This window comes from Chiloscyllium punctatum, chromosome 19 (genome assembly GCF_047496795.1).
Source record: "Chiloscyllium punctatum isolate Juve2018m chromosome 19, sChiPun1.3, whole genome shotgun sequence".
Taxonomy (NCBI): domain Eukaryota; kingdom Metazoa; phylum Chordata; class Chondrichthyes; order Orectolobiformes; family Hemiscylliidae; genus Chiloscyllium; species Chiloscyllium punctatum.
The window spans coordinates 47,024,584-47,168,762 of record NC_092757.1 but is presented as its reverse complement, the minus strand read 5'-3'; the positions used below and the strand labels follow the sequence as shown (position 1 = coordinate 47,168,762).

The 144,179-nt window shown below is 42.2% G+C and overlaps 1 protein-coding gene across 2 annotated transcripts; it reads left to right on the top strand.

The window, feature by feature from the left end:
- The first annotated feature begins 52,555 nt into the window (after positions 1-52,555).
- ube2g1a (ubiquitin-conjugating enzyme E2G 1a (UBC7 homolog, yeast)) lies at positions 52,556-124,254 on the top strand. 2 transcript variants are annotated; one of them, XR_011963283.1, is made up of 7 exons: positions 52,556-52,801; positions 97,592-97,694; positions 109,715-109,812; positions 116,529-116,707; positions 120,687-120,804; positions 121,773-121,803; positions 123,306-124,254. XR_011963283.1 is itself a non-coding variant. In XM_072589327.1 (6 exons), exons 1-5 carry the CDS (start codon positions 52,756-52,758, stop codon positions 120,771-120,773), a joined length of 513 nt encoding a protein of 170 aa, XP_072445428.1. In that variant the 5' UTR covers positions 52,558-52,755; the 3' UTR covers positions 120,774-120,804; positions 123,306-124,254. The 2 variants fall into 2 exon arrangements, 1 of the variants encoding a protein (XP_072445428.1); XM_072589327.1 differs by lacking the exon at positions 121,773-121,803 and having other exon boundaries at positions 52,558-52,801.
- The last annotated feature ends 19,925 nt before the right edge of the window (positions 124,255-144,179 follow it).

The window sequence follows — 144,179 nt, the reverse complement described above, 5'->3', positions numbered from 1 at the left end:
ATACATTTGCAGATGTAACAAAATAGGTAGGAAAGTACATTATGAAGATGGCATAACAAGGAGGCCGAACAACATACATAGGATGAATGAGTGGGCAAAACTCTGGCAGATGGAGTATAGTGTGAGAAAATGTGAAGTTATTCACTTTGGCAGGAAGAATAAAAAAATGATCACTTAAACAGTGAAGTTGGAGAACTCTGAGGTGCAGAGGGAGCTAGGTGTTTTGAGTGCGTGAGTCACAAAAATGTCAGTATGCAAGTGCAGTATGAAATCAAGAATATTACGGTTCTTTATTATGAGAGGAATTGAACACAAAAATCAGGATATTAGGCTTCAGTAGGGCATTAGTGAGACCACATCTCAAACTATGTGCAGAATGGGCCTCCTTATGTAAGGAATTATGTAAATGCATTGGAGGTGATTCAGAGGAAGTTTAGTAAACTGATACAGGGATGAACAGGTTTTCTTGTAAGGAAAGATTGGACAGGCTGGGTTTGTTTTGATAGCTTTCGTTGCACTACTCCCCACTTGGCAAGACAACGCTTAGCTTCTAAAAAAGGCGAGAGGCGCAAAGTACAAAATGTATTTTTGTGAATACTACTGAAAATGTTAAGAAGGCTGAATAGGCTGGGGCTTTTTTCCCTGGAGTGTCAGAGACTGAGGGTTGACATTTTCAAGGTTTATAAAATCCTGAGGGGGGTGAATAAGGTAAGTAGCCAAGGAAAATTTCCTCAGGACAGTGAAGTCCAAAACTATGATAAGGGGAAGATTTAAAAGGGACCTGAGGGGCAACATTTTCTCGCAGAGGGTGGCGTGTGTATGGAATGATCTGCTGGTGGAGATGGGTAAAATGACACAATTTAAAAGGTGCCTGGATGGTTATATGAATAGGAAGGGTTTAGAAAGATGTGGGCCAAATGCTGGTACATGGGTCTTGGTCAGATTGGGATATCTGGTCAGTGCAGACAAGTTGGACCAAAGGGTCTGTTTCTGTGCTGTACAACTCTGACTAGAGTTCCGAAAGTATTGAAACGTTTAAGATGCTGAGGCATCAGTATTTACTGTGGAAAAAGGTATGGAAGATATAGAATGTAGGGAAATAGATGGTGACATCTTGCAAAATGTCCAGATTACAGAGGAGGAAGTGCTGGATGTCTTGAAACACACAAAGATGGATAAATCCCAGGACCTGATCAGGTGTACCCTAGAATTCTGTGGGAAGCTGGAGAAGTGATTGCTGGGCCTCTTGCTGAGATATTTAGAACATAGAACATAGAACAATACAGCACAGAACAGGCCCTTCGGCCCACGATGTTGTGCCGAACTTCTATCCTAGATTAAGCACCCATCCATGTACCTATCCAAATGCCGCTTAAAGGTCGCCAATGAATCTGACTCTACCACTCCCACGGGCAGCGCATTCCATGCCCCCACCACTCTCTGGGTGAAGAACCCACCCCTGACATCTCCCCTATACCTTCCACCCTTCACCTTAAATTTATGTCCCCTTGTAACACTCTGTTGTACCCGGGGAAAAAGTTTCTGACTGTCTACTCTATCTATTCCTCTGATCATCTTATAAACCTCTATCAAGTCACCCCTCATCCTTCGCCGTTCCAACGAGAAAAGGCCGAGAACTCTCAACCTATCCTCGTATGACCTACTCTCCATTCCAGGCAACATCCTGGTAAATCTTCTCTGCACCCTCTCCAAAGCTTCCACATCTTTCCTAAAGTGAGGCGACCAGAACTGCACACAGTACTCCAAATGTGGCCTAACCAAAGTCCTGTACAGCTGCAACATCACCTCACGACTCTTGAATTCAATCCCTCTGCTAATGAACGATAATACTCCATAGGCCTTCTTACAAACTCTATCCACCTGAGTGGCAACCTTCAAAGATCTATGTACATAGACCCCAAGATCCCTCTGTTCCTCCACCTGACCAAGAACCCTACCATTAACCCTGTATTCCGCATTCTTATTTGTTCTTCCAAAATGGACAACTTCACACTTGGCAGGGTTGAACTCCATCTGCCACTCCTCAGCCCAGCTCTGCATCATATCTAAGTCCCTCTGCAGCTGACAACAGCCCTCCTCACTGTCCACAACTCCACCTATCTTTGTATCATCTGCAAATTTACTGACCCACCCTTCGACTCCCTCATCTAAGTCATTAATAAAAATTACAAACAGCAGAGGGCCCAGAACTGATCCCTGCGGAACTCCACTTGTAACTGGACTCCATGCTGAATATTTACCATCTACCACCACTCTCTGACTTCGACCGGTTAGCCAGTTTTCTATCCAATTGGCCAAATTTCCCTCTATCCCATGCCTCCTGACTTTCCGCATAAGCCTACCATGGGGAACCTTATCAAATGCCTTACTAAAATCCATGTACACTACATCCACTGCTCTACCCTCATCCACATGCTTGGTCACCTCCTCGAAGAATTCAATAAGACTTGTAAGGCAAGTCACAGGTGAGGTGCCAGAAGACTGGAGGTTGACTAATGTGGTGCCACTGTTTAAGAAAGGTGGTAAGGACAAGCCAGGGAACTGTAGATCAGTGAGCCTGATGTCGATGGTGGGCAAGTTGTTGGAGGGAATCCTGAGGGACAGGATGTACATAGATTTGGAAAGGCAAGAACTGATTAGGGGGAAATTATGCCTCACAAACTTGATAGAGTTTTTTGAAGAAGTAACAATGAGGATTGATGAGGGCAGAGTGGTAGATGTGATCTATATGGATTTCAGTAAGGCGTTCGACAAGGTTCCCCATGGGAGACTGGTTAGCAAGGTTAGATCTCTTGGAATACAGGGAGAACTAGCCATTTGGATACAGAACTGGCTCAAAGGTAGAAGACAGAGAGTGGTGGTGGAGGATTGTTTTTCAGACTGGAGGCCTGTGACCAGTGGAGTGCCACAAGGATCGGTGCTGGGTCCACTACTTTTTGTTATTTACAGAAATGATTTGGATGCAAGCATAAGAGGTGTAGTTAGTATGTTTGCAGATGACACCAAAATTGGAGGTGTAGTGGATAGCAAAGAAGGTTACCTCAGATTACAACAGGATCTTGACCAGATGGGCCAATGGGCTGAGAAGTGGCAGATGGAGTTCAATTCAGATAAATATGAGGTGCTGCATTTTGGGAAAGCAAACCTTAGCAGGACTTATATACTTAATGGTAAGGTCCTCGAGAGTGTTGCTGAACAAAGAGACCTTGGAGTGCAGGTTCATAGTTCCTTGAAAGTGGAGTCGCAGGTAGATAGTGAATAGGCGTTTCCTTTATTGGTCAGAGTATTGAGTACAGGAGTTGGGAGGTCATGTTGCGGCTGTACAGGACATTGATCAGGCAACTTTTGGAATATTGCATGCAATTCTGGTCTCCTTCCTATCGGAAGGATGTTGTGAAACTTGAAAGGGTTCAGAAAAGATTTACAAGGATGTTGCCACAGTTGGAGGATTTGAGCTAGAGGGAGAGGCTGAACAGGTTGGGCTGTTTACCCTGGAGCATCGGAGGCTGAGGGGTGACCAAGAAGGGCCAGGTACTGGCAGGTGGGACTAGATTTGGTTGGGATATCTGGTCGGCATGGACAGGTTGGACTGAAGGGTCTGTTTCCGTGCTGTACATCTCTATGACTGTATGTTCTGGAACAGATTCACTTTGAAGGATGTTGAAAGGATGTGGGTGAGTCCAGAACTAGGGGGATCTGTTTTAAAATTATGGGTTGCCCTTTCAGGAGAGAGATAAGGGGAATTTTTTCTCTTGTGGATTTTGTGATTTTGGAACCTTCAGCCTCAGAAGGCAGTGGCTGCAAAGTCATTAAACATTCTTAAGGGGGATATGGATAGACTATTTGACTCTGATCATACTGAATGGTAGAGCATGTTTGAAGAGATGAATGGCCTACACATGCTCCTATTTTCTACATTATTAGGCAAGGGAATCAAGTAGAATTCAAAACACAAACTGGTTAGCTGTGATCTTATTGAATGACAGAGCAGGCTTGATGGGCTAATTGGCCAACTCTTGCTCCTGATTCATATTTTTGTATAAGGCTCTTTTGAACTTACCCATGATCACTCTTATCTAGAGGAAGGGCAGCCTGCATATGAGAATGCCCCCTGCAAGTTCCCCTTCAAGCCACTCACCATCGTGACTTGGAAATATATAATTTCTTTCAATACTGTTTCTGAGTCAAAATCCCTAATTGCACTGTGGATGTGTCCCTACACTAAAGACTGCAGCAGTTCAAGAAGGCAACTGACGACCACCTTCTCAAGTGCAGTAAGGAGTGAGAAATAAATGCTGACCAGGTCAGCAATGCCCACATCCCCTGAATGAAGAGAAAACATTGCCAGGATATTAACAATGAGAAACAATTGGATAAGCTGGGGTTGTTTTCCTTTGAACAGAGGAGACTGAAGGATGACTTATTGTGGTATGTAAATTAGAGGGAAATAGAGGTGTCAAATACCAGAGATCATAGATTCAAATTAATTAGTAGAAAGATTTGGTCAGGGATGAGGATACGTTTTGTTAGCCAGTGTGTGGTAAGGACCCAAAACTCACTGCCTGAAAGGATGGTAGGCAAAAAATATTGACTACCTTAAAATATAGCTGAAAATGTGTTGCTGGAAAAGCGCAGCAAGTGAGGCAGCATCCAAGGAGCAGGAGAATCAACGTTTCGGGCATAAGCCCTTCTTCAGGAATGCAAAGTCATTAAAGAAGGGCTTATGCCCAAAACGTCGATTCTCCTGTTCCTTGGATGCTGCCTGACCTGCTGCGCTTTTCCAGCAACACATTTTCAGCTCTGATCTCCAGCATCTGCAGTCCTCATTTTCTCCTACCTTAAAATATACTTGGATATCTACTTGATGAGTTGAGTATCTACTCTTCAAGTACTATGCCCTAGCGCAGAAATGTGGGATTAAATGGATCAGATCCTTCCAAACTACTCTCAATGGCTTCCAGTGTTGGAAATTTTCATGGTTTTAATAGTGTCAATCTTTAAGAATACATTACATGGGAGATCACTGGAATGGGGTACAAAAGGATATGGGAACATAGGTTTTAAAACAACTGTCCATGTAAAACATTGATAAAATGGACTTCATGGGACAAGCAGGCATTTCTGTCTAAAATTCGCATTTTTCATTCACACTGATTATCATTTTGCTGTACTTCCTGTGATATCTCTTGGAGGTTATTTGTGGCTGAATCATCAATGTCAATACCAAATTAGAATTTGGAAAGCAAGTGGTTAGCACTTCTAGATAACAGATAACTAGAAGTGAGTTTTAAAAAATAACTTGAGTCTGCAGCACCTTTCACAATCCCACAACATTTCAAAGTTCTTCACCATTTTAATGAAGCCTTTTTAACATGTTGTAATATGGAAATGCAGTAGTCAATTTATATACAGCAATCTCTCAAAAATAACAACAAGGTAATAACTAAACCTGTCTTAATGATGACTGGGGGATAACTCATGGCCAGAACACTAGGAGGGACTCCCTTGCCCTTCAAATAGTGCGGTAGGGTATTTTTATGCTTGCTTTCCAAGCACTTTCCCATTTAGATGCTTGGAATTAGCTGTGATCCCAGACTTGAGTGTACCGCCAGGGTGCAGGGAAATGCCTATGACAATGGGAGGAGAATTGTTTGGTTCCTGAATTTTTTAGGTTAGGGATACTCAAAAGAATTAAATTTGTAAATGCTGTTTTGACCCAATGCTTTTATAAAATGAGTTTCTGGCTCTTACAAACACAAGTCATCTTCACAGAATTAAGAGCCAAAACACATTTACTTCTATTTCAGAATCTGCAGCTTCAAATAATTATATATTGTATGCTGTGATCACCTTGAGGCACACTGGAATTATATGATTGATGCCTGCTTGTAGTAACACTGATTGCTAGAACACATCTTTGTTATGCCTGGCAGTAGCCACTCTACCTTATGCAGAACAAAGATGTCTTTTTCCACTTTTCAAATGGACTGGTGTTTCAGTCAAGCACTTTGCTTTTGAGTGGTGGGGTGGTACTGGACGGTAGGTTGGGGGGGTACTAGTCACACATACAGTGGATGAGGTGGTAAACAGAGGGAAGCTGAATCCAGCTGATGATGAACATTGAATCTCAGTGGGAATTGTTCAGGGTGTGTTACAATTGACTCATCCTCTTTGGGCTAGCCTGAGGGACAGCTAGAGATGCACGGTGAGAAATCGTGATGGTTTATGCACATCTTGTCAAGGCTTTTGGCACCATTAGAGCCCCAATTTGCAGTGTGGTTGCACAATCTGGGAACAGTTGGGCCAGACATCATATCATGTGTAAGCACACACTGAACGCTGAGCAGTCTGCAAGACTGACACGTTGCCATTCTGAAGCATAATACTCACACTATTACCCTGCCTTAACACTGCACAGTTAAACATGCGATCAACAGGAGGAAGGATTCGCTGACCAGCGGGCAGGGAATGGTTGGCAAGTACTCAAAGATGTTTTGCTGACCACGGGGATTTTGCATAAACCTGTTGCCAACAGTTGCACTTGTCAGCATTTCCCCTTGGAATACAGCATGACTGAAAGAAGGAATAGAGAGCATACAAAGCAGGACTTACTGCTGGAGCTGGAGTCTTCCTATGACCTCAAGAAGCAATTTTTCCGACTGCACCTCGGGGAGGGACAAAGTATGATTTCAGTGCTTGAATAAGCATGTCTTCAGAGGAATCTGCCACCCTTTGGGTTCATGTCACACTACAGGTGACCCCACTGTACTACTTACACACACACACACACACTCCTGCAGACCCTCTCTCATACACAAGTTGTCTCTCATCCGCTCACACATACACTGACACCTGCACCCTCTCACAGACTTATAGCCCTTTACATTCACTCATACACATACACACTATCACAGACACTCGTACCTCCCTGCATACACACACATAAGTTTTTGGGGTGAATTTGTACATGCAGAATTACATTTTATTTTGCTCAAAAACTGCATGAATCCATGTAAGATTCTGTAAATCCCTTTTTTAGATTAGAATCAGTCTGAACATTGGGGCACAGACAGCCTCATGCAGGGCACCTCACACCTTCAATGCATTATCTGGTCCAACATGGCACCTATTGTTAAAGTTCATTTGAGAATGTAACTTTAAGAAAGTTCTGGAATTTACATATGAAAGAACTGAAACCAACATGCCCATTCTAAAAGATGAGAGACTTAACAAACAATCCAGGTCTTTTTCAATATATAATTTCAGTTACATCACACTGTAAACTTTCGCTATAAGTTCTGTGTCCTACAATCTTATACTCCACAATCACCTGATGAAGGAACATCGCTCCGAAAGTTAGTGCTTCCAAATAAATTTGTTGGACTATAAACTGGTGTTGTGTGATTTTTAATTTTGATGATTTAGCTCCTTTCAAGTTGGTATTGAAGACGTTTGTAACATCTCACAAGTTGTTATCTGTTGCTCTATGGTTGGTAGGTTGGCACGGTGGCTCAGTGGTTAGCACCGCTGCCTCACAGCGCCAGGGACCTGGGTTCAATTGCAGCCTTGGGCGACTGTGTAGAGGTTGCACGTTCTCCCTGTATGTATGTGGGTTTCCTTAAGGTGCTCCAGTTTCCTCCCACAGTCTAGACGTGCTGGTTCAATGGGCACACCATGCTAAATTGCTCAGTAGTGCCCAGGAATGTGCAGGCTAGGTGGATTAGACATAGAAAATGTGGGGGGAGTTTGGGTCTGCGTGGGATGCTCTTCGGAAGATTGATGCCGATTCAATAGGCCAAATGGCCCTATCTGTACTGTAGGGAATTTATGAAGTCAATGACTCTCTCTCCTCAATGAGAGCTGACAATATTTCATTTTTACTCGCATCGGGGAGTGAGTATATACCTTCAATGAGATTGCAGATTTCCCTGTTCTGAAGGCTGCGACGTGTATGAGATGCTTGAGGATGTGATGGAGGCTGGTACAATTACAACATTTAAAAGGCATTTGGGTGGGTATATGAATAGGAAGTATTTAGAGGGATATGAACCATATGCTGGTAAATGGGACTAGATTATTTAGGGTAACTCATTGGCATGGACGAGTTGGATTGAAGGGCCTGTTTCCATGCCATATGACCCTGTGACTCTTAACTACACACCACCACTTTGACAAATGAATAAAATAAAAATAATGAGAAATCAGCGAGGGCTCTAACATGAGGATGACACAAAAAGTCATGGAGTGGTACAGACAAACCTTTAAATAGAGAAAGACTACAGAAAGTCACAGCACAGAAGGATTTAAGAGTCTTTGTGCATTAATCACAAAATGTTGGCGTAGAGATCCTGCAGGTACTAGAGAAGGCAAATAGAATGTTGGCTTTTGTTCAATGGGAATGGAGTACAAAAGTAGGGAGGTTTTGCTACCACTATACAAGATGCTAGTTAGACCACAGTTAAAATACTGCGAACAGTTTTAGCCCCTTTATCTAAGGAGAGAGAAATTAGTGTTGGAGGCAGACCAGCTAAAATTCATTAGTTTGATCCTTGGTATGGAGGCACTGTGTTATGAGGAAAGATTGAGTAGGTTAGGTGTGTACTCATTGAAGTATAGAAGAATGAGAGGCGACCTTATTGAAACATATAAGATTCTTAAATGACCTGACAGAGTTGGTGGTTGTTTTCCCCTTGTCGGAGTGTCCAGGACCAGAGGGCATAGTCTCAAAATAAGGAGTCGCACATTTAAAACTAAGATGAGGAATTTCTTTTCTTAGAAGATTGTGAATCGGTGGACTTCTTTATTGCAAAGGGCTACAGTGGCTAGGTCATTAAGTTCATTCAAGGATGAGAGAGATAATCAGGAAGGGAGACAATGATTATGGTTAAATGGCAGGAAAATGGAGGTCAGGGTTACCCGATCAGCCATGTTGTCATTGAATGGTAGAGTAAATCTACTGCTACACTGTCTGGTTATTGCACATGTTACGTTATTGGTCAGTCACCAAAGCAAGACAGGCTCACTGCCTTTATTCCTGATGAAGGGCTTTTGCCCGAAACGTCGATTTCAAAGCTCCTTGGATGCTGCCTGAACTGCTGTGCTCTTCCAGCACCACTAATCCAGAAAAAACCTCAAGCCAAGCAGCAAAAACCCAGTGATGGGGGAATATTTTAAAGACATGAAATTTTGGAAAAAATATTTCTCTTCATTTATATTCCATTCCTCTTGCAATAAATAACAATCTGTTTGCCTTCCTAATTACTTGTTGTACCAGCAGGTTAAATTTCTGTGTTTCATGTACCAGGACACCCAGATTCTTTTGTACCTCAGAGTTTCACAGTCTTTCTCCATTTAAATAATACAGAAAATAGGAGCACGAGTAGGCCGTTTGAACCCTTCATGCCTGCTCTTGTCATTCAGTATAATCATGGCTCATCATGCTATTCAGTACCCTGTTCACATTTTCTCCTCATATTTTTGATCCTTTTAACCCTAAACCATATCTATCCCCTTCTTGAAAACATTTAGGGTTTTGGCCTCAATCACTTTTTGTGGCAGAGAATTCCACAGTCCGACCATTCTCTGGGTGAAGAAGTATCACCGCTTTTAGTCCTAAAAAGCTTACCCCATGCCCTTCAACTGTGATCCCTCATTCTCAAATTCCTGGTCACTGGGAACATGATTTCTGCATTTATACTGTCTAGTCCTGATTTTTATATGCGTTTTTCAATGAGTTGCGCCCTCATTCGTCTCAACTCAAGTGAATATAGTCCTAATCGATCCAGTCTCTTTTTTCTTTAAGTCAGTCCTGCCCATCCTAGGCATCAGTCGGGTAAACCTTGTTTACCTCCCTCCATAGCCAGACATCTCCCCTCAGATAAGGAGACCAAAACTGCACACAATACTCCAGTGCAGTCTCTCCAAAGCCCTGTACACTTGCAGCAAGACATCCCTGCTCCTGTATTCAAATCCTCTTGCTATGAAGGCCAACACGCACTTGCCTTCTTCATTGCCTGCTGAACCTGCAATGCTTACTTTGAGCAACTGGTGTATAAGGACACCTAGGTTTCATTGCACCTCACTCTTCCCCAACCTATTACTATTCAGATAATAATCTGTCTTCCTGTTTTTGCTAACAAAGTAGATAAACTCACTTTATCTCTTTTATACTGCATCTACCATGGCTTTGTCCACTCATTCAAATTGTCCAAATCACACTGAAGCATCTCTGCATTCTCCTCACAGCTCACCCTCCCACCAAACTTTGTTTTGCAAACATGGAGATTTGTTTCCCTTGTTAAATCACGAATATATATTGTGTAGAGCTGGGGTCCATGTACTTGTTCCTTGCGATACTCTACTGGTCACTGCCTATACTCAGAAAAAGACCTGTTTATTGCTACGCTTTGTTTCCTATCTGCCAACCAGTTCTATATCCACCTCAATACATTGCCTCCAATCTCATGAGCTTTAATTTTACACGCTAATTTCTTATGTGGAAACTTGTCGAAAGTCTTCTGAAGTTCCAGATAAACCACATCCACTGGTTCTCCTTTATCAACTCTACTTGTTACATCCTTGAAAAGTTCCAATAGTTCTGTCAAGCCATGATTTCCTTTGTGTTTATCCATACTGACTTTGTCCAATCCTGTCACTGTTTTCCAAGTGCTCTGTTATTAAATCTTTTATAATGGACTCGAACATTTTTCTTACTACTGATGTTGAGCTAATGGTCCATAACTCCCTGATATCTCTCTACCTCCTTTTTTTAAGCATATGCTGCTTTTCTATTCCTCCTGCTAAGGCCGATGAGTCTGCATTTTCCCACATTATATCTGTGGTTTATGACTACATGCCAGGGATCCAGAGGGATCTGGATCCATGATGGAACTATTACCCAACAACAGTCAACTTTTCCAGAAAAGCTATGAAGAAAGTTGCTTCCACAAACAAATTGTCAATGGATGTCCAGAAGCCGGTGATCTTAGCTGACATTAAGTGCATAGCACAGGGAACAATGAAAAGAAAGTTGAAAAAAATTGGCACGACTGAACCTGTTTGTGTAACCTGGCATTATTACAGCAGACAGATGCTGTGTGAGAACGCCGTTAATTGCTTCTGTATAAAGTAACAATCCACATTTCGTGAAGTTAGGGCAATTTGATATTCTGTTGCTGTCAGATTTTAAACAGTTTTTGGAAGAGTTATACTTTCTTCTTTAACTAATGCTGGGCTGCAGTGCAAGCTGACAGAAATAAACACAAGATTTCTGTGCAGGCACTTCTCTGTATTGTAACCTTACATCGATATAGAGCAAGAACTTAAACCACAATGGCCTGTCCCTCCAGCAGTGTCAAAACGTCAGGGCTCTCCAGTGTCATTGCAATAGTTACACATGTCGCATAAAGAATGTGAGACATTTTACATTTTATTAAGCACCTTTTGCAACTTCGCAATGTTCCAAAGAACTTCACAGTCACAGTAGTACTTTTGAAATATAAGCATTGTTGTAGTGTAAGCAATGTGGTGTCCATCTTGCACACAGTAAGCACCCACAAAAAATAACATATTAGTGACCAGCTAATCTGTCTTAGTTATGGTGTTTGGGATAAATAGTGACCGGGATAGCTGAGATAATTCTGTTTTCCTTCAAGTAGTGAGGCATTGGAATGTCATCCTAACCTGAATTTATTCTTGCATCTCTATTGGGGAGCTTCAAACCCCAGGCAAATGACTCCGAGGCAAGTGAGTTATCAACTAAATCATGACTGACACCTTAAGTAGCTAGTTAGCAGGAGGACAATACAGATAATATTACCATTCAAGGGTTTGCTGCCACTGACCAGAACAAAGGATTCACACAGGGTCAAACAGAAGAGCAAAATACTTTTTAAAAGGCATGAAAATTGTATTTTTCTCCTTTATCCATACTACTACAATTAATGTACCAATGTGTACAGAGGATCTAGGGAGAAAGAACAGCTTTTTTTAAAACCTCTGGGACTGCCCACACAGCCCTGGCTAGTGCTTGTAGCAGTGTCCAGGAAATGGCGTTTTCAATTCTGGGAAATCCATGCGAGTTGACAACTCAAAGTCATTATGATGAGAGATGGGTTAATGTTGGGAAGAGTGCTGTTGGAATCTTGCCAATGCTGCACTGAATGTATTGGTGAGGAAGAAGTTTGAAAAGTGTTGGATCAGAAGCAAGTGACACCATATGACTCAAAAAAGGAGCAACCTTCTCACATGTCCTATCGGTTCAAGCACAAGTAGCTGATGTTTGATTTACTAATTAACTAATTCTAATGTCTGCCTTAAACAAAACCCTACAGTTTCCCAGCAGCTCAATTAATTTAATGAATCAGTAACTGAATTATGACGTCCCAGGCAGGTTTCAGTATGTGACATAGTCATTGACAGCTTTCTGTCTAAAATGAGATTTCCACAGTCCCTATCTGTCCATTCCACCTTAGATACAAGAGTGTTGCCAGATGTCATATTGAGGTTGTTGGTGAGTCCTCCTTTGGAATATTGTGTTCAGTTCTAGTCGCCCTGCTATAGGAAGGATATTATTAAACTGGAGAGGGTTCAGAAGAGGTTTACCAGGATGTTACCGGAAATGGACGGTTTGAGTTATATGGAGAGGCTGGATAAGCTGGGACTTTTTTTAACTGGGAGGTTGAGAGATGACCTTATAGAAGTTTAGCAAATAATGAAGGGTCTTGATAAGGTGAATGGCAGGTGTCTTTTCCCTCTGGTAGGGGATTTCAAGAGAAGGGGGCATATTTTTAAGGTGAGAACAGAAAGATTTTAAAAAGACATGAGAGGCAACTTTTTTTACACATAGTGTGTTTCTTGTGTGGAATGAGCTTTCAGAGGAAGTGGTGGATGTGGGTACAGTTGCAATGTTTCAAAGACTTTTAGGTAAGTACACAAAGAGGAAAGGTTTGGAGGGATATGGGCCAGGAGCAGACAGATGGGACTAGTTTAGTTTGGGATTATGTTCGGCACGGACTTGTTGGACGAAAGGGTCTGTTTTCATGCTGTATGACTCTATGACTGGAGAATAGCAGCTGTCATGTTGTTTTTCAAGATAAGGTGTGAGGATTAACCAGCAGTGAATTTAATCTAAGTGGTGGGAAAGCTTTGAGAGATATTACACTGTGACAAAATTGGGGGTCACTTGGACAAATATGGTCTATTGGAGGTCAGCCACCACAGATTAAGGACAAATCATTTCCACTAATACGATTGAGTTTTTGCGGAGTACAGCACTTGACATGTTGTACATGGGCTTCCAAATCAGTTTGATGCAATGTCACATAACAGGCTTCAAAATTTAAGGTTGAAGCCTTTGGAATTAAAACCAGCAGCAAAGGTGGCTGAGAGACAGGAAACAGAGAGTAGCGGTGAACAGCTGACTTTCAGACTGAAGAATGGTAAGTAGTAACATTCCCTAGGAGTCAGTGCTAGCATCACAACTGCTCATGATCTGTATTAAAGGCCTATAGTTGTGTATGCATGGCACAATCTCAAAATGTGACAGTGAGACAAAACTTGGAAGTGTTGTGAACTGTGAGGAGAATAGCAATAGACTTCAAAAGGACATAGGTAACGACAATGACTGCAGATGCTTGAAACCAGATTCTGGATTAGTGGTGCTGGAAGAGCACAGCAGTTCAGGCAGCATCCGAGGAGCAGCGAAATCGACGTTTCGGGCAAAAGCCCTTCATCAGGAATAAAGGCAGTGAGCCTGAAGCGTGGAGAGATAAGCTAGAGGAGGGTGGGGGTGGGGAGAAAGTAGCATAGAGTAAGAGCTTCAGGGCAGAGGAAATGACCTGGGAGTTGTAGTGGGATTCCTGATGAAGGGCTTTTGCCCGAAATGTCGATTTTGAAGCTATTTGGATACTGCCTGAACTGCTGTGCTCTTCCAGCACCACTAATCCAGATTCAAAAGGACATAGACAGGTTGGAGGAATGGACAGGACAGATGAAATTTAATGCAAAAGAATTTGAAAAGGCTGAATTTTGGTCAGGCAAACTGAGAGACAATATTAAAGGCACAATTCTAAAGAAAGTAAAAGAATAAAGGGATTTCAGCTGGTATTATGGCTGGGTGGTTAGTATTGTTGCTTCAGAGTGCGAGGGACCTGGCTTTGATTCCAGCCTTGAGAGACTGTGTGAAGTTTGCATATTATGCGTGAATTTTCTCCAGGTATTCTGGTGACTCCCACAGTCAATGTAGCGCAGATTAAGTGGATTGGTCATGGGAAATGCAGGATTATAGGGATTGAGTGAGGCTGTGTGGAGTATTCTTCAGAGTGTCATATGGACTTGATGGGCCAACTGGCCCGCTTCCACACTGTAGGAATTCTATGATTTTGGCGTTCATATGCATAAATCATTGAAGATGACAGAACAGGTTTAGAAAGTGATTAAGAAGGCCTACAAAATAGAGGTGACCAGAGTGCAAAAGTGAGCAAGGTATATGAATGTTTATAAATGCCAGTTTGGCCTCAAGCAGAGCATTGTGTCTAATTCTGACACCACACTTTAGGGAAAATGTGCAGAAATTGGACAGAGTGTGAAAACGATTAACAAGAATAGTTCCAGGAAAGATTGCAAGTCACAAGGGTAGATTGGAAAAGCTGGAACTGTTCTCCTTGAAGAAGAGGTTTGAGTGAGAATCATTATAGAGGTTTTCAAAATCCTCGGGGTCTGGATAGCATAAGTGGATAGTGGAGAGAAACCGTTCCCATTGGTGGAAGGATCGAGAACCAGAGGACACCCATTTAAAGTAAATGGCAAAAGACCAAAACCGATGACCATAAAAGCTTTTGTCACACTGAGTGTGGCAATGGCAGAGAGTGTGGTAGAGGCAGATTCATTGCGGCTTTCAAAGGTAATGGTTTAATTATCCAAAGGGAAAAGATTTGCAGGATTTTGGGGAAAGACAAAGGAGTGAGACTATCTGAGTTACTTTTTGCAGAGAGTGATCACTGACTCTACAGGCCTAATAGCTGCCTCCTTTGCTTTAATCATTCTATAATTCTATTCTAGAAGAAAGTGAGCAGATGCTGGAGATCAGAGTCGAGAGGGTGGTGCTGGAAAAGCACAGCAGGTCAGACAGCATCCGAGAGGCAGGAGAATCGACATTTCAAACATAATCTCTTCATTCCTGATGAAGGGCTTATGCCCGAAACGTCGATTCTCCTGTCTCTCGGATGTTGCCTGACCTGCTGTGCTTTTCCAGCACCACACTCTCGATTACAGTTCTATACTGCCACAAATACAAGTAAGTGACCTCCTGCCTCTATACTCTGCAAAAGTGTGAACATCCTGGTAGGTGGTTAGTGTGCTTCCAATGCCACCTTTCCAGGTAAACATATATATATATTGCTCCTTCCCCTCTCTTTCATAGTGCTCCCATTCTGGACAATGCCCAGTGGTAACTCAAAATGCCCTTGGATACTGATGGGGGTAAGTGGTTGCTCAGAACAAATGACACAAGATAGAAACAAATTGGAAACATAAACTAAAATTTTCAAACAACAGAAATAATCTTTAAAGCCACTAGAATGAATGTAGATGTTAGGCTTCTTTTTTTTCTCTCTTTTGCGTTTTTTTTCCCTGTCTTCACGGCGACTTCCTGAATGCCAGCCTCAGCACAGACTCAGACTCTCGGCCTCAGTGTTGAGATGGCTAGGCTTGTGCCCGGCCCAGCATGGTGGTCTCTCAGCACCTCAATATGGTGATCTCTCAGCACCTCAACGTGGTGATCTCTCAGCACCTCAATATGGTGATCTCTCAGCACCTCAACGTGGTGGTCTCTCAGCACCTCAATGTGGTGGTCTCTCAGCACCTCAATGTGGTGGTCTCTCAGCACCTCAATGTGGTGGTCTCTCAGCACCTCAACGTGGTGATCTCTCAGCACCTCAATATGGTGATCTCTCAGCACCTCAACATGGTGGTCTCTCAGCACCTCAATATGGTGATCTCTCAGCACCTCAATATGGTGATCTCTCAGCACCTCAATATGGTGATCTCTCAGCACCTCAACGTGGTGGTCTCTCAGCACCTCAACATGGTGGTCTCTCAGCACCTCAACGTGGTGATCTCTCAGCACCTCAATATGGTGATCTCTCAGCACCTCAACATGGTGGTCTCTCAGCACCTCAACGTGGTGATCTCTCAGCACCTCAACGTGGTGATCTCTCAGCACCTCAACATGGTGGTCTCTCAGCACCTCAATATGGTGATCTCTCAGCACCTCAACATGGTGGTCTCTCAGCACCTCAACGTGGTGATCTCTCAGCACCTCAACGTGGTGATCTCTCAGCACCTCAATATGGTGATCTCTCAGCACCTCAATATGGTGATCTCTCAGCACCTCAATGTGGTGGTCTCTCAGCACCTCAATGTGGTGGTCTCTCAGCACCTCAATGTGGTGGTCTCTCAGCACCTCAATGTGGTGATCTCTCAGCACCTCAATGTGGTGATCTCTCAGCACCTCAATATGGTGATCTCTCAGCACCTCAACGTGGTGATCTCTCAGCACCTCAATGTGGTGATCTCTCAGCACCTCAACATGGTGGTCTCTCAGCACCTCAATATGGTGATCTCTCAGCACCTCAATATGGTGATCTCTCAGCACCTCAATATGGTGATCTCTCAGCACCTCAACGTGGTGGTCTCTCAGCACCTCAACATGGTGGTCTCTCAGCACCTCAACGTGGTGATCTCTCAGCACCTCAATATGGTGATCTCTCAGCACCTCAACATGGTGGTCTCTCAGCACCTCAACATGGTGATCTCTCAGCACCTCAACGTGGTGATCTCTCAGCACCTCAATATGGTGATCTCTCAGCACCTCAACGTGGTGATCTCTCAGCACCTCAACGTGGTGATCTCTCAGCACCTCAATATGGTGATCTCTCAGCACCTCAACGTGGTGATCTCTCAGCACCTCAATATGGTGATCTCTCAGCACCTCAACGTGGTGATCTCTCAGCACCTCAACGTGGTGGTCTCTCAGCACCTCAACGTGGTGGTCTCTCAGCCCCTCAACGTGATGGTCTCTCAGCCCCTCAACGTGGTGGTCTCTCAGCACCTCAACGTGGTGATCTCTCAGCCCGGCATAGTAGCCTCTCAGTGGCCCGTGGTGATCTCTGGGCACAGCCTGGTGATCTCGTAGCCCATTGTGGCAGTCTCTCGGCCTGGCATAGCCTTTAGGTGATTCAAGGCTTGGCACAGACTGGAGGCAAGGTGCCGATGTGGACTGGGTTGGAAGGACTTTTATTATGAACTTTTTATTTCTCTATTTTTCCCAATGTATTCCCATTATCTGTAATTCTGGACTTCTATTTCTTTATTTTTCTGAATTTTTTTTCTCTAAGAACTTGTACTGAAGAATCTGTACCTAGGTATCTTGTATCTCCAATGTGCCATAAACAGGGACTTGTAAAGTTTTCGTTGTACTCATTTGAGTATATGTGACAATAAAGTTAATTCATCAATGTCTTTCTGTGTTCTCCACACCATCTAACAGTCTTGGCCATTTATTGTGTATTGGCAGGAAGAGAAAATAAGACTGAAATGTTGGAAAGTAGGAATATGAATTAAAGATATAATTTCATCTCATTGGCATAGAATAACCTAAAATTGGTTCGATAATTCTTGCAGCTTCTAGAAATGATAGTGGGAACTAGAAGCAAAATTGAATAGTGATCTAATTAAATGGATCTCCACATGGTGTTGTGAAACTTGAAAGGGTTCAGAAAAGATTTACAAGGATGTTGCCAGGGTTGGAGATTTGAGCTGTAGGAAGAGGCTGAACAGGTTGGAACTGTTTTCCCTGGGGCATCAGAGGCTGAGGGATGACCTTATAGAGGTTTACAAAATTATGAGGGGCATGGATAGGATAAATAGGCAAAGTCTTTACCCTGGCGTGTGGGAGTCCAGAACTAGAGAACATAGGTCTAGGGTGAGAGGGGAAAGATATAAAAGAGACCTAAGGGGCAACTTTTTCACGCAGAGGGTGGTACGTGTGTGGAATGAGCTGCCAGAGGATGTGGTGGAGGCTGGTACAATTGTAACATTTAAGAGGCATTTGGATGGGTATATGAATAGAAAGGGTTTGGAGGGATATGGGCCAGGTGCTGGCAAGTGGGACGAGATTGGGTTGGGATATCTGGTCGGCATGGACGGGTTGGACCGAAGGGTCTGTTTCCATGCTGTACATCTCTATGTCTCTATGGTCTCCCAAGCAGGGATCCTCAGGAGTCAGATGACCAAATATTCTAAAGTCAGTGGTTCAGGCTATGATGATTGCGGAGGAAACTCTGCCACTAGAAGGGTGCAAGATTAATCTGAGCAGGAAGTCTCAGATAGACTGTTGGCACTTAAAGTTGACAAGGCTCTGGGACAGGAAGAGATACATCTGAGGATATTGAGGAAGTGAGGATAGAAAGTGAGGGGGCACAGGCCACAGTCTTTCCTGGCCTTCAGGGAGGTGCCAAAAGACTGGAGAATTACAGGCTTTGTTCTCGAAAGATTGTAAGGCTGATCCAGTATTTACAGTCCATTTAGTTTAACTTCAATGGTAGAAAACTAATGGAAACAATTATTCAGGATAGAATTAATAATCTTGTGGACAAAGTTGGGCTGAGTAGGAGCAATCAGCTTGGATTTCAAAAGTGGATACTGTGTTTACTTAACATGCTGGAGGTGTTTGAAGAAGTAACAAAAAGGGCCAATGACAGTAATGCTGTTGATGTGACATACATGGATTTCTGGAAGGTCTTTGATACAATGACACACAACATAGATTAGATTAGATTACTTACAGCATTACTTACACCCTTCGGCCCAACAAGTCCACACCGCCCCGCCAAAGCACAACCCACCCATACCCCTACATCTACCCCTTACCTAACACTACGGGCAATTTAGCATGGCCAATTCACCTGACCTGCACATCTTTGTGACTGTGGGACGAAACCGGAGCACCCGGAGGAAACCCCCGCAGACACGGGGAGAATGTGCAAACTCCACACAGTCAGTCGCCTGAGGCGGGAATTGAACCCAGGTCTCTGGCACTGTGAGGCAGCAGTGCTAACCACTGTGCCACCGTGCCGCCCACATACTTGTGAGGAAAATTCAAGGTCATGGTCTAACAGGACAAAGTTAACCTTTGTCCATCCCATGCCAACACTGGCACCTCCAAATCATTACCACCATGGTATAAAAGGGACAGTAGCAATGTGGATAAAAATTGGCTGAATGATAAGAAACAGAGAGGAACAGTCAATGCATATTTTCCAAGCTGGTGGGAGGTGAGTCGTGAAGTTTCCCAGGGATCGGTATGGAACCTGTGCTTAGGATTTGGTGATAATTATGCAGTAATTCTTGACTCCTATGAACAATTAAAGAAAAACACAACCATTTCTAGGTGACCCTCACTAGCTCCAATGATCTGTGGATCACTTTGAAATACGGGATCAGGTTAAGTGGGGAGCAGTACCTTGTAAAAATGATACATATGTTTGTCATGAAGCAAATCTAATAGAATCTTGCCCCCCATCCCCCCCCCACCCCACCCACCACACTCCACATGTGTAATTGAGGAAGAAACTGGTGAAGACAATTGCAGTTCTTTTTATTGCCAATAGATGGAGTTTGAACCCTTTGAGTTTGTAACATTTCAAACAGATCCTGCTCCAACTTTTCCATTTATGAATAGAACTGCACAGCCAACAAAATTAACTTTAAAAAAAAACCTGAAAGAACTGTGGATGCTGGAAATCTGAAACAAAACAGACATTGCTGAAAAATCTAAATGACATCTGTGGAGAGAAATCAGAGTTAGCAAGTTAATGATCCCAAAATGTTAATTCTGATTTCTCCCTGAAGATGCTGCTGAACCTGTAGAGAGTTTTTCTGTTTCAGCATAGAATTTCTGTTTTAGCATAGAAATTAGCTTTTGTGTAATCCTGCATGGTCCAAGTGCGGAAATTGGGCACTACCACAGATATTGGGGCTCTGTGATGGCACAACTCAATGAGTTTTAAAATGCAGAAACCTTTGAAGAGGTCCTCCCCAAGATGGTCTCATAGTGAGGTCAGTAGAGAATGGTCCAAGTACAACCCTGATTGGTCTCGATTTCAATGGGTTTGGAAAAGGGAGAATGATCAGGGTTCCTTACTTCGTGGTAATATAACAAACCAATAAGAGAAACAAGCACACTGATCACTGTCTAATTTTAAGTGATGATGTGGAGAAGTCTATGGAGTGAATTTGCATTTGCAGAATTATATTTGCAGATACATTCTATTTTGCTCAAAAAAGCACACAATCTGCAGGCAGTCAATCCAGATAACATTTTATAAATTTCTACTTTGGAAATAGAGCCAGTCTGACTCAAGATTGGGATACAGACAGACTCTAACCTCACACCTTAAATGTATTGCCTGAGCTGAGATGTCACTTTTTTCTATAAGACCTTAAATTATCTCAAGAATGTGACTTTAAAGAAGTTCTGGGATTTACGTATTAATGAACGCATTTTAAAAGATGAAAGACTTAACAGCAATCTAGATTTGTTCAATATATCATTTCAGTTGCATGACACTGTAACCTTTTACTATAAATTCCGTGTCTTATGATCCTGTTCCACAACCACCTGATGAAGGAGCAGCGCTCTGAAAGCTAGTGCTTCCAAATAAGCCTGTTGGACTATAGCCTGGTATTGTGTGATTTTTAACTTTGAATGTTACAATAATGAATAGAGACAAAGTTATCTTGATACATGAAGTGTATGAGCTGAAAATGTGTTGCTGGAAAAGCGCAGCAGTTCAGGCAGCATCCAAGGAACAGGAGAATCGACGTTTCGGGTATAAGCCCTTTTTCAGCCCTTCTTTATGCCCGAAATGTCGATTCTCCTGCTCCTTGGATGCTGCCTGACCTGCTGCGCTTTTCCAGCAACACATTTTTCAGCTCTGATCTCCAGCATCTGCAGTCCTCACTTTCTCCACATGAAGTGTATGCCAATGTAAATGCAATGCATCATCACTTGTATGATATGCAAACTTTATTGACTATGTAACTTTATTTGTAAATGGAAAATTTGGAACATAACTTCTGATTTCTTTTTCTAGATACTGCAAACTCAAAAGGCTCTAACTCCATCCATTGGCTATGAGGGGTACTACAATTCACATTAAAATCCCCTTCTTGGAGTACAAAGTTAAAAATCACACAACTTCTTGGAGTAAACATTACAGAGATACTTCTGTTAATTCTGCTCCCTTGACCGAAGCATGCATCGAATGACAAACAAAATGTTCTTCATTCAAAGTGACACATTATTTTGCTTTGGTACATCAGTTTGCAGATCAAAAGTGGTTAGTTATCAGCAGGTCTATCAACAGATGTTGTTGAGGATTCACCTAGGATTATTGCCAACAGCCATGAAAGGCTCAAGGGATTTCTGCATGTTATAACAAGCCTGAATGCAAAGTTTGAACCTTTGTATACAAGGTTCGAGGCAATTGGGTTAACTGGGTGGAAGCTACGCAGGCAGAAGAGAATTGGAGTTAATTTAAATTGTTTACCCCCATCACTGGGGCAGGTGGGACAATGAATTAAAAACAGACTCAATGACTGGTCAAAATTTGCAATTTGGGTCATTTTAGCAGTCAGCTTCATCCAGACTCACTCAGTCAGCTGCTGCCAGGAGGCACAATTTGGTCATCAACAGCAGGCCAAGGGAAATCGCCTCGATAAACAGGGTGAACTGTGCTGAAGGATTTCAGAAGGTCAAATAACTTTTGGGTGGACATTTTCTGAAGGTTTCATTGCATGACCTCCCACGTCTAATTCTGCCAATGCCGCCACATCACTCTCTTACTGCGTTTCTAATATCTCCATCACCCGTGGACTCAACTTTTAATAATTTTTCAGGCACAGTCATCAGATTAATTTCTAACCCCTGAGAATGCTGGGACATTCCTGGAAGGTTAGCATCCTAACTTGCAGGAGGGAAAATGGGGTGGTGGGTTGGGGGGGGGGGGGGGGGTGGGGAGGAGGAGGTCAGCCTGGAATGGGGAAATTAGGTCTCTCCTGCTGTTGAGCTCAGAGAAGGGACAGGCCTACTCTGCAAAGCTTTTCTGATACCCTTTAGACTTCTTCAGCCTACCTGGTTGTCATCAGGCATCTTTGACCTGACATTAAACATGCGGTGGCTTCATTTATCTCTGAGGCTCTAGTCCAGGTCCAGAAAAAGGGCAGTCACTTGGAAAACTAAAATGCAAAGAAAAGTGGGAATGAAGGTAGGAATTTGAACTGCTTATCCCGAACAGATTGAGTTAAAATTGCCCCAAACTGTCATTGTTGGTAATCAAGTTTTTGTTATAAATTGCTCACATTCCTGACGGTGGCTCAGCGGTTAGCACTGCAACCTCATAGCGCCAGGAACCTGCGTTCGATTCCAGCCTCGGCTGATTGGCTGTGTGGAGTTTGCACATTCTCCCTGTATCTCCAGGTACTCCAGTTTTCTCCCTTAGGTGAGGTGGATTGGCTGTGATAAATTGCCCATAGTGTCCAAGGATGTATAAGATTATTAAAGGATTGGACACTCTGGAGGCAGGAAGCATGTTTCCGCTGATGGGTGAGTCCTGAACCAGAGGACACAGCTTAAAAATAAGGGGTAGGCCATTTAGGACAGAGATGAGGAGAAACTTCTTCACCCAGAGTGTGGTGGGTGTATGGAATGCTCTGCCCCAGAAGGCTGTGGAGGCCAAGTCTCTGGATACTTTCAAGAGAGAGTTGGATAGAGCTCTTAAGGATAGTGGAATCAAGGGGGTTATGGGGATAAGGCAGGAACAGGATACTGATTGAGGAATGATCATAATGAATGGCGGTGGTGGCTCGAAGGGCAGATAGGCCTACTCCTGCACCTATTGTCTATTGTCTATTGATGTGCAGGCTGGATGGATTAGCCACGGGAAATGCAGAGTTACAAGGATAGAGTGGGATGGAGTTGGTGGTGTTGGTCTGGGTGGAATGCTTTCGGAAGGTGGTGTGGACTCACTTGGCAGAAAGGCCTGCTTCCGCTTTGACAGGATTTTGTGATGAGATTTATCTCCTGGTCCCTCAATCCTATTCCCACTGAGCCACTGGGCTTTCTGGCTCTTCTTGTCCTTCCAAAATTTCCACCTCATCAATGTAAGATGCAGAGATGGTCAGTATCTGTCTGCTCCAGGGAATGCCTGTCCTTTGAAGAGCTTGACTCGTGTGTACAATATTCAAACACTTGAGCAGATGTTGTCCCACCTGTGACCATCTCCTGAGAGAAAATGAAGGAGAAAGTTGTTAGCCTCAGAAAGGTTCGAGGAGAAAGTGAGGACTGCAGATGCTGGAGATCAGAGCTGAAAAAGTGTTGCTGGAAAAGCGCAGCAGGTCAGGCAGCATCCAAGGAACAGGAGAATCGACGTTTCGGGCATAAGCCCTTCTTCAGGAATGAGGAAAGTGTGTCCAGCAGGCTAAGATAAAAGGTAGGGAGGAGCGACTTGGGGGAGGGGCGTTGGAAATGCGATAGGTGGAAGGAGGTCAAGGTGAGGGTGATAGGCCGGAGTGGGGGTGGAGAGGTCAGGAAGAAGATTTCAGGTTAGGAAGGCGGTACTGAGTTCGAGGGATTTGACTGAGACAAGGTGGGGGGAGGGGAAATGAGGAAACTGGAGAAATCTGAGTTCATCCCTTGTGATTGGAGAGTTCCTAGGCGGAAGATGAGGCGCTCTTCCTCCAACCATCGTGTTGCTATGGTCTGGCGATGGAGGAGTCCAAGGACCTGCATGTCCTTGGTGGAGTGGGAGGGGGAGTTGAAGTGTTGAGCCACGGGGTGGTTGGGTTGGTTGGTCCGGGTGTCCCCCAGTGAAAACTACCTCCCTGCTTCTATCTTATTTATTCCCTTCATCACTTTATATGTTTCTACAAGATCCCGCCCCCCAAATTCCAATGAGTACAGTCCTGCATTACACGTGATACTTAATGTGGCACCGAGTATGTGTGACACCTATCACCCATGCAGTCTGGATCCTCAAAAACACTTACATTGATGTATTGAGTGATTGGGCTGTTTCATCTCACTGACTCAGAGGGGTCCTTGGAAACTAGCCCTTTCCAAGAAAAGGTCTCATCAGGTTGAAGTCATGCTGGACGCTTCAGCCTGAAGTAAACGCCTCCTGCCATTATCCCCGTCCTCTCAACTTGTGGAAGGACAGCCAGTACAGGGTTACCCTACTGAGGCAGAGCTTAATTTCTGCTCCCACCATAGCAGATGGGGAATTGCTTCCTGAAGAAGGGCTCATGCCCGAAACGTCGATTCTCCTGCTCCTTGGATGCTGCCTGACCTGCTGCGCTTTTCCAGCAACACATTTTCAGCTCTGATCTCCAGCATCTGCAGTCCTCACTTCTCCTCAAGAAGGTGTGCCTAGCTGTAGGCAGGAAACCCAGGACACCATGAAATAAGCACTGAATCAGCTAGCTCAGTGGGCAGTTACCCAATGAAACTATGTACGAGGTATTTGTTTAAAGGCTAGGATTCATTGCAGCTGCTTGAATATCTGTGGCCGTTGCATATAAACTATAAGGCACTGTACTTTGTCCATATAAGACTTTGGCATATCCATGCTTTGAGTTGGAGTGTGTTGTCTTAGTTTTAAGCTGTACAACTGACAGGGAATACCGAGACTCTGGAGAAGGCAAACAGGAGGTTTCTGACCTCGCAGCTGATGGTTGTGTCACCAAAAGGGGACACTCGCTACAGAGAAATGAGGTAGGTAGAAGCAAGGTTATTGGTGCCTTTAGTGAGGAAGATACTAGACTCAGTCAGGGCATGCTAAATACTTTGCTAGCTGTGGTTGTTATGCCTGCTTGGCTGCATTCCAAACGTTGTTAGGGTAGTCAGGTCCAATGAAACAACTGCTCAGGGGAGCATTGACAGTTTTAGGAGGTTGTAAGAATATACTCTGCTCTAGAAGTTGTCAGCTCTTTGAAATTGATAGGCCAGGCAGACCCAAAGGACGTGATGATGAAACACTTAGCTAAACTATTGGCTTGTACTACAGCATTTAGTTTCCAGAAGTGTCAACTCTCCCTAAATGGAGATGGGTCATGGAACATTGAACTTAGTATTTGCATTGCTGGAGAAATAATGTTTGTTTACCTGCTTGACCCCAGGCCATTTCCATGGATCACAATAGACCTTGAGTGTGAAAGATAGTTTGACGCACTGACCTCTACAACATTGAATCCATGAGCCAATTCACCGACACCGTCTCATACTGCCCCCTCGACCACAACCCTCCCAGACCATCCACAACCTCATCACCTCAGAGGATCTCCCATCCACAGCCTCCAACCTCATAAACCCAGAACCCTGCACCACCCGGTTCGACCTCCCCCCCAAAATTCACAATCCCTACTGCCCTAGTCGATATATCATCTCCGCCTGCTCCTGCCCCATCGAACTTATCTCCTTGTTGTGGTTCTGTTCGCCGAGCTGGGAATTTGTGTTGCAGACGTTTCGTCCCCTGTCTAGGTGACATCCTCAGTGCTTGGGAGCCTCCTCTGAAGTGCTTCTGTGATCTTTCCTCTGACATTTGTAGTGGTTTGAATCTGCCGCTTCCGGTTGTCAGTTCCAGCTCTCCGTTGCAGTGGTCGGTATATTGGGTACAGGTCGATGTGCTTATTGATTGAATCTGTGGATGAGTGCCATGCCTCTAGGAATTCCCTGGCTGTTCTCATAGCAGAGGCTGTAATGCAAAGATTAGAACAAACAGTCTTACCACAAATTCAACTGGGTCAGATATGTGGACGACACCTTTGTAATCATTAAAAACACAGAAATAGAGAACACACACCGGATCATCAACGTCACACTCACAGGAATCTGATTCACTAGAGAGGAAGAAAAGGACAACCAACTCCCATTCCTAGATGTGATGGTACAGAGAACACCGAACAGAGAATTCACCACAAAGGTATACAGGAAAGCCACACACACAGACCAAGTCCTAAACTACGAAAGCAACCACCCCAACACACACAAACAAAGTTGCATCAAGACCCTATTCAAAAGGGCCACAACACACTGCAGTACACCAGAACTGCAAAAAGAGGAAGAGGAACACCTATACAATGTATTCGCCAAAAACGGATACCCTCGCAATTTCATCAACAGATGCCTAAGGGAAAGACAACGGAACGAGGACATGCCGCAATCCAAAGGACTAGCCACACTACCATACAACAAGAGCATTTCTGAACTGACATCCAGACTACTGCGACCACTAGGACTCATACAGCACACAAACCAAAAGCCACTCTCAGACAACAACTCACCAGAAACAAAGGACCCGATACCCAGCATGAGCAAAACCAATGTAGTGTACAAAATCCCATGCAAGGACTGCACAAAACACTACATCGGACAAACAGGAAGACAGCTAACGATCCGCATCCATGAACACCAACTAGCCACGAAACAACACCGACCAGCTATCCTTGATAACCACACACGCAGATGACAAGCAACATGAATTCGACTGGGACAACACTACTATTATAGGACAAGCCAAACAGAGAACAGCCAGGAATTCCTAGAGGCATGGCACTCATCCACAGATTCAATCAATAAGCACATCGACCTGGACCCAATATACTGACCACTGCAGCGGACAGCTGGAACTGACAACCGGAAGCGGCAGATACAAACCACTACAAATGCCGGAGGAAACATCACAGAAGCGCTTCACAGGAGGCTCCCAAGCACTGAGGATGTCACCTAGACAGGGGACGAAAAGTCCTGCAACACAAATTCCCAGCTCGACCAACAGAACCACAACAACGAGCACCCGAGCTACAAAACTTCTCACAATCTTTTGAACTTATCTCCTCATATCTCGACACCGTCCTGGTCCAGGATCTCCCACATACATTCAGGACCCCACCATGCCCTCCACCTCCTCTATGACTTTTTGTTTCCCTGGGCCCCTAATGCCTCATCTTCACCATGGACATCCAGTCCCTATACACACCATCTGCCATAGCGAAGGCCTCCAAGCTCCCCAATTTCTTCTCTCGTGCCAACCCAACCAGTACTCTTCCACCAAAACACTCATTCAATTGGCTGAACTGGTCTTCACTTTCAACAACTTCTCCTTCCAAACTTCCCACTTCCTTCAGACCAAGCCAAGGTAGTCATGCGCACCCACATGGGCCCTAGCTATGCTTGCCTCTTCATCGGGTATGTGGAACAGTCCACCTTCCATAGTCACATTGGCACTATTCTCACCTTTTCCTCCGCTACACTGATGACTGTATCGGTGCCACCTCTTGTTCCCATGACAAGGTTTGAACAGCTCATCAACTTCACCAATACCTTCTACCAGACCTTAAGTCCACCTGGACCATCTTGGACACCTCCCTCCCCTTCCTGGACCTCTCCGGTCTCTATTTCTGGGCGATCGTCTCAACACGGACATCTACTTCAAACCCACTGACTCCCACAGCTACCTGGACTACACCTCCTCCCACCCCACACCCCCTCCTGTGAAAACGTTATCCCTTAATCCAATTCCTCTGCCTCCACCATATCTGTTCCCAGGAGGAGCAATTCCATTCCAGGAACACCCCAGATAGCCTCCTATTTCAAGGACCACAATTTCCCTTCCCATGTAGTTGACGATGCTCTCCAACGCATCTCCTCCACTTACCGCACCTCCTGCCCTTGAACCCCACCCCTCCAATTGCAACAAGGTCAAAACCCCCCTGGTCCTCACCTTCCACCCCACCAATCTCCAGATCATCCTCGCCATTTCTGCCACCTACAGTCAGGCCCCACCACCAGAGATATATTTCTTCATTCCACAGAGACCATTCCCTCTCTGGCTCCCTCATTACGACCATGCCCCCCCCCCCCCCCCCCCCCCACCAACCCAACATCCACTCCCGGCACCTTCCCCTTCCACTGCACGAGGTGTAAACCTGCACTCACACCTCCCCCCTCACCTCCATCCAAGGCCCCCAAGGATTCTTCCACATCTGACAGAGATTTTCCCATCCACCACCTCTACTGTATTCAATACACCCAATGTGGTCTCCTCTACATCGGGGAGACAGGATGCCAACTCGCGGATCGTTTCCGGAACATCTCTGGGACACACACACCCAAACAACCCCACCACCCTGTGGCCGAACACTTTAACTCTCCCTCCCACTCCGCTAAGGACATGCAAGTCCTTGGGCATCCTCCACTGCCAATCCTAGCCACCCAACGCCTGGAGGAAGAACGCCCTATCTTCCGCATTGGGGAAGGCAACCACAAGGCACAAACATCAATTTCACCAGTTTCATTACCTCCCCTCCCCCCACCTCACCCCAGATACAACCCTCCAACTCAGTACTGCCCTCTTTGAACTGTCCTACCTGTCCATCTTCCTACCCACCTACCCACTCCACCCTTTACTCTGACCTATCACCATCACCCCCCACCTATCGCCTTCCCAGCCATCTTCCCCCCCCAGTCCCACTCCCCTCCTATTTACCTCTCAGCCCCCTTCTCCACAGCCCACCCTCCTGCTGTGCTTTTCCAATGCTACACTTTTTGACCTTGAGTGTAAACAGCACACAGACCTCTTTTGAAGTCGGGGTCACTATGTGGAAGATGGCAGAACATTTGAATTTCCTTTCCCATACCATTTTCATACGCAGGTGTGAGTTTTGTCACCCCATCAAAGAAATCTCTTTGCAGAGCTAATGACCCCTGGAGGAAGTTTGCAGGGAATCCGGAATATTCTAACAGGTTTAAGTGTATGGCGTTTTGACTTTCATTATTAGATGCTTTGTTGTAATGGAGATGCATCTTAAGGGCAGTGAGTGATGAGAGGGCTTTGTCCAGCAGTACATTTTGCAGAGAAAGCACCAGAGATGTGCTGAAAAACTCACCAGTTAATTTTAATTGAGATTCAAATATCCAGATACCTGTTCTACTGTATTTAAATAAACAGGCTTCTTCTACTGAAGATAAAAGAACTACAGTCTGTTCTGATGTAATGCAACAGCTCTGTTCCTGTGCGATCCTGCATTATAAGAAAATCACATACTAGCAGCACCATTTAAACCAATGGGACTGGAATCATGTTATAGCCAATACAGCTCAGGAAAGTTTGTGTTCTGCAAATAATAATCTAAACTCTTCGATCACGTTAAAGCTAATTTGTGTTGAAAAAATGCGCAATATAGCAGAACCAATGGTATAGCTAACTGCTCTCCTGTACTAGTACAGTTATAGAGTCATACAGCACAGAAACAGGCCCTTCGGTCCAACCAGTCCATGCTGAACATAATCCCAGACTGAACTGGTCCCACCTGCCTGCCCCTGGCCCATGTCACTCCAAACCTTTGCTGTTTATGTATCTATCCAAATGTCTTCTAAATTGTGTAATTGACAGATAATCTGTTTTAAAATGGAATTGTCATCATTTTTGTTTTAGTTTCAGGGATTCTGGAGCTGCAAGTTCATGTTTTGAAAGCGGTGGCTGTTATACATACTTGGCTGAGTTCCAAAGGTTGTTAGAGTAGTGAGGTCTACAGAAACAACTGCTCAGGAAAGTGACTGACCAGTTTCAGGGGTTGTAAGAATCTAGTTTGCTATTGATGTGGCTCCCTGATTCATGGTTGCTTATTTACACTTCTTAATGGCTAATTAAGTGACTAATTTTTTTTTGATGAACCGAAGTATTTTTCTTTGCAGTATGAATTACAAACTTTTGAATGGGAATTTTATTGAATTGGTACAGGTTTAAATGTTTTCACTGGCTCCCATTGCTTTACTATGGCTTCAGTGAATACTGTGCAATTGGCTATGGAGGTAAATCATAGAATCACAGAATCCTTACAGTGTGGAAGCAGGCCATTTGGCCCATCGAGTCCACACTGACCCTCCGAAGAGCATCTCATCCAGAACTACCCCCACCCCCCACATTTATCCCTGAAACCCTACATTTCCTGTGGCTAATCCACTTGCCTGCATATCACTGGACACTATGGGCAATTGAGCTATGGACAATCACCCTAATGTATGGGAGGTACTGGAGGGGAAGTGGGAATTCAAAGGCTCATGGCAAGTACAAAGAAGTATGAGGGGTGTGTATGGTGCTGAGAGTTGAGGTTTAGGAGTGAGGTTGAGAGAAGATTTACCCAGGCAAGTCTTCTAAACAGATTTTGGATTAGTGGGTGCTGGAAGTGCACAGCTGCTCGGATGCTGCCTGAACTGCTGTGCTCTTCCAGCCCCACTAATCCAGAATCTGGTTTCCAGCATCTGCAGTCATTGTTTTTACCTAAGTCTTCTAACCAGCCTGACCTCACAGCAACGTTCCTTCTACACTACACTGTGGCTCACAAACTGCTCATTGAACACAAATCTTCCTTCAAATCCGAGGCAACATCAGTCATGATTCAGGTGAGCATTTCAGAAACCACATCCCCAGAGTATCAAACCGGCTCTCGGGAATACTGGTACCCAAAGTGTTCAAATCACTCCTGGACTCTCCTCTATTAATTTCTCTAACTTCCTCCAGCTTTACTACCTACATTCCATCTGTTTTCTTTTTCTCTGGGAGTCTGCAGGTAATGGAGATGAAGTTTAAGTGCATGGCCACCTATGTCTGATCCTTTAAAGAAACCTAGTCATGAATACCCTGTGGAGGGGACCACATGACCATGAGACTTGGAGTCGTAGAGATAGACAGCATGGAAACAGACCCTTTGGTCCAACATCCTAAATAAATTTACTCCCATTTGTCAGCATGTGGCCCACATCCCTCCAAACCGATCTTATTCATATACCCATCCAGGTGCCTTTTAAATGTTGCAATTGTACCAGCCTCCACCACTTCCTCTGGCAGCCCATTCCACACACCTACCACCCTCTGCATGAAAAAAGTTGCCCCTTAAGTCCCTTTTAAATCTTTCCCGTCTCAGCTATGCCCTCTAGTCCTGGACTCCCCCACCCCAGGAAAAAAAACCTTGTCTAATTATCCTATCAATACCCATCATGAGTGTATAAACCTCGATAAGGTCACCCCTCAGCCTCTGACACTACAGAGAAAATTAGCCCCAACCTATTCAACCTCTCCCTATCTCTCAAACCTCCATACCTGGCAAAATCCTTGTAAATCTTTTCTGAACCCTTTCAAGGTTTACAAAATCTTTCCTAGAGCAGGGAGACCAGAATTGCATGCAATGTTCCAAAAGTGGCCTAACCAATGTCCTGTATAACCGTAACATGACGTCTCAACTTCTATACTCAAAACACTGACCAATAAAGGCAAGTATACCAAACACCTTCTTCACGATCTACATGTGACTACACGTTCAAGGAACTATGAACCTGCATCTCAAGGTCTCTTTGTACAACAACACTCCCTAGGACCTTACCATTAAGTGTTATCGGAAAATTGCCTACAGCCCTCTGAGTTGGTGTGTTCACCCAATTCTGGATTCCTGTGCAGGCATAGTCTCTACTCAGAAATCAATTTTAGAAAGAAATTTATATTTCAGCACCAGTTTGAGTATAAGGCTAGGGCTATTTTCCCTGGAGCGTTAAAGGCTGAGGGGTGTATTATAGAAATTTATAAAATCGTGAGAGGCATGTATCGGGTAATAGTTGAGAGTGTGTTGCTGGAAAAGCACAGCAGGTCGGCAGCATCCGAGAAGCAGGAAAATAAATGTTTCGGGCCAGAGCCCTTCATCAAGAATGAGGAATCCTCATTCCTGATGAAGGGTTCCTGCCTGAAGCGTTGATTTTCTGCTCCTCGGCCGTTGCCTGACCTGCTGTGCTTTTCCAGCAACACACTATCAACTCTGATCTCCAGCATCTGCAGACCTCACTGTCTCCAGGGATAGGGTAATAGTCAAGGTCTTTGCCCTAAGGTAGGGGGCGTCCAAATTAGGTTTAGGATGAGAGGGGAAAGATTTAAAAGGGACATAAGGGGCAGCTTTTTCATACAGAGGATGTTGCGAGTATGACATGAGCTACTAGGGGAGGTGGTGGAGACTGGTAGAATTACAGCATTTGAAAGGCACCTGAATGGGTAGATGAATAGGAAGGGTTTGGAGGGATATGGGCAAGGTGCTGGGAAATGGGACTAGATTAGGTTAGGATATCTGATTGGCATGGACGAGTTGAACTGAGGGGTCGGTTTCCACCCTGTACATCTCTATAACTCTATGACTCAGTAAAGGATATGACTGTCAATTAATAGGTCATGCTCAGCCATCAGATCAGGTCACACAGTTTGAGCTATGAGAAATCTCAGTGGTGTTTGTGACTGAACTAATATAGGACACACTAACACAAGGGGTTGGCTGGAAAGAAGTTGTTGACTGCTTTCAACATATATGAATCAAGGTTTCCTTTCAACCCTCAAATTCAGGATAAATTCAATTAAATTTTTAAACAGCATCAATGTCATTCGAAAACATCACCAAAGTAGGAAACGTGAGCGAAAGTTCAGGTCAGGAATTCTGCACTGTACCAAGCAACAATGATCAAATATATCTGGAAACATTAGCTGTGCTGAAAGGGAGTATCAATACTATCCTTTCATTCCTGTCAGTCAGAGCTGAGTGCTTCTGAACAGTGTGGAAACATTCTGAAGAAAATACTTTCCAGTCAGGGTGACCTTGAATTAGATGGAGGAACTTTTGATAGGTCAGTGTGCTCTGGCTGTTGAGCAAGAGAGGAACTACACATGCAATTCAAGACAAAGTATTAAGGAGACTGAAGCGTTGTTGAAGATGGTTACCGCAATTCATGACTGACGATGTTCTATTGGTGTAACCGCTTCAGAAGGTACTGATTCTGAAAGGATGAATTCTGAAAGTTGCTCCACCCAATCTGATGAACTCTTCAGGATTTGGGTGGGGACAGACAGAACAATTCTGAATCTCGGAGGTGAAAGATCTAACATTCAGGGCTCTATCAGAACCGTGGTAATAATGGATGGAAGATCCTGAATGTTCTGGGCTATGACAAGAAATCTGAGAGTATTGCATGTGAATCCCAGTGAGGCTTTCCAAATTTTGGGAGCAATAAGACATGTTTTCCAACAGAGATCTTGACATGGAGCCAAACTTCTCACTAGTGAGAGGCCTATTAATGAGGATTATCACTCACTTATTACTACCTAATCTCACTTCGTTAATATGCAGGCTCCCATTCTCCCACCAAGGCAGATAGAAATTACGGGACGAGAATTCTCAAAATGAATGTCTGGGCAGGTACCTGGTGACTTCAACCACACCACTTGCTCCACTTGGACACCCAACACCAACATGAGGGGAGGTGATGTCCTAGTGGTATTATCACTGGACTGTTAATCCACAGACACAGGTAATGTTCTGGCAACCTGGGTTCAAATCCCACCAAGGCCGATGGTGGAATTTGAGCTGATAAAGAATCTGGAATTAAGATTCTAATAATGACTATGAAACCATTGTTGATTGATGTAAAAACCCATCTGGCTCACAATCTGCCATCCTTACCTAGTCTGGCCTACATGTGACCCCAGACCCACAGCACACCCCAGGTAGTGGCTGCGCACTGCTCACATTCATAACCCAGGCACTTGATGATACATGCCAGCTTCTCTGCATCACCAGGGCACATCTCCACTCCGCAATTGCTGCTGCAAGGACACAAAATGTGCAAGGAAAGGTAACCAGTTCATGGATTCGACAGGGCTGCTCGCTCTCCAAATGCTCATTCACGTCGTGCCTACCGAGATTCTTGCCTTGCCTTTAGATGCTTTGGCCCCCTCAGCCTGAGCTAACAAGTGCCCAGTACCTCTGTCTACCTCTGTTTGTCTTTCAGCACAGACACAAAGGCAAGAAACTTGGCTTGGTTATCAGCCTACAAGGGGTTGGTCATTTTCTGCTATATCAGTCTCACATCTGAGGTATATCCGGTAAACACACTGCATGTGCTTCAACCAAATGGTTTACTTTAAAAACCAAAAAAGCTGTGGGTATTGGAAATCAAAAACAAAAACAGGAATTGTTGGGAATTTCTCAGCAGGTCTGGCAACACCTGTGGAGAGGAACCAGAGTTAATGTTTCAGTTCCTGTGACCCTTGTTTGGAACTGATCTGAATGTCTGACATGCTGCCAATTGTTTGGCTCTTTCTGTCCTGCTGTGGGCTGTTTCCTCCTGGAATGAAAGTAATGGAAGGGGTGGCATAGTCGACAGCGTTGGCGCAGGTGAGCAGAAAGTGGGGGGGGGGGGGGGGAATGAAGTGTGTCGAGGGAGTGATAGGCCATGCAGGAATCAGTTGGGTGAGGAAGAGCTGGACATCATGTTGAGATTGTACAGGACATTGGTGAGGCCTCTCTTTAGGAATACTGTGTCCAATTCTGAATGCGTTGATTTTGGAAGTATATTATTAAGCTGGTGAGGATTCAGAAGAGATTTACCAGGATGTTTCTAGGAATACAGGATTTGAGTTATAAGGAGAAGCTGGGTAAGCTGAGACAGTTTTCTCTGGAGCGTAGGAAGTTGAGGGGTGACCTTCTAGAGTTTTATAAAATAATGAGGGATATAGATAAGGTGAATGGTTGGTGGCTTTTCCCAAGGATGAGGAATTTTATAATAAGGGGACATATTTTTAAGGTGAAAGACGAAAGATTCAAAGTTAGTTGAGCATCGTACCTCATTCTTATGAGGGCATCCTGAGTACCTCCAGGTGCCTGTCACGTTCCTCCTCATCCAGGTCTTTTTCAATATATAATTTCAGTTATATCACACTATAAACTTTTGCCATAAATCTGTGTCTTAAAATCTTACACTCCACAACCCCCTGATGAAGGAGCAGCTAGTGCTTCCAAATAAACCTGTTGGACTATAACCTGGATTGTGTGATTTTTAACTTTGAAAGATTTAAAAGGAAAAGGGAATAATTTCTTTTACAGAGAGTGGTTCGTGGGTGGAATGAACTTCCAAAGGAACAGCTGCGATCTTTAAATGACATTTGGATAAGTACACGAATAGGAAATGTTTGGAGGGATATGGGCTAAGTGCAGGCAGGCAAATGGGATTAGTTTACGGTCAGCATGGTCTGGTTGGACCGAATGGTCTGTTTCTGTGTTGCATAGTGAGAGTGGAAAAGCACAGCAGGTCAGGCAGCATCCGAGGAGCAGGATTCCTGATGAAGGGCTTTTGCTCGAAATGTTGATTTTCCTGCTCTTCGAATGCTGCCTGACCTGCTGTGCTTTTCCAGCACCACATTCTTGACTCTAATCTCCAGCATCTGCGGGTGCTCACTTTCGCCTGAGGTAGGGAATAGCCAGCCTTGAAGGTGGTCTGTAGGACTCTGCAACTCCATAGGGCCCTTTATGCTAGATGTCAGAGACAGAGCTATTGAGAGAACTGAATCCAGGTCTGAACACTTATTTATTGGACAGCCAGACAGTTACACACTCTTTAAATCTATTCAGCGCTTAGCATATCCCAAAGGGCATTAAATCCCATGCAATACCTTTGAAGAATAGTTACTGCTTTACCACAGGGAAACACAACAGCATAAGATGCTGGATTTCTACTGTTCTTTCATCGCCAGATCTAGGTTCAAGTCTCACTCTCAGGCTTCAGTACAAAAATCAAGGCTGACGTGCCCGATCAGTAACAAGGAAACACTACACTCTCGGAAGTGCAGATCTTTGGAACAAGAGGTTAATACCCAACTATTTGCTTGGCTTGCTGTGAAATATTCCATGGCATTATTTCATAAAGAGCTGAGGAGTTATCCTTGTACCCAGTAGCATCTGCATGGGCGAGGTCCAGAGAGGACTCAATGTAAAGGGCCTTAGACAATAGACAACAGACAATAGATTCAGGAGTAGGCCATTCAGCCCTTCGAGCCTGCACCGCCATTCAATATGATCATGGCTGATCATTCCCAATCAGTATCCTGTTCCAGCCTTATCTCCATAACCCTTGACTCCACTATCTTTAAGAGCTCTATCCAATTCTTTCTTAAATGAATCCAGAGACTAGGCCTCCACTGCCCTCTGGGGCAGAGCATTCCACACAGCCACCACTCTCTGGGTGAAGTAGTTTCTCCTCATCTCTGTCCTAAATGGTCTACCCCGTATTTTTAAGTTGTGTCCTCTGGTTCGGCACTCCCCCATCAGCGGAAATATGTTTCCTCCTGCCAGAGTGTCCAATCCTTTCATAATCCTATACGTTTCAATCAGATCCCCTCTCAGTCTTCTAAACTCAAGGGTATACAAGCCCAGTCGCTTCAGTCTTTCCGTGTAAGGCAATGCTGCCATTCCAGGAATTGACTTCGTGAACCTACGCTGCACTCCCTCAATAGCCAGAATGTCTTTCCTCAAATTTGGAGACCAGAATTGTACACAGTACAAAGGCCTTGGTGTAGGTGAGATGGCACCAAAGAATGGCAACTTTCATTCCAGCGGCAGTGGTGGCACAACCAAAGGACCCGTGCCTGGCCACCACGCCAGTGGTGAAGCATTAACACGAAGGACTGTAAACTTGAACACTTTTTATTTATTTGTTTTTCTGCCTTTATATTCTATGTGTTGATTTATTTTTATGCGTTTTAAGACGGTGCCAGAGAGTGGGGACACTATATAATACTTTTCACTGTATTTTACAACAAAATACACATGACAATAAAGAAATCGAATCCAATAAATCACAGCAAAATTAAGTGGGCTAAAAGCTGGCAAATGGAGTTTGTGGGAAAGTGCAAAGTTGTTCATTTTGGAAGGGAGAACAAACTGGGAGAAGCTGCAGAAAGGTAACACACGAGAGGACATGGGAGGGGGGGGCTTGTGAACAAAACTCAAAAAGCTAGCACATGGGTGCAGCAGGTAATCAGAAAGGTTAATGGAATGTTGGCATTATTTCAAGGGGGTTGGACAGTATAAGAGTAGGGAGTTCTTAGTGTGACTGTACAAGGTGTTGGTGAGATCACTTCTGGAGGACTGTGAGCAATCCTGGACCTCTTATTTAAGGAGAAGGTTCACTAGGAATATCCCTGGTATTGGAGAGATTGTCTTAACAGCCAAAGACTAAACAGATTGGATCTCTACTCACCGGAGTTTAAATGGATGAGGTGATCTCATTGAAATAAGATTCATAAGGGGCTTGACATGTGAAATACTGAGAGAGTGTTTCTCCTCATGGGAGAGTCTAGATGGTATCAGAATAAAAAGGTGCTACTTTGAAACTGAGATGAGGAGGAATTTCTTCTCACGGAGGATTGAGTCTTTGGACCTCCTCGCCATAGACAGCTATGACCGTACGGAAGTCCATGTGACAGAGGAGCAAAATTAGGCCGTTCAGCTATTGAATGTATTCCTCCATTCGATCATGGCTGATATGTTTCTCAACCCCATTCTCCTGCCTTTTCCAGGTAACCCTTGATCCTCTTACTAATCAAGAATCTAACAATCTCAGCCTTAAATAAACATAACTCTTTGCTGCAGAAAGCTGTGGAGGCCAAGCCATTGAGTGTATTCAAGACAGAGATAGATAGGTTCTTAATTAGTAGGAGTCAAGGGTTAATGGTGGAACAGGCTTGAGAGACCAAATGGCCTACTTCTGCTCCTATTTCATATGATCTTATGGCCGTATGGTCCTGGTCAATATTTATCCCTCAATCAATATCATAGAGATAGGTTATCTGTTCCTCACCTTGGTTGCTACATTTCCTACATTATAACAATGATTATACTTTGAAAGCACTTTTTTGGCTGCAAAGTGCTTTGAAAGGTCTGGTGGTTGTCAAAAGCATAACAACAATGCATTTTTAAAGATGTGTTTCTGGGCTTTGCCAGACTCTGGTTAAAAACTGCCAAAGCCACCCCATCCCCATTCAAATTCAGGCTTACAAGCTCAGGAAATGTTGTAAACCAGCGTGTCTGTTCATTTTTAAAAGAAAAATTAGGAGAAGCTGGAGGAAAATGGCCTGAGATTCCAGTCAGGACTCAGATGCTGCACCATCGTTGATAAAGGCTGCAATTAAGGCTCAAGCAGAGTTTTCACAACTCCACTCCAATTAAAGCGGGTCTCTCACATTCCGTTTGGTGGGGTAGCAAACGGCAGCCGCGCCACCTGCTCTTCCTAAGTTCAGGGGCTGTGTCTGTGAAGAACACGCAATACCCAGGAAATTAGTCTCAGAGCTCTTTCAGAGAGCTCTCTTTCTCTCTCTGAGAGCTGGCTAGTGTTCTGCAAAAGCCTTTGAGAAGGCCCCAGGGACCCCAGAGATAGGTAACACAACCCGAAGGGTGTTGATTAGCTTGGTAATGCTGACAGATGGCCTCTCTAGCAGCTGATGATTGTAAAATAAAGGCACGGTGGCTCAGCGGTTAGCACTGCTGCTGTACGGGTTTTGATTCCAGCCTCAGGCTGGATACCCTTGCTAGGTTGACTGTGCTTGGGGAATGCCACTCAGGACATATCCTGATCAGAGGGACTCTAGGTTGGCCCACAGAAAAACCCCAAAACACAAGCCAAGCCTTAGCCAAACGGTTAAAATTTTCTTCAGGATCCACGCCAGCAAGCCATTGTAATTGCTGTTGGCATGCAGACTTGAGACTGCGAAAGAGTCCGACTAGCCCTAAATTGAGTAAGAGAACCCATGGGCCTGTATCCAGGAAAATACACCCCATGGAAAGTCCACCCACATCTGGTTGGGAACAGTGACATTGCTTAGCAACATCCAAATCAGAACCAATCAAAATAAACTTCTGGTTAAATGGTCACCCAGTTCTAATGGAGGTTGATACTGGCGCAGCCTTTTTAGTGACCACAGAACCAGTTTTTAACAATGTTCCTGCTGGACTCCAGCCCCTAGGTTTGTAAAAGACCTCGGCTAGGCTGAGAACCTGTACCGGGGGAGCTTTTATACGTTAAGGTACAACTTTGGTTCCGGTCTCTAACTGGCTCAAGGCCAAGTTAGACGGGGTGAAATTGGTTGTGAGGGATTCACCTAGACTGGCTCGACATTTTTCAGTCAGAAAACGGCTGCCTGATTGGAATCCTCATTAAATATCCCTAAGTCTAGGGATTATCAGAGGAACCAAGGCCGCCTTACATGTTGACCAGGAAGCATTTCCACAATTCTGTAAGGCTCACACTGTACCGTTTAGTACAGACAGATATCAGATGACCAAAAAGTGAAAGAATCATCAAACCAGATCAATTTGCAGAATGGGCAGCATCAGTCATACCGAAGCATGAGAGGTTGGTTTACCTTTATGGGGATTTTAAACCACTTTTTGCATTTGGATAAATATCCAATCCCTCATATAGAGGATTTATACGTAAAGCTGGTATAGTGACTGTCTTTCATGAAGCTGGACATGAGCCATGCATATTTTCAATTGCATTTAGATGAAGATTCCCAGAAGATGAAGATTCCCTACAATTAATACCCATAAGGGCTTGTATCAATGTCATTTAGGATATTGTTAGCTTGCTCAATTTTTCAGCGGATGATGAACAACATTTTGCAAGGTCTATCTCAGGTCACTATTTACCTCGATGATGTTCTAAGAACAGGAAAGACTGAGAAGCAGCGCTTACAGAACTTGGGTATAGTCCTAAGGTGTTTTTCCAAGGTGGGCGTATGCCTAAGAAGGGAAAAATGTGCCATCCAGGCACCCCCAAGTGACCTACATGGGCTAGAGTCGACAAGACTGGGTTACACCCATTAGAAGATAAAGTGAGGGCGATCAAAGGTGCCCCGGTTCCCATGTCTATCTAGGAACTTATGTCGTTCCTTGGGCTGGTAAATTATTACAGAAACTTCATACGTAGCCTAACCTCCGTCCTGGTACCTTTGCGCCAACTGCTAAAAAAGACTTAGCCTTAGAACTGATCGCATAGAAACGTTCTAGCTTTCAACAAAGTAAAGAAACAGCTATCATCGTCAAAGCTATTGATGCAGTATGATGCCACTCTGATCACCACTGAGATACTCCACAGAGGTCGGTATCCTGCCACCAGTCCTTGACTCTGATGGCTGACTCTGAAGAAGCAGTAATAAGGTCAAGGACTGTTCATGTGTAAATAAAGGGGGGCTTGGTGATGGGATAGCAATCTGTGTAGAGTTTTTGAGAAAAGATGAGGGAGTTATTATATGTCAAATTGATCTGAAAGACACTGCCTGATAAGATGATAGAAACAGATTTAACATATTTGGGCCCTTCCGAATATTTTTGTGGGAAATAAGAGACTTTAACGGTGTTTCCCTGCAAATGCACCACCTGCTGGTGACATTGAGATTGCAGGTAATGTCAACACTGGGAAGGTCTTGTGGGGCAGTGGGCAATGTCTCTGCCTCTGAGCCAGAAGCTGTGGGTTTAAGTCCCACATGACAACCAAGGAAGGTCCATTCACAGTGCAACCAAACAGTTTGATAGTCACCTTGTAAATAGCACTCATGTCCATATGTCTGGGTGTAAGAGTGGGGGAGTCTCCAGGTCAGCCAAATTGGAATGATGCCTCACAGCCTCTGCAGCCCAATCCAGGAAAAATTAACTGTAAACAGACATAGCCTTGTGCTTTGTCTGCCTTGTGTGTCACCCAGACACGGGATGAAATGAAGAATGCAACAGTGAAAAGTAATTTTTATCAAGTAAACCACCAAGCTATTGCCACTATTAAGAATTCCTGCCTCCATGGATCTTCCCATGATCCCATTACAAACAGGTGGTAAAGGAAAAGGAGCAAATCAGGACCAAAACAAAACCCCTTTGTGTCCTTCCAAATATTTTTGTATGAATTAAGAGGCTTAGAATCATAGAGTCATACAGCATGGAAACAGACTCTCCGGCCCAACTCATCCATTCCGACCAGGTTTCCAAAACTGAACTAGTCCCATTTACCTGCATTTAGCCCATTTCCCCCTAAAGTTTTCTTATTAATGCACCTGTCCAAAATGTCTTTTAAAAGTTGTTATTATACCTGCCTCCACCACCTCCTCTGGCAGTTTGTTCCATACACCACCACCCTCTGCATGAAAATGTTGCCGTTCAGGTTCCTACTATATCTTTGCCCTCTCACCTTAAATCTATGGACTCCCCTGCCCAGGGGAAAAGACCTTAGCTATTCACCCTATTGATGCCCCTCATGATTTTTATAAACCTCTATAAGGTCATCTCTCACCCTCTGACATTCCAGGTTCGTGCCATCAACAAATGTGGAAACAATAGATTTGATCCATACATTTAACTCATCGACATGGATTGAGAATAAACGGGGCCCAAGCATGAATCCTTGCTGTAACCCACTGGTTACACCCTGCCAACTGTTGAATCAACAATTTATCAGTGCATAGTTTCCTGTCTGTGCAACAATTCTCAATCCAGACCTCCAAGTCCATGTGCTCCAATTTTGCTTATTCGCCTCTTTGGTTGGAACTTGTCGAAAGGCTTCTGAAAATTAAAATAAACTATTTTCTCTTCCCAGCACTCTACTCCCCAGTCTTATCTAGCCTATTTCTCTATAAATGTACTGTTCTATGGTTAATGGAAGTGCAGCAGATCTCAGGTTCCATCCGCAAATCCACAGCAGCATGTATCCACTGATTCTAAATAATGAAGGTATAAATTTATCCCAGACAGTGTAACAGTCGTTCATTTATAGCCCGGTTTTATTTGTGAATTTTACTGTTTTATATTACTACCCAAGGTAAATGTCTATCCCACAGTGTAAAAAGCTGTGTTTTCATAAAAATGTGACTCATATAAAGAAAACAAGACACTGTAGCCTTTTAAATTTGGAAGGTATTAAAGATACATTTATAATAAAACCAGTTTCAATGACTGCATAGACAAAATGTGTGGGTGACTGAGCACATTGCACCACGACCATGCTATGTCTTAGAAAACTTCAAATCCAATTTATATCACAGACATAAACCATTTTTCTAAATGCTTGAAAGAGGCGTGGGGTGTTGACATTGCCTTCTATTCCCTTACAGCTGAGGGCACAGGCTTCACAATATCCTCAGAGGAGCAGCAGTTTTTTTTTACTGCTTATGGTTGTGTGCGTATACATCAACGTATTTATGTCTGAGTTTGTATGTACCTGAGCATGTTTCTGCATGTTCAGTGTGTATGTGCATTTGTATCATGTTTATTTGTGTGTGGGTAAATCTGTATTTGTCTGTGTGTATGCTTTCACTCCCTCTGATGCTCAGCAGTGTGTACCATCTACAAGATGCACTGAGGCTCCTTAGACAGCACCATCCAAACTCAGAACCACTCTCATCTAGAAGGACAAGGGCAGCAGATATGTGGGAACACCATCACCTTCAAGTTCCCTTCCAAGCCGCTCACCATCCTGATTCGGAAGTATTCCTTCACTGTCGCTGGGTTAACATCCTAGAATCCCCTCCGTAAAGGTCCACCTACAGCACTTTGCAGTGGCTCAAGAGGGCAATTTGCCACCACTTTCTGAAAGGGCAATTAGGAATGGTCAATAAATGTTGCTTCACCCAGTGACTCCCACTTTCTATGGAAGAATAAAACAAATTCTTATATGTGTCTGTATGTGTATTTGAATGCACAAATTTCCTGGCAAGAGAAAAGGCTAATGAGAACTTGTTTTTGAAAGCGTACACTGACTCATCAAATGTACTTCTTTTTCTGTTCGAAAGTGTGCAGTCTTGCTTTGGTGTAAAAATAGGATTCCCTATACTATCGCTCAGGTTAGGAATGTGTAATCTGATCCCCTTTGTCAAAGTCCCTACAGAACCGATGTTTCAGCTAATGAGGGAACTCATTTGTGTCGGGGGAAGGGAGTGGTGTGAGTAGGGTAAATGGAGAAGTGAGGGGGGAAGCGGATGGAGGAGAAGTGGTAGGACAAGAGATGGGAAGGATAGATGAGGAGGAATAGGAGAAGAGAGAGGTGGATGGAGGAGGATTAATATGGGAAGGGGGAGGGGAGGATGGAGAATGCCAAGGGTGTATGAAGGCTTTGGAGAGGGTGCAGAAGGCATTTGTAGGGATAATTGCAAAGCGGCATGGCTGTGGCTACCAGATAGAAAAGCTGTGTCTCTATGCTTGACAGGAGACGACCGGAATTTTGGGGCATATTTAATCATTAATATTTGTATATCGAAAGGACTGTTTATTTTGTATCAGAGCGTACAGAAAAAAAGCATGTTTCTCTTTTTTTTCTAAGTGTGATGATTCCAAGCTGACATAAGTTACCCTTTGGCATCTTGCCCAATTGTTCCTTATTCAGTGAACACTGGCAGAATTATTGATCACAGACAGAACCTTTTTCCAGAGCTTCTGAGCAAGTGAGTATGAGAAAAATGCACTGAGGGTTATCAGACTCTCTCGGTGTCAACGTCAACGGCTCCTGCCATCAACCATTAGACTATTGATGCAATTATTTTTGACCAATTGCATCTGTGATGGAACGTTTACAGTAGTGCATGCAGCAGGGTGTGAGAGATGCAACAAACATGCAGTCTGTTGGATTTGTATTCTAATGGTGTTACATGAGGGATGTCAGGCAGGACTCCACAGCCACAAAAGGATGGGAGTTATGTTATAGCTATGCAGAGCTCTGGTTAGACCCCATTTAGAGTACTGCACTCAATTAGACACGTTGTCCCTCAGGATGAAGATACTGGTGATAGAGGTATGCAGCAGAGATTTGCCTACACAATAATATAGGGGCTAAAAGAATTAAATTATGAAAATAAATTATGATAAAATTAAATTTAAAATTAAATTGTTAGAAGATTAAGGGAGGGCTTTTATGTCCCTAACACTGGGCCAGGAGGTCTGAGTTCAAGTCTCACCTACTCCAGAGGAGTGTCACGATGTCTCTGAACAGGTTGATTAGAAAATATTCAAACTTGACTATTTAGGTGGTGGTTGCAAAGGATTAGAAGAGTAAAGGGGCTTCTAATTAACTTATTTAAATGTTAAAGGAAAATCCAAAGCAGTACTACAAATGTGTAAAAATCAAGACATTGACAATTACAGATCAAAAGGATAATTTGAAAGTGGAGGCAGAACATGAGTTTTGTTTTATTCATTCATGGAAAATGGGTGTTGCTGCCTCTGTCAGCATTTATTGTGCATCTCTAGATGCCCTTGAGAAAGTGATAGGGAGCTGTCTCCTTAAACCGCTGCCATCCATTTGGTGTAGGTGCAACAACAGTGCTGTTAAGAAGGGGCTTCCAGGAGTTTGACCCAGTGACACTGAAGGAGCAGTGATATCTCTCCAAGTCAGGATGGTGAGTGGCTTGGAGTGGGACTTGCAGGTGGTGGTGTTCTCATATATCTGCTTCCCTTGTCCTTCTAGATGGAAGTGGTGGAAGGTGCTGACTAAGGATGTTTGGTGAATTTCTGCAGTTCAACTTATAGATGTACACACTTCAGCTACTGAGTGTCAGTGATGGAGGCAGTGAATGTTTGTGGATGTAGAGCAAATCAAATAGGCTGCTTTGTCCTCGGTGGTGTCAAGCTTCTTGTATTGTTGGAATGATGCCTGAAACGTCGATTCTCCTGCTCCTCGAATGCAGCCTGACAGGCTGTGCTTTTCCAGTGCCACATGTTTTGACTGTGATCTCCAGCATCTGCAGTCTTCACTTTCTCCTAGTCCCTGTACCCACTCAGGCAAGTGGGGATCTTTCTGTCACATTCCTGACTTGTGCCTTATAGATGGTGGGCAGGCTTTGGGGAGTCAGGAGGTGAGACACTTACCGCAGTATTCCTAGCCTCTGACTTGCTCTTGTAGCCACTGTATTTACATGCCAAGCCCAGGTCAGTCTCTGGTCAATGATAAATCTCCAGGGATGTTGATAATGGATAATTTAGCAGTGCTTTTGCCATTGAATGCCATGGAACAATGGTTGAATTCTATCTAGTTGAAGATTGTCATTGCATAACTCTTATGTGGTATGAATGTTGCCTGCCTAGTCAACCCAAACCTGGATATTGTCCAGATCTTGTGTGTATTTGGACATAGACTGATTCAGATGAGCTTTGAATGGTGCTGATCATTGAGCAATCATCAGCGAACATCTTCACTTCTGACCTTATGAGGGAAGATCATTGATCTTATCATGGTTGGGCTTAGGATACTACCCTGAGGAACTCCTGAATTAAACAAATTGCAGAATTGCTGAACAAATAAGAGTAGCAATTTTGTTGCCAAAGCTGTGGGGAAAGTGCAACATGCTATTTTCACCATAGGTTTCACTGAGAAGCTGAACAGTCAGAATTGAGAAATTTTGAACGCCTTGAAGATACATATAAAAGAAAGGCTTGTGTCCATAAAACACCGTCAACTAACTAGGGACCTTTTAAATTGCCAATTAAGTACTTTTAAGATGTAATCATTGATGTAATGTAGGAAACATAGCAGAATAAAACATGCACAGATAGTTCCACAAACAGCAATGACAAAAAAATCTGCTTTAGATTCATCTTGAACCTACTTTAGGTTTCAGTTCAAGAATAAATGCTGACAAGATCATGGGAAAGACTCCACAACTTCTTGCTATGCAATACCAACTTAGAAATAGGGGTGGCTCAGTGGTTTGCGCTGCTGCCTCACAGCACCAGGGACCTGAGTTTGATTCCATCCTTGGGCAAATGTCTGTGTGGAGTTTGTACGTTCTCCCCATAACTGCATGGGTTTCCTTCAGGTGCTCCAGTTCCTCCCACAGTGTAGAGATGTGGCGGTTAGGTGGATTGGCCATGCTAGTTTGCCCATAGCATTCAGGGATGTGCACATAGGTGGATTAGCTATGAGAAATGGAGGGTTGTGGGTCAGGATGGGATGCTCTTTGGAAGGGTAGTGTGCACTCGATGGGCCAAATGGCCTGCTTCCACACTGTAGGGATTCTATGATCCTACATTGTGTGCTCGAGTCCCTGAAGCGGCATTTGAGTGTGTAAGTTTCTTACTTAGAGGTGACTGTGCTGAGATAATAAGTGAGACTTCATTGAAGAGACACAGCACATAGGAAGCTAGTCTCATAGTCTCAGGACATGTTAGGGCTGATTTTGTGCTCCTGAACCACTGCATGAGTAGGCACTGGCAGAGTGATCAGCTAGTCTTGCCAAATGCTGCAAGGTCAGCTCAAAATAGAGTTTATACTTCACTTATGGTTTGAATCTTACACAGGGAGCGTGATCAAGAGAACCTCATAGAATGTCAAACGCAAATCATTAAATGGCCATTTGACCTCAAAAACTACTTCTTAAAATTAAGGGAATACAACAAATCGTCTTTTTAACAGCAATACTTTCAGTGTATTTAATATAATAATCCATTCCAAGGCAGGAGCTGTATGAAAAAAAAAGAGACACCAAGCCAGATAACCAAAAGAGATTTGAAATAAAAACAAAAAATGCTGAAGAATAAACAAGAAAATCGTGGATACTGTAGATCTGCAACACTGAGGATGCTGGAGAAACTCAGTGGGTCTGACAGCAACAACGGAGAGAGAAAAACAGAGTTCCTGTTTCATTGCAATGACTTCTTCAACACTGGAAATCTCTGACCGATAGGTCAGTTTTAAGGACTGTCCTAAAGGAGGAAAGAGTGGTGCAGAAAAATACAGCAGAGAATTCCAGAGTGACCATAAGATGATATGGTGCAGGGGCAGAAGTAGGCCATTTAGCCCATCGAGTCTATTCTGTTATTCAACCAGATCATTAATGCCCAGTCATTGTCATTCATGCTTAAAATTGAGGACGCTCAAAAGGCCTCAATTGAAAGAGCACAGAGATCGAGGAATGTTGTGCAATTGAAGATTAGAGACAGCAAGAGTCAAAGTCCAGATGAATTTAAAAACAAGGAACAGAATTTTCAAATCAAGTCTTTGACTAAGCAGGAGCTAATGTAGCTCAGTAGCTTAGGGAAAACATATGATGTGATTGGCATGAGCTCGGACACAGGATTTTTTGATTATCTCAGGTTTACAGAGAGTAGAATGAAAGAGGCAAGCCAGGTTGTGTTGGAATAGTCCAGAGGTAACAAAAGCCTGAATCCAGACAATTAAGCACAAGTGTTTGTACATATGGTGAAAAGGAGCTTGAGGGATGAATTTCATTTCAGCTGCATTGGTATAATTTGCCACCGTAAAAATACCTGGGGCCCCACCCCCTAATTCCTGTTGGACTATAACCCGATGCTGTGTGATTTTTAACTTTCTTCACCCCAGTCCAACACCACGGCTCCTCCAAATCACATTATTTTTGTTTGATTATTCAGGAGGTGACTGGCTGGGCCACTATTTATCACTCACACTTAATTGTCCAGAAAAAGCAAATAGTGAGCTACCTCCTTGAACTGCTGCAGACCATTAGGTGTAGGTAGACCCATAGTGCTGCGGGAAGTGAATTCCAGATTTTTGACCCAACAACAGTAAAAGAAAGCGATGCATTTCCAAGTCGGGATGGTGAATGGCTTGGAGATGTACATGCGGGTGGTGATTTTCCTATGTATCTACTGCCCTTGTCCTTCTACATGGTAGTGGTTATGGGTTTGGAAGGTACTAGGTGAATTTCTGTGGTGCATCTTGAAGATTGTACATACTGCTGCTACGTAGGTGGTGGGTGGAGTTGAGGATTGTGGATGTGGTGCCATCAAGCAGACTGCTTTGTCCTGAATGCTGTCATGTTTCTTGAGTGTTGTTGGAACTGCACCCATCCAGGCAAATGGGAAGTCAGAGACCCTTAGGGTGGGTATCCCCAGAAGGCACCAGAAGGTTGTGAAGGAGCACTATTCTAGCATTACACAGCTTAATTCAGTTGAAGAAAGCTGCATAAAAATGGTGCCATGGTACTAGTCTTGACAACATTACTTCAGTATATTGGAGGATGTTTCATCACAAGAACCTCTGATGAAGCCTCCAAGTCTACCCATGGGTCATCTAATACATCAACCCCCACAGCACCCCAACATTTGAAAGCCAATGGGCCCTTCATTATCAGCTTGTATGATTCATCTCCCTTGGCTTTCCTTTATCTCATCTTCAATCTCTGGATAATGAATAAATGGAAGTTCAAGAATTTCCTAATGAATTATAAACTATCTCCTAGATCTCTTGCAGCAGTGTCCACATCCTCCACCCTTCAGGAGACTCTAGTACTATCTGCAGACTTTACAATTGCAAGCATCAGCATGGCCAGCTTCCCCTGAACGGGGCTGGGACCAGTGTCCTGGCAAATGAATATTCAGGGATATTGGGGGGGGATTTGGGAAATGTAGGTTTCTAACACAAGAGGACATGGCAGCACTACAGGGCAGCTATTTAGATAACGATAGCCAGAGTTGGACTGGAAGGGACATTGTGTACAAATGTAGAAAAACAGCTGGAAGTAGGATCCAAGGGGGCAAAAATAGTAAAAAGGCAAACTTAATGGTGCTTTATTTGAAAACACATAGGACACAAAATAAATGAGTTAATGGTCTAAATAGAGTTTAATGTTTATGGTCTCATAGCCCCTTACAGAGACTTGGTTAAAAAGAGATCAAAGGTGAAATGGGAACTAAATGTTGAAGGGTATGTGACTTTTCAAAACAACAGCCAGGAAGGAAAGGATGCTGGGATAGCTTGGCATAGAATGGAATAAATATGAAAGCAGGAAATAGTTCTGGATGGGAAGATGTAGAATCCATATGGGTGGAGGAAAGAAATTAAAAAGGACTCATCGCAACCCCCTACCGTGCCATTGTAGCTATACTGTGTTTACAGAATGCTCAGGAGATGGTGAGGGCCTGTAAAAAAGGCAATATATTAATCTCCAAGTAGACTGGGAAAGTCAGATTGACAAAAGTAGTCATGAAAAGAATGCATTGAGTGTATTTGGGACCATTTTCTAGAACACGACACAGTGGGTCCAATCAGGCATCAGGCTACTTTGGATCTGGTGATGTGTAATGAGGCAGCTTTAATTCATTAAGTTCAAATAAAAGATCCCCTAGGAAACAGTGACCATGACATGGCAGAATTTAATATTCTGCTAAACTTAAATTAGAAAAATTACAAAGGAATGAAGGTAGAATTAGCTGGAGTGGACTGGGAAAGGGGTTTAGCAGCAAAGATGCTTGAGGAACAATAGCAGATGTTTAAAAAAAATTCACGGCACAGAGCAAAGATATATTGCAGTCAGAAAGAAGAATCTTAAGGGGATAAGCCAATGATGGTGAACCAGGAAAGTTGAGGATAGCATCAAACTGAGAGTAAAAACATACAATGTGGCAAAGATAAGTGGTAATCAAGAGGATTGGAAAAGATTTTAAAACCAATAAAAGACAACCAAAATAAAAAAAGGGAGAAGATAAACTTGGAGCAGAAACTTGCAAGGGAGCTCAAGACATCAGAAAGAACTTCTTTAAAAATATAAGAAGAAAGAGACACAGCCAAATTGAACATAGGGCTCTTACAGAACAAGGCTGGGGAAATAATAATGAGGAATCAGGAAATGGCAGAGGAGTTGAATAAATAATTTGCATCAGTCTTCTTGTAGATGATATTGTTGGCATTCCAGAATAACTAAATAATCAAGAGGCAAAAGACAGAAAGGAAATAAGTGCAATAACTATCATTTGAGAACAGATGCTTGGAAAAATAATGAGGTTAAAGAACAAAAATGTACCTGGACATGATGGGATGCATCCTCAGATATTAAAGGTATATACGGAGATAGTGGATGCACTGGAAGTAATCTTCCAAGAATCATTAAATTCTGGAAACGTTACAGTGGACAGCAAAACTGTCAATGTAACACATTTACTGAAAAAGGAAGGAGACAAAACAGTAGTAACTATAGGCCGTTAACTTAACTTCTACTATTGGGGAAATAGTAAAAACTATTATAAAGGATGCAATAGCAAAGCATTTAGAAGTAATATGATGAAGCAGAATTAGTTGGCTTCACAAAGGGAAAACCATGTCTGACAAATTTATTAGAATTCTCGAAGGAGATAACAAATAGGATCGGTGAACAGCAACTGGCCGATGTAACATGTTTGGATTTTGAGGAGGCATTTGATAAGGCACCACATGTTAGCCTACTTAATATGAGTGTTGGAGGTAGCATGGATAGACACAAGGAGTTAGAATAAGACAGTCATTTTCAGGATGGTAATCTGTAACTAGTGGAGTGCCACAGGGATCCATGCTGGGGCTACAGTTATTGGATGGGGAACGCACTATTGCCAAGTTTGCGAATGACCCAAAAATAGTGAGTAGTGAAAGATGTCTCAGTCTGCAGAGAGCGATATGGACAGGTTAGGGAGTGGACAAATGCTTGGCAGATGCTATATGATATGGGAAAATGTGAGGCTATGCATTTTGGCAGAAAGAATAGAGGAGCTGAACAATTATTTAAATAGAGAAAGCCTACAGACTACAACGATAACACGGAGGGATTTGTGCACAAATCCAAATCAAAACTAATATCCAAGTTCAGCAGGTAATAGGGAAGTCAAATGGAATGCAGAGAATTGCATATTTCAAAGAGAATAGAGTATAAAAGTAGGGAGGTCTTGTTAAAACTGTAAAAGGATCTAGTCAGACCACAGCTGGAATACTGTGAATAACTTTGGACATACTGACATAGGAGGCAGTTCAGAGAAGGCTCACTCAGCTCAATCCAGGCATGGAGAACTTTTCTTCTGAGAAGTTGACTTGGTTGGGTCTGTATTCATTGGAGTTTGGAAGAATGAGCGGTGACCTTATTGAAGCATACAAGATTCTTGGGTGACTTGTCAGGGTACATGTGGAAAGGTCGTTTTCCCTTATGGGAGAGCCTAGGACAGAAGGACATAATCTCAGAATAAGGGGTCTCCTTTAAGAGAGAGAGAGAGAGAGAGATGAGGAATTATTCTTTCAGACAGTGGTAAATCTGTGGAATTCTTTCCTGCAGAGGGCTGTGAGGCTGGGTCATTGAGTACATTTAAGGCTGTGATAAACAGATTTTTGATCAGGAAGGGAATCAAGGGCTGTGGGGACAAAGCAGGAAATTGAGTTGAGAACTACCAGGAGAAAGTTAGGACTGCAGATGCTGGAGATCAGAGCTGAAAATGTGTTGCTGGAAAAGCGCAGCAGGTCAGGCAGCATCCAATGAGCAGGAGAATCGACGTTTCGGACATGAACCCTAAGAAGGGCTCATGCCAGAAATGTCGATTCTCCTGTTCCTTGGATGCTGTCTGACCTGCTGCGCTTTTCCAGCAACACATTTTCAGTTGAGAACTACCAGATCAGACATGATCTCATTAAATAGCAAAGCAAGCTCAATGGACTGAATGGCATCAGAGGAGCAGGAGAATCAGGGCTTATGCCTGAAACGACGATTCTCCTGCTCCCAGGATGCTGCCTGACCTGTTGTGCTTTTCCAGCACCATATTCTTGGGACTGATCTCCAGCATCTGCACTCCTCACTGTCTCCTCAATGGACTGAGTGGCCTAAGTCTGCTCCTACCAGGCTGAAGGGGGTATTGTGCAGCAAAGTATTTTTTTTTGGAAAAACTGAAAAAAAATGTGCTGGAAATCCTCAGCAAGTTCATGCAGCAATTGTCTAGAGAAATAGGACTGAACGTTACAGCCATATGACCTTTCATCAGAGCAGGGTTTATTTGGCACAGGTTACTCCCCTCACTGGGTAAGATGCCAACATTCCTGATCAACACTTTCCAGGGTGTTGCCCCCGTACGAAAGGCGCATACAGTATAATGTATGAAATTGAAGTAAATAATGTCACTCTACCAGCCTGACAAGATCTCCCTGCTTTATACAGAAGACACGTGGGAAGATTTTCAGCTGTTTTTATTTGCATTAACAGCCATAATGTGTCAACAGCCAGGCGCTTCCCAATGCATATTAAACAGAGTCAGATCGTATTTCATCAGCAGCACAAAAAAAAATTCGCTGCTGCACTTGGCAATTAATTTAGGAAACGAAGTGCGCGACCAATCTGCAGAGCGCTGTGCATTTCCTACCAAATTTGGGGAGCAGTAGGGGGATGGGGAAGGGAGGACCGCCTCAACCACCCTTGACGCACTCACACCCCGGGGAGGGCGGGGCAACTCACTGATTAACGGAACGACTAGCCAATCGGGAGCTTGGAGTTCACACCTACCCCCGTCGCCAATGGGGATTGACGGTGGGGGCGGGTTGACGCTGCACGCCGCGTCGTTATGATTTACACAGGGTTTAGCCAATTGAGTGCAGCGATCCGTGCACGCCGTTCACGCAGTCCTGCCAACGGAGATTGAGGGCGGGGGCGGGTCGACAGGACCGTGCGCGACAGTCTGATTGATAAGGAGGCCGAGCCAATAGCGTGATCGGAGCTGGGTCGCCGCCGGCACCCCACATCCACCAATAGCGATTGATGGTGGAGGCGGGCTAATCGGGTAGCCCCGCCCCTGACACACAAGGATCGGTCGCACAGTGAAATGGGCGGGGAGGTGCTCTGCGCATGCGTGGAGCAGGCCGGCGAGCCTCAAACTTGAAGAGAAAGCGTTTGGGGAGCGGGTCGGTGCCGATAACAGAGGGACATAGAGTGTGTGAGGGAAGACACACAGAGAGAGATAGAGAAAAAAGGGAGAAGAATAAAAAAGCAGCCAAACGGCTTCTCTGTGCTTGACGGCCAGCTAAACATGACAGAGCCGCAGTCGGCACTCTTACTCCGAAGGCAGCTGGCAGGTAAAGGAATCTTATCGGGAGCCGCGGTATCTCCTGCACCATTTCTAGACGTTTCACGAATGTGGAGCGACCAGCGCCGCAGCAACTCTTGTTCCTTTCTTCCCCCCCCCCCCCCCCCATCGCGGCCGCTGACGGTTGATTTGAAACGATTCCCGGGCCCCCTTCAGAGCGACGAGTGTCCCCGGAGGGGATTTAGTTCTTACCGCCGAGTGAAGCAAGAGACCCGCTCCTTTGTCCTGCTCGAGGTTGCATTTCACCCCCCCTCAACCTTTTTTCTCCTCCCACCTCCCACCTCCCACCCCCCACCTCCCGGCCATCGCCTGCCCTCAGTTCCCTTCTTCACCCCCCTCCCCCCAAAAAAATTGACTCTCCCATTCACCCCCGCCAAGTCGCATTTGGACTGGCTCGCGCATGCGCACGGCACCATGAGTGTCATGGAAGAGGCAATGCTGTTCTGTGCTTCTATTGTTGGGTTTGAGTTGGAGCGCCAGCGTCCCCCTTTCTCCTCCAGTGCACGCTCAGCTTCTTTCCCTGTTTTCTCTCTCTCAAATGAACCGCAGGAGTGTGGTGATGCATTTTTGTTTTACCCCACCACAGTCTGTAGTGAACAGAAACAGATTTAAGTCTGTTGATTAAGAATTCATGCTGTCTGGTATTACACAAATAACGAGAAAGGTTCCCTGGATATTTTGCACCAATAAGATCCGTTATATCTGTAAATTGTTTTTTTGTTTTAAAAAAATCACTTCAAAACAAGTCTTTTTGCTGGACTGTTAATCCAGGGCCATGTAATGTTCTGGGGACCTGGGTTTGAAACCCACCACAGCAGATGGTGGAATTTGAATACAATAAAAGTCTGGAATTGGAGTCTAATGACAATTCATTGTCAGTTATTGGGAAAAACCCATCTGGTTCACTAATGTCCTATAGGGAAGGAATTGCTATTCTTTCCTGGTCTGGTCTAGATGTGATTCCAGACCCACAAAAATATGGTTGACTCTTAGCTGTCCCCTGGGCAATTAGGGATGGGAAATAAATGCTGGCCTGGTCAGTGCCACCCTATTCCTGTGAATGAATAAAATTCCCCTCAATGCTCAGCAAGGTTTTTCTGTTGAATCTTCACATGAAGTAAATGTTTGCATTTTTATTGTGTACATAATGAATAACTTTATTCTCAGTATGTTGAAGACCTGCTCTGGTTGTTGAATATGAGGTTCTGATCTGAAATTCTGGGACCAGATACTATGGCAGGATACTGTTGCTTAAATAGTGCCTCATTAGGTGCTTGACTCTTTGTTGTATCTAACAGATGTCATTGTGGAATTTCCTCCGTTATGCTCAAGATCTGGGCTGGGATAGTTGTGACATTATATACCTGCTTTACAAACAGTAACAAAAGTGTCAAGAAAGATCAGGACTGGATATGAACCAAAAGGGTGTAATCTTTCAAGCTTTAGTACTTGATAAGTATTTTGTATTTGAAAAACATGTTGCTGGCTTTGTAAAGGATGTGCTTAAAATCATGTGGATATGGCAGGCTTGAGCAATAGTGAATACCGTCTTTAGGTTGGCAAAAGAACCAACTGTGACATGAGTTTTATTGTTTGGTGGAGGCTGGTTTACTTTTGCCTTCAAAAGGAAATTGGGAGGAAGTGGTGAGGTTTTGTGTGGGACTAACTAAAATTTTGTGCAGAGAGTTGTGTACAAATAGGCCAACTATGCTCTTTCTGTAACCACTCTGATTCAGTGGTAATAAGTTGTTTAGCTGTTTGCCCGTTTTGTGCTTATGGCAGCTTTTCTTTTGGCCTTGGAATGTGTGAAAGGGATTCCCAACCAATAAATTCACTTTCAAAGTGTAGTTACTATTTGAGAGAATGTGGCAGCTAATTTATACAGCATGTTGTGACAGATGGAAAATTTTAATGAATAATTTTTTTCTTTCAACAAAGCTAGACTGAGAACCAAGGAAGCCACTATTTCCCTGTTGAACAGATTCGCCAGTATAATGGCGATATAAGATTTTTACTGCTACTATCCGTGTGCATAGATCGCAGTCTTATATTTCCAATATTGCGCACATTCATCTTGGTTATACTATGGGTGAACGCTTCATCCACAGCTGTTTATTTTTATTTATCAAGGAACAGAATATTGTGATATAATTTTTTTTATTTTCATCTGGCTTAACATTAATTTGTCTAATCATCAACTGCAAATCATTATTGCATGAAATGACTCTGCAGCTGTCACCTCTGAAAGGAAGAGGAACCTGACTCTCAAATTTAGGCCTTTATCATATGTTGAGTCCAGAAATCGTGCAGAAATGACTTTCTGGCCCCAGGTGATCTTCACCTAGGTATGAGCAGTCTCAGGCTCCTTTTAAATTCCATAAGTTTACTGCATCTCTACCTTTTGCAGTGTCAACAAAAGCTGAAATCTTATGGATCAACACAATGGTAAAGGTCGAGACAGTATGAGGAAGTACTTGAGAATATCTAGAACAATACTGAGAGATGCAGTCGAGTATTTTCAGGACCCTGCTGAACCGGAATTTGTTTTGGTGGCCAAGGGTTGAAAGTTAATGGAACTAGGGTAAATTTAAGTCCTAAATCACTGAAGATTGAATTGAATGGTAAAAGACTAAAGATGCTGTATGGCAACATACGTTTGTTCTCCTGTCACTTAACTTGGGTGACTTTGAAGAGGTTAAAATGGTCTCGGATAAATTTAACTGACCTTTGCCAGGGCAGTGAGAGGGTGTTATGTATGGTTTCACCAGTAGTCCCAAGTGTGTGGATGTCAACTTGTGACTACACAACTACCTGATAAAGGAGCAATGCTCCGAAAGCTAGTACTTCCAAATAAACCTGTTGGACTATAACCTGGGTGTTGTGTGGTTCTTGACTTTTGTACTACGCCCGCCCCCAATCCAACACCAGCCTCTCCAAACTGTGACTACACAGATTTTCTTGATTCAGCTCAAGGCTGAATAGCTTGCTAGTCCAGTTCGTAGTTTTGTAAATAGGTACTTGGCAGAGATGTTGAGGCACAAATTAGAAAAGGGCAGAAACTGTTGATGCTAAGTACTAATTTCTACGATCCTTAAAATACAGCCTTTTTGACATTCTTGCATGACTGAAATATGGTATATTTGGAGCAATATTAAAATTGCTGTAGTCAGGAGATTCTAATGTTTCCAGTGAAGTTGTTTAGTTCTAAGTCATCAGTCCAGTAAATAAATCTGACCCTGAGCCAAACAGCAACAATGCCTTAAAGATTGACTTTTGTTATATTTGGACTTGTTTAAGCCATGGCAATATGGGACGTTGCAGTTTCCCATTTTGAGCTGCCAAGCCTGGGTGGGCGTAACTTTGATCAAAATTTGCTGTGCTAGCTAGATAATGATGCACAGTTGAGTCATGTGAGTTGGTTATTAGTGTATTTGGCATTAGTTCAGCAATATTTGTGGATATGTCTGCTCTAAAGGGGCAGTTTTTAATGCTATTACATATCGTAAGCATTTTGTGCTTTACACATTTATGGCAAAAATTAGTATGCTGGTCTTGAATCATTACAAAGAATGTTGATTTACTCTAACTTGGTGATAGGAGTCCACTGCATTAAAACTGTCCAGTATTTGCCTTGGTTTTAAATTGCTTTGACTGCAAACTGCTCTCAAAGATTGCATCATGTAGTGCTTTGTAAAGTTGTGGGCTGAAAATGTTTAAATTGTAACTTTACTCTTTTTTTATAAATTACAATATTAATCCCAGTGGCTCAGAGTCCCGATGTAGGTTCTCTCAGAATTTACACATCCAAATCGGAAATTCAGCGCAGCTGCTCTGTCAGCATTGTTACTCCCATATAGCTCTTTTGTACCTTTTGTTTTATCAGGTCATGTGACTGTCTACTCCCTTGTTTTAAATTATGAAACTTCATCAGTTATTCACCTCACTACTCCATGTTAAAGCAAATGCATCCACACTCTGGCTAATCCTCTCCTAGATTCCATTCTGAATTTATTGGTGCTTACCTTATTTGTGGCCCCTAACCTTGCATTCACCTGGAATATGCACCATACTGTTAAGGTCCTTCATTTTAAAGGTCTTCTATCATGTTTCTTGGGATATAATTTGTCAGTTCCGGTATCAGATTAGATTCCCTGCTAGGCTTTGCCAGGCTTCCCTTTCTCGTCACATCTTTTACTGACTGTATAAAAGAACAATATTGAAGAAAAGTTGATCTCTCCTAATGTGGAGGAGGTTAGTTAGCTGACTTGATTCTGCCCTGTGCAGCACCCACATGTGACTAGCATTGGAAATCTTTGCCTGCTGCTTTAAGTCTGGTATAGCATTTTAATGCTTCAACTACAGTGCTGTTGTTTGCAAATTCAGCTGAGATGTTTTTCAAGGATACACAGTGAACATTCAGTTCTGGAATACTGAGGAAAGCAGCTGTATAGTAAGATTATTACCACAATACCACAGCTGTAGAATGGCCTTGGGCCAAATAAAATTAATCTGCTCGAATAAGCAGCTGTAATGGGGAACAATTGTACAATAGGAAGGTTAATCTTGGCCAGCAGTGTCTAGTGAAAATGAGGCACAGTAAAACTGCAACTGTTCGCTACATTTGAAACTAACAAATACAATGCTAATATCTAACACATAGTGGAAGAGATGTTCAGTGGTTACTGTTGAATTGATTTTCAGATTTGAGCATTTCCCTATGCATGCATAATGGTAGGTACTATTCTCGTGTTTAGAAGGCACTAGTATTTTTTAAATACTATTGCAAAGCAACTTGTTTCTCCTTTGTATGAAGCAGTAGCATTGGAAAAATGTTTTTAAAATTGATTTTTGCATTACAAGGTTGTATTAATGATGGGGAAGGAAGAGCGTGTCATTTTCTAATCCTTTGAACACCATTTTGTATATTTAATTCATAAATTGTATGTACTGTGCAATAGTGTTATACTATGGCACTTTGGAAAATGATTACAAAATTAAGTACAAACAGAAGCCAGTACAATACTGAAGCTATTAAAAGTAATTGTGGTGTAGTCATATCTTTTTGAGGAATTTTCTTTAATCTAAATAAACTGCATAGCAAAATATTACCAGTTAAATGGCATTTACAGTATTCACTTCAGTTTCTGCATCAGGCCTTGAATCACTGAAATCTTTCTGGCAATGGAGTTCTTACTGTGGTATTCTGGGGAAAACCTAGAGGGATGTAACTTGTGTTTTTGCACAATATCTTGTGAACATTAGAAGTCACTTTACAATACAATCTGGTGTTACTGTTTTTTCTGCTCTGCTTGTGTTGTGAAGCAGGCAAAGCAACAAAATCATTAATCTGGCAATTACCATCTAGAGTGTGGTGAACTATAACTGTGTCCAATTCTGAGCATTACATTTTAGGAAAAATGCTGAAAATGTGTTGCTGGAAAAGCGCAGCAGGTCAGGCAGCATCCAAGGAGCAGGGGAATCTGGCATGAGTTCTTCGTCAGGAATGAGGCAAGTGTGTCCAGCAGGCTAAGATAAAAGGTAGGGAGGAGGGACTTGGAGGGGCATTGGAAATGCGATAGGTGGAAGGAGGTTAAGGTGAGGGCGATAGGCCGGGGTGGGGGTAGGGGCGGAGAGGTCCGGAAGAAGATTGCAGGTTAGGAAGGTGGTGCTGAGTTCGAGGGTTGGGACTGAGACAAGGTGGGGGGGAGGGGGAAGAGGAAACTGGAGAAATGAGTTCATCCCTTGTGGTTGGAGGGTTCCTAGGCGGAAGATGAGGTGCTCTTCCTCCAGCCGCCGTGTTGCCGTGGTCTGGCAATGGAGGAGTCCAATGACCTGCATGTCGTTGGAGTGGGAGGGGGAGTTGAAGTGTTGAGCCACGGGGTGGTTGGGTTGGTTGGTCAGGGTGTTCCAGAGGTGTTCTCTGAAACGTTCCGCAAGTAGACAGCCTGTCTCCAATATAGAGGAGGCCACATTGGGTGCAGCGGATGCAGTAAATAGTGTTTGGAGGTGCAGGTGTTTTTGTGGCGGATATGGAAGGATCCCTTGGGGCCTTGGAGGGAAGTGAGGGGGGAGGTTTGGGTACACGTTTTGCATTTCTTGCGGTTCCAGGGGAAGGTGCCGGGAGTGAAGGTTGGGTTGGTGGGGGGGTATGGACCTGACGAGGGAGTCACGGAGGGAGTGGTCTTTTTGGAACGCTGATAGGGGAGGGAAATATATCCCTGGTGGTGGGGTCCGTTTGGAGGTGGCGGAAATTACGACAGATGATACGATGTATATGGAGGTTGGTAGTGGAGGACCAGTGGGGGTTCTGTCCTGGTGGCAATTGGAGGGGTGGGGCTCAAGGGTGGTGGAGTGGGATGTAGAGGAGATGCGGTGGAGAGCATAGTCGATCACGTCTGGGGGGAAATTGCGATCTTTGAAGACGGAGGTCATCTGGATTGTATGGTATTGGAACTCTTTCCAATCCTCCCACTTCCTCCAAACCAAAGGAGTCGCCATGGGCCCCAGCTGTGCCTACCTCTGTAGGATATGTGGAACAGTCCACCTTTCACAGCTACACTGGCACCACCCCCCACCTTTTCCTCCGCTACATCGATGATTGTATCGGCGCTGCCTCGTGCTCCCACGAGGAGGTTGAACAGTTCATCCACTTTATCAACACCTTCCATCCCGACCTCAAATTTACCTGGACCGTCTTAGACTCCTCCCTCCCCTTCCTAGGCCTCTCCATTTCTATCTCGGGCGACCGAATCAACACAGACGTTTACTATAAACCGACTCCCACAGCTACCTGGACTACACCTCCTGCCACCCAGCCCCCTGTAAAAACACCATCCCATATTCCCAATTCCTTCATCTCCGCCGCATCTGCTCCCAGGAGGACCAGTTCCAATACCGTACAACCCAGATGGCCTCCTTCTTCAAAGACCGCAATTTCCTCCCAGACGTGATTGATGATGCTCTGCACCGCATCTCCTCCACTTCCCGCTCCTCCGCCCTTGAGACCGACCCCTCCAATTGCCACCAGGTCAGAACCCCACTGGTCCTCACCTACCACCCCACCAACCTCCGTATACATCGTATCATCCGTCGTCATTTCCACCACCTTTTAAACGGACCCCACCACCAAGGATATATTTCCCTCCCCTCCCCTATCAGTGTTCCAAAAAGACCACTCCCTCCGTGACTCCCTCATCAGGTCCACACCCCCCACCAACCCAACCTTCCACTCCCGGCACCTTCCCCTGCAACCGCAAGAAATGCAAAACTTGCGCCCACACTCTTTTCCCCCCCCCCGCACACGCGCACACACGCAGACCAATCACCCCGTGGCTCAACACTTCAGCGCCCCCTCCCACTCCACCAAGGACATGCAGGTCCTTGGACCCCTCCATCGCCTGACCATGGCAACACGACGGTTGGAGGAAGAGCGCCGCATCTTCCGCCTAGGAACCCTCCAACCACAAGGGATGAACTCAGATTTCTCCAGTTTCCTCATTTCCCCTCTCTTTCTTCCCCCCCCCCCCCCCACCTTGTCTCAGTCCCAACACTTGAACTCAGCACCACCTTCCTCACCTGCAATCATCTTCCTGACCTCTCTGCCTCCACCCCCACCCCAGCCTATCACCCTCGCCTTAACCACCTTCCACCTATCGCATTTCCCAAGTCCCTCCTCTCTACCTTTTATCTTAGCCTGCTGGACACGCTTGCCTCATTCCTGAAGAAGGGCTCATGCCCGAAACGTTGATTCTCCTGTTCCTTGGATGCTGCCTGACTTGCTGCGCTTTTCCAGCAACACATTTTCAGCTCTGATCTCCAGCATCTGCAGTCCTTTCTTTCTCCTCGAAGATTTTAGGAAAGATGCAAAGACACGAATGCAGAGTGGTTTTGAATGTTCCCAGGGTAGTGTGATCGTGTGATTTCTACTCAGTGGATAGATTGGAGAAGCTGAGGCAGTTATGTTTGGAGAGAATTTGATGGAGATGCTCAGAATAGTGTGTGAAAAAAGCAAAGCTGTTGCTGTTGATTGAAGGGTTGACAGCTAGAGGACATAATGTAAGAATGGCATGGGTGTCGTGATTTGGAGGTGCCGTGACATGGGTGGGGTGTGATGGTATAAAAACAAAGTAAGCACTAATTGGCAGGTATTAGGGATGTACTGCCTTCATGAAGACTGATTCAATTGTGGCTTTTAAATGGGGATTGGATAAATACCTGAAAAGAGAACACTTGCATGACTAGAGATGCAGTGCAGGGAGATGCATCTAGCCTAAAGCAAAAACTCATGGATATGACAGATCTCGTGGCTCCTTCCTACCATTCTAAGATACTAGATTAATGGATTCATGATTTTTGTCACTAACTTAAATCATCATCTTGCACATTAAGTTGTTGCAGGGGCTAATTCTGAGGCCAGGTTGCCTGCACCATTTAAAGACTGAAAGAACTGCAGATGCTGTAAATCAAATACTAACAGAAGTTGCTGGAAGGATTCAGGTCTGGCAGCGCTTATAAAGAGAAATCAAAGTTAACATTTCTGGTCTGGTGATCCTTCCTCAGAACTGATGGTAGCTCTGAAAATGTTGATTTTATATGCAGAAAACAGGGTGTGGTGGGGGAAAGAGGGGAAGGGCAAACCAAAGGTGGTGATACAGCCCAAACAGAGGAGCAATTGGACAGACAAAAGAGTAGATAATGAGCTGGCTAGGATGGTGAATAGCTATTCGTGGAGACTGTGTGGCTAACAGAGTGTAATGGCAGACTGATCAAATCTGGTGTGGGGGGGATAGGGGACTAGGATTTGGGCCTGAATGTATCTTCCAAGTGAAGCAGCACTTCGTGCAATCTAGTTTGCTGCACTCACTGTTTCACAATATAGTCTCATCTACATTGACCAAATGAAGTGTAGACTAGTTGACCGCTTTTTGCAGGACATCTATGTTCTGCCTGCGGAGAAGACCCTGAGTTTCCAGTTGCCTGCCATTTTAACCCACCACCATGTTCTCTGGTCAACATCTCTTTTTTTTTCTTCTTAGACCTGCTGCAGTGTTCTAGTAAAGCTCAGCTCAAGCCGGAAGCACACCTAAATTTCCTCTTGGGCATCTTTTCAGCCTTCTGGACTCCGTATCAAGTTCAATAATTTTAGAGCCAGAACTCTCCCATGCACGAGTCCCCTACCCCAACACCAGGCCTTGTTATCACAGTCTATCATTACTTCACTACCTATTGGCCATTAACAGCTACAGGTATTCACCCTCCTCGCCTAGACTGTATCTCCACCTATCATTTACACCCCCACCCCACCACTTTCCTAGGTATCATCAGTTCTGGGGAAGGGTCTCTAGACCTGAAGCATTAACTCTGATTTCTCTTCACAGATGCTACCAGACCCACTGAGCTTTTCCAGCAACTTCTGTTTTTTGTGCCTGGACCATTTCACTGTTTTGGCAAGAAGTACATTACTAGCAGACTCCAGGTGCATGTTCAGCATTTGAAAAGCTGTGACTCATTTGGGAGGCACCAAAATGTGTAATAGCTAAACCAATTCAAATTAGTGCTAAATCTGGGGACAAAACCAGAGAATGTTTGTGGTAAGTTTTTAAAAATAGTATATATTTAAAATTGGAATTTTTAATTGCCATTAAATTAATTTAGTTTTGGGAATGATTCCCAGAGAATCCAATTAGATGGCTCAAAACAAAGCAAGTTTCCTTATGGTCATATTTGGTACAAATGTTATAACATACTGTATGCATGAATGTTTTAGATGACTGGCCTGTAGTGTTGAAACCTGTTTGGCATGCTTCTGTCTCATATGGAGGCATGGTTTTTATTGCATTTATTTTGCAATGCAAAAAATACCAGTTGGCTCCTGTCCCTTCATCTGTCATATTGCTATTAAATATATAATTAAAAGTTGCATAGATCAAAAATAATGCATCAGTGAAAATTGTATTTTGCTTTTGAAACCTAAAGACAATTGCATGAAAGTAGCCAGAGCTTTGAGCAATTTGATTATTAGATGTAGTTTGATAATTTCTTATCGACCTTCATTAGCAACTTGCAGAGTACTTTCAGGGACTGCTAATAGTGTTGAGAAAAAATAAAAATCAATAACCTGCACACAGCATGAGCACTTATCTATTTTTACATCCCAAGTTTCTGATTTCTCCACAACCTTGAGATTTTCAACATGATTCCCAAAGCCTGCTGTGTGATATTTGAATACAGTTTTCTATTTTGAACTTTCTTTTTCTCTCTTTCACCTTCCTGTTTGTAAGGTGGGACCTCAAGACATGAAGTCCCATCTTGGGAAGGTGGTGTAGTCTGCATACGACTAATGCAGAAGCTTAGGCTAATGCTCATGGGACACTGGTTTAAGTTGCACTTATAGCAGCTTGTGGAATTTAAATTCAATAACTAAAACCTGGAATATTAAGCATCTTGTGACCATATCTTATAGAACCCATCTGCTTCTATAAGAGAAGGCAATCTGCCCTCCTTCCCTGGTCTAGCCTATGTGCTCTACGATGCACAAAAATATGGTTGAATTTTAACTACCATGTGACCCTAGTGGCCACTCCATTCGAGGGCAAGAATGGATAACAAATACTTAGGCTGTTAGTGACTCTCTCATTCCATGAAATTTTTTTTAAAAATGGACTCTTTAATAAAGCAATTTTTTTTGTCTCTTCAACGACTTCTAGGATTCTGGCTCACTTGTAAATATGAAGGGACTTTTTTGGCTATGTTTTGAACAGCATAGTATCTTAATATCTGAAATTCCCTATAAATTAATTCAGTATGGAAACTTGTGGGTTTTGATCTTTAAAGGCTGGTCGAATTTATATAACAATGCCAGATAACAACAGATGTCTTTGGTCAGGTGGTTATTAACCTTTTCAGCATCAAGGCATACTTTAATGAGTCAGAATTCCATGGCATGCCCACTTTTTTCAATGATGTGGAAAATGTATGCATGATGTTGGAGGCTTGTACATTGTAGGTGCCCTGTCAGCTGATACTACCCTTCAGTAATAGTCAATAAGGTTCTGGAGGAGATTCGAAGCACAGACGTGGCCTTGGCACTGTTTCCTGAAAATTTCATGGCACCACTGGTTGAAAAACATTACGCAGGTTGAGGTGAATAGGTGTACTGGCACTTAAGACTATCATTACTTTGAAAGTATGAATGCTTAGATCTGTAGTGACAATGGAACACAATACAAGACAACATAAAGGAGCTGTTGCTGGGTGCAGGAAATATTTGTATGGAAGTCTTTAAAATTACACACTTGTATGATTGTAAATGTTCGTAAATTGGGTACTTGATACATCAACTCTGCACTAATTTTTCTAACTAATATACACAAGGCTATACTTTGAGTCAGCCTCCATTTCAGTTCAAAAATGCAAGGTTAGATTGCATTTGTTCATCTCCAGTTGATTTGGAGTCAAACAAGCAATATCGGTGGTTTAAGTTACTTGCATTGAAACTCCATCTTTTACATTTTCAAAATGGCAACCACCTATATCAACATGTATACTGCAAAGTGTAAAATGCAAACATTAGTTCAATTTTTAAAAAAATAACTTGCTGTTTTTATTGAGGATGCAATAGTTTAATTGTAAAAACATTTGTATAAAATTGTAGCAATATAGCACTATTTTGCATACTAAAGTGGCATCTTTCACAACAGGATGTCCTACAAAATATTAATATACTTAAGCAATTAAAGGTATTTTTAATCTTTTTTCAGGGATGTTATGACACTCCTTTTGAAGTAGGTGAGATTTGAATGTGAGCCTTCTGGCTCAGAGACAGTACTACTGCCAAGAAGACCCTCTTAAGCAGTTGAGGATATTTTCTAATCAGCCTGTTTAGACCTGTCATCACTAAACCAGGAACAGGCAGGACTTCAACTCAGGCATTCTGGGGGTCAGTGGTATGGATCGCTGGTTTGTAGTGTGGAGTGATGCCAACAGCATATGTTCAGTTCCTGTACTTGGGTTACTTTGAAGGTCCTGCTGCTTTTATCTTGCCTGAGGCATGGTGACCCTTGGGCTAAACTAACTGCCAGTTAAGAGGAGTAATATTGATATTATTGCAGAAACCCAGGTGACGAGCTGGGGACCTGGGTTCAAATCCTGCCATGGCAGATAGTGGAATTTGGATTCAGTTAAACAAAATTGTTGTCAATTGCTGGAAAAAGTTATCCAGTTTGCTAATGTCCTTTTTAAGGGAAGGAAACTGCCATCCATATGTTCTGGCCCACAGACTTCAAACCCACTGTGATGATGTTGACACTCCAGCTGCCATCTGAGCAATTAGGACTTGACAATAAATGGTGGCCTTGCCAGTGACTCCCACATCCTGAGTAATTTTTTTTAAAGTCTGAGAGCAGCACTATGGTGCTCTGAGATTATGGTGAGTTTCATCACAATTAAGTAGAAAATATGGCAACCAATATACATAAAGCTCCCACAAGTAATATTTAAACATGCTTGAAGAATGAAATTTCTCTTCAGGGAAAGCCTGAAACAGTTTGTGTCTTGAAGTCCTTGTTTTCAATGCTGCACCCATTTTATATCTTGATTATATCAAGCATTCAACAAATCATTCTTGTGCTTGAATTCGCACTGGTAAAACTTACATTTACTTGTGATATTTTCATTTGAAAACATGTGAGCTGTAGCTGGTAATTGGCATTTAATTCACAGTTTACTCAGTTATGCAATGAGCCCTTTTCAGTAAGTAGTTATTTTCTTCAGCTGTTTTTACATGCAGACTCCTTGTTGAAATGCAGCTCAATATTTTTTCTCTAGCTTTTTATTAAAATTCTTTATTCAGTGCAAAGGATTGAACTGAGGTATATTTGCTTTGAGAGTTGATAATTGTTAAGATTGCACACAACAGTAGATTCAATAGAATTCCACCTGTGGCATATCAGTGCACTGTTTATGCTGTGTCGTGTGTTTTTGATTTCTTGATCCAGCTAACTTAAAACACTCCTGAAGATGTGCAAGGCTTTGCACCTTGGTCAGAGGACTAACTGTGTTGGTGAAAAGATGTTGCAGCATGGTGGCTCAGTGGTTAGTGCTGCTGCCTCACAGGGACCTTGGTTCATTTCCAATCTCTGGTGAAGGTCTGTGTGGAGTTTGATTTGGAGATGCCGGTGTTGGACTGGGGTGTACAAAGTTTAAAAATCTCTCAACACCAGGTTATAGTCCAACAGGTTTAATTGGAAGCACACTAGCTTTTGGAGTGCTGCTCCTTTTGCGGGGGGAGGGGAGAGAGAGTGAGTCTAGGTGGGATGCTCTTCAGAGAGTCAGTGTGGATCTTGTTGGGCCAAATGGCATTTCCACACTCTAGAGAGTCTATGATGACTGGTAATTTGCTTGTATTGAATTAGTGACATTACAGTTGTGAAAGACTAATGTTGAACCTTGTAATTAATAACTGAGGCAGACCCTCTTCACACTGCACAACCTGCATTATACTATTTAACATGTGTTTGAAAGAAATTGCTAGACAATGGTACTTGTAAACTTCCAGGTTTTGCCTGAGAGAAAAATGGCAGGAATTAAGTATTCCATCTAGAGATGGACAAATATCTTAAATTGTGCTGTTCTTTGCTGCAGCAGTCTGCACTTTTTACTGTCCATATGTTTGTGGGAATCATGGTCTTCTGGGTTGAGGGGTTGCAGTTTAACAAACCTTGACATCCTGTCAGATTAAGTACTGCTGGTTTGAAGTTGTTACTGCCAAAAGCTGAGACTGCAGTTTCTATTATGACGCATAGTTTTGGAAAGAACTGAGCTGTCTGATTCTGTTTGACCTAAATATCCACTGCAACCTGGGAAAAGTGTGAACTCTTACACAAAATAACACATAAAGTCAATCAGTATTTGAATTATACTCTTTAGTGTTTACTATTTGTAGTAGGGCCAAGTAAAAAAGACCCCAAAAACAATTATGCCTAGAGTAATTGAATTTTTGGAACTTACTTTCATATTTTGACCACCTTTTTAGTAACTTTGAAATTCATACTTAGTTTTCTTCACCTTTTTAATACCTCCTTTTTTTTTTCCCCAACACGCTTGAATATGGACTCCTGTTTCACAGTACCTTGTTGATGCACTCACTTGGGCAAATGTAGTGAAGAACAAAACCAATTACAACATAGGAACAGGCCCGTTGGTCCGCTAAGCCTGCGCGGATCCAGATCCTCTCTCTAAACCTAACGTCTATTTTCTAAGGATCTGTATCTCTCTGCTCCCAGTCCATCCATGAATCTGTTGAGGTAATGTTTAAATGATGCTATCATGCCCACCTCTGCTGGCAACGCGTTCCAGACAGTGTAAAGAACTTTCCACGCATATCTCCCTTTAACTTTCCCCTCTCTCCTTGAATTCATGACTCCTAGTAATTGAGTCCCTCACTCTGGGAGGGCAAAAAGATGCTTACTATCTATATCTGTCTATACCTCTATTTTGAATACAGCTTCAAATACAACACTTGGGTGGCACAGTGGCTCAGTGATTAACACTACTGCCTCACAGCATCAGGGTCCCAGGTTTGATTCCAGCCTCGAGTGACTGCAAACTCCACACAGACATTCTTCCGGGAGTTCCGGTTTCCTCCCACAGCCCAAAGATGTGCAGGTCAGGTGAATTGGCCATGCTAAATTGCCCGTAGTGTTAGGTGCCTATAGTGTTAGTAGTCAGAGGGAAATGGGTCTAGGTGGGTTACTCTTCAGAGGGTTGGTGTGGACTGGCTGGGCCAAAGGGCCTGTTTCCACAATGTAGGGAATCTCATCTAATCTAATCAAATCAGATGATAAGAACAAGAGTAGATCATTTGACCTTTATTTCTGCTGTGCCGCTCAGTAAGATTGTGGCCATTATGGACGCTTCTGATGAACCTGATCAGAAAGTTAATTCGGCTTTGAATACGTTCAATGACCCAGACTCCACTGCTTGTTGTGGAAGAGAATTCCAAATGTAATGACTGTTCAGGAGAAATGATTTCTTGAAGTGTTTTGAAATTCTTTATCCTAGTCCTAGGTTCCTGAATTAGAAGCAACCTCTCAGCATCCTGCGTGCTTTCTTGTTCTTTTAAATTCCAAGATTTGGAGGTGCTAGTGTTGGACTGGGTTGGTCAATGTCAGAAGTCACATGATACCAGGTTCTAGTCTAACAGATTTATTTGAAATCACAAGCTTTGAGTGCTGTTCCTTTGTCAGGTGTTTAACCTTCTTAAAACAAAGCCCTCATTACAGGGGAATCCTCTCTGATCTGCTTCCAGTGTATCCCTCTTTTATTTTGCCCTCCGATGTTATATTCTCCAAACTCAAATTTACTAAATACAATTTCCTTTCTCAACTGTGTTGACTCTACCTGGCTATTATGATTTTCTAAATTTTAATTTTAATCTCTTTAATCTCATTTTACTCTTTTTTTTAAATTTTGGGACACTTTTTTTTGTACAGATTTTGGGATATTACAATCTTTGCATCCACTTTTTAAGATCCTGGAAAGTAGGCCATCATTTTTGTCACTTGTATAAATGATTTGGATGTGAACATAGGAGGTATAGTAAATGAGTTTCCAGATGACACCAAACATGGAAGTTTAGTGGACAGTGAAGAAGGTACCTTGAAGTACAACGGAATCTTGATCAGATGGAATTCAATTTGGAAAAGCAAATCAGAGCAGGACTTGTACACTTAATTGTAAGGTCCTAGGGAGTGTTGCTGAACAAAGAGACCTTGGAGTGGAGATTCACAGTGAAGAAGGTGGTTGATATGCTTTCCTTTATTGGTCAGAGCACTGAGTGTAGGAGTTGGGAGGTCATGTTGTGGCTGTACAGGACATTGGTTAGGCCATGTTTGGAATATTGCAATTCTAGTCTCCTTCCTATTGGAAGGATGTTGTGAAACTTGAAAGGGTTCAGAAAACATTTACAAGGATATTGCTCTGGTTGGAGTATTAGAGCTATAGGGAGAGGTTGAATAGGCTGGGACTGTTTTTCCCTGGAGCATCGGAGGCTGAGGAGTGATCTTTATAAAATCATGAAGGGCGTGGATAGGATAATAGACAATGCCTTTTCCTGGGGTAGGGGAATCCACAACTAGAGGGCATAGGTTTAGGGTGAGAGGAGAAAGATATGAGACCTAAGGGGCAACCTTTTCATGCAGAGGGTGATGCATGTATGAAATGAGCTGCCAGAGGGAGTGGTGGAGGCTGGTACAATTACAGCATTTAAAAGGCATCTGGATGGATATGTGAATAGAAAGGGTCTGGAGGGATTTGGGCCAGGTGCTACCAAATGGGACTAGATTAAGTTAGGATATCTGGTCAGGGTGGATGAGTTGGACCGAAAGGCCTTGCAGGCTCTGTGCTCTGCAGAAAACTTAAAATCTATTTCACCATTATATATAACTGGCCTTGCCTTCAAACGCATAATTGCCCTCCTTTTTAAGGTGCTAGTAATGGATCAATTTTTCCTGCCCTCAAACTAATGCAAAATTCTTCATGTTATGCTTACTTCTAGCTAGAGGAACATTTTTACTAGTTGTCTTTTTTTTAAAAAGTTCCATCTTATTTTACAAATACCACAACCAAAATACCTTGTCCTGAAACAGCTTTCTAAGAAATTAATGAATGCATCCTTCAGGCTACCTTTGCCAAGTTGTCAAGTTGATATGATAATTGAAGTCACCCATGATTATTGGAGTATCTTTCTTTCAACCTCCAATATAATCTCCATATCTGCTATATACCTATTTAAACTATTCCCACCAGTTATTTGTTTAACTTTTTCTAACCTTCACCTAAACTGGTTCTATGTCCTGATCTTTGAACCAATGTCATTTCATTAACACAAAGTGCCTTTTCATCTGTGCCTTTGGAAATTTCAAATATCCTTGAAATAGTTGGATCTTAGGCTTGGGCATCTTGCAGCCATGCCCCTGTGTAATGGCTATCATAGTACAAATGCAAATAAGTGCATTTGATATCAATTCTCCATTTTGTTGCAAATGCTACAAGCACACCCATGTAGGGGATTTAGTTCTGTAACTTTGTTTTTGCCTGCCCTGACCTTTCTGGGCCACCCTGAAAAAATTGAACCCTCTATCCTGCCTGACATAATGGTCGTCATTAGCCATATGTTGTGGACCAAGCCAGGCCCCTTAAAAATATTTGAAGGTAGCCTAGACCCTAACTTTTTCTTATTTTAACGACTGTCGTGAATTGGATATTCCAGGTGTGATGCAGCTGGTCAAACTACTTGGCTTTACACAGAATTTATTTGAACACTACAGTTGGAACATGAACGAAAGAAAATGGAATTTGGAAAACTTAACCGACCCAATATAGCAACTTCAGTAAGGAACTGTTCCAATCCAGTAACATCCCATAACCGCATCCCTTGGCAAAAAGGTAAATTGAAACAGATTCTTATGGGCAGGAGGGACCAGCATCGAAAGAGATTTCGGTGAGTTAGTCAGAAAAACATCTGAAGCTTGGAACCTTTCTGGATTCCAGCATTTGCTGATTGCTGTAGCTTAACCAAACTAGGAAAAAACCTGAACCAGGAGAACTGGTCACTCTTCTGCCATTGTCAAACTAGGCTATTTCTAGACCCCTCAACACCTCTCCCCTTAATGACCTGGTTTTTAAAAAAACCAAAGACACAATAGCCTTGTTAAAGCGACCGCATCACATCGCATATTACTGTGCACTATTGCCTTAACCTTCTCTAACTGTCCAAATCTCCACAGCCCTAGCTAAACTCACCAGTACTCTCATCTTTGTGTGATTCAAATGAAGGCCATATGGACAGTGCAGCTCTTCTTTTTTCCCACAGTTCTAAAGTCCGTGGCCCATGAATTAAAACTTGCTCTTTCACCAGTCTTTGAGCTATGTGTTCTGATCTTATTTAATCTATAAATTGCTTGCAACTTGGCAGTTCAGAGATTTTTGTGGTTCTGATTTTTAATTTGATCCCTAGTTGTTCAGACTCTCTTAGCAGAGCCTTTGTTCTTTTCATCCTCCCTAGAAATAGCCATGACTGCCCTGCCCCTTCAAATTCCTCTCCAACTTGTGCCAGTTAGGGACTTACAATGCAGGAAACACTGTTTTTGGGATTCTCAAACACTGGGTGGAGTGCTATAACTACTCCTCAAACTGTAGCGTCCCTTTATTACAATTAGATTCCTTAGCTTCACCTTCCCACCCCATGGGCAACTTCAAGGGTTTAGTGTCCTCTAGTGCTGTCTTCTGAATCCCCGTACCTACTTGTCCCTGAGCATAAACCAGATTTGAAGTATCTGGCCTAATGGCTGTGACTGCCCTACAACAAAGATAGCGGGTAATTTCCTTTCTCTTGTGCATTGCAGTATATCTGAAGCTTAGACACCAGGTCATCTGGAATTGAAGTTCCTCTAGCTGCAAGTACCTTATTGGAGCTGGTTGCTATCAATCACTCAACAGCTGTCCAAATGCTACAGTTTTCCTATCTACTGTATATTTTATTTTGGTTTAGAAATGTTACTCAATTATTTTGTATTTCCATCAAGCTGATTAGCTGTACACTTGAATATTTATAATTCTTCAGAATCTATTTAAAAGTATCTGTTTAGAGGAAAGAAACAAACTGATCTACCCACTCTCCTCTAATGCTTCGGGACTTCCCACTTATCCTACTGCTCGTTGGAGAAGTTTGTTTCGACTATAGAAATAACTAACTTTGTCTCCAACAGAGCTTTGCTTATCCTAAAACTGAGAGTCGAGGTGAATTGCAGTTATTTACAAACTTGACTGAACCTTCACACATCAACCCCAAATGTTTGAGTCATCAATTCTAAAGTTTACATTTTTGTCTTCAGCTGCAATAAGTCACCAGCTACTATCATCATACTTGCTTAATTTATACATATGCAGAATTTTGGAAAGCGTTGCAGCAAACCTGCCCAGGCATATTTGTGCCTTTGTAATATTGGTATTGTTGCCCAATTACTGTATTTGTCCTTCCATTCACTAGGCCCTACACATTGAGTAATACCTTAGTTTCTTTGTTAAGCAAAGGTATCTGTGCCAATGGTATGTATATAGGTTAAGGCCACAGACCAGCCATGATCTCATTGAATGATAGCTTGAGGGGCTAAATGGTCAACTTCAAGATGGACTAATTCGTAATAGATCACATGGGATCCAGGGAGAGTTCCCAGTTGTATGCAAAACTGACTTGACAGTTGGAGATGGTGGGTGGTGGTAGAGGATTGTTTTTCAGACTGGAGGCTTGTGACCTGCCACCCAGCCCATTGGCCCTGATCAAGATTCCATTGTAATCTGAGGTAACCTCCTTCACTGTCCACTGCACCTCCAATTTTGCGAGTTGGACTGAAGAGTCTTTTTTCCATGCTTTTTTTTCTTTCTGTCTCTATTACCAGCCCAGCAGCATTCCACTGGGCTTGGTGTTGGATCCACTGTTTGTGATTTTATATAAAATGGTTTGGATTAGTGTTTAGGAGGCATAGTTAGTTTGTGGATGACACCAAAATTGGTGGTATAGTTGACTGTGAAGGAGGTTATCTTGGAATACATGGGGATTTTGATCAATTGGCTCAATATGCTGAGGAGTGGCTGGTGAAGTTAAATTTAGCTAAAAGTGAGGTTTAAAAAACACACAGGGTAGGCCTTATACAGCTAATAGAAGGGCACAGGGTAGTATTGAGCAGAAGCACCCAAATGTGCAGGTGCAGTGGTTCTTTGAAATTTGCGTCGCAAGTAGGGTGGATCAGAAGACATTGACACACTTGCCTTCGTTGCTCAGACCACTGCGTTATGGAGATGGGGTGTCATGTTGAGGTTGTACAGGATGTTGGTGAGGCCTCTTCTGGAGTACTGTGTTCATTTTCAGGTTGCCATGTTATAGAAAGAATATTAAATTGAAGATTCAGAAAAGATTTACCAGGAATTTGCTGGGAATGGAAAGATTAAGCAGGCTGGATGAGCTGAGAACCTTGACTGGAGTGTAGGAAGTTGAGAGGTGAGCTTTAAAGGCTTATAAAATTACGAGAGGCATAGATGAGGCAAATAGCAAAAGTCTTTTCCTTGGGGTGGGGGAGTTCAGAACTAGGAGGCATAATTTTAAGGGTGGACCTGAGGGGCAAGTTTTCCCCGCAGGGTGGTTTGTATGTGGGATGAACTGTCAGAAATGGTAGATGCAGGTACATTTACAATAAAGTCATTTGGCGAAGTATGTGAATAGGAAAGGTTCAGTGGGATATGGGCCAAACACAGGCAAGTGGGATTAGTTTTAGTTTGGGAAACTTGGTTGGCATGGACTAGTTGGATAGAAGCACTGCTTCCGTGCTGTGTGATTCTTCCTTTTTAAAGATGTTGAGGTCCCTTTTTTACTATTGAGTGATTAGCTAACTTGGTCTCTATTCTTCCAGGTTCATGTGGTTCTTTCGGGCCTGATGTGTGAGCAACCACTTCAGCTATAGTAATGTTGTGTCAGCACTAGATCTAAAATAACATTTGGTTTTTCTAATAACATGTTTGAGTTTAAATGTTGAAGAACAAAGCTGTAATGCAAGACTGGGTGACTGAAATAGCAGTCCAGGTGTTCTGTCCCTGAATTGCCTTTTCAGTAATGTGTATATAAATTGTCCAGTGCTTGTTGCTTTTCAAGAAACTAATGACACAGATGAATGAGAAATAAATGAGTTATATTCAGCTTATTTTAGTGGATTCAAGAGCTACAACACTTTTGAAGCAAGTAAACCTTTGATTTGGTGTAAAAAAAAATTTTAAAAAAACAAGCTAAGTTTTTTTGCCTTGGAATAGGTGCAGATGTGACAGCTACATTGCTACAACAGCAAAATATTTTCATATGGTACTACTTGGTGGTGAGTCAATTGCTATTTTCTTTCCAAGAATAGAGTATAAATATAAATTTAGAAAGCTTGTAAAATTTTTGGGGTTTTTAACTGACACGTGGAAAATAGTTTTCCTTGCCACCAAACAATGTAATCTGGGGGATTCGAGCCACAATCTGATGTTTTTATTTGTTGATGCTTTTATTTTGCAGCAAGTCTAAATGGTTATGCATCTAGTGCATGATAAATGGTTGGTCTGTGATATTTGAAAGTATTGACTTCTATTTGAGTTAATTTGGAGTTTTTCACTTATCTGCTAGGCTGTTAACTTTCAGATGATCCAAGGCAATATTGCAGATTCTGGAAATCTGGCATGACAAGAGCCTTTTTCCATAGGGTGGGGAAATTCAGAATTGGGGGCATATTTTTAAGGTGGGAGGAGAAAGATTTAATAAAGACATAAGGGGCAACTTTATTGCACAGAGGGTAGTTCTGATGTGGAGTAAATGCCAGAGAAAGTGCTGGATGTTTATAAGGCTTGGAGAGATATAGGCTAAACACTAGTAGGTGGGGCTAGCTTAGTTTGGGAACGTGACTAGCATGGAGTAGTTGGACTGTATGACTTTTATGACATTTAAAACAGCAAATGCTTGATTCTCAGGTCAGGTGCCATGTGTGGAGAGGGTAACATCAACCTGAAATTCAGTCAGGCTAGAAAACCATTGAAATGAAAGTTGTTTTAAGGAAGTCACAAGTGGGATTGGGGTAGGAGGTTGGATTGACTGGCTTTAAAGCTGTATGGCCAAAGGGCCTAGTAATGAAATAAGAAACAAAAGGTGTCTCTACAGGAGATGTGGTGTTGAATCCTGAACAGCTGTCAAAGACAAAAGAGGAAAGTCAAAACTAATTAAGTGAAAGGAAACAGTGGACATTGGTTGTGCTATGAAATTAATTTTGAGGGGGCTCTAAATAAACAATTGAATGATCGTGCTGTTCCCGGAATGTGTTTTCATTGGAACACAGCACGAGCCTTAGGTTAAAGCACAGAATTTTCCAGATTGAATTTAACTTTTTTGTGAACAAAATGCAGTATACCCCAGCAAGCTTCCACATTGACGGGTAAATGTCAGTGCTGTAGTTATACAGGAAATGTAAATCTAGATTTACAACTAATTATGGAGCAGGGGAATTCACTAGATCCAGGATGTTTCCTATTCAAAAACCTTTCACTGTTTTCATATCATTACTTTTTGGAGAATTCAGGCAGATGGATCTCTATTCAGCATTTCTGATTGAAGATGGGTGCAAATATTTCAGCCTTGTCTTTTGTGATGGTGTGTTAGGTTCTGGCACCATCAGAATGGGGATGTTCATGGGTCGCTGCTCTCTGTTTTGTTATCCACCTAAATTTATGACTCAACATGTCAGGGCTATTACCATAATGTGTTGAATATAGTTTCCAGCTCGACTAGCTCAATGTCAAGGTGGTGGAATTTGCAATTGAGAGAGCTCAAAAAAAAATCGAGTCTTTAGCACCAAAAAAGGGCCAAATGGTCCTTGGAGTCTGTGGTCAAAAACAACCATCTAATCTCCCTTTCAGCCCTTGACCTGTACTTTTGTATTCCTGACTTTGTGTGAATCTAAGTACTAAAATTTTGTGAAGGTTACTAACAGACAATTCCAGATTACCAACGCCCTTTGCATATATAAGTTTTTCTCTCATATCCTCTAAATTTCCTGCCCCTTAAATTTATGTCCCCTTGCTTATTTATCTCTTCTTGAAGAAGAAATGTTTCTTCTCATTAACCCCCATCTATGCCCCTTGTAATTTTATAAATCTCAATCACCACCTATTGCCCCTGCTCCCAAGTATCCTCTAGTCTATCTAATCTCTTTTTGCTACTTAAAAAAAACCCTCCAGTCTGGGCAACATTCCAGTAAATCTCCTTTGTGCCCTCTCCAGTGCAATCATAGATCAGTACAGCCCCTCGATGTTGTGCTGACCCCTTCTCCTACTCTAATATCAAACTAACCTACATAGCCTTCATTTTGCTATCACCCATGTGCCTACCCAAGGGTTGCTTAAATTTCCCTAATGTGTCTCATTCTACCACCACCACTGGCAGTGCATTCCACGCACCCACCACTGTAAAGAACTGACCTCTGACATCTCCTTTAAATCTTCATTCGTCTTAAAATTATGCCCCCCCCCCCCCCCCCCCCCCCCCCGTGATAGGCATTTGATAAGGAAATGGCTTGCTAAATTCACATACACCACATCCACTGCTCTTAATCATAGTGTTTTGTCACATCCTCAAAGAATTCAATAAGGTTTGAGGCATGACCTGCCCACCCCTCCCAAGTCATGCTGACTATCTCTAAACTATGGTTTTCCATGTAAACACATCCTGTTGTCAGAATTCTCTCCAATAATTTGTTCCAACAATGTGGATTTCAGAATTGTGCACAATATGTTCTAGCTGTGGCCCAACCAATATTTTATACAGTTGTAATGACCTCTCTAGGCATTTAAAGTGAATAAAGTATCCCAGTGACTGCCTCAACCACTTTATCTACCTGACCCTCTACCTTTAAGGGACCAGTGGATGTGTACACACTGATCCTTTGCTTCCAGGTTTGCATCATTTCTTATTTATCCAGATTGAATTCCACTTGCCACTGATCAAGCCATCTGACCTGCCTGTCTATACCTTTCTGTAGTCTAAGACTGTCTGTCTTCCTCAGCATTTACAACTGCATCGGTTTTTATCCACAAGCTTACAATTCAACCCTGTTATGTTCAAGTCTAAATTGTTTATATATACCACTTACAGCAAGGGCCCAACACTGGTTCCCACACAACCACTTGCTTCTGGATACTTCGTCATTAAAAACACCCCTGAAACAATTTCCCCCTGTGCCCTGCCTGCTCCCAGTTCTGCATCCAATTAGCCAAATTTCCTTCGATCCCAAGAGCTCTTAGATTTTACTTATCAGGCTCCCAGGTGGACCTGATTTAAAAATGTTAAAGGATGGCACAGTGGTTAGTCTGTCAGGGACCAAGGTTTAATTCCAGCCTTGGGTGACTGCTTGTACAATCGCCCCATGTTTGTCTGCATTTTTGCTGATGCTCTGGTTTCCTTCAACAGTGTTTAAGATGTGCAGATTAGGTGGATTGGCCATAGTAAATGCAGAATTACAAAATTGATGGGTCTGAGTGGAATGTTCTTTGAAGGGCGGATGCGAACTCGATGGTCTGAACAGCCTCTTGCTCCACCTTCATGATTCTATTTGGTGCTCTGAAGTCTACGTTGACTACATCAAATGCATTGGCCTTGTCTATGCACATAGTTACCGCTTCAAAATATTCAGTCAAGTTGATCATCTGTCCTTAAACCATGCTGGTTGTTCTTGATTAATCCATGTCTCTTTAAATTGATTAATTCTGTCCCTTAGAATTGCTTCCAATAGCTTCCCCACAACTGAGATTTTTGTCTGACTGGCCTGTAGTTTCCGGGTTCATTCCTTGCTCCCTTGTTGAATAACAGTCCACATTGACTGTCTGCCAGTCTCTGGCAATTCTCCTGTACCAAGGAGGAATTGAAAATGATTACCAATGTTGCTGCTATTTTCTTCCTTGCCTCACTTGATACCCGAGAATGTATTTTATTCAGCCCTGGAGATGTATCTACCAGACCACTCAACCATCTATATCTATGCTAACTTCTAAGTATATCACAGTCCTTCTCCCTGATTTTATTTTTTGTCCCAAATCACCCCCTCACTAGTGAACACTTGCAAAAGGTAGTCATTTAGATCCCCACTATATTCTCTGGCACCATGTGCAAATTGCTCCTCCGGTCTTTAATGGGCTGTGCTCTTTCCCTAATTATCCTTAACGTAATTGCAAAATGATGAAGGGCTTTGCTTCATTTTACCAGCCAGTCTTCTTTCATGCTCTTTTTTTTTTGCTCTCCTGGTTTCTTTTTTGCACATGCTAGGGCTTAATGGCCAGTGATCGTTTGTTGTTTTAAGCACTCAGTACCTTCTGTAGGCCTCTGTTTTTCTCTTTAACCACTCCTGTATGTCCTCTTAATCTCCAGAGTTCATAGAATCTGCTGGTCCCAAACTCTTTATTTTGGACCATGTTGGCTCTGTACTCAATTTGTTCCTTGAATGCTCTTACCAAAAAGTGTCCACTCCTGATCACTCTGGCCAAATTTGACTTAGCATTGTCCTTTAGTGTGCCCTACTTTGTATGTTTTGCCTTGTTTTACGCACTGTTTGTAAAATACTACTTCACTTTGCTGATCTACCTGACTCCTTGTGTGCTTCCTTGTTTTTATGAACAAAAGTGCAGAAGCAGACCATTGAGCTCGCCTTAAGTTTTATAATATGATTGTGAATGGTTTCTGCCATGGTAATCAATAAACCATGATATTCTTTTCACTTCAGTAGCAACTTATTAAATTCTAAATGCCTTTTTACTTTTGGGCTTTATTCAGCCAGTTTGGAGCATTGTTATCTGGCAGGGTTTGGCAGGGATACTTCAGGCCAATAGACTGAGACCAGGTGATGTTTAATGTTGGTTAAGGAGACTTGGGAGGACTAGATGTTTATATTTAGGGTGCAAGTACAGTAGAACGTGCATATTCGCGGATTTGGTTTCTGCGGTTTCAGTTCTTCATGGTTTACTGGTTTACGTGGAAGTTTCCAAAAATAATTCCAGGGGCTGCCGAGGAGAAGTTTTTTCATTTAAATGATCGGGTTCGCTACAATCCGCAGTTTCGTGTATCCGTGGTATGTCTTGGAATGCAGCCCCTGCGGATATGGGGAGGACACCTGTAATTGTAATGAAATTAAACTTTGATCAGAAAAGCACATGCGTAGACCCTGTCTAAATGCTGGAGGGTGTTTAACAAGCATCTTCCAGTTATTTGTATGAATACTCACATTCCTGATGAAGGCTTTTGCTTGAAACATTGATTCTCCTGCTGTTTGGATGCTGCCTGACTTGTGCTTTTCCAGCACCACACTTTCTGACAAATTCTAATACACATTGGCAGGGGATGCAATCCTGAATTGCTGATTACACATCATTAAATAGACATTCACTCCATCCGAATTTCCAAGAGAACTTGGAGGTGGGCCCAAGTCCCCGTTAACATGTATCTGTTGGCATTATAGTGAACTCAGTTGAAATGAGCTTTTGAATGCATTTTGAATATTGGAAGAATAAACTTGCTCTGACTGTATACTTGAGCATTAAAAATCCCAGTTGAGTTTGAGAGTCTGTTACAGCTAAACATAACTGACTCCCAGCTAGTTCGGTTAGCCCAGTTGACTCAGTTGCTGGTTTTTCATGCAATTTCAACAGCTTTGGTCCCTTTCCCACATCAGCTGAAGTTACCACAAAAGACTCTCCTTCTCCACCTTTCCCTTTTCCCTGAGCTGTGATGGCCTTCAGGTTAAACTACCACCGACTGTCGGTGTGTCTCGAAGAAGAGTCAACCCGATGATTGATAGATTACCATGAAAAGGTAAACTTATTTGCGCATGCAGTGCACATGTAAACCTAAATCTGCCTATAAATCATAGGCCTTTTCTCTTCATTTTTGCATAAGGTTGTAACTTCTCTAGTTCTTTATCAAAACTTGGTTTAATAGAATTGTTTCTTTTAAAATCTCTTGAGTGCTACTGATTTGTTTTTCTAACCTCCCTGTCATCTTGGGTTCATAGTCTCCAGTATTGCCAGTTTTTTTATCTTGTGAAATGAAACGGCTAAGTTGAAACACTTGAGTCTTTTTAGAAAATAAGAAAATGAGCAGGTGTAGACCAAAATGTTCCTTTTGTGTCTGCTCTGCTCTGGGAATCATTGTGGCTCAGTGGTTAGCACTGCTACTTTACTGCACCAGGGACCTGGGTTTGATTCCAGCCTTTAGTGACTGTGTGGAGTTTGCACTTTCTCGGTGTCTGTGTGGGTTTCCTCCAGGTGTTCCGGTTTCCTCCCACAATCCAAAGATATTAGGTGAATTGGTAATGCTAAATTGCCCATAGTGCCTGGGGATGTGCGGGCTAGGCGGATTACCATGGGGAAGGCAGGGTTACAGGGGTAGGCTGGGGGTTGGTCTGGGTGGGATGCCATTTGGAGGGTCTGTATGGACTTGATGGCCTGTTTCCACACTGTAGGGATTCTGATATGTGGTTGATCTGGTATAGCACTGTAAGTGGACTGTTGGCCTTTAAGTGGGCCTAAATGAATATGGTCTGTTGCCCACTGGTTTTTTTTCCACACAAGACCATTTGTTTCCCCATACGATGTGAAGGCAAAATTAAAATGTGAAATAGGGAAGTTTGATTTCAGAAGTTAAATGCCATATATCCTATAATTGTACTGGTAAAGGTTAAAAAATAAGTCCACATTTATGTCTGGTCAAGGAGAGATCTCATTGTCACATTCCTGCAGAGCGGCTGGTAAGACGTTGCAATATTTGCACTTAGGTATTGGGTATTGATACTTTGCAACTGATTTTCTGAACTGAGCCTTGAAACATGACTTGTATTTTACAAGTTGATGTTGGCTCCATCTCTGGTTACTTGGGAGCTTCTTTCAAGCCTGGTGCTCCTCTGCTTTTTTCCAAAAGCCAAGTTTCCCATCCAAAAGTATTTTGCGCAGTCTAGGGTTTCCTGACACATACCATTCACACCCTTTGGCAGAACATACTGTCCTAGGAAAGTATAAACTCATTTGACCTATTTGAAATATTCTAACATTTTACAGTTGTACTTGTTTGTGACTTTGGAAAACAAATGACTACTGTAGCTTTCAGATGTCTTCCTTTCTAGTTCATTTCCCATTGTGTTGCCTTTATTTCCTGTGAAGGTTTTTAGTTATTACTGCTCTGACATTAAGGTTTTTCTCCCTGCTATCAGCTGTGGAGTGGCTCCAGAGTTTTTATTTTTCTGGCTTTTTAAAATCAAAACGTTAATGGCGAAAGGGAACCTGGATCCCAACGAGTATTTGTGCTACTTCTTGCAAATGCAAGGTTAGATCTAGCAAAACTTTCATGCGGTAAGGTTTGGACTCTTGCCTGTACTTTTGATTTTTTTTTTGGCATGAAGTAAAGCCAGCTGGGACTGGTGCAGAATCTGGGCTGCATCTCTCTTTTTTTCTCTGTTCTGATTGAGTTCTGCAAGCAGATCAGCTGGAGGGAGGGCAGAATGGTTACTAATTGAGATGAAATAATTTCTAGTGAGCTGTTGAATATCTTGACATAAAACTAAGAGCATCGATAGCGCCAATCTAACTTTGGACCATTAATTGGTTTTGAGTAGCACTTGTTTGCATTTTGATTTGTGTACCATTTAATTGGAAAACTCTTGCATTGATCCTTGACAATGAAGTTGTAAACTTGTTCAGTTGATCTACATAAGGCTGTCTTCGGTGTATTTCGATCTCTTCAGTATTATAGCATTTCACTCTGGTGTGCAATGTTTTAGCCAGCTTAACTTCCTAATCTTTCACCATTCTTTTTTTTAAATAGTCTTATGCTTTGTGCACTATATTAATATCCGCAGTTGCTGCATTTGTACTTGTCTGACAGAATTACAGTGTTCAACTGCTATCCCACTGTTTATTACCTGCTAACTCTTGTCCACATGCAGATGAATTCAATGCTGGAGGTAAAACCCAAATGTCAGCCTTTGGTTATAATCTCACTCAGGATGAACTGAACAGATTTTGTTTAGTCCTCTGTAGGAGAAATTTACATCAACAAATTTTGAAATATTGCTTGTTGCAGACTCAGCCAGGAGACCTTTTTTGTATCCACCCTGGTGTGATTTCAAGACTGCAGAGCTGTGACGCCTGCCTTAGATATGATTTGAATTTTGAATTCAAGGGCACTTGGCAGTGAAACGTTAAAATTGATTGGAATTTCAAATGATTGCTGTGATATGCTACTTGTTTCTCCTCTCTGCCACCTATAGGTCTATCGTTTGAGTTCCTTAGCTGAATCCAGTTTCATATCTCTCGAATTGCAATCCACAATAGTGTGAAAGTGTGGTTGGTTGAGAGACTGTACTGCTAACAATCCTTCACAAGCCACTTCCAACATTGTCCAAATTATATAGCTCCCCGTGATTACTCTATTCTGCAGTTTGAGGATTGGGCCCTTTTCACGCTAGGACATCTGAACTGGTAAATTGCTTTCTCATCTCTCCAGGTGGTAGTAAAGATGATCCATGGATTTCAACTGGTACCTCCTGTAGTTGGTTGAATGGAGTGGCATGGTCACTCAATAGTTAGCACTGCTGCTTCACTGTGTCAGGGACCTGGGTTCAGTTCCACTCTCTGGTCACCGTGGAGTTTGCACACACTTCCTGTGTCTGCGTGGGTTTTCTCTGGGTGCTCTGGTTTCCTCCCATAGTCTAAAGGTATGCAGGTTATGTAGATTAGCCATGCTAAATTATACCATGGTGTCTAGGGATGTGCAGGCTAGGTAGGTTAACCATGGGAAATGCAGATTTATAGCAATAGGGTAGTGGGGTAGGTCTGGCTGGGATGATCTTTTGGAGGGTCATTGTGGACTTGATAGTGCAGAAGCAGGTCATTTGGCCTGTGGGGATTCTATGGAGCATTTAATAGGTACTTCACTTGAAGTATTGTCACTTGGCAATTTTCTTTAACTCCGTCAAAGCCTCTAACAATTGTACTTGTAAATTTATCACTAACTCAAATGAAACAAATGCAATGCTGGAGGAAATCTGATCTGGCATCTGTGGAAGGAGAGAGTTAATGTTTAGAGTCCTGTGTGACTCTTACAGCACTTAAGGTTCTGAAGAAAAATTATAACTTTTTTTCACTCTCTCATGCTGTCAGGCTGCCTCCTGAGGTTCTCCAGCTTTTTGCATTTGTTTCAAATTTCCAACATCTGCGGTATTTTGCTTTTACTGATTGGCCATTTAGCATGTGCCAGAGACACTTCTTTTTTTTTATTCACTGCATATGATTGCCTATCCATCACTTAAGTCTTTTGTCCCTAAGCTATCCAAATCGAGCAAAGATTTCATTCAGTTCCATTTGCTTGGCAATGATTTTTTTTCCCTTACCAACTACATGTAAGATTTGTACTGAAGCCTGTGGGATTCCTCTGCTTGGTTACTGCTGTAATTAAATCACCAACATAGAGTAACTCAATATACATTTTAGTGACATTATCCAGATGGGAGTCCTTGGCTGTATTTAGAAACTTTAGAATTGACCTAGCTAACCAGCATGCAGATACCTATCTGACTCTGACACATCTTTATTTTACAATATGATCATATAACCTGTTCCCATGCTGTAGGGGTTCTTCGGCCCAAAAAGTCCACACCGACCTTGCGAAGAATTACCCACCCAGACCCATTCCCCTACATTTATTCCTGACTAATGCACCTAACATACACATTCCTGAATACTATGGACAATTTAACATGGCCAGTGAGTTTTGAGAAGATTTGTAACCTTAACGTGGCCAATTCACCTAACCCCACAATCCAAAGATGTGGGGAGAATGTGCAAACTCCTCACAGTTGCCTGAGGCTGAAATCTAACCCGGATCCCTGGTGCTGACACAGCAGTGCTAACCACTGAGCACTTAGCTTGAGGGAGCTGAATGGCCACCTCCTAATTCGTATGTATGCATGACTGGGTACAGTCCCTGCATAAGTGTTCACATAAGTCTGCTTTCAGTATGATGTGACCTATTTTCTTTGTGCAGACAGGACCTAATCAAAGTTACAAATTGGTAGTTGCACTGATGCATCGCCTGTATCAGGAATTCTCAATATTTGGACTTTGTGGTCTGATGTAATTGCTTTTGCTTTAACGGCTATTGATTTAAATGGGTTGTTTGTGTAATCATGGTGTTAATGTCCAATGTGAATTGTCCTTAACTTGCAGAACAAAATTCATATTTATAAATCCAAGTATGATAGCTTATTTTACCCCTCCTGTAGCAGACAGTAAGCTGGTGCAGGCTTAGAGTATGTCATTGTCATTTTTGGAGGCTGATTCAGGGTGCCTGGAATCCAATCTTCTTCTTTCCACCCACGTGGCCCCAGTCACAGAATATTTGTTTGTTTCATTTCCGATTTTGTGTTTGGGCTAAGGGTCTCCTTTCACCGGAGTCAGACTGCATGCATCAGTACTTGAACGTAGGATGCTTGATTCTGCTCTTTGCAGATCAAGTGGTGTTTGTGTTTAGAACAAATAAATCAATGTGTTTTGAAGGTGAAGGCTATCCCTCAAAAATTGCACTCGAATTGAAGATTCTGGGTTTCCTGTTGAAGCTGAGTCATTAAGTATATCTCTAAGGCGGAGAGATATTTAACCAGTAAGGAAATCCAGATGGTGGAGCAGGGTGCGTGGGCAGGAAAGTGGTGTTGTGAATTATTGGGTCAGTGAATGGTAGGGCAGACTCTAGCTGAATAGCCTACTTCTATGTCTTATGGTCTATCTTGATTTTTGACAAGAAACTCTAACCTAATCTGCAGACCCTAGCAGATAGTGTTTGCGATTTTTGGGAAGATTGGTAGCTCAGGTTGAGGCTCGGGTGGTAAATTTGCTTGCAGCTGGAAGGTTTGTTCTCAGACATTTGTCACCATGCTAGGTAACATGATCAGTGAGCCTCTGGTGAAATGCTGGTGTTCGTCCCACTTTTTATTTGTCTTGGTTTGTTAAGGTGGGTGATATCATTTCCGATTATTTTTGAGGTTGGTAAGTGGGGTCCAAATTGATGTTTATTGATGGAGTTCAGCTTTGAATGCAAGGCCATCTGACTGAGCGTCACCTGCTAACAACTATATTTTCTACATGAATGCTTCAGAAAACACGTATTACCAAAATGTCTCCAGTACAAGCCGCTGCTCAATACCCCACAAGTCAGAATATCAGCAGAGTGGGTGCAGAATGCTGAGAGAAACAATAAATGATGCCCACAATAGATTCCACGAACAATCAGGAAATTTCGTGCTACAAACCTTTGTACACCAATGTGACACACCACGAATGGACAAGGACACTAGAATGAGCCATCAGCATCAAACAACAGACCAAGAAAAATAAAAGATCTCCATAAGAAAACTGGACAAGCGCTCAAAACAACGCTAGCTTGGATTGATAACTTATCGGATCAACCACTTACAGGAAAAAAGCCATCCTAGCAAGAAGGATGAACTACAAATACAGAGACCTGGACAAAAAGGACTACTTAGCAGCATTAGAATCAACCCTGAAAGGCAATGGACTCTCAGAAGAAACCCAGCAGACCGTCAGACAGTTGCACCAACACAAAGCAGGAAAAAGGAAGGGAACACCCTCAACACAGGAAAGGAAAGCCCTTGAAGGACTCAAAGACAGAAACATTGTAATCCCACCTGCAGACAAAGGGCGCATGACTGCTATTCTAAACAGAACACAGTACGTTGAAAAGGTGAACTCACTGTTCGCAGAAACTGACACTTACCAACAGGTGGTGATAGACCTGACTCCACAGCTAGAAAACAGCATCACAGCTACATTGAAGCTACATGAATCAGGTGAAATTAACAAGATAGGTCTCCAGAAAAGTTAATGGAGAACTGCAGACCAGTGTCTACAAGAAAGCAACACAGACCAGATATTTAACTACAGAAGCACGGTGACACAGTGGTTAGCACTGCTGCCTCACAGCGCCAGGCACCCGGGTTCAATTCCCGCCTCAGGCGATTGACTGTGTGGAGTTTGCACGTTCTCCCCGTGTCTGCGTGGGTTTCCTCCGGGTGCTCCGGTTTCCTCCCACAATCCAAAGATGTGCAGGTCAGGTGAATTGGCCATCCTAAATTGTCCTTAGTGTAGGTAAGGGGTAGGGGTATGGGTGGGTTGCGCTTCGGTGGGGCGGTGTGGACTTGTTGGGCCGAAGGGCCTGTTTCCACACTAAGTAATCTAATCTAATCTAAAGCTACCACTCTTAGCACACTGCAGCACCCAAGAACTACAAGCAGAAGAAAAATATCTATACAGAGTATTCAAGAATGGGTACAAAATAAACAATCTGCCGATTCTTAAACAACAAACCTAAACAAGTAGACAAAACACTCCAAACTCGAGCCACACTACTATGCAAAGACATCTTGGAGATGACTACCAGACTGCTTAAACCCCTTGGTAACCCACAAACCTACCAACCCACTGTGAACCTAAAGGACCCTAATTCCAACAACAGGCAAAACGAATGTCATATACAAAATACCATGCAAGGACTACAACAAACACTACAACAACAGACTGGCAGAAAACTAGCCACCAAAAGACATGACCCACTATCATTAGTATCCTTAATTACAGACGAAGGATACCATTTGGGACAGCGCATCTATCCTAGGATAGGCTAAATAGACATGCATCGGAATTCCTAGGGACCTGGCATTCAAACCGGAACTCCATCAATAAGCACGTTGATTTGGACCCCATTTACCAACCTCTGAGAAAAAGCAGGAAATGATATCACCCACCGTAACATACCAAAAGACACAAATAGAAAATGGGACAGAAGAGGCTCACTGTTACCTAGCATAGTGATCTGAAAACGAACCTTTCACCTCCCTCCGTGAGCAAATTTACAACCTAGCAAATAGTGTTGTGTTAATTCTCCACTCTACTCTCAAAACAAGTTCTCACACGAGGTCTGTACTTGGCTACACTTCCAGATTTGCTTGCACAGAACCTCCAAACTATATAATTTTCTGGCCCCTCTAGTATCTGTAATCATAGGCCATTTAACTGCCAATGCTGATATATTGTGTCTGTGTCTATAAACGAAGAGCGGCTCTGGGTACCACACTTTAGGAAGATTTTATTAACCATGTTCAAATTTAATGTTTCCTTGAGAAAGGAAACCGTTGATGGATGAATGTTTAAATCTGAGGAACTTTGTTTAGTAAAGGTGTTTCGGGATCTGGGTCAAGGGCAGGTGTATAGGGTTTAAATAACAGGCCAGATATGATCTCATTGAAAAGCTGAATGGGCTCAAGTGGCTGAATGGTGTACTTTTGCTTCTGTTATGATTTTATAATGTGGAGTTGCTGGTGATGCACTGGGGTGGACAAATTTTAAAAATCAACACCAGGTTATAGTCAACAGGTTTGTTATACGGTAATCCAACAAAATTTATATAACAAAAGATCAGTCATGCATGCAACTGGGACGATATATTGAACAAACCTAGACTGCTAGATAACCTAACAACAATCTAGGTTTGTTCAATATATCGTCTCAGCTGCATGCATGACACTGATCTTTTGCTATAAATTCTTATAATCCTGCACCACAGCTACCTGATGAAGGAGCACACTCTGAAAGCTAGTACTTCCAAAAAGCCTGCTATACTATAACCTGGAGTTGTGATTTTTTTTTTTAACTGATTTTTTTATAGCCATCAAGGAAGACATGGTTGCATAGGAATCAAAGCAGGGAGCTAAATGTTAGTGTTTCCTTTTTGAAAGGAGAGGAAGCAAGGAACGAGTGGTGGGTTAGCATTTTTATATGGGTTGGAATAAGTATGATGAGAAATTATCTTGAATCTGAAAACTTAGAATCCATGTAGTGGAGTAAGAAATAAATGAAAGAAACGATAGTGGTAAGAGTCTGTAGGCCCTGTAACTGTAGCTATACAGTGCACAGAATAAATTAGATAATTTTGGATGTAACAAAGGCAAGACATTCTTGGATGGCTTCAATCTTGTAGATTGGGATAGTCACATTAGCAGGGGAAGCCTGCTAATTGCGAGAAGAAATCAATGTTCTAGGAAAGTGTCCCAAATACAATGTATGATCCCATCTAGGGATCATGCTATTTTGAATTTGCTGGTGTGTAATGAAACAGATTTAACAAATTCGCAGATCCCCCTCTGATGCAGTGACTGTAACATGGTTGGATTTAACATTCGAGAGGGAGGAATTTGGGCCAGAAACAACTGAGTTTAGATAAGGATCGTCACAAATGAATTGGGGGCAAAAACCTGGCTGTAGTGGACTAGGAAAGGAATTTAGCCAAAAGACATTTGGCAGATGCTATATATATTAAAAAAAAAGTTTGTGCTTCACACTCCATCCAGTGAGGAAGGCTGATTCTAGAAAGGGGCCAAGTCAACTGTTTACCCAGGGAAGTTCAGGATAGCACCCAATTGAAAGGGAAAAAATACAATCACAAATAAATAGTAAGTCAGAGAAATAAGTGTTTTTAAAAACAAAAAAGTGTTAAAAACTGAGGGTGATTTCCACGCTGCAGTCTCTTTAATTGCTTTCTGGCTGCTCAGGCCTCTCTGATTCAGAATCAAAATTCACTGCCGCCTGTTGGGAAACTGAGTGGCTGTGCACGCACGTGGCTTAGAGGAAATGTGTTTGCGAGTAATATCAATAATAACAAGAGCTTTGTTTAAAAATATGAAAAGGAAGAGCAGCTAAAGTGCACGTAAATACCTTGAGACTTGGGAAGTAAAGGGGCATCACGATGGCAGAAGAGTTGAATAAATGCTGTGCATCTGTTTCTCCAATAGAAGACGTTAGCATTGCCGAATTACTAGATATTCAAAGGCTTAAACAAGAGAGGAAGTAAACACTGTCACTCTGAAAAGGTGAGTGAAACAAATGGGGCTAAAGGCCAATTAGACCCCTGAATTGCTAATGTAATCTTTTCCCTTATTTGAAAAGGAAAGGAAATCAACCAGTTTGTAGGCTAGTTAGTTTAATTGGAATATTTTTAGTCTATTATAAAATTTTGTTCGTTCATAAAGAGTAGAGCTTTTAGAAATTATTAAGCAGAGTCAATGTGGCTTCATTAAGGAGAAATCTTGCCTAACAAATTTATGAGCATGCCTTTGGAAGTGGTAACCAGCAGGATAATAAAGGGGAAGTAGGGGATGTACTATACAGCAAATGTTGTTTTCACTGGCAGTTTATAATCTGGTGCTGTTGATAAATGGGGAAAAATGATATCTCGGGTACTTCAAACACAGCACGGCTTAATGTATTATCGTGATCTCCATGTCCGAGTAGTCATTTGAAGGCACAAGTAACAAGTCTGTCTGCTGGTAAGTTTTATTTAAGGCAAAGTTGCATCATTCAAGTGATTTTTATTTTAAAATGGAGTCATAGGACAATGTTTGGGCAACACTATACAATATTTACACTCTTCCTCTTACACCGAAAGAAGCCTTTTGTGGTTGCTTTTGCTAGCTTAAACCTGTATCCTGCTTTCTCTTGCTTTCAGTCCTGTTGTCTTAGATTTTTTTTTAAAAAATCCTTCCAATCCTCAGACTTGGCATCCTCTTTAACAATGTAATCTTTCTTTTAAGCTAACAACTTAGTACAACTGTTTGTACTAATCTTCATGGTAGCTTTTTATTTCCTGAGGGAGTGACTTGAGTAAGGATGTCAGGTCCCTCTGAACACCACATTTCCCAACCCCCTTCATTTATCAAAACAAATCAAAGCATTTCTCCTTTTTCTGCCAAAGTGGATGATTTTTCCACTTGTATTCCATCTGCTTGTTCTTGCCAGTTCACTTAATCTGTCCCGGTCTGTTTGAAACCTCTCTTGTATCCTCTTGCAACTCTTATTCAGACCACCCAGTGTGCCATCAGGAAGTTGGAAATATTGCAGTTTGTCCTCACACCAGCTGTGGTTCAAGTACTGATCTTTACAGCCCTTCTGGTAATAGCCTGGCATCCTGAAAATGACTTGGTATTTGTACCCTCTGCTTTCTCTCAACCAATCCTCAATCTGTACCACTATATTATTCCAAATCCATTATGCCTTAATTTTGTTTACTAACCTGTGGTAAACATAAAGGAGAGAAAAATTGTGAGTTTAAAAGTAAGAGATTTAAATTGTTAAAGAGGATGCAAAGTCGGAGGATTGGAAGGATTTTTAAAAAAATCAAAGATTACAGAACTGAAAACAAAAAGCAGGATACAGGGTTAAGTTAGCAAAAGTGACCACAAAAAGCTGCTTTCGGTGTGAGAGGAAGAGTGTAAATATTGTATGGTGCTTCCCAAACATTGTCCTACTATGACCCCATTTTTAAATAAATCACTTGAATAATGCAACTTGGCCTTAAATAAGACTTACCAGCAGACAGACTTGTTACTTGTGCCTTCAAATGACTACTCTGACATGGAGATCACGATAATACATTAAGCCGTGCCATGTTTGAAATACCTGATATAACTTTCCCCATTTATCAACAGCACCAGATTATAAACAGCCAGTTAAAACAACGTTTGCTGTATAGTACTTCCCCTTTTATCTATCCTGCTGGTTACCACCTCCAAAGGAATTCTCATAAATTTGTTAGGCAAGATTTCTCCTTAATGAAGCCACATGGACTCTGCTTAAGCATTATTTCTAAATGCTCTGTTCTTTATGAACAAAATTTTATAATAGACTAAAATGTTCCAATTAAGCTAACTAGCCTACAAACTGGTTGATTTCCTTTCCTTTTCAAATAAGGGAAAAGATTTACATTAGCAGTTCATGGGTGTAATTGGCCTTTAGCCCCATTTGTTTCACTCACCTTTTCAGAGTGATTAGTGTTTGCTACTTCTCTCGTTTTTAAGCCTTTGAATATCTAGTAATTTGGCAATTCATCTTCTGTTGTAAAAACAGATGCACAGCATTTATTCACAGTATTTCTTCTGCCATCGTGATTCCCTATTACTTCCCAAGTCTCATTCGCCAAGGTATTTACGTGCACTTTAGCTGCTCTTCCTTTTCCATATTTTTAACAAAGCTCTTGCTATCCGTATTGCTATTACTCGCAAACACGTTTCCTCTAAGCCACATGCGTGCACAGCCACTCCCAAGATTCCACAGGTGGCAGTGAATTTTGATTCTGAATCAGAGGCCTGAGCAGCCAGAAAGCAATTAGAGACTGCAGCTTTGAAATTTCCCTCAGTTTATTATCAACTAGTTCTGCTTTCCCTATGCTACAAGTGACATTCTCAAACTCAAAACACAATGTACTGTACCCTCCCAACAGCCCAAACCTTCCAAGGTTTACTAACAAATTTATATTATCTAAAATGTGTGACATACTTCTGAGTTGCTAAGGATATAAGTCCTAGTATGTAATTATACATGCAGTGCTGTGGAACTGTCCTTGTGTAACCTGGATTTGGAGTAAGATGATTTTTCTAGAGTTTATAGGGATGTTTTGTTTCAACATCTTAGAATTAACTTGCTTCAGATAATTTGACTGAAGTGGAGTCAATAATTAAAGTTTTTTGTTCTAAAAGTACATCACTGCCAGTTAAATGTTGCATTAAAATTAGGTTAGTCTGCCAGCATAACTTTATACAAGTGTGCTAACTTTCCCCAAGGTCCCTCTTGCGACATTCATTCTCAATGAGGCAATCTAATGCTTGTGCATTTTTTGTGCACATGCTGTCTCTGAAAGAATTTAGTGATATTTTGCAAGTTATGGGAATGAGTGACTACTTTTTCCAAGAATAATAATAACCAGATGCAAGGTTAACTTTTTTGGGCATGTAACCAAGCTTTGTTTTCCTGCCTGAATTTCTTGGCATAAGTATGTATTGGGTGGAGCCTCTACAGTAACTAGTTTTCAATCATGAAAAGTCATTCATTTTTCCTAGTTAAGGATTATAATTTTCCACTAACCAATTGAAAGTTTTAAAATCAATCTTCTTCGGATAGACTCATTTTGCTCACTGTAACATCATCAAAAGATTACCTCAACAGGCCAATTTAATTATGACTTTGGATATTTTATATACCTATAGGGTAGCAAAGATTTGAACATTGAACTTCTTGCCCATGGAAAGACACTGCGTCACAAGACTCCTTGGTAAAAATTATATGCTGTGCAATCTCATTTTGTTAATTATTGTAGGGAACAAGCTGACCTTGTGCACAAACCATATGAGAAAACTTGAAGGCAAATAGAATTTCAGGTTGTTTTTTTCAGGTCTATCTAATCTCCTACCAATAGTACTGGTTAAAACTTGTATTGGGAAAGCATTATCTAATAGGATTATTAATCTCATCAAATTTTTCTAGATCAGTTAACCATATTTGTGGCTTGTTACAAAATGAAGTTGTAAGCATTATAAAGAAGTAAAAGTAGTGTTGAGTTATGAACAGTCCTAAGACCATCTCTTGGGTCCAGAAAAGTGTCCAACCTACAGGTCGTTCCGGCTAAACACGATCTATGAACTGTGGATGCTGCTTGGATAATGTGAACTTTGTACTGAATGGAAATACTGAGTTTCTACAGCAATCTTGTACAGCATGATTTTCTAGCTGTTTCCATAGTGCAATTTTCTATAGCATGGGGTTGCAGAGGAACGCAACTGGTGCATTATCGTAGAACGACCTGTACCTAGGTTATCTTGGAGCAATGTGATCTCAAGGTTTTGATTGACAGGTGAAGCTAGGTACATGTTGCAGCAATGCAGCAGCAGTGGCCCTCTTGTGGCGTAGTGGTGTCCCACCCCTTTTGAAAACCCAGGTTAAAGTCCCACTGCTCCAGTACTGTGCAATAACCTCTCTGAACAGGTTAATTATTAAAAAGTTTATATTTTTAAAAATTATACACTAGCAGTACTAGTGATGTTTGCTGCTAAAACATCCAGCCTCCAAAACATTTTGTCTGCATCTCAAATTAGTAATATGGTACATGTGTTTCAGTGCCTGTGTACTGCAAATTCCAAAAACTGGAACATTATATCAAGTGTCACATTGCATCAGTTCTTATAATGCGCAAGGTCTTGACAATGTTTCCTTTTAGCTCCAAGATTCCAGGCGTGTGGTCTGTGTTAGCATTCTGATCACAACATTGACTTTGGTTCCAGAAATTGCTCCAATGCAAAAGCTTTGGAGGCTTGGGGAGCAAGAAAGCAAATTGGAGGGGATGCTGGTACCACTCATCCAGCTAGTGTTTGCAAAGCTTTTAATACTGTTTACAACATAACATGTGATTCTACATTGAGACAGCATTTGCTTTGCGAACCTGTGCAAAAAAATTATGCTGACAATTGATTTTAGGATTCAGTCAGGCATGCAGTTTGGTGCACTTGTACTGAAGTTCTCTATTAAATGTGACCTGAGAAATGAACCAGTGCCTTGACCAATCAAGTGAACTTTTCTTTAAAATTTGAGTTTGCCAGTCATTATGAAGAGGTATATGCCAATGTCTTGATATATCAGAATTTATATAATGATTCAACACTCCAGTCATGTAGGTTTTTTTCCCCTTTAACTGTGGTATTCCTTGTGAATGGCCTTGAATACAAAATAAGAAGCTTTGACAAAATGTTTTTCAGTAATATGCATTCTATAGTAACTGACTTCCTAACAAAATAGGATTGAAGTTTTAAGCTAACAGCGTTTAAGATGCATGCAATTACTACTAAATCTAGGAGAATAGTTTTGAAAAGGTTGCAAAGGGTGGTGACATTTTCTTAACTAATCTTTTTCTGATCACATTATTCAGTTTGTTTTTAAAACCTTAGGATATGCTGCCTACATTTAACAATTGGTATATTGGACTTCGAGGGAAAACAATCTACAAATCTCTATTTAGCTTTTGTACCCTAATTCTTCTCTTGTTTGCACTCCATTGCCTGCCATTTCAGATTTTTAACAGGCCTTTTGTTCATGGACTGTCTCCAGTAATCCTGCTCCTTTTTACACCAAAACATCTGATGTTTTAGTGTAAAACAACCAAACAACTACTCATCTTGACAAATATTAGGATGAAGGCCGAACAGATTTGAACTTTGCTACACTGGCCTAGCTTATTGGCATTTTTTTCAGATTAGATTACTTACAATGTGGAAACAGGCCCTTCGGCCCAAGAAGTCCACACCGACCCTCAGAGCAACCCAACCAGACCCATTTCCCTACACCTAACACTACGGGCAATTTTAGGATGGCCAATTCACCTAACCTGCACATCTTTGGACTGTGGGAGGAAGCTGGAGCACCTGGATGAAACCCACGCAGACACTGGCAGAATGTGCAAACTCCACACACAGTTGCCCAAGGTGGGAATTGAACCCGGGTCTCTGGCGCTGTGAGGCAGCAGTGCTAAACACTGCCACCGTGCTGCCCTCATTTCTACCCTCATTTGCGATGACTAATATAATCCAACACCTGCGCACCTCAAATGTTTGACAATGAAGCAAAGTTAAAATCAAGTTATTCAATTAGCATTGCCTGTGTTACTGGATTCACCTTGTAACTTTTACAGCACTTCATAGAACAGTCCTGCAGAATCTAAATGCATTGTCATTTAGAAGCAGACGGAGCAGAAGTAGAGAAAGCAGATATTTTTCTTAGCAGCCCTTCAACTTGTGGTTCATTAGAAACCTGACAATTATATTTTGATAAATGTTATCAAGATCTGACTGTGTGGTTACTATTTAAGAGCAATGTGTGTGGTTAGTTCTTGATTAGGAGCTGATAATAAGTAGTGGTCTATTAGTGAACATGCTGAGCAACATGGCATTAGAGTTTTGATTTTGACCCATGCAGATGAAAACTTCCTTGCATTGATAATGAGTGACAACCAACTTGACAAGGGTTTTTAAGTTAATCAATTTGCTGTTAATTTATGCTGAATTAGCCAGTTTTATTATTTGCATGCATCGCCTTAATCTTAACCAGCTGAGACTGTGTATATTTACACTTTGAGGCCACAGAACAGTTTTCTTTCTGATTTAAAGAGTTTTAATATTTGAACCAAGTTAGTTTCCTTCTGGATGCTAACTCCTGAAATGTGGTTGTGGATTTTCTGCACAGAACTTGACAAATCTTGTTAAGAGGACAATTCCCATGAGAGAATAGATTTTCATTGGGGTTGGAAGGAGTGTTTAAACTGGTTTGGCAGTGGGTGGGAGCCAGAGCAGTCGGTCAGCAAGTGAAATGACCGAGGAGTGAGAAACTAACAGGAAGCGCTTACCGAACACACTGTAGGATTGACTGTCTGTCTGAGGTGTATTTGTTTTAATACAAGAAATATGACTGGTAAGACAGAGACTTAGTTGAGAGAGTAGCAAGACTAGCAGCTTAATGTTCTGGTATTTAAATATTTCAGGCAATATAGAGGGGGATATAAGAAGTGGGGGAGTTACATGACTGAACAGGGAGATAATCACAGCTGTACCAAGAGATGATTCCTGGGAGGGCTCATCCAGCAACTCTGACCGTATTAGGCAGGAACTGGGGAGGTAGATTTGGGGTGACTGAGGGTAAGTCCATATCTGACAATGTTGGATTCTTTTAAAGGCTAGTTGATTAGAGTTCAGGACAGGAATATTCCAGTGAAAACGAAGGCTAAGGATGACAAGAAATTGAGCTCTTTCAAAAAGAAAAAGGAGGCATGCTTAAGGTGTAGGAACTGAAGACAGAGCCCTTGAAGAATGTAAAGAAAGCAGGAAACCATTTAAATAAGGAGTTAGGGCTAAAAGGTGGTGGTCTTGGAACAAGACTAAAGAAAATCTCAACATCTTTTATACTTATACAAGGAGTAAGAGGATAGCTAGCCAAAGAGTAGGTCTACTGAAGGACAAAGGAAGGAATTTGTGCGTGGAGCCAGAGGACATGGGTGAGGTCCTTAACAAATTCTTACTTTTTGGTGTTCAGAGGAGAATGGCATGCTGGATGGTGAGTGCAGAAAGAGGTAGATTAATATTCTAGGGCATGTTGATTTTTTTTTAAAAGGTGGTATTGGGTGTTTTTGACCAGCATTAAGGTAGACCAGTCCCCCAGGACCTGATGGGATCTATCCCAAATACTGAGGCAAGGAAGGAAATTGCTGGCACCTTTTGTATGAAGTCTTTCCATTCTCTTTAGTCACTGGTGAGGTCCCAGAGGACTGGAGAATAGTCAGTGTTGTTCCTTTGTTTAAGAAGGGCAGCAAGGTCAATCTGGGAAATTACAAGCTGATGAGCCTTGCATGAATCGTAGGGAAATTATTGGAGAAACTTCTTGTGGGCAGGCTTTATTCTGATCTCTCATGCCAGGCTGTTACAGAAGGTGGAGTCACATGGGATCCACAGTGAACTGGTAAGTGGATATCGAGCCAATTTGGTCAAAGAAAGTGGCGAGGGTGTTTTTCTAACTGCAGACCTGTGACCAGTGGTGAGACGCAGGGATCTGGATCAATGCTATATCGTTGTTGTTGCCGTTGTTGTCGTCACAAAGACTTTGGGAGCTGTACATGGTGAGGAGGATTTCCAGAGGATACAGCAGTATAGATAAGTTGGAGTTTTGGGTGGAGAAATGTAGATGGAATTTAAACCGGGCAAAATCCAAGATGATTCATTTTGGAAGGTCTAATGCTGGAGGGAAATATGCAGCAAATGGCAGAACCCTTAGAAGTATTAATGTACAAAGAAATCTTGATTATAGGTCCACAATTCCTTGAAAGTGAATAGAGTATTAAAAATTAGCAAGTCATGTTACAGCTGTAAAGCACTTCAATGAGGGCATATTGCATACAGTTCTAGTCGCTACACTACCAGAAGGATGTGGGGGCTTTGGAGAGGGGACTGAAACAGCTTATCAGGATGTGGCCCAGTTTGGAGGGTATTAACTATGAGGAAGAAAATTGGATAAATATGAATGTTGGAGAATTAGGTGCGACATGATAGACATTTGCAAAATCTGAGGGTATGGGTAGTTTTCCTAGAGTAGAAATGTCAATTACTAGGGTACAGAGGTTTAAAGTAAAAGGGGATAAGTTTTTTAAAGGAGATGTGGCAAGTATTTTGCGTGGTAAATGCCTGGAATGTACTTCCTAGAGGAAGTGGTAGAAACAGATACAATAGTAATGTGTGAGGTACCTTGACAGATACATAGTCAGATATATAGCACAAAAACAGATCCTTTGGTCCAACTCGTTCATGCCAACCAGATAACCCAAATTAATCTAGTCCCATTTGCTAGCACTTGATTCATATCCTTCTAAATCTTTCCTATTTGTATACCCATCTTGATTCCTTTTTAAATGTTGTAATTGTCCCAGCTTTCCCCACTTCCTCTGACAGCTCATTCCATACATATGGCACCCTTTTGTGTGGGAAAAGTTGCCTTTTGGTCCCTTTTTAAAAAATCTTTCCCCTCACCTGAGTAGGCAGGAAATGGAGGGACTACAAACTGCATAGAAGCAAAAGAATTTTACTCCAAAGGTGACTGTGTTAGTACAATCTTGGGTCTGTTCCTGTCCTGTACTTTTGTCTTTGCATGTTGAGGTCTTCAGTCTCCAATGATTTTTGCCATGAAGTTGAGAGTATGCCTGAATATGTTGCCCATCATAATGGCTTATGGTTGGAGGATGTGTCAGTGCTGTTAATACAGGGTAGTTGCAGCATGTCCAAGGTGAGTGGCTTGTTCCAGTATTGTTTGCGTTGTAGACTTGTTGTAGGTATTTTCTAATTGGCCTGCTAGGATCTGTTATCGTGCACTTCGGAGTTCAAGACCTACCTGCCCAGCCTCTGGCTCAGAGGTAGGGACCGTACCAGTGCACCACAAGAACCTTTGCAGTTCGTGTAGATGTGGGCTTAAGCATATGGTAGAACCTTATTCATGCTTACCTTGACCATTAAAATATAATTTAATTAAGCTGGTCTGTCAAATGCTGCATTCATTATCAATGCAATTTAAAAATTCAGTGTTCTTAACTTTTGAGTAACAGATTGTGTTTTCACAATGGTCTTAGACCTTTAGTCAGTCCTGCAGACAAAAGTCAAACTTGTTTAGCTTTGAATGATGCTCTGTCATGATGTGTGAAATATTAGAACTTGCTAGAAATGTAACCTTTGTCCATCCTTATTTCTAGAGCTGAACAAGAATCCTGTTGATGGCTTTTCAGCAGGATTGATCGATGATAATGACCTATACAGATGGGAAGTACTTATCATAGGCCCTCCTGATACGCTATTGTAAGTATTGAATCCATAGGCCTATTCCTAGGATTGTGCTTTGTTTGCCCTTTCAGGAGTCCAGCATGCACCACGTAGTGATTTGCAATATTATCCTTGGGCATACTGATAACCTGCTCCCATTTGCAGAAGGGAGTAAAAAAGCTTTGCAATTGTATTAACTTAACATTTTAATACACTTTTTTTTAAGGCTGTTTGAAATGGGCTCTTCAGTTTATAATTGAGGAATAACCAATGAGTAACTCAAAAACTTTTCAGGTTTTGAAAAGACCCTTCTCACAAATTGCTCCTCTTCAGTTATAACCAAACCAGATATTTAGCACTTCATACACTACTCCAGTCAAGACTTTTATTGGATGAAACTAACAAGTTGCATAAAATGACTTAAACCACTCATTTAAGTCTGGTTGACTTATGAAGCTGTTGTTTGAAAAATATTGTCAAATGTCTTTCGCAACTAATCTTTTGGGTATGAGGTGAAGAAAAATTAAAGCCGTATCTGATTTGTACTCTTGAATATAGAGGACAGACTTGATGTAGCAATGTGTGCTGATTTCTTCAAGACAAATGGCTTTCACAGTTTAACTGGTGCCATGCATGAAATTATGCCATGCAAAATTTTAGATTAAATCATCCTGAAATTGTGGAGGGGGTTGCGTTGTGGTCCCTCCAACTCTGAAGGGAGTAATTGAGTGTCTATAAAGCAACTTTCTGTAGAAGTTAGCAGCATATGCATCTAGTATTAATTGGTAAACGTAATGCATTTAAACATAACTTTCACCATATGATTTTGCTGTTTGGTGAATCGTTTATTAAAGCTGTAGTGACAGTGTGTCCAAACAGACTCCAGAATGAGGTTCTAGTGCTGTAGAACCAAACGAAATGCTGTTTTGTAGATTTTTTTTGAGGACAGATTCTTTTATTTCCACTCTTTCAGTTCTCCCCTTTTAAATGACTTTTTTAAAACCCCTGCACCCTCCTCCCCCCCCCCCCCCCCCCCCCCCCCCCCCCCCGGGTCCAGATCTTGTCGCCGCTGAAGTTGGGTGAAGTGAAATATTTGCTTTCCCATCTTTCTGTAAATTAGCCTTACTCGCAGTGTATTCTAGTGGGGTTCTTGAACTTGTATTTATCTGCAACTTGAATGCAATGTGATGTAAACATTGCCATTGTACTAAAGAGATGCTTGGTTACATCATTGACCAGGGCTATCTTCATGAAACTGGTTAGTGGTATAAAACAATAAAGGCAGTATGGAGTGAGAGTAGGTGTTTAGTTTCTCAGCCCTGGATCCAATTATCTGGAGAAGTAATGCAGTTTTTTGAAAATGGAAAATCTAAGGATTATAATCGGGGGCCCAGTAGAATTCTACATCACATCAAAGATCAGTTTCTATTGATTAGTCTAAACAAATTCTACTGTAAAGATGTAAAATTTGAGTGGCAAGTCAAATTTTACAGTATGTGCTTTATTTTTGTACTTGAGCCTATCCATACTGAAAACTGGTCTGTGACTACTTGCTCGGCAAAACTCAGCATTACAGTGTGGTTGGAGCTGTCGTCTTTTTGAAGCTGGATGTGAGCAGTGCTCGGCAAGTTTCTGCATGCTAAGTTGGTTAGCAAGGTTAGATTACATGGAATCTGGGAGAGCTATCCAATTGGAAACATTATTGGATTGAAGGTAGGAGACAGGGTCATGGTAGAGAGTTGTTCTTCAAACTTGACTAGTTTTGTGTCCAGTGGTGTGTCACAAGGATTGTTGCTGGGTCCAATGGTTTTTGCCATTTTTATATAAATAGTTTTGGATATGAATAGAAGAGTTATGTTTGCAGATGATATCAAAATTGCTGGTGTACTGAACAATAAAGAAGGTTACCTCCTGAGTACAACGGGACCTTGACTAAATGAGCCAATGGGCCAAAGAGTGGCAGATGGAGTTTAGTTTGGGTAAATGAGTTCTTGCATTTTGGTAAGGAAAACCAGGGCAGGACTTGTACACTTAACGGAAGGTGTTGCTGAACAAAGATAGAGGGATGCAGGTGCATAGTTCCTTGAAAGTGGAGTCACAAGTAGCCAGATTGTTGAGAAGGTATTTGACATGCTTCCCTTCATTGGTCAGAATATTGAGTGCAGGAGTTGGGAGGTCATGTTGTGGTTATACAGGACATTGAAACCAGTTTTTAGAATACTCCGTTCAATTCTGGTCTCACTTTTTGCTATAGGAAAGAGGCTAACCTTGAAAAGGTTTTTAAGGCTTTACAAGGATGCTATATAGTCATAGATATACAGCAAGGAAACAGACCCTCTGGTCTAACTTGTCCATGCTGACCAGATATTCTAAATAAATCTAGTTGCGTTGGCCAGCATTTGGCCCAAATCCCTCTTAAACCCTTTCTATTCAAATACCCATCCAGATGCCTTTAAGTGTTATAATTGTACCACCCAGCCCCATTTCCTTTGGGAGCTCATTCCATACATTCACCACCCTCTGGTTCAAGTTGAGGGGAGAAAGATATAAAATGGACCTAAGGGGCAACTTTTTCACAATGTCCTGTAAGTCTGAACTCTCCCAGTCCCAGGAAAAGATCCTTGTCTATTTATCCTATCCATGCCCTTCATGATTTTATAAACCTCTAAGTTCACCCCCCAGCCTCTGCTCCAAGGAAAACAGCCACAACCAATTCAGCTTCCCCTCATACCTGTCATCCTCCAACTCTGGCAACATTCTTTGCAAATCTTTTTCTGAACCCTTTCAAGGTTTGCAACATCCTTCGTATAGTAGGGAGACCAGAATTGCATCAGTATTCCAATAGTGGTCTAACCAATGATCTATTCAGCCACCACATGACCTCCCAACTCCTATACTCGATGCACTGGCCAATAAAGGTAAGCATACCAAAGGTAAATGTCACTATCTTATCTACCTGTGACTCCACTTTCAAGGAACTATGAACCTGCACTCTAAGGACCTTATCATCAAGTATATAAGTCCTGCCCTGATTTGCCTTTCCAAAACAGTACCTCACATTTATCTAAATTAAACTCCCTCTGACATTCCTTGCCCATTAGATCATCTGATCAAGATTCTGTTGTGCCCTGAGGCCCACTATACCTCCAACTTTGGTGTCATCTGCAAACTTATTGACCATATCTTTGTTGACATTCAAATCATTTATACAAATGACAAAACAGTGGACCCAGCACCAATCCTTGTGGCACACCACTTGTCACAGGCCTCCAGTCTGAAAAGCAACCCTCCACCACTGTCTTTTACCTTTTTTTAAGCCATTCTTTGCCCAAATTACTAGTTCTCCCTCTTCCATGTAATCTAACCATGCTAACCAGACTTCTGTGTGGAACTTGGCAAACCTATTGAGGTCCATATAGATCACCTCCACTGCTCTGCCCTCATCCTTTTTGTTACTTCAAAAAACGTAAATCGAGTTTGACACAATTTTCCACACAAAACCATTGCTGGGATTGGAGTGTTTGAGCTTTCTGGAAAGACTGAAATAGATTGGGGCTTTTTTTAAACCCTGGTGCATTGGAGGCTGAGGGGTGACTTTAGAGGTGCTTAAAGTCATGAGGGGCATGGTTAGGGTGAATTTCCTTGGGTAGAATCGTCCAAAACTAGCAGGCATAGGTTTAAGATGAGAATGGAAAGGTTTAAGGGGCAACTTTTTCACAGGGTTGTGTGTGTCACAGATGGTGTTGGAGGTGGCTACAATTGTAACACTTGAAAAGGCATTTGAATGGGTACATGAATAGGAAAGGTTTAACAGGATATGGGCCAAATGCTACTAAAGGTGACGACATAAGTTTTAGGATATCTGGTTGGCGTGAGCAAGTTGGATCAAAGGATCTCTCTCCATGCTGTATAACACTCTGTAGAAATTAGAAATATAAATCATCAGAATGATGGAGAATCCATGCAGTCTACATCTTAATGTGGTTGTCCCCATGAGACTTGGCTATTTCAGAACAAGGTTCAATAATGCACTGAATTTACACTCTATAGAATGATCAGCCTTCTCCCTAGAGAATTTGTCGAGTTGCGTTGAGTCCAGAGCACTGAACTTGGAGTCAACAGGTGCCCTTTTTCCTCAAAGACAGGAATGCATATGTGTGTAGTCTGGGAGAATGCTAAATGGAAGATCTAATGAATCAAAACAAGGGCTGATTGCAGTGGTTAATTTATACTGAGGAAACGGCCCAGAAAGTGGGGTTCGTTCATGTAGTGCTGTCTGTGTTTTGGGGGAAACAAAGACGTGGCTTAATTGTCCAACACAAGCAAAATACCGTCTAAACTGGAAATGTCAAAAACAAAATGCGTAATACTGAGCTGATTAGGCAGCATCTGTCATGACCAAAGAATCTTTTTTTGTTTTGAGAGGGAGCTATCTCGTGAAAAATCCTCAATCTCTCCTCTACGGCCCCCACCCCCAATTTAGTCTACCATTGTCACTACTCTAACTGCTCAATGTTGGGGAGACACCTGAACTCCGTCCATGAAGTGACCTTGAGCTTTCAGTTGCCTGCCACTTTGAACCACTGTGTTCCTATGCCAGTGTTTGTCTCAGGCCTGCAAAAGTGCTCCAGTGAAGTTCACTGCAAGCCTGGAAGAGCAACACTTCATCTTCTATCCAGTACCTTAGAGCCTTCAGGAGAAAGTGAGGATTGCAGATGCTGGAGATCAGAGCTGAAAATGTGTTGCTGGAAAAGCGCAGCAGGTCAGGCAGCATCCAAGGAGCAGGAGACATTCTTGAAGGGCTCATGCCCGAAACGTCGATTCTCCTGCTCCTTGGATGCTGCCTGATCTGCTGCACTTTTCCAGCAACACATTTTCAGTCTTCAGGACTCAACATTTGAGTTTAATAGTTTCAGACTGTGAACACTCTTCTCCATGTTCATTACCCAGCCCCATGCCCCTAGTCCAGTTTTAGTACTGCTTGTGGTCACTGTATTGTGAAGGTAATAAGAAAGAACAATACACTGCATGGAATTGGAAGGAAAAGTAATTACATGTAATTTATAATGGAAATGAGTAATTGTAACAGAAACTATTTAAAAGTAGAAATTATGCCAGTGGAGAACTGATAAATGTGTACACGTTGGATGAAGGAATGACAGCTTGACTAGAATTGTTTCACAAAAGTTGGCATTTTCCTTCGTGTGAATTTTACTGGTTACTCCTTGGAAGACACTATATAGTGAATAGATCAAACTAGAGGGAGCATTAAGGTAACAGATTTAAAGACATGAGGGACAAACTTTTTTAAAGCCGGGTGGTTCATGTGTGTAGAATGAACTTCGTGAGGAAATGGTGGATGTGGGTACAATTAGTCTTTAAAAGACATTTGGATAAGTACATGAATAGGAGGGGTATGGCCCAGGCACAGGCAGGTGGGACTTCTAGTTTGGGCATTTGGTTGGCAAAGACTGGTTGGACTAAAGGGTCTGTTTCCATGCTGTATGACTCTTACTCTATCAGTAGTTTGTTACCTGTAATGTGAATATGGTGGAAAATTTCAGATACGTTGAGGTACAGATGAACAGTGCTGGAAGTTGGGATAGACAGTTTGGATATGGTGTTGATGTGTGGTCAGAGGCTTATTCAATTAAATGGCAGTATGGTTAAAAATTATTTTTTTACTAGTTCAGTTTCAGTAGTTACCAGGTAGATGGATAAAATCAGTCCAGGAGTAGAGTGAAGACGCTACGTTGTTTAGAAGAAATGTCTGTTCCACCAGTACTGGATGTTGGGCAAATACAGATCATACAGTAGAGGAGTTGAGCTCTGTCTATATGTAGTTGCAATCCGACATGGTTTTGAAAGTTGATAATGTGCATTGTTGATGTAAATTCTTGATGATTAGTCAAGAAATATTGAGGTGGGGGCTCCAAAAATGGACATCGCACTCGAGATTATGGGATTCCTCAATTGCAAACTTGAATTTGCAGTGATGCCTGTACTGGATAGGTGGAACCTTTACAAGGCATTACATTTATCAACCTTTAATTAAATAAGATGCCTTAGTTCGACGACTAGTCCATCTTTCAGAAGAAGTAGTTTTGAAGGCATTAACAGTGAGGATGCTGGGGAAGAGGTCTGGATAGAAAACCGAAATGCACATTTCCAACTGAAATTATTTATAGATCCCTGCCTGGAAGTGAAGCTTTTAAAGAAGGTTGCGAAAGTATCTTATCAGTAATTTTCAAAAGTAAGTTGGATAGGAGCTTAAAGGACTACAAAGGTAAATGTGAATGGGGCTGACTGATTTGGTCAACATTGTGCAGACATAGACTCAATGGACTGAATGGTCTCCCTTCTGTACCTCCTCCGACTAGGTGAAAGATCAGAGGTGGTTGTGTCAAAGGAAGGATTATGGGGGTCAAACAATCGGGGAGGAAAGCCGGTTGTTTTCAGAGGAAAGACGACAGTCATCCTGGCCTGCAAGCATGTTCAATTGAATTCAGCCCTAGTTTTTGATCTATGAAGGAAACCTCAGCTTAAGAAAATGAGTGAAATGGCCAGCACAGTAGCTCAGCGGTTAGCACTGCTGCCTCAACGCTAGGGACCTGGGTTTGATTCCAGTCATGGGCGACTGTGTGGAGTTTGCACATTCTCTCTGCATAGGCTTCTTCTGGGTGCTCCGGTTTCTTCCCACAATCAAAAGATGTGCAGATCAGGTGAATTGGTCATGCTAAATTGCCCATTGTGTTAGGTGCATTAGTCAGAGGTAAATATAGTGTAGAGGAATGGGTCTGGGTGGGTTACTCTTTGGAGAGTTAGTGTTGACTTGTTTGGCTAAATGGCCTGTTTCCATACTGTAGGGAATCTTATCTAATCCTTGAGCTTTTACCAACTACCAGATTCTCTGAATGTGGATGGATTACCCAGCCTATCTGTTTGAACCTGAAATGATCTGGCTTTAATTTCCGTTTTAACTATTTACCTGACTTTAGTAGCTCATTCAGACGGTTAAAATTGCACAGCGCATTATTTGCATTTCTGTTTCAAATTGCGCTAATCCTCACAGCACAACACTCAACTGTGTTGTGGGCCAGAAGCAAAGCAACAGTTATCCAGGATTGCATTACAGATCTGTCAATTTCAGACTGCACCTTTAGTGAAAAAACCAAGACAGTCAAAATTATTTTAAAAAAAGTGATTGAATTTGTTTCCTTCTGTTTGTCATACTCTTAGCTCATAATGTTTTGCTCTTGCTTCACATTTTCCTTTAAGTTTCTCTTTGTTTCCATACTATCAAATCATCTTGTTTACTGATGCTTTAGAAATTGCAAGAGAGCCAAGACTGGTCGTGGTACTGTCTTTAAAAAGCATTCTTCACCATGTGCAATGGTGTGGGTGATCTGTTAGTATATCGTGAAAACCGCATTTCTGAATATCTGTTTTCGCTACTTTGTTTTCTGAATATGGAATTGCATTGGTGTAACTGGAAAACCACCTCTCCCAATTAAATAAATCGGCTGGAGGGGCGGAGTCATTACTTGATAAATCATCCATCCCTCAACTGCGAGTGTCCAGTTGGTCATGATATCCGTGCCTTTACTCCTATTTTAGTGAACCCCACCAAATGGGGTTTATCTCCCGGTTGCTGTGGATGTTGCCATAAAGAATTAACACTTGAGAAGTTAAGCTGTTGGATCTGGACCCATAGATCCAAATGAACAGTTTTGATGGGCAAATATCTGTGAATTAAGAAATACAATTGTATGGTTTCAGAAGTCACCTAAAGTGCATTCAAATAGTTGAGGTAACAACAGTGTGAACTTTCGCCCAGATGAGATGAGACTGGGACAGCTATCGGCAATATTAGAATGGAAGCAAATAGTCTTTGTGATGGAGAAGACATTCTTGGTCAAAAGGGGCATTGGGATTGAAAGCAATCTGGTTTTAGCCACTGCCCAGGGAGAGGGGCTTTAATAGAGATGAGCCGCAGTGGTTTTGATCTTTCAATGTTTAATCAGTGTGGGAACAAGAATAGAAGTCACTAGCATATTCTGATTTGGGTAGGTGCGAATGGAATCTGACCAGGACAGTGCAACTCAGCAGGGCAGGCATTGATGAATGAGTTGAAGTGATTTGCTTTGAAAGCAGCAGAGCAATACAGAAGGTTGAAGACCATGTACCATGATCAGTCATTGAGCCTTGGGGGCATTCGTTACAACCATTTTTGTGCAAATTTCAGTGCAGACTACAAATGGCACAAGACTTTTACACTGGAATGATTTCCAACTTGTCACATTTTACTTCAGCTTTTATTAATCTGCACTGTAAAAACTTGTAGTGAGAAATTGAACATAACTGATTATCTTGTATTTAGCATTTTCTTCGAGGCAGTCTAGTTTAGACTAGATTCCCTTAGTGTGGAAACAAGTCGCCTCAGGCGACTGACTGTGTGGAGTTTGCACATTCTCCCCGTGTCTGCGTGGGTTTCCTCCGGGTGCTCCGGTTTCCTCCCACAGTCCAAAGATGTGCAGGGCAGGTGAACTGGCTATGCTAAATTGTCCGTAGCGTTAGGTAAGGGGTAGATGTAGGGGTATGGGTGTGTTACGCTTCGGCGGGGCAGTGTGGACTTGTTGGGCCGAAGGGCCTGTTTCCACACTGTAAGTCATCTAAGCTAATCATCTAAGTCCACACAGACCCGCCGAAGAGTAACCCACCCAGACTCTCTTCTCTCTGGAATTGGGATTGAGGATGATATGTTGGTACTGAGATGCTTGGAAGTCCACAATCTGCAGACTCTGCATTCTAAATTTGAAACTTTACAGGACATTTAGTCAGGTAGCTTGGTTATTGGGTTTTTGGCCTCCCTTTGTGCAGTCTTTTTGAGTTCAGTGCCTTCCTGCCCTCCCTGTGTTGGTGTGTCTTGAGCTAAGAGCTCCTGTGAGTCAACTGGAATTTTAAAAATATCCTTTATGATCTCTTTCTAACGTGGACAGCAAGTTTCTTTCCATGGTCTGTGAATGTGCTGGTTAGAAGGATTAGGAATGTTTTTAAAAAAAAACCCACGCAGGGTTATGGGGGTGGTGTGGGATGGGGATGAGATCCTCTTCAGATTCAACAGGCTAAATGGCCACCTTTTATAAAACATAGGGATTCTGTGGTCCTTCATTAAACCTTCAGGGTCATTCCGAAAGCATTTCTGTTGTACCCCTGATGGCCTCTGGCCTTGACCATGATCTGATTAGGGCAGTTGGGCCCTTTTATTCTCCACTGCTTTGAAATACCTTCTGTAGCTTGTCCAAGTCTCTAAAGCACATGGGAGAATAGGAATTACTGGTAAACCATGACCTTAGCTTGGGTTTGAGATCTTGGTACTGAGTACAGGGGGGTCCCCAATTTACAATTGCGATGCCATAGCAGTACGATTTTAAAAATCCAACATATGAAAGTTTCCTCATACTATACTGTATTTTCAAACTAATCAGCCATGTTTTGACGCAGCTATGGAGCAGGTGGGACTTGAGGTCTAGCTTTTTGGCCCAGAAGTAGGGGCCACCACTCTTGGGTGGCTGTCTCTTGCATTGTTTTCTGATTTGAGTATAAATTGATTTGAATGGACTCCCTGTACTATTTTATCCCCCAATATTAGTATTTAGCAACTATGTAGAATCCTATCACAACAATAAAGAAGAATAATCTTCTAATGAAACTGTAATTGAGTTTTATTCTACCCAATTTGGAGAGCTAGCAGGTAGTCTGCTTTGTAACCCTGTATTTTCAGAAATAAGGTGTGTGTTGGGCAAGTTGCTTGTTTTCTACAGTGCCATCTGTAAACATGTATCTCCCAAACTATCCTGTTTAGAATGAAAGCTTTTTCAAAAGGAAGATGGGTTTTCTGTTTGATGCTATAAAACTTTAGTTTTATGCCTGTGTTCAGCTGTATTGCAGGACCATATAGATTTAATGAGCCAGATTTGGTTTATGGTTTAATGGTTAATGTTACATATACCTTGAATTGTGATCTTAATTTAATCCTATTAAAATGTTTGAAGGAGAAGAGTGCAAAATGGGCAATGTTAATGGCATCTGTCAAAGGATGAAGGCTAGCATGCATGGGAGCAAAAGTCCTATTTTCAGGGTCACGAAACCTAGACAGCTGAAATACTACAAGCAGTTCTAGCCACAATTTTAAGAAGGGTGTTTTTGGCCTTGGAGGCAGTACATGAATAATAAATAATACCTGGGCTCCAAACGTGAAGCTGGGGTAATATTAAACAAGCTAGGGTCAAATTATTTGGATTTTAGAAGGCTAAGGGTTGATTTTGGTTGCAATTCCAAGGTATTAAAAGAAAACAAAAATATTGGGAAAACTGTATTCACGAGTTGAGGAATCTTGGACTAAATGACCAAAAACTGGCTTAAAATTCAAACTGCAGCTTTTGGAAATGAAATTAAAATTCCTTTTCAGAGGTTGGTAAATGACTAAAACTTCCTGTTGCAGGTGGTAATAATTTTAAAATTTGAAGTTGATAGATGTTTTGTTAATGTATTCAGGAATATGGGGCAAAGACCAGTATGTAGAATTGACTTTTGGAACAGGTGATTTTGTTGAATGGTGGAGAGAGTAGCCTATTGTGCATCCATGCAAGATTTTAAACGTGATGCTGGAGTTACGTTCAAGTAGTTCCTGTGTGAACTGTAAAGCATGTGTTTTTGACTGACTGCAAGTGTGCTCAGACAATGCTCCAGATAACCTGGTCATTATTTTCAAATGTATTTATGGCAAAAATTGTGTGCACAATTTATCAAAAAATGAGTCAGCTAGAAGACTTAAAAATTGGTGCTGTGTGAATTTAGAGTCTTAGCTAATGATTGCTTTGGACATCTCTTATTTTGATTTTTCTGTCTTACTTCCTTTTTCTTTTCCTGTTTTGTTAAAATAAAACCAAAGACATAAAACAAGGACATAGAGGCAATCAGCCATTCAGACTTTTGCGTGACGTCCATCACTTGGATTATGGTTTACTTGATGGTGGCCTCAACTCTACTTTTCTGCCTGATTCACATAAATAAGCATTCAATATATGTAATGACCAAGCTTGTCTCAGGGGGTAGAGTTTTTTGAAGTATCAGAGGATGAGGGCACAGCAGATGAGGTGAACTATGTGGACTTATTCCAGAGACCCTCTGAAATGTTTCCTCCTGTCTGCAATATTTGGGAGATTCTTCACTCTGCAACTGTGCTCTCTAGTTTAAAATTCACCTATGAGTGGAAACAGCCTCTCAACACATACCCTTTCAAATCCCCTCAAATATTTTAAGTCACCTCTGAGCATATCAACCTAATGAACCTCAAATGCAAGCATACCCCTCCTTCTGTAAGGAGACCATCTAGAATCCTCTAGTTGTGTTCTCGCCAATGTGCTACAGTGGTAGCAAACCTTATCTACTTTATATTGCTTCCCTCGTTTTTAAAAAAAAAAATCTTGTTTCTAATTTTTCTGCTCATTAACCTTTTTGTGATACATGAATGTTGCTGGGTATGGAGGGTTTGACTTCTAAAGAGGCTGGATTGCCTGGGTTTTTTCTTTGGAATGTAGGAGGTTAAAGGTTTATAAAATAATGAGGGACATAGATAGGGTTAATGATAGGTGTCTTCCCTTACGATGGGGGAATATGAAGATTGGGGGCATACTTTTAAGGTGAGAAGCAAGAAATTTTAAAGACCCAGGAGGGTTTAAGTTTTTAACAATGATTAGAGTGTGGAATGAACTGAGGAAGTGGTGCATGCAGGCATTGTCTGGGACTGTAGTTCCGTCCGGAGTTGTCTCCTGGCGTGTTTAATGGCTTTGCAATGATCCAGTCACACCTGCATCCAACGTCTCCAACATCTTAGCTCTTAGTTTGTTTGACCTTTACGTAAAGCTCTGTAAAATCAGTTGGTCATCAAATGATCCTTTTTCCCCCCTTGATTTTGTGCTTATCCAGTTTGATATTTTCTGTGAATTAAATGTATTTGCTATATTGTGTAAATATTGTATCTTTATTTACAGTGAAGGTGGTGTTTTCAAAGCTCATCTTACATTCCCCAAGGACTATCCTCTCAGGCCGCCGAAGATGAAATTCATCACAGAAATCTGGCATCCAAATGGTGAGAATCAACTCATCAGTATTGGAAACGTTTACCGTAGATTGGGGAATTGATGATTAAGAAATGAGAGAATTAAGAGGAGAAAGCATAAACTTTAGTTTTGATAAAATCTGCTAACTTCCAGTGCCTGTAATTTTAGTGTTTTTTTTTGTGGGGTGTGTTTGGCACATAAAAAGGGTGTGCTGAATATTGTCAAGTTATAGCCTGCAGCATACTGCTGTTGAAGTATAAAACTTGACGGGGTGCAGAGGAGGTTCACTAGGTTCTGGAGTTGATGGGGTTGGCTTATGAGGAGAGACTGAGTAGACTGGGATTATATTCATTGGGATTCAGAAGAATGAGGTGGAAATCATATCTATTCCTTTTCATAATTTTATATCTTTTTATAAGAAAGTAGAGAGGATGCTTCCACTGGCAGATGGAACTAGGACAAGAGGGCATAGCCTCAAGATTAGAAGGAGTAGATTTAGTACTGAATTGAGAATGGTCGTAAAATCTATGGAGTTCCTTGCCCAGTGAAGTAGTTAATGCTACTTCAGTACCTTTTTTTTTTAAAAAGCAAATTAGATTTTTTTGAACAAAGGAATTGTGGATAAGTGGAGCTGAGTCCATGAAAAGATCAACCATGATCTAATTGAATGGTGGAGCAAGCTCGACGGGCCAGACTGCCTTCTCCTGTTCCTAGGTCTTATGTTCTCCGAAACCACGTAATACTTAGAATTTCTAAGAAACCAGTAAAAATAACAAGCACTAATGAAAGTAAAGCCTATAATCCAATAGTATACTCAGATCACTTCCTATCTGGAATAAAAAGCAAAATGTTGCAGGCACAGGTCCCACCCGCCTCCGTATCCACGGGCAATATGTTCGAGACCTGCCGCAGATGGTAGCAAACCCTCCCATTTTAAATGGCAAACCTAACTCTCCAGAAGCACCCCCCCCCCGCCCAAGAGTTGTTTCTGCAATGTTCTATGTAATACTTTTGGGTTGCGGTAAATTGCGGATAATTGAAACTGTGGAAACCGAATCCGAGGAACAGGGGTTCTAATGGACTGGAAATTTGAAATAGAAACCAACGCTGGAAATCGGGTCACGCAGAATTTGTGGAGAAAAAGTTAACATTTCAGGTTTATGACCTTCACGGCTGGAAAATGTTTAATGTAATTGGCTTTAGCAAGTATAGTGGGGGGGGGGGGGGGGGGGAGGAAAGTGGGGGTGGAAGGAAAAGAAACTTCTACCATAGGATGGAAGGCAGGAGAGATTAAATTATGAAATACATAAGTTTTATTTAACTTTCATGCAATGGCTGCATATGCTTGTAAACTATGTTGCAATTATGGTTTTTTATGCTTAATTTTTTTTGTGGAAGCATAGAAATTTCCTGCAGTTTTGATTTGATTTTATTATTGTCACGTAGAGGTACAGTGAAAAGTGTACTGTTAGTGCTTTACAGGAAGATCGTACCATACACTTGTATCAGGGTTTCAGAATAGAGTGCAGGATACAATGTTACAGTTGCTGAGAAGGTGCTGAGAGATTAACATTAGAGGTTCATTCAAAAGTCTGGGAACACAGTTTAACTTAATTGTTTTCTACAACTGATTATGCTTGAAAATCATGGGCGCAAACTGTTCTTCTACTCAAATGTATAATGAAATATCACTGTCAGTGTTAATTGCTAGTGAGACACTTTCTGACATAACAGTACTATTTCCAAATTCTAAAAGTGGTGAGGGAGGAATCTGAAGTGTTTATAGTCCTACATTTTGAAGTTCTTAATTTAGCTATTCTTTTAATCTTCTGTATCAAATTATAAAGGCCTTTTTTGTTTGCTTTGACATATTCCTTTTATTATACATGTCAACAATTCAGGTGGTGTTTATAGGTTCAGATGCATAACTTTCCCATCTGCATTTAACTTGGCAGTTTTTATTTTTAAAATGATGCCTTCTGATGCCAGGTTCATCAATTTTCCTCCAATCGTTTTCCCAAAGTTAATGGTTTATGTTTCTACTAGATGGGTCAATTAGCTCAGATGGTTGGACAGCTAATTTGTGATAGTGATGCCAATAGTATGGGTTCAGTTCCCATGCCGGCTGAGGTTACATGAAAGACACTCCTCCTCAACTTCTCCACTCCCCTGAAGTGTGGTGACCCTTGGGTTAAGCCACCACCAGTTGTCTCCTTGAGAAAGTAGTCCTGTGGTCTGGTACAACTGTGGCAACTTTACCTTGCATTCTAAATCTCATGTTGTATTTTGCACCATAACAAACTTTACAATCTATTATCCGGATGTAATGTCTACTTCATATTCATATTGTAACTTTCCAAAAATATAGTTTATTCATAACTTTTGTAAAAGTAAATTTCAAAACCTTTCAATTTGCACATAAAATGCAATAAATGTCAACTTTTCTCTGCTGCACTTTGAGATGCCTCAATGCAGTTGCAGTGTAAGAATTTTAGACATCTTAAGGAGTTTGACCGTTTCCAGCCTGTCAACGTGCGATGGCTGAAAGGGCTTTGTCAATGGTTGTTCTCCCCTTTGTGCCTTTTTGTAACGTCTGCTCTAAGCTTTACTGACCCCTTAGCATGTAGCTTTCGAGCTTGGAACGTACCACTTTGCAACAATGTGTGGTGGGCAACTCCTTTCATTTGGCAGATGAGAGCAAGTTTCAGTTAGACTGACGAGCAAGTTTCACCAAACCGATGATCCCTGGCAGAAGTTGATGTTTTTGATAGTGTATGTTCCTAAGAGCAGCGCTCAGCCTGGTCGTGGTGTAAATTTAAACATTCTGCCAAATGACTTTGATAATCTGCTCTGGGAACAATCCGACTGGATCTACCAGGTCTTTCTGCAGGGCTTCGGGGATGTTACGTGTGCACCAACATCTTTAGATTAGATTGGATCGGATTACTTACCGTGTGGAAACAGGCCCTTCGGCCCAACAAGTCCACACCGCCCCGCCGAAGCGTACCCATCCATACCCCTACATCTACATCGACCCCTTACCTAACACTACGGGCAATTTAGCATGGCCAATTCACCTGACCTGCACATCTTTGGACTGTGGGAGGAAACCGGAGCACCCGGAGGAAACCCACGCAGACACGGGGAGAACGTGCAAACTCCACATAGTCAGTCGCCTGAGGCGGGAATTGAACCCGGGTCTCCGGCGCTGTGAGGCAGCAGTGCTAACCACTGTGCCACCGTGCTGCCCACAAATCTGATGGACTTGTGGTCAGCGTTGGTTTTCTGCACAAACCTCTCAATGAGGAATATGTAAGTATGGTCCCAACTGCTTGGAGCATTTCACAATAGCATGGCCAAACACCAGGGAAAGGTAGGATCTGATTACATAGTATCGCTTAGAGTTTGCATACTGCGGGTCTAAGCACAACTTGATGTAGCTAAACACAGCTGACTGTCATGAGGGTGACCTTGGCTTGGGTCCCTTCTTGATAGGATCTCTAACCTCCAGGCAAGGTTTATTATAAAAACGTTGCTTCATCTGTGCAGAAATACTATTCCACTCTTTGATGAAAATCTACTGGAGTTGTTTCCAATATATTGGAGCTGAAAACTGATGTCACTGTATATGCACTTGAGCTTTACAAAATCTGAAGGCTATCAGACGTAATTTGACCATCTTTCTGGCTGTTTAAGATTGAATACCAGAATAGAAGAAATGCAGCCAATAATGAATGTAAATCATAAATTAAACCTTGAATTCCAGGTGTCTCAGTTTTAATAATTTACTCAGCAGTGCACTTGGACTTTACCGAAACATGAGCAACAGGGTCCTTTTTCAATTTGTCTCCCTCCATGAGGAATTTGTCTGTCCTTAAATATTTGGCCATTGGGTTTATTATTTACTCTCCCTCAAACTCAGCCTGTGGGCTGTCTTGTGTCTAGCTGCAAGTAGCTGTCAGGCAGCAGAACTTGTCTCAGCAGCTGCTTATTTCTGTTGCTTAATCTTCTAGTTTGGAATTCTGTGGATTTGGCCAGATTGGTTTACAGTATTTAATCCCAACTGGATTTGTTTTCATGCACCCACCAGATAATTTGTGCCAGCTCCCCATGTAGACACACTGGCTGAGCCCCTCGGTAAAGAAAATGCTTTAAGCCATCTCTTGATCCTGCACACTCTGTCCCTGGCCACTCAGTGTCGGGATCCTGGGCAAGTTGATAATTGTAGTTCTCCTCTTCAAAAGGTGAATTTAAAAATAGATTCCTGCTATCAAGTCACCCTACCCACCTTTTTTGTTTTGTGGAATTTGGAGTATTGCAGTTAGAGGGATGATGGCATTGAATGGTCTTTGGAGCAATTCTCCCTGGAAATGTGCCCAATAAAGCTAGGAAGATCTGTTTGTTTACATTGCTGTCACTGTATTTAATAATATAGTGCCACGTCCAGTAAAGGCATGTTGTATTCGTAACTTCAAGCGTGGGGGCACTTCCTGTGGAACTGGCTTTTCAAATGAATGCATGCAGGCTAGCTGAGGAAGCTGCCAAATGTCATGTGACCTCTTCAGAATCTCTCTCCTTTGCAAAGAAATTGAATCCCTTGGGTGGGTGTGTACTTCTGGAATAAACACACCAAAACTAATGTCGTCTGTGGAGTTTGCAGCTGCAAATGTGAATGGCTGCCATCCGATCTCTATCTTTTTAGGTACACAGAGGCTATTGATTATGTAACAGATTCTGGCCTCTGGTTCTGAAATCTTTTATCTTCAGACCCTGGAAAAGGCTGATACAGTCTAGAGAAGCCACCTGTAGAGACAACAGCTGCAGAAAAATGGTCCATAGTTGTCTTGGAGACCCTGGAGATTGTAAAACATTTTAAAATCACCCAGTTCAATTGATAAATCCAAGCCCATTGGATATCCTGATGAAAGCCACAAGTACCTGACTTCATGACCTGTTGAATGTTCTTTTCTTTTTTGAAGGATTCGGCAATAAATTTGATATGATTGTGTTAAACTATACCATTCTATAGTGGAAAAGTCTTCTGCCTTCACTTGACTGAGCTAAACATGCATTCCTTTTAATGGTTGAATGTGGTGTGTGGATGATAATATGGTTAGATTTCTTGGGGTGAGAGAATAACTATTTATTTTAAAGGAGGCTTATAAACACATGCCTACCTTTCCAAAACAACCAGACTGATTGCAAGTGGTAAGGGATTTCAGTTTTATCTCTCCTCCCATGGCCAATACAAGAATCTTTGCTTTTTGCACTGTTTCTCAGTCACTGTATCAGTATAATTTTGGTTTCAGTTTGTCTGTCTTGTGTTCAAGTTAACAACATATTATACTTCAGCTAAATGGGGAAGATTTTACAATATTTACAGAACTTGAGTGCTTGTCATAACTGTTCATCACGTGCAGTACTCATGTCTTTCTTTGGAAATTGGATTTTTCCCTTTTCTGTTCTCTGGCTCCAGTTGAAAATAGAAAAATAAGTAGCACAAACTTAACCCTTTGCAAATGTTTTGGATAACCACTGTGGGTTTGTTGATTGTCCTGTAGAAAAATTAACTTTTAACTGGTGTAGAAAAGCTGATTTTGTTTTAAATATATGCTATCAGTTCAGCTGAATTAATTTCATATACACTTAGCAGTACGGTATGTATACAGCTGTCAAAATGCATGATTTTGTGTTTTTCTATAACCAACTGCGAGGATTATTTGTCTGCTCAGGTTCCTCAATGCTTTATTCCTAAGGTTTGCTTAATGGGCGAATGCACTAATGAAGTGTAATGGTTTACTGGCTGGTTGTGACATAATACCACAAAAGTATACAAAATAGGAGCAGAAGCAGTCTATTTGATCTGTTGAGCTTACTCCACCATTCACTAAGGTCATGGTTGATCTGTTTGTTCCAATTTTCATTTTTCCAAATCCTGGTGTAAGACAAATAGCGACCAGCCATCATGCAGTCAGGCTTTGGAGTTTTAGAAAGCAATATTGAAACCTAAAGGCTGTAAAATGTGTAAACCAGGAATGAGGTAGTGTTCCTTGAGCTTGTATTGTTCTTCATTAGAAAGTTACAGTAGATCCACAATAGAACTGTTCACATGAAAGCAAGGGCATTTCTCCTATTTATCTTGATCATCTGTAAATTTAGCTACTGTGCCTTTTTGCTCCTGTCATATTGGTCATTGATATAATTGTAAAATGTTGAGGCTGCAGTTTTTGCATGTAACTCAATGTAAATCAAAGTAAGACTCATTTGTGTGTATTATGTTTACTGCAAGCCAGTCAGCCTTCTATCTGATTTTCTCCCACACCATGAACTCCTGTTTGCCAGCAATCATGTGTGGCATCATGTTAAGTGCCTTTTGAAATACAAGTACAGTACATCTAATAGCTTCCCTTTTATTCACTTTGCACATTACTACTTCAAAGGACTCTTTTTAAAAATGTGGTTTCTCATTCATAAACCATGCTGGTTCTTCCCAATTCATCCTTGAAGTGTTCAGCTGTAACTTCCTCAATTAATTCTTTCCCACAATTGATATTGAGCTAATTGGCCTGTAATTTCCTTTTTGTCTCCTTCCTTTTCCCTAGAGGATTTATTTACTGCTTTCTAGTTTGATGGTATAGCAATATACTGACTGTTTTGAATATTTTTCTAAAGAATCTGTGCACTACTCTAAGTGAAATGCTCTAACTGGAGTTAAGGATCTCCTTTTTTTTTTGTTTTCTTACAGTTGATAAGAATGGTGAGGTGTGCATCTCAATCCTTCATGAGCCTGGGGAGGATAAATATGGATATGAAAAACCTGAAGAGCGCTGGCTGCCAATTCACACTGTAGAGACGATTCTTATTAGTGTGATTTCAATGTTGGCAGATCCAAATGGAGACTCGCCAGCCAATGTAGATGCAGCAGTAAGATCTTTTGTTTTGAGTTGGGACTTCAGCACTAACATTGCTTCTCGTGGTCAGGTTTTCTCAAACAAAATTAGTCTGAGGCTATAATGGTGTTCTTAGTAACATTGGTTTCCATTATAAGTAACAGCAAGACCAAGATTGTCATCTAGGGAGTCTGATCAGAGGTCAGATTAAATCCAACAGGTTGTGAAATTCTAAGACCAGAACAAATGAACTTTTTTTGTTGTTTTCATAATTTTAAAAGTTAAGTGAGATGAAGTGAGTTTCTAAATTGATAAACTACTTTTTTTTATATATGATGTTTCTTTGTAATTTAGATTATCCTTTAATTGATCCTCAATGGGGTTGCATTAAATTTTTCAATTGTGTATTTTGTAAAATCTTAAGTTTTGGAAGTGGCATCTTATTAATAAGTAGCAACTTCATTGGACACAGTTCCAGTCAGCATGTTGTCTTTTTAATAGATTTTTGGGGAAAAGTTAAATTTATCATTTTGGCTGCTATTGTCTTGCTGTATGAAAACCTGGGAACAGGAATATGCTGTGTTGCCGTTCAAGTAGATCAAGATTGACATTTTCTTTATTCTGATAATACCTAGGAATGCCCATTTCAGAGACCTAGTTAATTCAATTGCCATTTGGGGAATGCTGGTAGAGAATTCTTGTTGCAGTGTTCTTCATGTCAATCCCACAGTCAGTGTTACTTGTCACCTATACTGGGAGGCAAAAGTGGGTACTGCAGATGCTGGAGGTTAGAGTCCAGATTAGAGTGGTGCTGTTTCTGATAAAGGGCTTTTGCCTGAAACACTGATTTTTTTTCCCCCCCTCTGCTCCTCCAATACTGCCTGACCTGCTGTGCTTCCAGCACCAGTCTAATCTAAAATACTCCAGTATGCCTTGAAAACTCAGTACTATCAGATGGCATCGATGATGAAGTTTGCTTTGGACTTTACACCAAATGTACTTAAATTTGCTTCTAATATATTCATGGAATATGGGCATCACTACAAATCCAGCATTTAATGTTAAACAAAAACTGCAGATGCTGGAGTCCAAAGTAGACAAACAGGAGGTTAGAAGAATGGAGCAAGCCAGGCAGCTTCAGGATGTGGAGAAGCCAATGTATTGGGTGCTAACCCTTCAGGACTAGATGAGGAGGTATGGGGAGCTACAGATAAAGGGGGTGGGGTTGCGGTGAGGTATGTAGTGATAGGTGGGCAAAGGTAGTGGGTATGATGTGGTTGGTGGTTGGGAGTGATGAATCTGGTTGTTAGCTGGTAGGAAGAGTTGGTAGGAGGAATGGATGAGAGGAGGCAGGGTGGAAAGGAGATGGGATAGGTGCGAAGGATATTGAAACTCCGTTAAATCCCTTGGGCTGTAGGCTGCCCAGGTAAAAGATAAGGTGGTGTTCCTCAAAGCTGCGGTCTGATTCACTGCAGCAATGGCGGAGGCCAAGGATGAATATGTTGGAGGGGAAATTGAAACGGGCAGTGACTGGGAGGTCAGGCTGGCTGTTTTGGGCCAGGTGAAGATGCTTGGTGAAACTGTGTCAACTAGTCTACATTTGATCTCACTGATGTAGAGAAGACCATATTGGGAGCACTGGATGCAGTAGACCAGGTTGGAGGAGATGAAGGTGAACTTCCATCTCACCTGGTTGGAGGTGAGCGAGGTGGTGTAAGGCAGATGTTGCATTTTTTTCAGTTACGGGAAAAGTACGGGAGGGGTTGGTGGAGAGTGGTGCGAACCAAGAAGTGGTGTAGAGCATGAGTCCTTGTAGAAGGCAGGGAGGGGCAAGATGTTCTGGGTGGTAGGGTCAGATTGAAGTTGGTGAAAGTGTTTTGAGGTTGCATTAGAGGTGGACGCTGGTGGGGTGGAAAGTGAGGACGGGACGGGGGGGGGGGTGCGGAAAGATCCTATCTTTGTTTTTGGAGGGGTAGGTTTAGAGTAGTGGAGCAGAGAATGGAGGTGTGGTGGAGGGCTGTCTGGATGATTGGGTGGGGAGGGGGGCGAATCATTGTTTGAAATAGGACATCTGGGATACTTGGGAGTGGAACTTCTCATCAGATCAGATGGGATGGACGAATTGGAAAACGGGTTGGACTTCTTGCAGGGTGCAGGTTGTGAGGAGGCAGAGTCCGGGTAGTTATGGAAGTCTGGGTTTATAGTAAATATTGTTCCATAAACTCTTTCCACAGATGGAAACAGATCAAGAAAGGGGAGGGAGGTGTTTGAGATCGATCAGATTAATTTGAGGGCAGGGTGGAAGTTGTTAGCTAATGTTAATTGGTTTCATGTTTTTCTATTTCACAAAAAACTCTAGTTTTTGACAGGATTGTATGTTACAGATACTGGCAATTATTTTTCTGACCCCTTTGTTTGCCTTCAGTATTGATTGAAGTCTTGGTTTTGGCCACTTTTTTTTTTCACCTTGAGAAAACATTGTTTTACTTAGTAATTCAGCATGAGCTGAGGTGCACCTGAGCAAAGGTTGACGCTTAGCCAGCTTTGTTGCAGCCCACTGGAGTTGTCTTGTAATGGTTACATACTTGCATCCATTCTGGTTGGAGAGAAATAGTCCTTGGCTTCATTATTTTTAATGAGCCACCTCCGATATGCTGCAAGACACCTCTAGGACTCTTAACTCAACTGCTGACTCGTGGCAGCAAAACCATTGCACCACAGGAGACCCAGTCCTCCAGTTACGATATTTACTAATCCACCTGTTTCGATATGTTATTACACACCACCTGGAGCAGGTAGGATTTGAACCGAGGCCTCCTGATCAAAAGGTGGGGGCACTACCACTCTACCACAAACCCTTTGACATATTTAGAAAGAAGGCAGAACTTTGATATTGATCCCAATTTCTCAGCATAAAAATATTCAACCTATGAAAGTTTGTACAGTACAGCCCTTGAGTTAGCCTGAAATGCAACCATTGTGTATACTTTCCATTGCCAGCCTTGATGGATCTGCAGTTACTTCCTGGTCACTCAGCCCTCATTTTGCTATGGCGTATTGTAGTTTAACATCGTTTGTTGGAGGAATGAGTCACATCTAACTGGTTTTGGATACTTTCACACTAATGTGGAAATTTAACATGCTGGTGATCATGGTTTTGTTGGATTTCTTATGACACCCTCCTATGCTGTCTTGCCTTCTGTATATCTTTTGTGAAAACCATACTAAAATTTACAGCTTCTGATTTCTGTTGTAAATTACACACCTCTCCACTTCTTTGAACTTGTATAGTGAGATTACTCACTCCTGTTGGCTCTTTAATTAGTATTTGAAATTCGTAATGTCCAGCTCCTGCCGAATGGTTACATTTTTTGACAGTTTTGGTGGATATTTAGTCAAAAGAATACTTGCGCAAAACTGTTGCGAAATGAAATTTTGGCACCTTTTTTTACTCTGCATGTTAACAGAACTGAGAAAGCAGGATTCAGGAAGTGTACAGTTCATCATAGTTAATTCTGTCAAAGCTCTGCCTGAATGCTTGTGGAGCTGACTTCAAAAAATGGACTCCAGCATTTATTAAAACCTCCTGTTGAACGTGGAATTTCTCAGCACTCTTGTGTATCACTGTACAGTTCAGGTTTCACCCTGTCTGACATCTATCAGTTTTATGATCTTCATATCCTGACCAATACTTAAAAATTATCTCATTGTTGCTTTCACTGCAGTTTTGACTTCAGTGTACTAATTGCTTTCCTACACTGGTTGTAATTGCCACCAAACTAAAACCTCTGTTTGTACTGTTGTTTTTGGGCACCCTGAGGGAACACATTATGCTGCAATTTGAATTTCTTGATTGGAAAATAAGTTTGTGTTACATATTAGAGTTTATGATCATCTTGGTATTTTGCCCTGTGATTTGTATTCACCTTCCTGCAACTCAACAATTTTTAATATTTGGGCAACAGATGAATGTCCTGATTTTGTTTGTTCTTTTCTCTGGCCTACAATTGTAGAAAGAATGGAGGGAAGACCGTAATGGGGAATTCAAAAGAAAAGTTGCGCGCTGTGTAAGAAAAAGTCAAGAAACTGCATTTGAGTGATGTTTCATTCACCAGGAAGCTTCACTTTCTGGTAAGGAAGATAGTGAACTTTTCAATCGAGTGCAAAATTGACTAATTAGGATCTTTCCACTATCAGGCTGTTTTGTCATGTTGATTAATTGGAGAGAGTTAAACAGTAATAGTTTTTTAGTTTATTGTTGAGACTTATAAACAGCAAAATGCACAGATTGGATTATGGCACCACCTCACTGGCCTCCCGTTTCGATTGTTTTAACCTTAGATTTGATTCCCTGCAGTATGGCAACAGGCCCTTCAGCCCAAAAGGTCCACACCGACCCTTCGAAGAGTAACCCACCCAGACCCATTCCCCTACCCTATATTTACCCTGACTAATGCACCTTACACTATGGCCAATTTACCTGACCTGCACATTTTTGGATTGTGGGAGGAAGCCGGAGTACCCGGAGGAAACCCAAACAGACACGTGGAGAATTTGCAAACTCCACACGACAGTCGTCCGAGGTGGGACTCTAACCCAGGTACCTGGCGCTGTGAGGCAGCAGTGCTAACCACTGAGCCGCTGTGCCATCCCAAGTCCAGCAAGTATATACAGTTGAAGCCTTTAAGTTAAATGACTTAATCTACTGCTCATGCCAAAGCAAAACATTATCAATGCTTAACTCTTATTTCACATTGACTTTCAGGATGAGACTGTAGTCAGATTTAGCATTGTTTGAGTTGTATTCCAGTATCTGAAGTTTGTGCTATAGTTTGAGAGCTATGCTTATCGTTGCAAAATTCTTTCCTGTGTGGTACAGGTCAACTGAAGTATCCAAGTCCATTAAGCTCCAGGTTTGCTTTACTGTCTCATCTGATCTTTTGTCACATAGTTGCTAGCATCAATATGCTATAAATGTCACAAGTCATATGAAATGGCAGGAGTAAGTTATTCTGCCCCATAAGGCTGTTCTACTTGTTCAGTCTATAATGTATGCCTGGCACTTTGGATTAATTTTTTTTCTTTAATTCCTGTTGAAGGTGAATTTACTGAGGCTTGGTGTCTTCAAAGGTAAAACTCTTTGTAAACTAACCAGTGATACATGAATTGATAATTGGCACTGTAACGCAAGAACCATCTTAAGTGAAGGTGCTTCCTTTTTTAAAAATACCAATGAGTTTCCTAACTAATGTTTGCTACTGTGAGCGAGCATAATGAAATTGAAAGGCACCCTGAACATTTCCTCCCACAGTTTGTAGTCCTGTGGATTAAGCCAACTGGTTTGCATGTTGTCAAAGACAGCAGCATCTCCTGCAGATTCCACCAAGCATGACTAATTATTTAGTCTTTTTTATTCAATAACAAAATAGCTTTGATTGTCCATCTGCCCTTCAAGATAATGGTGAGCTGCTTTTTTTGAACAAAGAATAGGTTTTAAATCATTTGACAGCCACATTGAGAGAGTACCACACATAAGAAAGTAAATCTCATTGCTTTTGGTATTGGAGTCAGATTAGACATGGAAAGGACAACAGGTTTCCTTCAAAAAGAAAACCAAAAATGAACAAGTTAGGGTCTTGCAATATGCCTCTATTCATACAAACATTGAAATTTAGATTCAGGAGTAGACCATTTACTGCTGAGGCTCCTCCACCGTTCACTAAGCTCACAGTTTGTAAGCCAAGTCAATTTTAGCTCCTGCTAGTGAAAAGCCTTAAATGTCACTTAAAATTAATAATGTTTCTTCTCTACTGGCAGCAACGCCCTGTTACCAAAATGTAGGTGATATCCAATCATTTTCGATGCATGTATTTTCTTCAAGTTTACACTATTTCCATGTCAAGCCCCACCAATCAGCATAATCTTTTTTTTCCCTCCCATGTTATTTTCAATAGTGCTGGGGAAAATACAACAAACTTATTTGCTTCAGTGGCCTTTGAGCATACAAGCCTTAAAAGGGTTGCTCAGATCAGTGAGAATGGAGGGATAGAGTAGTATGAACGTGGTGATAGGGAATAATATTAATCACCAATGAAATAAAACACAAGTGAAACAGTCAGGGAGAGCTTGCTAAGTATGGAAGTTTGGAAGTTAGCAGTTGCCTGATTGACGCTCTCAATTGTAAATCCTTTACCCTTAATCTTCCAGTTAATATGAAATACAGGAAAATTAGAGCCACTTGGTTTCTTTACATTTTGTAGAATACTAATGAATCAAATTGGATTCATTAGCATTCTACAAACAACTATAAAGAAACCAAGTGGCTCCAATTTACCTGCATTTCACATACATTGTGGCACAATCCCCAGTAGTGTATAATTAATCAGTTACTGTTTGAAAGGAAGCTAAATTGATATGTTTTACACTGGGGAAAATAGATTTTCCAGAGTTTTAACAAATCTGTTTTAAAAAAAAAATGCATTTGAGACCTCCACAAGAGACTTGTAGCCTATGTGTGAGGCTGCATCTGGTGTACTGGTAGGATTTGTTTGCTTTTAAACTATGGTGTTAAAGCTTGTTTTAAGAATTTGCACTAAATTGAAGCAATAACTAATGGGAAATTTGAGTTGCAGGTCTCCAATTAAGAACCAACATGGCACTGTTGACTTTCTGCACTCAACCCACCAATTGTTGGACCTCTTCAAACTGGTAACAAGTTGGAAATCCTGGATAGGCATTACGGAGCTGCGAGTGAATTATGCCATCCTCATTGTTGAGTAAAACCTATCGTGCCAACTTGGGGAGGGGGGGGACAAAATGATGCATCAGGATTCCTGTGAACTGCTTTGATCTTCAGGAGAAATTGTAAAGATGTGTACATAGCACAACATTATCTGGATATTCTATATACTGTACTTAGACACCCACAATATGCATTGTACCAAATTATAGCTTGCTTGTAGTTAGAGAATCGTGTAAATTCTGAAAGATTTTAGCAAGGGGGCTTTGTGCATTCAATTTTCTTAAGTTTACTATTAAAACGAAACCAGTCTTGTAAAAGGTATCTTGCACTGTCAAATTGAAAGTTGCATTTATCAATGTTTTAAAATGGATTCCATTGTGAGAATGTTTTGCCAGATATTCTGATGCATTAACACTTGGCCTAAAATATTTTGGGCATGAATAATTTGCAGATGCTCAAATTTAATATGCAGATACTTTTGGTTCTACAGCAAGGGGTTAAAGTTTATACCTGAATTTGAAAATTAGCCAAGGTGACCTCATTAGTCTTCACTGCCCAACTGCTGAAACAATGTTTTGAGCTTGATTTGTGGGGAGTGTTTGAAGTAGGTTTCACATGTTTAGGTGTAGGCTTTCACCCTTCTCAGTGGGAGTTTGAGGACTTTTTTGGTATTAAAATGCTGTTTGTGTGTGTGTGTTTTCTTTCCTTTCTAGCTATAATGCAGATTTTCTGCTGGAGTGTACAAAGAGAAATGGTGATGTATATTTTCATGTAATTTGATTTTTGGAATTCTGTCACCTGTAGTGAAAGTTCTTCCAAAATATAACTGTTTTCCAGTATGAGTTGTCAGTTTCAGTTGTGTAAAACCTCTCAATTGCACTTTTGTTTCATATGGAAATTATTAAAATTTGAACTCAAACAAAATAGGGATCCAATGAATTGAACTCTATGCAACTAATTATACTTTAGTACAATAACTTACATTCTGCTTACAGTGTACTTGAATACAATCTTAAGACAGCTCTTGTTAATATTAAATATTTTAAATACACTGCACACTTTAATTTTTATACTTTTTTGGGGGTTGGTGCTAGCATAAATCTAGGCAAGAAAGGGGAGAGATTAGTTCTTGCACTTCACTAGTGAGTACTGTGTCTCTTACAGAACATAGAACATATAGTACAGTACAGTGACAGGTCCTTCTGCATTGTTTAGTTTCACTCTTCATGGGTGAGACCTCCTTGGGGATCCAGTACAGTTTGGATTGAGGGGCACTGGGCTGTTAATATTGATATCACAATGCACAGTAATTTTAAATCATATATTCAAATGTGGGTAATTTGCTTTGACTTGTCAAGCTCCCTGAACAAATGGAACACTTGTAAGATTTATTGGATTTTAAAATTGACTTTTGGATGGATGGACAGACTGTAGCTGAGATGCGGTAGGCAGTGTTAGGTCAGAAACTCCCTTGATAGTCAGTGCTTGTGGTGTGTCTGAGAGTGAATATTGGAGCTGCAGGTTCTCAATTTCAGTATTAATGAGATGCTGTTATATCATGCAAAAAAAATGTCCATCTGGTATAAATAGCAGAAATGGCATTTTAACTTTAAAAGCAAGGTGATTTAAGGTCAGGGGAGTATCATCTAAATGAGATGCAAAATTGGAGAAAATATTAAAACTATTTTAGGGTTGTTGGTACACCAACTAAATCAGATGAAACTATTATCAAAGCAAAGATTAAACTTTACCGATTAAAAGCAAAGTTGTAACTTCCAGTTTTATTTCTGACTAATAAGATTTTTAAGGTACTCTAATGGAAGTGTTGAATTTAAGCTCTGGGAAATTTACAATAAGGGCTATAATGCTGACAGTGAGCTTAAGTGGTTTAAAAGTATATCCAAGAAAATCCCATGCTGAGAACATGGATTAAAGCCATAGAAAATGCAGTGACATGTTTAGTGAAAAGTCTTTTCGGAGGTATTATGGGAAAACCCACAAATCAGTGGTGCGACCGATGCGCTTGCTAATGAATTAATACAACAAGGAGTAGTCTGAACTTCCTGGATTCTGAAACTGTGCAACTCACTTGACATTTAAAATTTGAAGCTCCAAAATTAGTTTAGCCCAATGCTAACTATAGAGACTTATCATGTCTGCAATTTCTGAGGTTGAATCACTTTCTGAAGTAACTGAGCCAGACAATATTTCCTGAAAGAGAAATGCATCTGTCAAGTGATCCGAAACATCAGGACCTCTTTTTAGCCAGGAATGTACTGTTCCTATGTTGTCAGTCATTATGCATTAAGTACAATATGCCTGTTAAAGGTGTATATTAAAGCTTTTGCTGCAAAATTTACTCCTGACATTTATTTTTATTAAGGTGCTACGTTCATTTAAACTCAATGCTAGAAATCTCACAGCAGCAATTTCATGTTAATGTTGCTAGACAACATTTGTTGCATTTTAGCATGCAAATAGAGAAATGTCCGGCAACGTAGTGAACAGCTACCCTAGGCACAGTCAATGACTTGCATTTATACAGTGCCATTTAATGTCATGATATCACTTTACAACCATTATCAAACAAAATTTGTCATTGAGCTACATTGGGTGAGGGCAGGTGGAATTTAAGGCCTGTGGGTTTCAGGGAATGGATAAGATTTTAAGATGGAAATATTGTATGCCCAGGATATAATGTAGATCAGCAAGCCTAGAGGTGAGGAAGTAGAACTTAATGTGAATCGGCACATGAAAAGCCAGAGTTTTGGATGGCTTCAGGTTTGTCAGGAGGTAAACCTTCGAATGTCAACAAGAGATGCATTTGAAAAACAACAAAAGCGTTGCAACAAAACCAAGATACTACACATAGCTTCCCTACAGTGTGGAAGCGGGCCAAATGGCCATTGAGTCCACACCAAACCTCTGAAGAACATCCTTATCCCTACCCCTGCATTTACCATGGCTAATCTGCCTAATATATTTTGTGTAACTGCAAAGCATGTAGCAGAGTTGTTTTAATGGAGAGCTGTAACTATCTTATACTTTGGGAGAGGTAGGTGAGTGCACCCTGGACACCATATGGGTGATTTAGCATGGCCAATCCACCTAACCTGCACAGTTTGGACTGTGGGAGGAAACCCACACAGACACTGGAAGAATGTGGAAAACTCAACTGCAGTCAGTTACCTACGGCTGGAATCGAACCTGGGCTCCTGTTCTGTGCTGTATTGGGGATCTGAAATAAAAACACTATTTGAGAAATTCAAGAGGTCTGGTAGCATGTGTGGAGAGAAACAGATACATTTAGAGTCTAATGTTTATACTCCACTTGAGCATTTTCCAAATTTTTTATTGCCATCTTTTTATTTTCTCATCTAATTCTCATCTTAACCATCTAATTTGTTCTCCCTGCTTTTGCCTGTGATAATGGAGTTCCATTTTCTGACGATTTTGGAAATAGGTTTCTTCTGAATTTTTCACTGGATTTCTTAGTGACTACCATCGTACCAATACCTAGATGTGCTGGTTCCCACAAGAGGAAACAGTCCCTCTGTGACCGCCCCCTCGGAATTTAAGGCCTCTATTAGATTATGCTTAGGCTACACTGGGTTGGAACTGGATTGGTTTAATCATATTAGTTGCCGAAGGAAGGGTATAGGATCAGGGATTGAAAGCAAAGGCTTCAGTCTTGATGTTTAGTTGGAGCGAATCTCTGGTCACCCAGTCCTTGCTACCAGACAAGCAGTCTGACAATTTGATGCAATTCAAATGCTTTTTTAAAAAAAACGCTTGTTAGAAATTTCCTTTTACATAGTTAGAGCATGGGTTACTTGTTAATGGGAGAGGTTAGGGTAGAAACAGTCCTTTTTCAAGGAAGAGATATGGTGGGTTTAGTTTTACTTTGGGGAAGGTGACCTATGATTACTTTTGTTACTGTAGCTGACCTTTTTGGATTTTTAAATTTTCTTTATAAGCTTAGACATATTCCAAGATGTTGACTCCTTGCTGACCACTGTTCATAAAGCTGGCTGTCTTCAGGTACATGGCAATAGCTAATTCATCATATGCTTGTCTGGGTGTTGAACACCGCCTTGCTGGGCCATTTTTCCATGGAAGATCTAAGTGGAGTTCAGTCCTATTGTGATCGGCTTTCCCTATTATCCTCCTGCTGCAGAACTGTCGCCAATTCTTTTTTTTCCAAAAAAGTTCATTCCTGTGCTGTATCCATTCTGTCCACTGTCCCAAAAGCGCTCCTCAGCAAGCACTTCGCTATTCTCTAAGCCCTGCAAATCTTTTCAGACAATTGGCCAATTCCCTTTTGAAAGTAATGTAGATTTCAGTATTGTGTAGCACAATTCAGATCCTAACCTTTTATAATTTTCTTCAAAAGAAAAAACTGTTTTATTCTTTTCCTGATCATGGGTTGGTAAAGTGACGCTGCCATCATTATCTCAATGCTTTTATCAATCATAAAATAGCTTTTCCAGTTGAGCCTCTGGCATAGGAAGAGAAAGAGAATTGCAAGATTTGGCACTTGTATAGGTAGGGTAGTTTTAAATTTCTGGAGCAGGTGATCACTGGTACATTGGCTGCTAACAATTCAGTACCCTTTAACATGAGGCTTCCCAGCAGTATGCATTGTTGTGACCATGTAGGAACTGTGCACTGGAAGTCAAGCTCTACTACCTCTGGTCTTCACATGTGAAACATGATCAATTTGATCAGGATGGTTAATGCTTGACTGTCACCACAATCTGACAAGATTTAAGAAGGATTTGTTTTCTTAATAAAGAGCCTGTCCTTTTGAGAAAGAAACAACAGTAATTAACTTGCAGACCTAAACACCCACCCTACATGCTCATGCGCACATTCATAAACTGGGCAGAGACAGGTGAGGCAGTCTTAGAAATGTCACAGGTGGAAGATATAGACAAAAAGGCATGACATCTTTGTACCAAAGCCCAACTGCAAATGGAGTGGCATAAGGTGACTCTATTCTTTTCGGCTCTTGGTTGCAATATCACTGTGGTGGTGGTCCTCAATCTGGTAATTGGTTACTTGGACCTAGGTCTTGGTTTTGGTTTAGAACTTTTTTTTTCAAACACTTTTTTTTGTTGTTTTGCCAACTAAAAGGGAGAGCAATGGGTATTTGTTGAAGGAGCAGCACTCTGAAAGCTCGTGCTTCCAATTAAACCTGTTGGACTATAACCAGGTATTTTTGGAGGTCCTTGTCCGATCTGACTGCTGTCTCTTCTGTTGAATGTCAAGCTGCTACTTTAAGTCCATCCAAACCCTGGAGCTGGCATGTCCCTGAAGTATCCAGATCCAGCTTCCAGCAAAATCATTGTCTTCCGTAGCCATTAACTGACCTCACAATTGCACCTCAGTATTTTTTTAATATAGAAAATGACTTCACTGTAATCTAAGCCTTCATTATTCCAATTTATATTTGCAAATAAACTATCTGTAATCCTTTAGAATTTGTAGAGCTAGAGTCCTGCATGATCTTGCTACTAAGAGGAACTGAAAACCATATTTGATTTTTTTGGAAGTTTTTATCCCTGGTCACTTCATGTAAGATTGCCTATGCTGCAGTGAAATGATTTTCTTGTTGAAACATTGCATTTCTCATTCAGCTGGTTCACTAAACTGGCTGAGCATTGTTGTCTCTGGAGAGTTTATACAGCAATGCTTTTTTTTTTGGCTTAACGCAACTCCATGTCTTGTGAAATAAGGAATTGGTTACCTTTTAAATGCTTAACTGTTGGCACGGTTAAAATGTGCATAGTGAGCATCAGAATTGTAATTGACCACACTTTGGATTTTCCAATTTTGTAGAATGTATTACTTATAGTAGACAAGATGATGGCTTTCCCAAACTACACTAGTTCCACCTGCCTGCATTTGGCCTATGTCCCTCTTAATCTTTCCTATTCGTACCTGTCCAAATGTCTTTTAAATCTTGTAACTGTGTACCTGCATCTTCCACTTGCAGTTCATTCCATATATGAATCGCTCTGAAAATGTTGCCTTTCTACCCATTTAAGACCTAAAAATTCATCTCTCTCTTGAATATATTCAGTGATAGAGAATTCAGCAAGGTCACCACCCACTGGCTGATTATTGTATTGCATTCCATTGATGAATATCACCCTTTAGATTCCGGCGTCGTAATACCTCTGATTGATTCTGGCTATAAATTCTGAAGCGAGGCTGTATGCATGTGGTTTGAATTTCCCTTTTATGAGAAAGTACAGAATCTTTGTAAAAACTGGATGCTTAAGGGTTCAAGTCTCTGATACTGTGTGGAGAACTGGCCCTGCAATCAACCTTGTCCTCTGAATTCTCAGTGGCTAGTGGTTGCAACTGCATGCCAATTTCTGCAGCTCATTATCTTTCTACAGTTTATTCATAGACTTTCCCATTATAATCTGGAAGAAAGCAGGTGCCATGTGTTATGCTTTGTGGGTAGTGTACTATGGCTGCAGAGTTTCCCATCTACAGGGTGCACAGCATCAACTTTCCAAGGTTCCTTCATCTGAAACTCCCAACTTCCATTGAAGGACATGGGCAAATTGACTTGGAAACATCATGTTGTTCAATTTCCTTAATGTTTCCCACGTTATGACTCAATCACATGCCTTCATTTTATTTTCCCAGTGTTGCAGTCCTAAGTAGTGCTCTGTTCACTATGGCTGTTGAAGAAAGCTGCCGCTATCATTTCAATAATGCAATGAAGGCTGACATCCCATCACCAATTCACCTTCATTTACATGTGAACTGTCCTTGACTATAGTACTGTTTCATAATGGAGTCAAACGTTATTATGTCAGTCTCTTACACTCATCCGTTTTTTTGACATTCCTGTTTTTTTTTTAAATACCCCCACACTCCTGCCTAACTGCGGTAGTGCTTATCTTTTTTTCCCCCCACCACCCATGTTTGTGTCTCACACCTGCACACACACGTGAAAGACACAAGGTATACAAATCTTTATTCAGTTTCCGCCACCAGGAAGAATAGAACCACCCAAATGGCCACTGACAAACCATGCCCTTCACATCAAAGGGCAATGCTGTGTGATCAAACAGTGAAGAGGAGGGCAGGGATTAAATCAAAATAGAGTTGGAGGGGGAAACAATACACTCCACTCCCTGCGGTGCCCACCTCTCCCTGAACAACTCCAATAGTGTTGGTGGACACTGCGTGCTCCTTCTCCAGAGACACCCAGGCTCGAACTTACTGATCTTTTTTTTTCTGTAACCCCTACACTACCACCTGACTGCAGTAGTGCTTATTTTTTCCCCAGCACCCATGGTGTGTGTGTGCAGGTGTGAGACACAAGGTGTACAAATCTTTATTCAATTTCCACCACCAGGAAGATAGGAAAACACCCGAGTGACCAGTGACAAGCACTGCCCTTTACATCAAAGGGCAATGCTGTGTGATCAAAACGGTGAAGGGGAGGATAGGGACTAAATCAAAATAGAGTTGGAGGGGGAAATAATACACTCCACTCCCTGCGGCGCCCACCTCTCCCTGAACAACTCCAGCGTGTTGGTGGGCACTGTGTGCTCCTTCTCCAGAGACACCTAGGCTTGAACATACTAATCTTTTATATCTGTCAGCCAGGGCACCCTGTTTGGACCAGATTAACAGCCCCACTTCAGGAATGCTTATTCTATGAGGTCCAGCTGCTTGACTTTGTTACTATCCCTACATTAATAAATGCCAGCTTTACTAGTTCTGAGTGTGAGTAATAAGGGTATAATTCCTGGCACTTCTAGCATGTTCGTAAGTCCATAGAGTTAAGAACATGACTAGGACATTTAGTTCCATAAGTCTGCATCGCCATTCAACAAGCTGAGGCTGATCTGTTTGTGAACTTGATCCTGGCTGCCCACCGTACCCTTAGATTCTTGACCAGCAAAGGCGACAGTCACTCTACCTCTGCCTTAAAGAATATTTAGTAAGTCTGCCTCCACTGCTGCAGTGAAAAGAATTCCATTGGCTGGCAACCTTCTGAGAGGAAACATTTCTTCTCGAGTTGTTTAAATTGGGTGGCATACTGGTACGTTCCCAGTGAACAGCTGGAAGATTCCACATGTATTCCTAAAACATTTCTCTTGAGGTTCGATGGTTATCAAAGTCATGTATGATATGTTACGTGACTGCGACAAGGGCAAAGCATCCCTCCTGATCCTTCTCAAAATGTCTGCAGCCTGATAAGGTTGGTCTAACCATTTTCCTCCAACACCTCTCCAGTAGGGCTACATCTCCCCATTTGTACAAAAATGAGAAATTTCCACTTCTGACTTTTTCTTGATTGTGGAATTCCACATTTCAAAAAGGCTTCTGCTTCTGTGAACATGATATGGTTTCACAGATCGGTGCAACATGGAGAGCGGAAGGGCCTGCACTGCGCTGTAATGTTCTATGAATCTTTGTTCCAAAACAATCTAACCCATGCTCATTTATCTGTCTTAGCTGTCTAATCACAGCCAAGAGATCGCCTGCAATAGCTTCATCTCCTGCTTCCACATTGTAACCGCTTTCCTATTCATCATCTGTATTTAGAAAGGTGACAGAACATGTCCAGGGAATTAGAGTTTAACATCAGTGGTAAGAAAAACAATGGAATCATTACTAAGGGATTACTGAATAATCAGGAGGGATGTTAAAAGAGAAAATCTTGTTTAACCAATCATTGAAATCTGAAAGAGGTTACAGCAGATAATAGTAATGAAGTAGATGCAGTTTAGCTGGAATTTCTAAAGACCATTGTCGGGTACCCCACAATCGAGAGATGAATTGGGTTAGCCAGTGTGGATTTGAAGGACAAGAAGTTGAATCGTTTGCAGTTGCCTTCAAAACAAAAAGCAGCTAGTGAGAGTAAATTATTCAGAGTGGCAGAAGGTGGGGACATGTTTAATATGGATCACTGCATTAATGTTTTATCTTTCACATTTTGGAATCAAAAATGTTGTTCTAACTTTGTGAATTGTAGCCAATTAGAAACATAGTCAATATTGAGGGAGATGGCAAGTGGGCACAATAAACTTATGGTTGAGAGTGTGGTGCTGGAAAAGCACAGCAAGTCAGGCAGCATCCAAGGAGCAGGAAAATTGATGTTTCAGGCATAATGAAGGACTTATACCCAAAACGTTGATTCCCCTGCTCCTCGGATGCTGCCTGACTGGCTGTGCTTTTTTCCAGCACCACATTCTCGACTCTGATGTCCAATAAATTTGTAGAATGGGCAAATAATTGGCAAATGCAGTTCAACATATAAATATGGGAAAGCACACATTTTTGAAGGTAATAGTCCAGGTGGGTGTAGAGAAACAAAGGGATCTTGGGAGTACATGAGGTAATGTGGGACATTGATGAGACCTCTTCTGGAATACTGTGTATAGTAGAGGATTTCAAGATTAGTGGGCATATTTTTAAAGCGAAAGTGGGTAGTGCAGCTGCGAGAGAGTAGAGTGAAGATTAGAGTGGTGCTGGAAAAGCACAGCAGGTCAGGCAGCATCTGAGGAGCAGGAAAATCATGTTTTGGACAAAAGCCCTTCATCAGGAAACTTGTTTTTAAGGTGAGAGGAGAAAGATTTTAAAAAGACACAAGGGGCAATGTTTTTACACAGAGAGTGGGGCATGTGTGCAATGAACTTTCAGAGGAAGTGGATGTGGATACAGTTACAATGTTTATAAGGCATTTAGATAAGTCCATGAATAGGAATTGTTTGGAGGGATATGGGCCAAGCGCAGACAGGTAGGACTAGTTTACTTTGGGATTATGCTCAGCTCGGACTGTTTGGACCGAAGGTCTGTTTCCATGCTGTATGACTTGATTAGAGCCAGGCTACGTAAGGGTGAAGTCACAAAGCACTTTATTTCCAAAGAGAAAACAAACCCATTTTGCCCCACGAGAAGCTGTGGATATTGAGGATCAAACTGGATCAATCCCAAGGGTTTATTTGGTCATGATTATCAAGAGAGAGCTTTGTGGCACTGTGGGTAGCATCCCTTACCTCTGAGCAAGCGGGTCCAAGTTCGAGTTGCACTCCAGGCCTTGATGCGTTATTAATGAGGCCAAACACGTTAGCAATCAACTTGTAAATCCTTCCAGCAGATTTAGATTTGGATTTTAATGTCATGTGTACTCGAGTACAGGAATACGGTGAAAAGTGTGTGTTGTTACCATTCTTTGGTGGCATCTTAGTGCACAAAAGACAGGATTAAAAACAGAAACAGAAATAAAAGAAACAGCCAAAAGAAAAGGAAACATTTCGATCACTCTTCTCTCCCCCCCCCCCCCCCCCCCCCCCCCCCCCCTGCCATAAGCCCTCACTCCCAGGAAAACAAAGTCCATCCTTCAGTCTGCAAACACTCGAGACCCCAGCACCGTTTCCACCATCAGGTACCTGGGCCTAACCAAGTCTTGGAGCTACATCATCACCGCTGGAATCATATTGCTAATCCTCAGCGCCATCTTACCTCCACTTTGGCGTGGGGGAAAGCAAAGGCATTGAAAGTGTTATACAAATGCAAGTCTGTCTTTCGAGCAGAAGGTAATCTTGAAATTTGCAAAGGCTTTTGGGTGTTTGACAGTTCACTCCCGGAACGAGTTGCGACATCCCCTCGGGAGGGGAGGCTTCAAGAGGAATTCACTTCAGCTGCTCTCTGCTAGTGGTCAGAGCAGAGAATGCAGCTCCACCATCTGCAGAAACCAACAGCCCATTGCCAAGCAAAACCACAGACCAACACAGGAAATCCACGGTCACCAGTGACCTCTCACAACCTCAGCGCAAGGGAATAAAGAGCAAGAGAGAATGGCATCAAAGGATATGAAGCAAAGGCAGGTAAATGGATCTGATTTACAGATTAACTGTGATAAATGGCTAATCAGGCCCAAGGGACTTATTGCATTCTAGACACATTTCTTTAGCATACCAGGCAATGTACAATTACATAACAAAAAGCAAGACAAAGAGAGCAGGCAATTAGAATAATTTCAGGCAGCCTTTTGGAGTTCTGGGATAATATTCTCTCCTCTCCCCAGTGATCAGAAAGTAGAATGCAGAATCGGAACAGAATTAAAAGATTCAGCCCTTTGAGTCTGCTCCACCATTCGATCATGTTTGATATGTTTTTCAAGCCCATTCTTCTGTCTTCTCTCTGTAATCCTTGATCCCCTTACTAATCAATAACCTATCCATCTGTCTCTCTTAAGTAATCTCAATGACTTGGCCTCCACAGCCCTCTGCAACAATGGGTTCCACAGATCCATCATCGTCTCTCCAAAGGAATTCCTCTTCACCCTAGTTCTAAAGGGTTGTCCGTTCACTCAGAGGCTGTCTCTTCGGGTCCTAGTCTCTCCTACCCGTGGAAGCATCTCCTCCACATCCACTCTATCCAGGCCTCTCAGTATTCTGTACTCCCCCTCATCCTTCTAAACTCTGTGTATACACCTCTTCACCCACTCTTCAGAGCCTTCTCCCCTCCACTGATGCCCTCGCCCGTATGGGTCCTTGCTGGATTTTGCCACCGGGTACTGCACCAGCCCAAACTTGACTCCGCCATTGCCATCAGTCCGCTTTGGGCCCACCTTGTTGATGCAGCCACTGCCAATGTCACTGGGTTTCGTACTGGGCCTAAACTCTTCCCCATGCCACCGGCCATGAGTCTGTGCTGCTGATGCCAACCTCATTGCCATGACCGAGCTCTTAAAGAAGGTTGAATGTATAACATGAATAGCTGTGGTCCCAACACTGACCCCTGTGGAACTCCACTTGTCACTGGCTACCATCCTGAAAGAAACCACCTTTATCCCCAATCATCTATCTACACCAATACCTTATCCCTAACACTATAGACTCTTATCTTATTTAGCAGCCTCCAGTGCGGTACCTTGTCAAAGGCCTTCTGAAACAGGTAACGCCCACTGGCTCTCATTTGTCCAACTTGCTCATTACCTCCTCAAAGAATTCTAACAGATTTGTCAGGCATGACCTCCCCTTGCTGAAGCCGTACTGACTCAGCTCTGCATGCACTGTCATTATATGGGTGGCATGGTGGCTCAGTGGTTAGCACTGCCGCCTCACAGTGCCAGGGACGTGGGTTCACTTCTCACCTCTGTGTGGAGTTTGCACATTCTCCCCGTGGCTGCGTGGGTTTCCTCCCACAGTCCAAAGATGTGCAGGTCAGGTGAATTCTCCATTCTAAATTTTCCGTAGTGTTAGGTGGATTAGTCAGGGGTAAATGTAGGGGAATGGGTCTGGGTGGGTTGCTCTTCGGAGGATCGGTGTGGACTTGTTGGGCCAAGGGGCCTGTTTCCACACTGTAGGGAATCTAATCTAATCTATCATACCATGTCCTTCCAAGTACTCCTCAATCTCATCCTTAATGATGGACTCTAAAATCTTACCAACGACTAACATCAGGCTAACCAGCCCATAATTTCCTGTCTTATGCTGCTCTTCCTTCTTAAACAAGGATGTTACATCAGCCATTTTCCAGTCTTCTAATTAAACAGTTATTACATTAACCAGGAGTTTGAGGCTTGTAGAGGCTTATAAAATCATGAAGGGCATTGGTAAGCTTAATGACAAGAGTCTTATTCCCTAGGATGGGGGAGTTTAAAACTAGAGGGCATATTTTTACGGTGAGAGGTGAAAGTTTAAAAAACACATGAGCAACTTTTTTCCAGAGAGTGGTTTAGGTATGGAATGAACTTCCAGAGGAAGTGGTGGATGCGGGTACAATTACCACATTTAAAAGATATTTGGATAAGCATGTGAACAGAAAAGGTTTGGAGGGATATAGGACAAGCGCAAACAGGTGGGACTAGTTTAGTTTGAGATTATGGTCAGTTGGACTGAAGTGTCTGTATCTGTACTGTATGACTCTATGACTCCAATGATTCCTGAAAGATCACTATCAACGCCGCCACAATCTCCTCATCTATCTCCTTCAGAACTCCAGGGTGATTTATCCACCTTCAGACCTTTCAGCTTCCCCAGCACCTTCTCCCTCGTGGTGGCTACTACACTCACATCTGCCCCGACTCTCTTGAAGTTCTGGTTGGCTGCTGGCATGAAGTTGGTAGTCATAGCAAATGGGGGATGGTTGCTTTCTTCGATCTGTTTGCGATAGGCAGTGCCAGAATTTGATCATGTCATTGGGATATTTGCAAGTACTCTCTTATGGCAGACCACGGTTGCAAGTTCCTCAATTTTCCCATCAGGGTGAAGAATCCATTTCTTTCAACCAACCAAATGAAATTTGCTGAAGCAATCTAAACAATGGCTCAGAGCACCTAGAATCATAGAATCCCTCCAGTGCAGAAAGAGGACATTCGGCCCATTAGCTCTGCACTGACCCTCCAAAGAACATCCCACCAAACCCTGTAACTCTGCATTTCCCATGGTGAATCCACCTAGCCTGCACGCTATGGGCAATTTACCATGACCAATCCACCTAAACCTGTACATCTTTGGACTGTGGGAGGAAACTGGAGCTCCTGGAGGAAACCCATACAGACACAGGTGGACCGTGCAAACTCCACACAGACAATCGCCCAAGGGTGGAATCGAACCTGGGTCCCTGGTGCTGTGAGGCAGCAGTGCTAACCACTGAGCCGCAGTGCCACCCACTCTGGATTGAAGGGCTCTTAATGTGAGAAAAATAGTGAAATTGCAAAATCTCTGTATTTTGGTCAGACTTCATTCTTACTCCCCCATTGGCCTGTCCTCCCTAATGTATTTAACAACTTGTGTTCAAATCACTCTACAGTCTCTTCTGCCTTGTCTCTGCAATCTTTTCAAACCTTAGGTCTTCTTGCAACATCTTCACTCCTCTTATCCTGGCCCTCAAAGCATTCTCCTTTAATGCTAACCGGGGCTTCAGATGCATTGACCACCATGATTGGCTTCCCTAAACTCCTTCAGATCAGTTTTTAAACTTCTTCAAGACCTGTCTGCTTGATGAAGATTCCTGGATCTCTTTCACTGCAAGTTGAGTGTCTGTCTTTAAACCTTCTGATGTCACAATAACTATGGAAAGCTGAAATTTTGTTTAAATCAGACCAGTGTTCTGTGGACTATTGATCAGCCGAGTTTGTGAGGGCCATGGAATTGGCAGTAAGGCCATGTTTTATGGGAGGGGTATAAACTAAAGTGAAATTGCACCTGCGCCTGAGTTAGCAGATTGTCAATTCAAGTCCCAGTCTATAGTCTTGAGCACAAACTCCAGGCTGATAGTGCAGTGTAAGTCCTAGAGTGCAGTTTTTGAACGATAAGCATCAGCCAGCAGGACTGATATACAAGATCTCATTGTGAAAGAGAGCTGGGCCAATATTTATCCATTAGCCAGTTTCTCCAGAACCCATGATCTTGTCTTGTATCTCACTCAGGACTGAGATGAGAGGAAAATTCTTCAGAGTTCTGAAACTTGAGAAGGCTTTGGATGGTCACGGCCAAGATATATTCAAGACCGCAATCGATACTGAGGGATGTTGTGGGGAGGGAGATCATCCATCTTATTGAATGGCAGAGCAGGCTTGATGGGCCAAATGGCCTACTCCTGTGTCTATTTTTTCTACTTTATGTACTGTTTGTGGCTACATTCCAACAGTGACTACACTTCCTAGTACTTCAGTCACTAGAAAACACTGGGACATCCTGTGGTTGCAAAAGACACTATGTAAGTGCAAGTTCTTTCTTTCCAAAATTTTTTTTAATTTGCTCATGGGAATCGGAAGTTGATGGCTGACCAGCATTTATTATCCATCCCTAGTTGCACTTGAGAAGGTGGTTGTGGGGCGACTTCTTGAACCACTGCAGTCCGTGCGCTGTAGGTAGACCCAAAATGTCCTCAGGGAGGGAATTCCAGGATCTTGACCCAGCGACAGTGAGGAAACGGCAATATTTTCCAAGTCAGGATGGTGAGTGGCTTGAAGGGGAACTTGCAAATGGTGGTGTTCCCATGTATCTGTTGCTTTTGTCTTTCTAGATGGAAATGGTTGTGGGTTTAGAAGGTGCTCTGTGAGGATCTTTGGAGAATTTCTGCAATGCACCTTGGAAATAGTACACACTGCTGCTACTGAGTGTCAGTGGTGAAGGGAGTGGATATTTGTGGATGTGGCGCCAATCAAGCCAGTTGCTTTGTTCTGGATGATGTAAAACTTCTTGAGTATTGTTGGAGCTGCACCCATCCAGGCAAATGGGGAGTATTCCATCACCCTCCTGACTTGTGCCTTGCAGCTGGTGGGTAGACTTTGGGGAGTCAGGAGGTGAGTCACTCTCTACAGTATTCACAGCCTCTGACCTGCTCTTGTAGTCATTGTGTTTATGTGATGAGTCCAGATAAGTTTCTGATCAATGGTAACCCCCAGGATGTTGATAGTGGGGGATTCAGTGATGGTAACACCATTGCATGTCAGGGAGGCAGTGATTAGCTTGTCTCATATTGAAGATGGTCTCACATAACCTGGCATTTGTGTGGCACGAATGTTACTTGCCACTTGTCAGCCCAAGCCTGCATAGTGTCCGGATCTTGTTACATTTAAACATGGATTACTTCAGTATCTGAGGAGCCACAAATGGTGCTGAACATTGTGCAAACATCAGCGAACATCACAACTTCTGACCTTGTGATAGAGGGAGGATTAAAAAAATGGCATCAGATTCAGTCTTGGTTTGTTTGCTGTCACTTTTAAATGGGGCGGGGTGGAGGGTGCGGAGGTGGGGGAGGGAGAGAGGTGGGGGTGCGGGTGGTAGGTGGATGTGGAATGAAGGTCTCTCTCCGAAGCAGGAAATCATTGCACGCAATGTGATGTCCTGAAGGAAAAGTAGTGCTGATGTGAAACACAGTGAAATTGAATAAACGCATGGCATGAACAACACCGAGCAACCAGCGAGCACTTAGGATCAAAACCTCAGGACTAAAGAGGAACACTCTGAGATTGACTGACAGGCCCACCTGGTGGCAGTGCCGGACAGAACTTGCTGAGTCAAGGTTCAATTAAAAATAATTTGTTTCATGTTCCAGAACTGGTACCAGTGTGCAACTTACACATAACTTGGTCAGCGTAAACAAAATAACATGTTTACTCTGGAATACTCCAGTCATTTTGCAGCTTTTGCTCTGTCCCAGTCCCTCCAAAATGCACCCCTTACTTTTCATCAATGTGACCCAGTGCTATCATCACGACTTCTAAATTAAATAAATTGTCAGATTATCCTTCATCCTTGATGAACTATCGAAACATCAGTGGTCTGCTGGATCCTAGCGCGCAGCTCAATCACCCTTATTGGTTCCCAGTCAAGCAACACTTCAATCTTTTAAAATTCGTATCTCAGATTGAACAGTCACAAACCTTTCCATGGTCTCTCCCCTCAGTATCTTGGTAACATGCCTGGGAATTCCTATTCTTTCATCTCTAGTCTCTTTGGCATTAACCATTTCCTTGACGCAACCCATACAATCTTAAATGGCTTGAGCTATTGTTACCCCAATCTCTGGAAATTCATCCTCAAATCTCTCTGTCACTCTCTGCTTCTTGTAGTCACTCTTTAAGTCATTTCTCATTGAGTCCAAGTGCTTGGCCTACTGTCCTACTTATTTCCTTAATTAAAAACAGAAAGTGTTGGAGCAACTCAATAGGTCTGGCGTAAATGGAGAAGGAGAAGCAAATAAATGTTAACTTTTGGAAGGCATTCTGATGTGAGTCCATTCTAATCTGGTCCTGCCCAGCACTGTAAACACTACACAGCATTCCTGTACATGTATGTAAGAACATAAAAACTAGGAGCAGGAATAGGCCATTCAGCCCCTTGAGCCTGGTCCACCATTCAAGATGATCATGGCTGAACTCATCTCGGCCTGAACTTTATTAACTGCTCTCCAAAACTTATTAGCCCATTACTAATTAAAAATCTATTGCCTCAAATTTATTCAGTATTGTGGCTTACACTGCACTTTTGAGGGAAGTGTATTCCATAGATTCACAACCCTTTGAATGAAGTACAACAGTTTTAAATCTGCTCCCCCTTATCCCAAGACTATGATGTCTCATTCTAGATTGTCCCACAAGGTGAAACATTCTCTCTACATCTACTTGGTCATTCCCCTTTAGCAACATATAAACCTCAATTAGATCTCCCCAGTCTCCTAAACGCTGGAGAGTATTGCCCTGAACTGCTCAACCTCTCTTCATAAGACAAACCCCTCAGATCTGAATCAATCTAGTGAACCTCCTCTGAACTGTCTCCCAGGTAATTACACCCTCACACTGAATAAAACAGATTCACACACATTTCAATGCTCAGACTTCTGTAAAGATAACTGGTGTCAGATGTATTGTGTTACTCAAACCACAAGGAACACCAATTCTGCTAACATAGAAACAGACAAACATAGAAACAAAGAAGATAGGAGCAGACGCAGGCCATTCAGCCCTTCAGGCCTACTCCGCCATTCATCACAATATGGCTGATCATCCAATGCAATAGCCTAATCCTACTTTCTCCCCGTAACCTTTGATCCCATTAGCCCCAAGTGCTATACCGAGCTGCCCCTTGAACACCTTCAATGTTTTGGCATCAACTCCTTCCTGTGGTAATGAATTTCTCAGGCTCACCACTCTTTGGAACATTCTCCTGCATCTAACCTGTCTAATCCTATTAGAATTTAATACGTCTCTACGAGATTCTCCCCCTCACTCGTCTGAACTCCAGTAAAAACAATCCTAACCCAGTCAATGTCTCCTCATATGTCAGTGCTGCCATCCCCAGGATCAGCCTGGGAAACCTTCCCTACACTCTTTCTCAAGAGCAAGAGCATCCTTCCTCAGAAGAAGAGACCAAAAGTGTACCCAATATTCTAGGTGTGGCCTCACCAAGGCCCCGTATAACTGCAACAACACATCCCTGCTCCATATTCGAAACCTCTCACAGTGAAGCCCAACATCCCATTTGCCTTCGTTATTGCCTGTTGCACCTGCATGCTTACCTTCAGTGACTGGTGCACAAGGACACCCAGGTCCCACTGCACACTCCCCACTCCCAATGTACAGCCATCCAGGTAATAATCTGCCTTCTTGTTTTTGCTTCCAAAGTGAATAACCTCACATTTATCCAAATTATACTACATCTGCCATCGAATTGCCCACTCACCCAACCTGTCCAGATCATGCTGAAGGATCCCTCCATCCTCATCACGGCTCACCCTCCCACCCAACTTGGTATCATCTGCAAACTTTGACATGTTACATTTTGTTCCCCCATCCAAATCATTAATATATATTGTGAATAGCTGAGGTACCAGCACCAATCCCTATGACACCCCACTGCTTGCCAATTTGAAAAGGACCCATTAATTCCTATGTTGTTTCCTCTCTGACAACTGATTTTCAATCCATCTCAATACACTTCCCTCCAAATACCACCACGTGCTTCCTGAACATTTTAGACCACTGCTGCACCATTTTGAAGGATGCCTACCACTCCATCCCCCGCCCTCATTTTGGGAACTCCGACCACAATGCTGTGTTTCTTCTCCCGACTTACAGGCAAAAGCTCAAGCAGGAGACGCCTCGCGGATACAGGCCCAGTGCTGGTTGGAAGAGGCAGTGGATCAACTCCGGTGCTGTCTGGACTCAGCTGATTGGGCCAGGCTCAAACAGTCCGCAGGTCCCTTGGACAAGTACACCACCACCGTCACAGACTTTATCAGTAAGTGTGTGGAGGACTGCATACCGAGGAAGTCAATCCGACATTCCCCCACAGGAAACTCTGAATGAATCAAGACATACAGAATCTGCTCAAAACAAGGCATGAGGCCTTCAGATCAGGAGACCCACTCAATATAAGGAATGCAAGTATGACCTTCGCAGAGCCATTAAGGCAGCCAAGGATCAATACTGATCCAAACTAGAGACCCAGACAGATACCCAGCAACTATGGCAAGGACTGAATGACATCACAGGTTCTAAAAAGAGACAGTGCAAGATAGCAGATGATGACACATCCCTCCTAGATCGTCTCAATGCCTTCTATGCTCGCTTTGAGCAGAGTTTCGGCAGACAGGTAACACCTATTCCAACAAGTTCTGATGAACCTATCCCAGCAATCACTGCATCGGGGTCAGATCAGTTTTCCTTCGTGTGAATCCAAGGAAAGCGATGGAGCCAGACAGAGTACCAGGCCGTGCACTCAGAGCATGCGCAGATTAACTGGCAAGGTCTTCTTGGACATCTTCAACCTCTCCCTGCAGCAGGCCACTGTCCCTGCCTGTTTCAAGAGGGCCAACATCATCCCTGTGCCTAAGAAGGTTCATGCAGCATGTCTCAATGACTACTGCCCAGTGGCCCTAACTTTGGTGGTCATGAAGTACTTTGAAAGGCTGGCCATGGCATTAATCAACTCCAGCCTCCCCACTACTCTTGACCCACTCCAATTTGCCTATCAGACCTACAGATCCCCATCAGGTGCCATATCACTTGCCCTTCACTCCTCCTTAGAACATCTTGACACCAAGAACAGCTACGTAAGAATCCTACTCATTGACTACAGTTCAGCCTTCAACACTGTTATCCCCTCGAGATAGATTACTAAAGTTAATGATCTCTGACTAAGCCCCACTCTCTGCAACTGGATCCTCAGTCTCCTGACCCACAGGCCACAATCAGTGAAGACTGGGGATGATATTTCATCCTCACTAACACTCAACACTGGGGGCCCCCAGGGGTGTGTACTCAGCCCCCTACTGCACTCACTGTATACCCATGACTATGTCGCCAAATACCAGACTAATGCCATTTACAAGTTCACTGATGACACCACCATAGTCGGTTGAATTTCAGATGGCGACAAAACAGACTACAGACCTGGAAAAATGGTGCACTGAGACCAACCTAGGTCTCAATGCCAGTAAAACCAAGGAACTCATTATTGACTTTTGGCGGGATGTTAATCATGCCCCCTATACATTAACAGCACAAAGGTGGAACAAGTGGAGAGTGTCAAGCTCCTGGGAGTGGTCATCAACAAGCTTTCTTGGACTCTTCATGTGGTTGCACTGGTTACAAAGGCCCAATAATGTCTCTTCTTCCTCAGGCAGCTGAGAAAATTTGGCATGATGACAAATACCCTTGCCAACTTTTATAGGTGTGCCATCGAGATCATTCTGTCTGGCTGTATCACTACCTGGTATGGCATTCAAGATTGGAGACGGTTACAGAGAGTGGTGAACTCATCCCGGACAATCACAAAGGCCAACCTCCCATCTATAGAATCCATCTACCAGGCCGACTGTCAAGGAAAGGCAAAGATCGATCTCACCCTGACAATGTTTTTCTACAACCTCTACCAACAGGGAGAAGGTACAGAAGCTTGAACACACGTACCAGCCGGTTTTGAAACAATTTCTACCCTACTGTTGTTAGAATACTGAATGGAGTCACAAACTCTTAGCATTCGCCTGTACCTTTGTGTTTGTTTTTGCTGTTGTTTACCTATTATTTACTTATCTATGCTACTTAATGGTGTGATCTGGCTGCAGTGCTCACAAGACAAAGCTTTTCACTGTGTCTCGGTACACGAGACAATTCAATTGAAATTCAATCCCTTGCGCTTTAATCTTGTACAATAATCTCTTATGCCAGAGTTTGTTAAACACGTTCTTAAACTGCAAATATACCACATCGACTGGCTCTCCCTTATCAATTCTACTAGTTACATCTCCAAGCATCAAGAGTTGA

Bases quoted from the DNA above. Each gene is read 5' to 3' on its own strand.
- ube2g1a (XM_072589327.1), top strand. From the start codon at position 52,756: ATGACAGAGCCGCAGTCGGCACTCTTACTCCGAAGGCAGCTGGCAG. The intron at 97,695-109,714 runs GTAAGTATTGAA...CTTTATTTACAG, and splicing joins GGCCCTCCTGATACGCTATT to TGAAGGTGGTGTTTTCAAAG. The intron at 116,708-120,686 runs GTAAGATCTTTT...CTACAATTGTAG, and splicing joins CAGCCAATGTAGATGCAGCA to AAAGAATGGAGGGAAGACCG.